The 121896-nt window shown below is 51.3% G+C and overlaps 9 protein-coding genes, 2 long non-coding RNA genes and 1 pseudogene across 18 annotated transcripts in view; 3 read left to right on the top strand and 9 right to left on the bottom strand.

The window, feature by feature from the left end:
- Positions 1 to 1147: 1147 nt before the first annotated feature.
- Jrk (Jrk helix-turn-helix protein) lies at positions 1148 to 10566 on the bottom strand. Of its 4 annotated transcripts, none has more exons than XM_004837872.4 (4): positions 8329 to 10566; positions 6303 to 6526; positions 5896 to 6007; positions 1148 to 4531 (listed from the first exon to the last, which is right to left on the bottom strand). In XM_004837872.4, exon 4 carries the CDS (start codon positions 4112 to 4114, stop codon positions 2435 to 2437), a length of 1680 nt encoding a protein of 559 aa, XP_004837929.1. In that variant the 5' UTR covers positions 4115 to 4531; positions 5896 to 6007; positions 6303 to 6526; positions 8329 to 10566; the 3' UTR covers positions 1148 to 2434. The 4 variants fall into 4 exon arrangements, with proteins under 4 accessions (XP_004837929.1, XP_087042898.1, XP_004837928.1 ...); XM_087186772.1 differs by lacking the exon at positions 5896 to 6007 and having other exon boundaries at positions 8329 to 10248; positions 10335 to 10566; XM_004837871.3 differs by lacking the exon at positions 5896 to 6007.
- Positions 10567 to 10821: 255 nt separating this feature from the next.
- Positions 10822 to 18110, top strand: Psca (prostate stem cell antigen). Its single transcript, XM_004837873.4, has 3 exons — positions 10822 to 12153; positions 13315 to 13422; positions 13792 to 18110. Exons 1-3 carry the CDS (start codon positions 12102 to 12104, stop codon positions 14001 to 14003), a joined length of 372 nt encoding a protein of 123 aa, XP_004837930.1. The 5' UTR covers positions 10822 to 12101; the 3' UTR covers positions 14004 to 18110.
- A 428-nt stretch (positions 18111 to 18538) lies between these two features.
- Positions 18539 to 22338, top strand: Them6 (thioesterase superfamily member 6). Of its 2 annotated transcripts, none has more exons than XM_087186799.1 (2): positions 18539 to 19085; positions 21052 to 22338. In XM_087186799.1, the coding sequence occupies exons 1-2, from the start codon at positions 18732 to 18734 to the stop codon at positions 21163 to 21165; spliced, it is 468 nt and encodes a 155-aa protein (XP_087042925.1). In that variant the 5' UTR covers positions 18539 to 18731; the 3' UTR covers positions 21166 to 22338. The 2 variants fall into 2 exon arrangements, with proteins under 2 accessions (XP_087042925.1, XP_004837926.3); XM_004837869.4 differs by having other exon boundaries at positions 18539 to 19244.
- Positions 22339 to 24824: 2486 nt separating this feature from the next.
- Positions 24825 to 26188, bottom strand: Slurp1 (secreted LY6/PLAUR domain containing 1). Of its 2 annotated transcripts, none has more exons than XM_087186843.1 (3): positions 26026 to 26188; positions 25595 to 25714; positions 24825 to 24942 (listed from the first exon to the last, which is right to left on the bottom strand). In XM_087186843.1, the coding sequence occupies exons 1-3, from the start codon at positions 26069 to 26071 to the stop codon at positions 24842 to 24844; spliced, it is 267 nt and encodes an 88-aa protein (XP_087042969.1). In that variant the 5' UTR covers positions 26072 to 26188; the 3' UTR covers positions 24825 to 24841. The 2 variants fall into 2 exon arrangements, with proteins under 2 accessions (XP_087042969.1, XP_021106981.1); XM_021251322.2 differs by having other exon boundaries at positions 24825 to 25136; positions 26026 to 26178.
- Positions 26189 to 31792: 5604 nt separating this feature from the next.
- On the bottom strand, positions 31793 to 34636 carry Lypd2 (LY6/PLAUR domain containing 2). 2 transcript variants are annotated; one of them, XM_004837867.3, is made up of 4 exons: positions 34580 to 34636; positions 34086 to 34205; positions 33310 to 33429; positions 31793 to 32068 (listed from the first exon to the last, which is right to left on the bottom strand). In XM_004837867.3, the coding sequence occupies exons 1-4, from the start codon at positions 34587 to 34589 to the stop codon at positions 31857 to 31859; spliced, it is 462 nt and encodes a 153-aa protein (XP_004837924.1). In that variant the 5' UTR covers positions 34590 to 34636; the 3' UTR covers positions 31793 to 31856. The 2 variants fall into 2 exon arrangements, with proteins under 2 accessions (XP_004837924.1, XP_021106966.1); XM_021251307.2 differs by having other exon boundaries at positions 31793 to 32019; positions 33310 to 33400.
- Positions 34637 to 39807: 5171 nt separating this feature from the next.
- On the top strand, positions 39808 to 46584 carry LOC147830235 (uncharacterized). The gene is made up of 3 exons (XR_015441067.1): positions 39808 to 39945; positions 41819 to 41984; positions 42455 to 46584. It is a non-coding gene; the product is annotated as an uncharacterized LOC147830235 (long non-coding RNA).
- On the bottom strand, positions 39928 to 45320 carry Slurp2 (secreted LY6/PLAUR domain containing 2). The gene is made up of 3 exons (XM_004837866.3): positions 45194 to 45320; positions 41874 to 41978; positions 39928 to 41504 (listed from the first exon to the last, which is right to left on the bottom strand). Exons 1-3 carry the CDS (start codon positions 45243 to 45245, stop codon positions 41368 to 41370), a joined length of 294 nt encoding a protein of 97 aa, XP_004837923.1. The 5' UTR covers positions 45246 to 45320; the 3' UTR covers positions 39928 to 41367.
- On the bottom strand, positions 46378 to 51913 carry LOC101702588 (ly-6/neurotoxin-like protein 1). Of its 2 annotated transcripts, none has more exons than XM_087186832.1 (4): positions 51810 to 51913; positions 50230 to 50408; positions 49956 to 50057; positions 46378 to 49761 (listed from the first exon to the last, which is right to left on the bottom strand). In XM_087186832.1, exons 2-4 carry the CDS (start codon positions 50279 to 50281, stop codon positions 49565 to 49567), a joined length of 351 nt encoding a protein of 116 aa, XP_087042958.1. In that variant the 5' UTR covers positions 50282 to 50408; positions 51810 to 51913; the 3' UTR covers positions 46378 to 49564. The 2 variants fall into 2 exon arrangements, with proteins under 2 accessions (XP_087042958.1, XP_004837922.1); XM_004837865.4 differs by lacking the exon at positions 51810 to 51913 and adding an exon at positions 51267 to 51440.
- A 7968-nt stretch (positions 51914 to 59881) lies between these two features.
- LOC101702244 (lymphocyte antigen 6D) lies at positions 59882 to 61413 on the bottom strand. Its single transcript, XM_004837863.4, has 3 exons — positions 61316 to 61413; positions 60568 to 60666; positions 59882 to 60388 (listed from the first exon to the last, which is right to left on the bottom strand). Exons 1-3 carry the CDS (start codon positions 61377 to 61379, stop codon positions 60147 to 60149), a joined length of 405 nt encoding a protein of 134 aa, XP_004837920.3. The 5' UTR covers positions 61380 to 61413; the 3' UTR covers positions 59882 to 60146.
- Positions 61414 to 67444: 6031 nt separating this feature from the next.
- Positions 67445 to 75994, bottom strand: LOC147830234 (ly-6/neurotoxin-like protein 1). The gene is made up of 3 exons (XM_087186749.1): positions 75943 to 75994; positions 72342 to 72440; positions 67445 to 69086 (listed from the first exon to the last, which is right to left on the bottom strand). The coding sequence occupies exons 1-3, from the start codon at positions 75992 to 75994 to the stop codon at positions 68878 to 68880; spliced, it is 360 nt and encodes a 119-aa protein (XP_087042875.1). The 3' UTR covers positions 67445 to 68877.
- Positions 75995 to 85931: 9937 nt separating this feature from the next.
- LOC101714571 (ras-related protein R-Ras2 pseudogene) lies at positions 85932 to 86419 on the bottom strand (annotated as a pseudogene).
- A 23625-nt stretch (positions 86420 to 110044) lies between these two features.
- Positions 110045 to 121896, bottom strand: part of LOC110347301 (uncharacterized) — a 14420-nt gene continuing 2568 nt past the window's right edge. The window contains exons 1-3 of the long non-coding RNA XR_015441048.1: positions 117846 to 121896; positions 110419 to 116482; positions 110045 to 110084 (exon numbers count right to left, since the gene is read on the bottom strand). The exon at positions 117846 to 121896 is cut by the window's right edge and continues 2568 nt beyond it. This is a non-coding gene — a long non-coding RNA (uncharacterized LOC110347301). The remainder of the gene's footprint in view (positions 110085 to 110418; positions 116483 to 117845) is intronic.

Here is a 121896-nt window from a genome sequence, read left to right as displayed (position 1 = left end):
GGATGGGGGCCACCCTCAAGGGCCTTCCACTAGGAGCAATACAGGAGTGTATGCACACCAGGTCCTGGTTGCTAGGAGGCACCCAAAGGTGAGTGCAGGGTTGGGCTCCACTAGGAGGAGGGGAACAGCCAGGGGTCCTAAGAGGACTGCATGCAGTACCCGCCAGTGGGGGCCGCTCGGGTTTGCCTTTAGGACCACTACAAGATCTGGGGCAACTCAACTGGGCTCCCAGGGAAGAAGGGGAAGCATTTAAATGGGACCAGGGATCTCACTCTGCTCTGGAGAAGTCAGGGGCTTCCCAAAAGCCTTTGCGGCCCTGGGGAGGGGAAGGGGAAACAGGGTCACACCAGCTATCTCAGGATCTGGCACAGTGAGTCCACCTAAAACTGGGAAAAGATTCTGAAGCTAACACACAGCACGGCTAGAGCATCTAAGAAGCTGGTCACAAATGAAGGACAAACATGTTTAGAGGGCACAGGAGGTTCTGCAAAGAATCCAGAAGGAAGCAGAGATGAAAGTGCTTGCTGGGCACCTGGGCCAGAAAAACAGAAGCCCTGGGCTCCATGGTACACATGGACCTGTTTCTGTACACTGTGCACTTTAGACATCCATTCAGTGGCAAGCCAGAGGAAGCTGCCAAGGGTTCTGTGGAGGAGGCAGAGTGCAGGCCCCAGGACCTACTCCTTTAAAGAACCCCAGTGGGGCACAAGGGATCCAGCTAGAGGGGCTGTTCCCTCAGCTGGTTCTCGGAGGATTGCTCTGAGGCCAAATGTCATTCTGGCCAGTCAGGACACTAAAGTCGAACAGAAGTAGGTCGTGAGGGAAAGGGCTGGTCCTCAGATGGAAAATCTCATGGGCATAAACCATCTACAAGGGACCTGACAGGGTTGGTCAGAGCTCCAGCAGCTCCACCGCACCCTTTCTGAGGTGACGCATCACATCCTGTACACACATTTGTCCTTCAGTGCTGCCAGCAACCAGTGAGCCCTGACCTCTGACTTCCTGCAGCACCTCAAGCAGCTGCAACTCAAGTCTGTTGAGAGCCAGAAATGGCACACAGTGCAGTTACCACCCTAGACGTGGGACGGAAGTGGTGTGACAGCGGCATGACCAGAGGCAGGAGGGCCCAAAGAATCAGCACAAAACCTCTGAAAACTATCTGATTTTTATAGTCTTCACACATGCCTTTAAAGCAAGAAACACACATGGCCACTAGTGCTATGGAGGCAATGACTATGGCCTCAGTGTTTGGACAGTTGTTAAAAATGCAAAGCACTCTCCCCGAAGTCCCCTTGGCTTCATGGGATCCCGGGAGCAAAAGTCTTGGTGGAATAACTAGCAAACACTGGAATGAAAACTAGGTGCCGATTCAGCTGCCATGACTTGAATCTGAGAGGGAGTGGAGTTCAGGGGAAAGCAGTGAAAGAACATAGAAAAATACACCTATTTCATGTACATTCAGAGGTGCTAATGACCATGGACAAAGGGCCTTCTGAAATCACAGGTACAGGAGGCCATGGTGCCTAAAATGAGAAGCTACAAATCAGCTACAAGGTCTGGGGAAATCAGACTGCATCTTCCTACAAATGCTTTTGTGAAACCAACCCATGTGGACATGCCTTCCCTGGGAGTATCACTAACCTGTTAGCTGAGGATAAAAGCTCTAACACCGCTGGAGCCCCCAGAAGTCTGTTTTACCATGCTCAGTGCAAGCCTAGGAGTAATTTCTGAATGCCTCATCAAGATCTCTCCATGTAAATGCTGTAACCGTGAAATTCAGGAGAGCATTGAATATGGACTCTGCGCTGGCCTTTGAACCAAAGGCTGAAAACAAGTGTCCATGGTCCCTGGGGACAAGGAGAGGACCTGGCCAGGTAGCTATAACTCTGTACAGGAAGTCACGCCACCCTGTCAGCAGCAGCATGGCTCAGACCTGAGCTGTGGGGCCTGTTGGCCACAGGGGATGCTATAGTCCATTTAGGACCATGGCTGAAGTAGCCACCTGCAAGAGGGCTGTGTTTGCTGCCTATGCAGCCACAAGTGCGCTATTCTGGCAGTGGAGGTGATCAACTTGTGTCATAGTCCTTGGCATCTTGCCCTCAGGTACCAGGCTCAGTGTCCACCCTACACAGGAACGCCCAGTCACCCAGCCCACCAACCCTTCTCGGGCCAGCATGGTGGTTTTCTCCTCTTGGGCAGACATGTCTTGCCCCTGACACACATGGCTCAGCCTGGCCCCAGCTACAGCTACAGAAGGTTTAAGGGTGCTTCACGTAGGGGGTCTCCTTGCAGGTCTCATCCCATTCAGGTCACAGAAAAACCCTGGTCAGCTGGAACACACAGGGCCAGGCCCTCCTGAGTAACACAGCAGCTGGCGAGAGCTCTGGGTGTCTGAGCGTGTGGGCACTCTAGGGAGCCCAGCTTCAGGCTATCATCAGTGATCACCTGCTGTAGATGAGCAGGGCAAAGGGGAGAGGGTTGGGCCTGTGCCCCCAGCAGGGCACTCCTGGAGGGCCTCAATTTTGACCACAGCTCTCAGAGCAAGCCGCCGCTGTCTTAGCTGCCACTGTCGGCTGAATGCAGAGTGCAGCGCATGCAGCTGCTCCGCCTCCTGCATGGTGAAGCATGGCTGCTGTTCGGCAAAGTGCACAATAGCTTCAAAGGATGCTGCCGCCTGCTCCCAGGCTGCCTCATCATCCTCCTCAGTGCCCCGCTCCCCTTCTGCATGCCCATCTACCTGGGCTGGTGGCGCGGCAGTGTGTGCCTCACCCTCCTCCCTCCCAACTGTGCCCTGCTCCTCTGCCCCGATGTTCTGAAGCCTGCTGCCCGGGCAGGAGGGGCCCTCTTTCACCAGCTCAAGGATGTGGGCAAAAGTCTTATGGTGAGGCTTAGAGGTGCAGTGCTCTGCCGCCACTTCCTCCTCCTCCAATGAGCTGTCAGTGAAGGCACCTGCAGGCCACAGCTTCCTCCAAGCCTGCCTGAAGACCTGGCTGGGCACGGCATTCCAGGCACAGGCCACATTGAAAATGGTATCGTTCATGCTGTAGCGGGAATGGAAGCCCTGCAGGGTGACGGGAGGGCTAATGAAGTGCCTCATGAAGTCTCTTCGAATGCCTTGCTCCATGGGCTGAATTAAGGAGGTCACACTGGCAGGCAGGAAGATGGTGAAAATGTTATCAGACATCAACTCAGACTCCTGTGGGTGGGCCCGGGAGTTATCCAGCAAGAGGATGGCCTTGCTGTCTTCGGGCAAACCTATTGCTCTGAAGTGCTCACGCACCGAGGGGACAAAGATGTGATGGAACCAATCTGCGAAAATTTCCTTGTCTACCCAGGCATTGCCCTGGGCCTTATAGGCAACAGGCAGGTGCTGGATGCCTCTGAATGCCCTGGGGCCACCACACTTCCCAATGGCCAAGGGTTTGATTCTGTGGGACCCCGTGGCATTGGCACACATCAGGACAGTCAGTCTGTCCTTGCCTTGTTTGAGGCTGGGCATGGTCCCACCATCCGGGTTGGGATTTGGTAAGCACCGCCAGAAAAGGCCAGTCTCATCAGCACTGTAAACCTGCTCAGGGGACAGCCCGTGCTCAGCAGTCAAGCTCCTAAAAAAGCCACAGAACTGCTCAGCTGCTTGGTGGTCAGCCACCTGCTTCTCACTGGATGCATCTAGCTTTTTAATGCCATGCCTGGCCTTAAAGCGCCAAAGCCACCCTCCAGAAAACACACAGGGCTCGGTCAGCTGCATCTGCTCGTAGAAGTCCTTGGCCTTCTCGATGAGCATGGGACCTGACACAGGGATGCCCTCGGCGCGCTTTACCAAGAACCACTCATATAGCACCCGATCCAGGTGCTCCAGCTTTGGCGTGTGCAAAGTGCGCCGCTGCTCCAGTGCCTGTCTGGAGTCTGAGTTGGCAAAGAACCTGAGCAGCTGCGTCTTGTGAGCCTTGATGTCATACAGGGTGGACATGCCCACATTGTACTCCTGCATCAGCGCCTTCCTGCTCTCGCCCCGCTCCAGGCGTGTGCAGATGTCAATCTTCTCCTTCAGGGTCAGGACCACCCGCTTGCGCTTTTCCCCCCTGCCCTTTGCAGCATTCTGCTTGGAGGCCATGGGGGGGGGGGGGATGGCGTGGCCTGGCCTGGAACTACTCCTTCTCTGCCTCAGTCTTTGCCTCTCCCCTCTGTCCTTCTGACCTGCTGATCCCAGGCTCAACTCCAGTCCCTCACTGGCTCTGCCTTCCACTTGCAGCAATCTCTTGCCTCAGCCTTCCTTCAGTTCAGTGTTCTGGGCTCCAGCAAGCTCAGGCCTTGGCTCCTAACAACATGGTCTGCTACCAAGTCTTTCTGCAGGACAGATGGCCAATGTCACACTGCCTGGGGCTGCTCCACTCAGCTGGACCCTTGGGCTTCTCTGTATACACAGCAAAAGAGCTCCCTCAAACACTGCCAGGTTTCATTAACGGATGTTTTGCAGCATGAGCTGGGAATACCTCTCTCCAGGGTCTACAGTGGTGTTTCATCCACAGCCCTACAGAAATTGGAAAGCAGAGAAAAAAAAATGTTATGGGAAGAGCCTGGGACATTCCTACCATGAAGCTTCACAAGAAACTAGAGAGCTGCTCCATGCTGTGTTTGCTGCTGACTGTCCTGCGATGTCCCTCACTTCCTTCATGAAAGCTTGCCTCCAGCCCTCTCCATTTCTCAGAGGGTGACTTGGGGACCACAGAGGCAGAGTCCCACAGAGGCAGCAGCACCAGCGATCTTACTATATGTGCATTCCACCATGTAAGTGCATGCAGAATTCACAGATGGAGTCTTAGCATCCTGACCCCTCTTAAGCCTTATCTGGCTGTTTTATCCAACTTTGTGCAGTCATGAGGTCAGAGGGTTACTTGTATGTGCAGCACAAAAATGAGTACACCTCAAGAGAAATGAGACATTTATCCAAAGGTAGTAAGAGCTCCAAAGACACATGTCGGGCTTTGTCACCAGCCAGGTTGGTTGGGGAGGGGTCCCTTTCTGAGTCAGGATCTACAAGATGCAATGTCCTTTAGGACATAGAATTCCATTTATTGACTGGGAAGGGTAGTGTGCATACTGCCTGGCACAGCACACAGTGCGGTATGTGCACATCACTGTGGGGAACAAAAGGGAAATCAAGCCAATTGAGGATTTTTAAAATGAAATGAGGGAAATAAGATGTGGAATTCCACAGGAACTTGTGAGGCTGATAAGCTTCCTGGAGAGATCTGGCACCAGAAATGGGCTCACTATGGACATCTCTTGATGCTTGGCATGCAGATGTGTGCCGGGTGACAGGAGGTAGCTGAAAACCCTGTCCAGCTTGCAAGGCTAAACATTTCCTTCAGGAGTGAAATTTGGTTACTACTTCTAAAAAATCTCTTCCTAGCCAAGGGGTAACATGGCATAGTAAGTAAGTAGTTTCCAGCCTTGCAGTTTCAAGGGAAGCACTGACACCCTGAGGCCATGTGAACTGATGTAAAGTCTTATTTGCCTGTGCCAAAGCGGTGGATAAAAAACTGGGAGGACTGAAGGGACAGAGCTGAGGCAAGACAGAAAGAGGGAGACACTCATCCCCATTCAGATTTCTCCTGTGTGAGGGGAAGTTAATTTCTTTAGAAAAGGCCCTTAAGAATTTAGGGAAAGGATACAAAAAAACGACCTTTCCGTCAGCAGGCTATGGTTGTCTACGGGGAAGGGAGGACGTCAAGCAGAAAGATTTTTGAAAGGAGAGTATGAATATTGGAGACTGGGCAAAACAACTGGAGAGTCCTGGGAAAAGAGTGGGGATCCTTTTCCCGACAGAAATGTCGGTGCGCGCATGCGCAGGGCCAGGCCTGGGCGCCAACTGCAGTGGGAGTTTACACACACCCGATTCCCGGCGGGGGAAATCCGAAGAGGAAGATCCTTGACCTCCTAGGGGCTTGTCCTGAAAGCGATTCCTTTCCTGGGACCAGGTTCAGAGTGGAAGATCGGTGCAGGGCTTGGGAAAATGAGAAAAGAAAACGACATCGGCGAAGCCTCGTTCGTCCTCGGGGAGGCCCCCAGGTGACGAGACCCTGGGAAGGTGGAGGCTCGCGCTGGGGCGTCGTGGGACCCGGCGGTGGGTGCCTCTGGGAGAGCGCTGGGGGCTGCTCGGACGCCGAGCGTCGGGGTTGAGGTCGGCAAGAAGCAGAGCCGAGCCTGCAAACCCGCGACTGGCGCAACCGAACCAGGGTGGCCAACCCGCGGGAGGCATCGCCGCCCCGCCCGCCTGCCTCGCACCGGGTTTTACTCACCTGTGGGCGCCGACCCGCAGCCGTCGGCCGGAAGTGCTGCCCACCTCTGGTCCGCTCCTCGAGGCCTTCCCCCGGTCACTTCCGGGGCGCTCTAGGCAGGGCGGAGGACTCGGCCTCAATGGTGTGTGGGAGGCGAGCCCAGGCTGTTCCAGCGCTGGTGGCGGGGCGGGAACGCTGCGTCTTGGTCTCCCCTTTCGTAGAGTTGGCGCCAGACTACGAGAGCCCTGGTGTTATAGGAAGTGGAAATCCTGTGCTGAGTGAGGCTCAGTAGTCCAAGAGTTGGCGCGGAAAGCCAAGTGTGTCTGGGGCCGCCTCTGCCTTGGGGAGTTTCCAGCCCCTTCCTACTTTCCCACCCCATGAGTGCCCTGGCCGGGTCCAGCAAGCCTGACCTGGAGCCTCACGCTAGCCTAGTTTTCTCTGGCGAGGAGATTTAAAACGGGTGAGCTGGAGAGACTTCGGTGACATTGGGACTTGAGTATTTGCTGTGATGGAGACTCTGGGGAGCCTTAAGATGGGGTGAAACTTTGAAACTGTAGGGGTGCACTATGGTGGGCTGAATGGTGAACCCCAGGGCACCCACATCCCAGCCTCCAGAACCTGTGAACACGTGGCCTTCAAAGGCAAGAAGGCCTTGGTAGATGCCAAGTTAAGTTTCCTGAGATAGAGAGTTCTGATTATCCAGTGGTCATCACAGTGAGAGGCAAGAAGGAAGGGCAAGAGGGAAGACAACATGATGGCCAGGGCAGAGGGGAGAGGGCCACCTAAAGAGGAGAGGAGGGAGGGGCCCCAGCCCAGGGGAGCAGGTGGCTTCTAGAAGGAGGAAAGCAAGGAACAGATTCTCTCTTAGAATGCAGCCCTGCTGACATCTTGATCTTAGCTCCACAGGACTCATTTCAGACTTCTGACCTTCAGGAGTGTAAAATAATAGATCTGTGTTGTTTTAGCCTACCATGTTTATGCTAATTTGTTACAATCACCATAGAAATGCGTACAGATTTTCTGACTTACTCCTCCTTACTTCACATTCTTCCTGTTGCTCCCAGGATCCTACACGGCTTTCTTCTGTCTCCTCACTGCCTCGCAGGTCTCCAGCTGACAGGACCCACTCCTAGCTGTGTTTGCTCTATCTGCTCCTACTGCCCATGTGAGCTCCAGTATCAGGACTTTAATACCAGGAAAGGGGGTGGCTCCCATGTCTCCTGCCAGGACCCCCCCCCCAAAATCCAATCTACCATCCACCCCACACCCTACACAGCTTCCCAGCAGCGCCTCAAAGGCAAGGTTTCTGAAACAATCCTCCACTTCCTGTCAGTCAGTGGCAACTCCACCTTCTCACTTAGTCGAAACAGAAAACCCAGGGCCATCTTTGACTCTCTCGCTCATGCCTGATATCCAGTCAGCCAGGAGCTCTTATTGTCTCTGTCCAAAAAACTCATCTTTTTCACCTCTCCAGCTGCTGACCCCTGGTCCATACCTCCAGGATCTGGCAGATTCTTCTTTCCTGTCCTCTTTTTTCTGTCTTTACCCCATGATCAGCTATCAGCTGCTGCATAGCAAACCACCCTAAAACTTACTGTCTTGAAACAGCAGCCACCCTGTCCAGCACATGGTTCTGTGGGTATGTTTGATAGAGGAAGAAATCGAGTTATGGAGCATAGCAAGCATGTGGTTGGATTAGAATCCGGGATCCCTGGAGGAGTTCCCTCAGCAGTACTCCTGGTACAACTAGGTACCCCATGGCTGGCCCTACTCCAGTGCTTGCTTGGCTCTCTGCTGCCACCCTGTGGACCTGGGATTCAGAGCACCTCCCCGACCTGGCTAGCAATGGCAGGGGTAGGGGCTTGGCATGGAACAAGGCCTAGGGCATTTACTCTGGGACCCTCAGGCTTCCTCTTATGGGTGAAGTTCACTCTGGCAGTGGGGAGAGGGTCAGAAAGAGAGAAAGATGGAAGAAATTCAGTGGTGTCCCCTGGAGCCTGGCACAGAGCTTCCCTCCCTAGCCATGTCCCAGTGCACAAGGTCATACCTCCAGACCAAACCTGGACCGCTGCAGCAGATTCCATGGCCATTCACAGGAAATTGGCCTGGGGAGTGTCAGTCTCCTTGCTCAGGTTCTGGAGGCTCCAAGTGAGGAATCATCAGCCACCGATCCTTCCGGGAGGATCTTAGGTAGATGTCCCAAGCAGAGGGTTATTTGTGAAGCCCACAACCCAGTGGTAGAGAAAGGAAACTGTCCTAGAGGCATCTGGGATCCCCTGGTTCACCAACTCCCTCTGGGAGGGAAGGGTGGGCATGAAGAATACGGAGAGGCAGAGGGCCCGCTGGTGGACTGAGAGCTGGGACGGGTGATGCCCGCCAGAAGTGGGTGGGGGCCAGGGCCACTGACAGTGCTTGGTGAGACCAGGAAAAGGTGTCTCTTCTGGGTAAACAGGGGTCTTGGGAAAATTAGAGACAGAATGGGGGTGGGCTCTGAGGTACTGTACTGCCCAGCCTGCTGTCCAGAAAGCCCTCCTGAGATTCAGTCCCCCAGTGTCCACTGATAAAACCTGCTCAGGACTCCTCGCCTAAGACCCTCCTGGGAGGACTGGTGGCTGGCAGTTCATCATTTGATACCTCCAGAACCTGAGCAAGGGGCATTGCCAGGGCCCGGGGCCCCTTCCAGACAAAGGGCTGCAGGCAGAGGGCACAGCTGCATGGCAGGGTCAGCCCATGGGCTTGGAGGAGGACTGCAGGAGGCCAACTACACATAGGTTCGTGGCTGACAAGACCTGGGCTTTATCTGGGGAGGGCCGTGATCTGCCCAGTCTGATGCACACTCACCCTAACCCAGCATTCCTACCGCACCCTCATACCCATATACACATACACACACCTTCTCATATGGCACAGTCATCACACTCACATGTCACACACACAGAGACCTCGTAAGACAGCCTGCATGGGGGCCGGCTCTGAGGGTGACCCTAACACCCATGATCTGGCTGCACAGAAGCCACACCTCTCACCTGTCCGCATTGTTCCAGAGGAAAATATCTGCACCTGTGTAAGCAGACGTCAGTTGTGGTTTTGCATTGAATGTGCCGTCTTAATTTTTAAAACGAGCTCTATGTGAAGTAAAAAATTCAGGCAAATGTTATGTGTGGTCAAGCATGGGGCTTCATGGACTGCTGGCAAGGACTTCCTGCTAGAGGCCTACACCCAGGGAGCAGCAGCTCCTGTACTGTGTGCGCAGGCAGAGCCCAGCGAGTCTGGGCTGCGTAGCTAGGTGGGTGGGTAGAGGGCTGGGAGAGAACAGGAAAATCTGGAGTCCCAGGAAGTGGATGGAGTGCAGCCGACCAAGGCTAAGGGTGAGTCATGTGGCTGCCACAACCAGACCCTGTCCACTGCCAAGGGGCCGCAGGGAGCCCTGCCCCTCTGTGACAGACCTTCCCGGGGAGCAGGACCACCAGAGGATCCAGGCTCAGTGTAGTCTCAGGGGCTGCATTCGGTGTGTGCCTAAAGCATGAGTGATGAGGAACTGTGGTCAGGGTGGCCAGAGTCAGCACCCAGTGTGTGACCATACCAGGGCTCAGTGTGTGACCAGGGTCAGGCCTTAGGGTGTGACCATGATCTTGGCTTATGAGGGGAGCAGGGCCAGAGAACAGACTGACCCAAGTGTGGGCTCAGTGTTGGGCTGTCGTCAGAGTTCAGTCTGTGGTCAGGGTGGGGCTACAGGAAAGTCACAGTCACAATCTTCAATACTTGAGCTGTGGCCATTAGGCCATCCCTAGGCCAGCTCCCACCTTGGCTCTGCTGACAATGGGGACTGGGGATTCTGTTCTGTGTGATGCAGGGTGCTGAGTAGATTCTGGGCCTCGGCCTGGAGGATCCTGGGCCCACTCCACGTAGTGCTAGGAGCACCTCAAGTTGGGACAGCCAAAAATGTCTCCGGGCCTTGCCAAATGAGCTGAGGAGAGGGCAGAATTGCCTGTTCAAGAACCAGCCTTGAAGTCCTGACTTGATATCAAATCTGATCGGCAAACACATACACACCTGTAAATATTTGGAAAATGAATGTTCAGGCTGGTGCCGGGTGCAGGGTGCCTCCAATGCAGAGACAGATAAGGAAGGGTCCTGTACTGGACGGTGAGTCCCAGGGGACCGGAGCTGGGTGGGATGAGGGGTCAGACAGGCAGCAGTCACACACGGAAACAGCCAGGCCTCCACACCTGACTCATGGCTCTCGGCCTGCCCTGGGCTGGAGGGGATGTGCAGAGAGAAGTTCTGGGAGGGGAGAGAGGGCAAGACAGTGTACTGGGGAGGCTACACTTGCCCTGTGTGACCTTCAGCCATGTCCCGCCCCCCCCCCGAGCCCCAGCCTCTTCACTGCCAAAGAAGAGAGCTTCCAGGGCAAAGAGCCCCCAATCTGAAGGGTGCTAGGGAGCTGGGCAAGGGAGATCCCCAGGCTTGGAGCTGCCTGACCATGGGTGGAAGGCCACAGGCTGGTTGGTAGGCACTGCAGAGTGCCAGGGTGGGGGGTGGGGGTCTTATGTCACCCCTGACCCCCACCAGCTGTGTCATCTCCATCCAGGACTGCGGTGACTCTTGGGAGCTGCTGGGTCTCAGGCCCCAGGATGCACATGCCTCTTGGCCTTCCTGGGCTGTCCAGAAGGCTGAGGGTGGTGGCCTCCTGAGGCTCCCTAACCCTGCAACACCCTGACTGTTAGAATGCTCCAAGGCCCTTCTCAGGGGACACATGGGGAAGGAAGAATGTTTAGGAAACCAGCAGGACCGGAGAGTAGCAGGGAACTGAGCAAGCGGATAGTACCCTGGCTAGCGCTTGTGTCCATTAGCATCCAGCCAGAACAGCGGCCTGCCACAGGGGTCATAGGCGGAGTCTGGCAGGGGGACGTAGAGGCGCTCAGAAACAGGGGCCACAAATCCCCCCACAGCCCACAGCAGCAGGGAGCCACTGGGGTACCCTGGGCCTGGCAGCAAAATGGAAGGAACAAGGACCAGAGACTAGCTGGGGAAGGCTGACCCGCAGGACCTGGGGCCCTTTCACAGCACAGCCACCGCAGCCCGGGCATCAGGGTGCTAGAGCACGAGAGGGCCTGGCCTCTGCCCCTTCCTGCTGTGCCCAGGTTCGGAGTAAGTCCTGACAATGAAGCACAGCTGCAGTGCCTGGGCTCCTGCCTTTTCCTTCTCCTCAGGGCCTTTAGAAAGCTGTACATTTCCCTGATTGCCTTGTAGCTAACGTTACAGCTTGTGGGGCTTAATAAGGCCCTGAGGGTAAAGCCTTAGCCCAGGATGGCACCTACTGCTCCAGAAAGGGGAGCCTGCCGCTGTCCCCATTGGGCCCCTAGGTCCTTCCTCAGGGAAGGAACCCCTTAGGACAATCCCACCCTGTGAACCCTGCTAGTTGCCAAGGCAGCAGCCCCTGCTGTTCTGTCTGGGATCCTCTCACTGAGGCCTCTCAGCTAGGAAAGCAGCTCAGCTTCCCCACAGAGCAATGAGGCTCCAAGGAAGCCCCTGGGCCTCTGCTAAAAGACTGGATGGGCCTCAAGAATGTGGTCTCCCTGGTCTGGCCCCACTCTGTAAGGCAGGAGGCATGATCCTCCTGCAGGGAAAGTGCTCCACCCTAGGCAGGACCTGCCCCACCCAGAGGCAGAGAAAGGACAAAGAGGGTAAAAAGGAGGGGGGGGTCAAGTTTGGGAGGGCCCAGCAGCCTGTCGCTGCTGACTGGCCAGTGTGGCTTCACCTGCCAGCTGGAGCTATATAAAGTCCTTCTGAGGCCTGCTCCCCTGCCGACTTGTGACCATGAAGGCTGTCCTCCTTGCCCTGCTGGGCATCAGCTTGGCCCTGCAGCCAGGTGAGGCTTGGGCCATTATGGGGGTAGGGCTGGGAAGGGAGAAGGGAGGGAGGCCAGAGGGGGACCCTGAGGGCCAGACAGAGGGGAGGAGGGCAGAGGAAGGAGGCTCTCGTCCCACCTGGTACCTTGGGGGAAGCGCTTGACACAACCGAGGGGCAGGCTTTGGAGGTGGCATGAGGCTGCTTTCCACTCCTTGGGCAGCACTGGCTCCTGGAGGGACAGACAGATGGACGGGGATGCTAACCAACAGCCTGGGAGGGCAGGGCCCAAACGTCTCAAGCTACAAGCACCCCAGAGGGAAGGAGGGAAGACTGGGATGTGGACCTGAGGATCACTCTGGAGCCCACCCCTGGGGTCTGCTCCTCCAGGTGGAGCACTGGCCACCCAGGCTGAGGGCCTGTGGGGACAGGGTGGTCTGCTCTGCTCTGGCTCGACCCTCCCACCAGGTGTCCTGGACACTTCACCAGCCCACTCAGAGCCTCGGCTTAATCTTCTGGACAATAGAGAGAATTATGAAAATTGCTGCTGAGACCACGGGACAGCTAAACGGGGAAGTGTTTGGGTGCACTGAGGGCAGGGCAGGGGACGCAAGGCATGTTTTCACAAGCTTTGTCCCTGTTTGAAGAGAGGACACTAAATCATGGCACCCTGGCAGGTGGCCCCCCACGCCAGAGACAGTGGTACATGGCTCAGGGGCTTACACACAGCACCCAGGAGACCTGGAAGGGGCCAAGAAGCCAGGTAGAGCTAGGGGACAAGGGCAGGTGAGCTCGGTGTCTGGTGGCAGGAGGAAGGGTCTCTTGACCTGCCCTGGGGGCCAGCTGGCCTTTCCAGGTGCTACTGGCAAGTCCCCCTGGAGCTTCTCAGCCTCCCCTGGAGGGAGCATAGGCATTTAATAAAGCCTTAGGTCTCTAAGGGTGGCAGGTGGTGCTTCAGTGGCGTGAGGGGAGGCAGCAGGGAAGCCTTTCCTGGGAGGAGGAGTTACATGGACCTCGGTAGAGGTGGCCCAGCCTCAGAGAGCTCCCATCCTCTCAGGTCAGGAGGGGCCTGGTGGAAGTCCTCCAAAGGAGGCTGGCAGCCTCTGGGGGACCCCCAACCCAGCAGGGGTCACCGCAGGGGTTAGGTTGGCAGCCGCTGAGTATCCCACCCTCCCACCTGCAGGTGCTGCCCTGCAGTGCTATTCCTGTACAGCCCAGATTAGCAACAAGGACTGCCAGAATGTGAAGAACTGCAGCCAAACCGAGACCTACTGCTGGACGTCGCGCGTCCGTGAGTGTCAACCTGCTCTGCTCCCTCCTCTCCACTGGCAGCCGCCAGAGAACCTGGGCCTTGTCTCTGGCACTCTCCACCCTCTGCTAGTCTGCTCGATTACTCTTCTATTCCCAAGTGCCTGCTCAGCTTCCTACCCGCCTGTCCACCCTGCACTCAGGGTACTTAGCTCCAGGCCCTGTTGCCCTGGGCAGTTAGATGTGGACAAGCCCAGGCCTCTGGCCTTGGGCAGCTCTTGGTCTCATGGCTAGCCTGGGGGAGGGGGAGCTGGAGCTCCAGTTAGAGGAGGCACAGGGTGGTGGGCTGGGGCAGGCCTAGACAGGTGAGTCCCAGGACCTGTCCTCAGCCAGCGGTCACCATGCCCTCCAGGTGCCATTGGGATCCTGAAGCTCATCAGCAAGGGCTGCACCTCGGACTGTGTGGATGATTCAGACAACTACTACTTGGGCAAGAAAAACATCACCTGCTGCTCCACTAACCTGTGCAACGTCAGCGGGGCCTATGCCCTGCAGCCAGCCAGCACCCTGGGGCTGCTCCCAGTGCTCACTGGCCTGCTACTGTGGGGCTCTGGGCAGCTTTAGGCTCCAGGGACAGTGGTGGCCTAGCCCTGGGCTTCCTCACACACCTGGCCCCAGTCCTGCATGCACCCCGACACAGGCCTGCCCTGACCAGTCCCTGCTGTGGCTCCCTCCAGGACTCTGGCCCAGCGCCCACCCACTCTAGTGACAGGGACAGTCTGAAGCTGCCCAGTAGCCCACTGGGCCCTTCCTTCACCTCTGATCAGGCACCTCCTTCTCCAGGATGCTTTTCCCTCAACCCCCTCCAGGAGCTGAGTCAGGTCAGTGAGGGGCAGCACCTGGAGGCCTAGAAACGGCTAAGAGGAGAGGGGTTGGGTGCCAGTGGGGACTAGATGTGAGGCCCTGGAAGTCCCCCATGTTCAAGGGACCTGGGACACAGCAGCTTCAACACACAGTGGGCCCTTAATAAACACCTCTTGGGTAAGTGGGAGAGCTTCTGTCCTTTCCCCAGTTCCTGGGAGGGGTTGGGTTGGGGCCAGGGCTGTGTCTGGTGTGGATGTGGCCTTGACATCAGAGCTGTAGTTCGGGCCTTGGCAGGAGCAAATGTGTGGCATGTGGAAAGGAAACATCCGTAGGAGGCCAGGAAGCTTTTCTTAGGGCTCCTAGCCCTTGTTATGCAGTCTTGAGCATGTGCAAAGTGTCTCTGGACCCTAGTGCTCATCTGTGGCCCTCCTTGCTATGACACCAGTCTCAGAACTCTCACTGGGGGAGGGCTCCTGCTGGAGGGGTGTATTAGTCAGCGTTCCCATCACTGGGACACAATACCTGACACCCTACAATTTAAAGGAGGAGAGGTCTAATTTGACTCAGAGTTTCCAGGGATTTAGTCCATGGTTGACTGGCTCCAAGGCAGAAATATCGTGGCAGAGGTTCATGGCCGATCAAAGCTGCTCAGTTCATGCTGGCCAAGAAGCAGAGCAAGGGGAACAGCACCAGAGAGGAAGGGGCCAGGGACCAGATAGGGTACCCAAGGTCATGACTCCGTGACCCACCCAGGCAGGCACACCCAGCAGTGTGCTTTACCAATTGCCTGCGCAGCTCCCAAGACAAGCACATTGACAGTCAAGCTTAGCTATCACCCCACTACTCCTTCAGACCTCAGTGAACTTGTTTTTTGAAACTTTTGTTCTAAGAGCTGCAGGTCCCTCCCCAGTAAATACTGAGATGCTACAAAAAGGTCCCAATGACAAGTCACCACCCCACACTGACCCCAAGGCCCAGGCTCTGCCCTGGGCTGCCTCGTTCCAATTCCTGGGTTCCGGTGGGTAAGTCTGCCCATGCCCTTGGGCTCTCGAGGCCTGTGGAGGGACATGCCCACCCCTTCCCTTCCTAGTCCTGGAACTTGGCCTGTGCTGTGAGCTGGGGACAGCTGGGACCCCGGTGGGGACCTGCAGTGGGACTTCCAGGAAAAAGGGGGACCACAGAGGCTCAGAGAAGAGAGGCATTTGCTGCTTGTATCATGAACTGAGCCAGGGTCAGAACTTTGTCCCGGGCCTCTGCAGTGGCACTGGGGAGCCCAGCAGGAGGGAGGAGGAGTCATACTGAGGATGAGCCAGGTCAGAGGCCCTGGGGTTTAAGCCAGTGCCCACCTGTGTGCGACGTCAGGTGGGAGGCCTCCCTCTTACACCGGGGTGAGGGAGAGTACAGCCCGCTCAGGCCAGTGTCTGAGTGACCCTCAGTGCCGACTGCTGCCTTCCCCTTCCCAACATCTCCCCCCAATCTGCCTGGCTCCTTCCTGTGGGGGACCCCTGGGCTTCAGCCTCCTGAGGCTTACCACCTCCAACTCTGGCCCAAGGCATGTTCAGCACACAGGCCTGGCTTCCCAGGGCTCACTCCAGGGTCTAGGGTGGGCCTGTGTTTTCAAAGTACACTGTGGAGTTGGCGATCCCCTAGAACTTCACATGCATTGGGACAGCTTAGGCTGGTGCTTCCCAAGGCATTGTGTTTCCAGAAACTGCTGGCTGAGGCTTGATGACCTGTCTGGAAAGCATCCAGGGCACAGCCTGGGACCCTGGTGCCCTGCTGTGCTCTCAGCTGCTCAGCACACAGTCTCAACACCTGCTAGGTTCCAGGTGCTGCCCTTGGTACTCCCCATAACAGCAGTCAACCAGGCTTGGCTGGGTTCTGTCCAGCTCTCCTGGATACCTTGCAGCAGTGATGGTGAACTTTTTTAGAGGTTTCAATGATGTAAACAGCTCACTGTCGCCCATGTGTCATAGGTTTGCCACCACTGCCCTACAATCACCTGGGTCCATGGAGCCTACAGAGCAGTGCAAGAGACTCAGATGAGCAGGATAAACACATAAAAAGAGCTGGGAGAACAACATAAAGCCAAGGAGGAGGATCCAAATGCTGGCATGGCCAGGAAGGCTTCTTTGGGACCTGAGAGTTCAGAAAGGATGGTCACCTTACTGAGCAGGGCACAACCCACAAGGGCCCACACATAGCCACATTCCAGAGAGGGAATCCTTCTCCCTGGAGCTGGCACTGTGCCCAGGGCTGAAGCCCATCTAGGTCCTACAAGATAGGAGTGCCCAGGATGGGTGAGTGTTACTAAGTTGGGTGTTACAGGGACAAGTGTGAGCCGTGTTTGGGGAGACCCTGATAGGCAGTGAGCTCTGTCCCAGGAGGTATCCAGGCAGACCCAGGGACCTAGGAAACCCAGATCCTGCCCTGCACAGCTGTAGGTCTCAGGAGCAGATGGACAAAGGGTGACAACACCTCATTTTCTTTGCATTGAATTGCAATTACCTTGACCAGGCTGAGGGGAGGCAAGAAAGGCACTGAGACCCTGAAAGGAGGGAGGCCAGGCCTGTGGCACAGGCAGGGCAGGAAGCATCCTTAGAGCTGCAGCCTCCAGGATCTTGAAACTCACCCAGCCCAGCCGCATCCGGTGGCCACCCCACCTCTGCTGCTCCATGGCCCAAGCTCTGCTGGGTGGCTCCCTGAGCTCATCCTCTCCAGGTCCAGGGGCCTGCAACCCATGCACCAGCTGCTAGAAGTTGGGCTGCAGGCCTGCCCCTGGTGGTGATGCCTGTCACTACCATACACACAGGAGTCCTGGAGCAGCAAGGGCCCAGGGATAACCCCTGCCTGAAGTTCCTTGTGCACACATTGTGCAGGCTCACACACCCCAGGCACAGACTGTAGAAGGGGCTTTCTGGGTCCAGAGCCCAAGTCTCCCATCTGACTTGGATTCCTTCCAGTCCCCCAGTAAACTGCTGGCAACCCACCCCAAGATGCCACATCCTTGTGAAAGAGCAACATGGCTGGTGTTGGAGGGCAGAAAGGCAAGGGTCCCTCAAGCATTTAAGAGCATGGAACACCTGCCAAGCAATAGCCTGGGACACAGCGGTCAGCAGGTGCCCCAGCCCTAGGGTCCAGCAGCATGGAGACAGGCTTGTGCAGGCAAATCTGTGTCAACCAGTCAGCCTGGCGGTGGTGAGAAGGATCCCCGGAGAGGAGGGCGTTGGACCTGGCCCAGAGCAGGGATCCAGGGATGGGGGAGTGCACTCGGGTGGAGCATACTCAGGCAGCCTGCAGGGCCCAGGGCAGAGTCCAGCCCTGATGGGGCTGGATGGGACATAGTAGGCAAAGTCCAGGAGGCTGGACTCTGAACACGATTAAAAGGCTCTAAGGACAAGTCCTCAGTCCCCAGTCACCTCTCCCCAGGTGGTTCTCAGGGCCCACCCAGGACTAGGTGTGTGTTACAGGGAGAAGTGAATGCAATGTTTGGGGAAGTCGCTGATAGGCAGTGTGCTCCCGGTCCCTGAGGCTACCCGACCAGATCCAGGGATCTAGGAAACCTAGATCTTGCCCTGCTGCAGCCACGGGGCCCAGAAGCAAAACTGGAAAGGCAAAGAATTCAGTGTCTGTTGTTGAGGGAGACAGAGGCCAGCGGCCCAGCCACCCAGCACAGCGTGGGACGGTGGCATGGGGCTGCACAGGCCATCTGGCAGTGCTGTCCCCGTTGCTCCTCCCGCGACAAGTGGCGCTATTTGCTTGGGTTTTCCAAGAGGGGTGAGGGGGCAGGAATGCTTGGGATAGGCATGGTTGAGGTGCGCTTAGGGTCCTCAGGATCTTGGGAGTGGGGGTGAGTGTGGGGGGCGGGGCGTGACGAGGGTGCAGGCTGGACCTGAGGTGTTCACGGGGGTATCGCTTTTCGGCCTTCTGGCTAAGGTCAAGTGAGGTGTTCAGGGGGAGGGGGGTGGAACTTATTCACCCAGGCCCGCCAGGAATTCGGTGGGCCTCTTGGTCCGACAGGGTCGGGAGGCGCAGAGCAGGCGCATTGGAGCGCCCTGGAGACACCCTGTGTCCCATTTTTCCTTGCAAAGTTCGCTGTCTAGCCGGAAAGTGTTAGATCCGTTGGACCGGCGGGTGCGCGCGCTTCAAAAGTTTGCGAGAGACTGCGGGTGTGCCAGTGGCCCGGGTCCCGCAGCGCCTGCAGTGCTGAGAGCAGCCACCAGGTGCCGCTATGACTCTCAGAGCGCTCCGACTCCCACTTCCCCCTCCCGGAAAAGCAAAAGCTGAGGCCCCGGGTAACGCGGGACGAAACACCGAGGGCGCAGGGGTGGATTCTGAGAGCGGAGGGCGGAGCTGAGGCCCGTGGCGCACGGCCTCCGTCGTGCCTCCCCCTCTACCGGAATATCTAGGTGGTGCGCTCCAGCCGGCTGCTGGCCGCGGCGCACGGCCCCGGATGGGACCGGCACAGCGAACTCCACCACCGCCGCGATGCTGGGGCTGCTGGTGGCTTCGCTGACCCTGGCGCTCGCCTTCTTCGCGCTGCTGGATGGCTGGTACCTGCTGCGCGTACCGTGCGCCTTGCTTCGTGCCCGCCTGCTGGAGCCGCGCGTCCGCGATCTGCTGGCGGAGCAGCGCCGGGCGGGCCGCGTGCTGCCCTCGGACTTGGACCTACTCTTGCACATGAACAACGCGCGCTACCTGCGCGAAGCGGACGTGGCACGCATCGCGCACCTGACCCGCTGCGGCGTACTCGGGGCGCTGCGCGAGCTGGGGGGACACTCGGTGCTGGCCGCCTCCTGCTCGCGCTACCGCCGCTCGCTGCACTTGTTCGAGCCTTTCGAGGTGCGCACCCGCCTGCTGGGGTGGGACGACCGCGCCTTCTTCCTGGAAGCTCGCTTCATCAGCCTGCGGGACGGCTTCGTGTGCGCGCTGCTTCGCTCCCGGCAGCATGTGCTGGGCACCTCGCCTGAGCGAATCGTACAGCACCTGTGCAAGCGCAGGGTGAGCGGCCCCCTCCCCCGGAAGCCCTGCTGCCACCTTTTCCTTTGTGCCTAGGGCCTTCCTCGCTAGTGCTCTCTTGGGGGCTCCGAGTCCCTAAATCAGCTCTGTGTCAGCTGACTTAGCTAACGCATGTCGGTTCCATCTTCCTCCTTTCTGTCTTCCCAGAGATCCCAGGCAGGGTTTGCCCCTAGGAGGCCAAGTTCTCCAGCTGTGTGGCCTGCAGTGCTGAGCCACCCTCTCTGGTCCTTGGTTCTAAACAGGATGGGTTCAGTTTCTGATGGGTTCAGTTTCTTAGAGAGGGTTGTTGGGCATTCTAGGGGATCCAAGAACCGCATCAGCACAGCTTGGAGCCGAGGGAGGGACTGAGTCCTGGTGCCTGGGTCTGGGGTTGGGCTGACCCCAAGAGCTGCAAGCCTGTCTGCCTTTCCAGAGATAGGAAGAGAAAGGCCTGTCTGCCTAGCCCGAGGCCCTCCACAGGGGCTGCTTGCTTTGGCTCCTGTGTCCTGGCAACCGAAGCCCTCAGGACAGTGGTTGCCACAGGCAGGCTCCTGAGACATGCCAGGACCCACCCCACCCCTGGCCTCAGTTAGTCATGAGGGGCCAACTCTGAGGCTCAGAGTTGATGGCCACTACCCTGTGGTCACAAGCACAGCTCCCTGGTTTTCTCTTTGTTGAGTCAGGAAGCCTCTGAAGGACCTGGATCTTTCTGTCCCCACAGGGCGGGTGCTGGGTTCTGGGTGTTCTTTCCTGTGTCAAGAGTCCAGGGTGGCCATCGAGGTTGTCAGTGCAGGGGCTAAGGGCACAGACCCGGGCATCTTTTCTTTGAAGGAGGGTGGCATGTCCCAGCAGGGATGGTGTGGATGAGGGACTGGCCAGGGCTGACAGAACCAGGGAGATAGCTGGATCTGGCCATGGAAATTGGGCTGGAAGGGGTGGTCCTGAGAGTCAGAGCTGGACTCAGGAGCAGTGCCTGGACTGGACCAGCCCTGGGAACATGCATTTCTTAGTTTTCTCTTGTTGCTGAGACAAAATACCCAACCCCCCATTGTTAAAGGGGGAAAAGATTATTTAGCTCACAGTTTGTGGAGATTTCAGTCCATAATCGGCTGGTTCCAAGGCAGAGTGGCACATGGCAGAGGGGCGTCACAGAGGAGAAACAGCTCATGGTGGGCAGAAGGTAACAAAGCAAGCAAGGGACCTTAGCAGCTTCTTTCTGCCCCTTTTATATTCTATCTAGGCAACCAGGCTTGTGGTGGTGCCAAACCAATCAGTGGACTGATTTTTTAGCAATCACAGCAGATTCAGCTACCTCTGAAAAAGCCCCACCTATGACCACATGAGGCTTTGGGGGATCATCTAGACACAAACCATGACACTGCAGTTCCTCCTTGTCCCAGGCTGTCATCTGTCTGGCCTCCTCTCATTCTGTGGCTTGCAAAGCTGTCTGTGAAACCCCTAACCCCTCAGGGTGCCTGGGATTTGTGTGCCAGGAGAATGGGGCTGGGTAGCTCCCACACAGCCCTTTCCCTGCCCTGAGTCCCTGCCCTTCCCAAGGTGGCTGGGGTTCCGTCCCCTCCTCAGCAGGATTTTGCCTGGTTCTGGGGATCCAGAGACCTCACACAGGATGCCCAGGGTGAGCTCACAGCACCTGGGAAGCATGGAGCAGGCATTGGAGAGGGGGTTCCTGAAAGGTCACTGGGGCTGGGGAATGGTGTGGGCAGAGGCCTGGCCAGGTGCCCCTTGCTGTGCCCCTCACTCATCCCATAGCAGGTACCTGACAGAGCCTTGCCTTCCTGTCCCCCTGTAGGTGGAGCCCCCCGAGCTGCCAGAAGACCTGAAGCACTGGATCACCTACAACGAGGTCAGCAGCCAGCTGCTCCGTGCCGAGAGTAGGCTCAGCGAGGACACGAAGGACCAGTGACTGCTGCCTCCACCCCACCGCACCCTGCCTCACCCTCAGCCTGGGGGCTGTTGGCCGCCCATCCAGCCTGTCAGTTGGCCTGTCCTGCAGAACAGATATACCAGGCCAGGCTCCTAGGTGCAGTGGGCTTGTGACCGTCCAGCCACCTTCACCTGCCTGACCCCCTCTGTGTTGAGCCCTATGCTGTGCTGGGGAGGGGCCAGCATGAGCACCTTGACCCAGCTCTGTCCCTTGGCTGAGGGTAGATGGGCAGAGAGGCACGAGACAGGGACCAGGGCAGGCCTGGGGCCTGCATCTGACTCAGGGACAGCAGGGCTTCTGATGGGTCAGAGCAGACTTGCCACATAGCTTCCTGTGGCCTCTGTGAGGGTGGAAAAGCCTGGAGTGGAGTCAGGGACGTCAGAGGCCAGGACTGGGGGTAGAGGGACAGAAGCACTTGGAAGGAGGACTGACTAGTGCCTGCACCTCACCATGGGTCCTCAAGGTTCCCTTGTACAGAGTTGGCCCCTGCTGCCTCTTCTGTCAGGCTGGGTAGGGGGACAGTGGGCCAGGAGGATATCACATGGCACAGGGGCTCCTGGAGGGGCAGTAGGCTTCCCTTGCTGGGGATGACCAAGTCAGGAAGCGGACAGAGCTAGAAGGGGACTCTTATCTGCCTGTGCCCATCAGGACTGCTGTGTGACCTTGGGCTGGACCTTGCCCTCTCTGGGCACCTCTGGCCTTTCACCCCTTGAAGGCTGCCTCCCTGCACAGGAAGGGTCTTTTCACCTTTGTTTTACAGGCCGCTTGCTGTTGTCTGGCCAGACTCTGCCTGCAGCTGATCTCAGGACTCCCTGATGAGGATGCTGGCCTTCTGGCTGGGGAACCCAGGCCTGGAGCAGACCTCAACTGCTGAGAAGCAAAGGCCAAGTGGGGCTGGCCGGAGGCTCTGCCAGTGGCCCCAGCTCTCAGAGGGTGCCCTGCTAGCTGGGGCATGGGCCAGGAGTCCTGCCTGGGGTGCGCTTGCCTGCTCAGGGCTGTTGCCTCTGCCTGTGCCCCTCCTTGTGCCCACTGTAGGGACTGCCCTGTAGCTCCAGTGGTGCCTGCTCCTCATCCCCCCTTGCCTTAGCATCAGCCACACGGAAAAGCTGCAATCTTTGTTTTAAAGCACAAGATTAAAGAATTTTAAAGGTGCACATGATAGGAGGTCTTCATTTCTGACCCCCCCCCCACACACACACAGCAGGAGCCCATTCCTAGGAATGTTTTCTGTCCAAGTTTGTTGGGTTTCGTTGAACCTGGGGATCAGGTTAGCAGGGCAGGACTTGTCTCCATCCCACAGAAGGAGGTATTGAGCCTGGAAAGGAGTGGCCCAAAGTCCCTGGCCAGCCTGCCCTGGCCCAGGATTTCCCTTTCCTCAGAGTCCCAGGACAGGTCTGGGACCCTAGGTTCCTGGAGTCATGGGGCGGGGTGGGGTTGCAGTTGGGACACAGGCTGATGACCTTGGTGACAGAAGGGGGCTGAAAGCGTAGGGGACATACTGCAGACCCTCCAGGTTGGGGTAGTGGGATCCCAGGACAAAGTGGCAAGTTTGGTCACATGGCATAGGGACGCCTGTAGGGGCAATAGGCTTCCCTGCCCTGCGGGGACTGGAAAGGGCCTTGGTGAGATGACTGGGCCTGGAGCGGGAGGTACCTCTCACAAGTGCTCACAGAGGTGCCTATGGCTTCGGTGGTTTGCACCCGGGAAGGGTGGCCACAAGGCCCTGCCTTCCAGCCTCCGGCCCTGGCACTACCCCGAGCCTGTGGCATGTGGGGATCTACTGGGAAGATTTTTCTCTTCCTCTAAGGGTGAGGCTGGTACATCTGTTTGGGGTAAGGAGGCCAAGGGCCGAGCGCAGACAGGGAGTAAGAGGAGGACAGTCGAGGGAGTGCAGCTGAGGGTGGCAGAGGTCAGCACTTAAGGACATGTTTCCTAGTGGGACTGCAGATAGTGGCCCCAAAGGGCTGGGGAGACCTGGGGGTCGGATTGGGGCTGCGAGGCTGCAAGATGAGGAGTTTGGGTCCCACTAGGCACCAAGCGAAGGTGCCTGGGGCTGGAAGGGCATGACCCCAGACCCGGAATTCTGGGTTTAGCGGCCGGACTGAGATACATTCGTCCGTGCGCATGCGCAGGGGGCAGGTGGGCGTCTCCGAGGCCAACCAAGGAGAAAAGCTTTCCCGGTTCCCTGCTGTCCCCGCGGGCCCGGCGGCTTAGCCTCGCTCGGTGTGGAGAATGCAGCCTGGGAGGGGCGACCGGGAGTCTCGCGGGCCTGCAGTGAGCTGCCTGGGAGGGCTCCTTGGATCCGCGGTTCGGGCGCGCCCTCTGCTGGCCACGCCGATGCAATGCTGAGGCCTCTAGCTCCGGGCCGCCGCTGCAGAGGCAGTGATCCCATCTGTCCTCCAGGTGGTGACATCTGCTCACTCCCTACTGTGAGGCCGCGCCCCGGGCCTCTTGACTCCAAACCCAGGGCCAGTGGTTTCTCTGGAAATCCAGCCATAACCCAGGGGGCCCTGGCTGAGGGAACTGCAGGCAGGGTGGGCCCAGGAGCATCCTTTAAGGGAGACCTGTCAGGCAGCGCCTGCTGCTAAGGATGCTGATTCTTAGGGAAGCAGCTCGCTTGGGGTGGCCGCTGGGCTTCCAGGAAGGAGGAGCTCTCCCAGGAGTACTGAGGGACCCTCGCCACCGTTCTGGTTACTCCCTGTGCCATTCAGGTGTCCCAAGCTGGTCACCCAAACTCGAGGCACATCGCTGGTGCCCCAGCAGCAGCAGGTAGTGGGGGAACCCCAAGGTCAAGGCCCAGTGGCCTCTGAAGCCTGAGGCCAAGATCTGCAGGGCAGAATCCAGACAGTGCTCAGCCCCCTTGCAGGAACGTGGGCCTGGGGAGGGGCATTAGGGTCGCTCAAGCGTTGCTGCATCCCCCATGGCAGGTAAAGCACGTGTGGAGGGGGAAGAAGGGGTCTGAAGTCCAGGTCTCCTAAGGAACCTGGCCCCCTTCATGGGGCCCAGCCCCTGCAGGCACCCTGCTCCCTCCAATCCTCTACCTTTGGGGACAGCCCTGGGAGTGCTGTGGGTCCAGCATGGCAGGGAGCCACCCCTGGCTTTCTGGCCTGGGAGAAAAGCTAGCACTGGCTACCGTCTCATCCAATCTCCCCAGCTGTCCGAAGAGGACAGGCAAGCTATTGCCAGAGGCGGTGACTAAGGCCAATGGAGAGGCCAGTTGCCAGGCAGGGGCAGGCAACCTGAGCTCCCTGTGCCTCCTGCTTTTCACCCTCCTCGCTGCAGCCTCATCCACCTTGCCAGGCTAGGCAGAACCAGAGAGTCCCACTACTGGAAGAAACCAGATCCTGACTCTGAGCTTCCTTTCCACTCTGGGGTGGAGTGACCCCCAGGGTTTGAGGGGAGGTTCTTGGGGGGAGGGTTAAGGTTCCTGGGGCTAATAACAGGTCCTGGGCTGAGACATGGGCTATGTTTCAGGAAACATGGCCCAGGCAGCATTTGTGCCACTGTCTCCTCATCTGAGAAATGGTTCCACTAGGCCCCAGATGAGAAGGAGGTTCAGGTGGCCGGAACTTTCCAGGATTCAGCCCAGCTGTCCTGAAGGCCAGCTCTGTGGGCTCTCAGTGCCCAGAAGGCAGAAGTTGTCTCCACCTATGGTTTATTTATTTTCTACAAGCTTAGGGGCAGAGTAAGTGGCCTGAGGCCCAGGGAGGTCAGCTTGCAGAGGTAGGGCGAGATAACCACAGGCAGTGCCAGGCCCTGTCAAAAGAGAAGGTGCTGTGCTGAGGAGCATGGCCCCCAGAGCGGCTAGAACCCAGCTACCTCCCCTGAGTTGCAGAGGTCACGGAAGCAGCAGAAGACAGGATGGGCCACTCCGATGCTGTCGGGGTCAGTGGCCAGGCAGGAGGTGGAGCAGGAGCGGGTCACCATGGGGCTCTGGTTGAAGGGGTACTCTGCAGGGCAGATGGGCATCAGTGCCTGGTTCGCATGTTCTCCTCCCAATGCTCCAGACCTCTACACCTTTGACTTTACCCCTTCTACCGCCTCCAGCACCACCTGTATTTCCCATCCCAGTACTTGTCCATGCCTGCACCCTGACTATGACTTGTTTATTAATAATAACACCAGTGCCTCCTGGAACAGTGTCAGTGCTGGGCCTGACGTGGGAGCCCCCTGTTCCCAGGCTGATAGCAGCCCTCCAACCCTACCCTGCCAGTCTAGGGCAGAGCTGAGGCTGGAGCCATCCACAATGGCCTGGTGTAGGGTCTTTGAGAGGCTGTGCCTTCTACATGCAGGCACCCCCTCTGAGCTGGGAAAGCCCCAACCTAGCTCTTCCTGTCTTTCCACCTCCCAGGCAAGGGGCACAACTATGGCCTCGCAGGGGCTCGGCCTCGCAGGGGCTCAGCCTCACCTGCCTCCACTTTCTCCAGGGTGGTCTTGCAGGCTGTGTCCTCCAGGTTGCAGTAAGTGATGTTCTTGCACAAATGAACGGGCGTGGGCCGGTCACAGGAGTAGCACCTGAAGGCCTCACCTAGACCAGGGGTGGGGGCAGAGCCTCATCACCTGGCCCCAGGGCCCCATCCTGGAGCAGGAGGAAGGAGCTGGAGGTAACCTACTGAGATCCTTTAAGGTGCAGTTGGCTGACATACTACTGCCCAAACCTTAGTCTTGCTTCCTGGAGAATAGAGCCATGATTACTGACCCAGGGTGCAGTTCAGCTCTAGAATCCAGGAGGCTCAGAAAGAGCCTGAAGGATGCCTTCCACCAAAGGCCCCAGCAGCCCTCCCTCAAGGAGCTGTCACACCTAGGCCCAGGGCAGTTTCCCCCCTTCTTGCCACTCACCATAGGCAGCCAAGAGCAGTAGCTGCATTGCCCAGTAGGAGGCCATTCCTGGTGTGCAGGAGTTAGGATCAGCTGGCCCCTTTTGAGGGTTTATACCAGCCTTTGTAGCTCCTGCTCTTGGGCGGTGGTGGCAGAACCTGTGTGACTCAGTAGGGCAGCCTGGAGCAGAGGGGTGAGGGCCATCGGGACTGTGGGTGGTGCCATGTCATGGTGGGAACTGTGTTACTCAAAGGCCCTCAGGAATAGGATCCCTCTGCAGCCACCTGGGCCCTCCCCTCTGCTGGTGTACCTCGATCACAGGGCCCTCACTGCTCCCGACGCCCTGTCTTCCTGGGATGGCTCTGATAGGGAGGCCCTTCACCTGAGCCCAGGCAGACGCTCTGGCAAGCCCCCTCACACCCCAGCTCTGCCTCTTTGGGCTTCCTGAAGGCCACACGGCTCCAGTCTCGGGGTCCTCAAGACCCAAGTGCAGGGAGTCACCTGGCGCCAGGGACCAAGGCTGGTCTCCTGCTTACTGAGACTGTCCACCTGCTCTTCACCCACACACACCAACAAAACTGAGGCCAGGCCAATGTGGAAAAAGGTTAGCCTGAGGAAGTGGGGTGGCTGGGGCTGCTGTGACCTCTCATCATGGCCAGCCCCTCCCTGCTAATGGCCTTTAGGGTGAGCTGGTTGGTTTCAGGCCCTTAATGACAGGGCACTGCCTACCCTCTGGCCCCATGGCCTGACAATTTTTCTGACCTTCTCTCTCGCGGCACACCATCCCACACACATGCCTTTTCCTGCTCTAGGCCTCTCACGGTGTAGACATACTGTCTTGTCTCCCATCCAGTGCCTCAGATCTTCCCCATCCAGGTGCTCCTCCTCCGCAGTCCTTCCCAGATCAGTCTCTTTGGTGTCTGTTTTCCAGTGTCCTAATGGGGAGTTTCATGGCTGGATAGATGGGTAGGTTGGACTGATGGTTGGATTGATGGGTGGAAGGATAAATAGACGGTAGATGGGTGGAGAATGATGTTTGGGTGGACAATATTTGAAAGAGTAGTGAGGAATGAATAGATGGGGGAACTAATGGCTGGATGGAGGATGGATGAATGGATGGATGGACAGAGGGAGGGATAGGTGGCTAGAAAAGTGGGGGTAGATGTGTGGATGAATAGATCGATGGACAGGCTGAGTGGGCTCTGCGGAGGGCTGGTGAGGGGGGCCGGCTCTGGCATAGAAGAGTCACACTCTGATCTTGAGGCTGGATGGGCTGCTGGAAGGAGCTCTGGCCTGGCACCTAGGAGGCCCAAGTTTTTCTCTTGGCCTTGCAGCTCTCCAAGTATGGTCTCGGGGTGGCCCCTTTGTCCCTCAAGACTTTTCCTGTTTGTAGGTTGCAAGGGTGGAAGTGACCTGGCTTTGTGGGCTGGGGCGAGTTATACAAATATTTGCAAGAAAGCAAAGGAAGGGCGTGGTTTGCAAAGGGAGAGCCTGGTTACTAAATCAAATCACAGGGCTGCACATGGGGCAGTATGTAAACAATATCGGGGTGGGTCACCCCTGGGGCTCTGTCTACAGACATGCCCAGACATTAGGAGAGGAGCCAGAGAGTGCCTGCTTTTGGAATGTGGTAGACTGAGCCCAGTCCTAGCTCCACCTGGTCTCCCATGTGACCTTGGTATAATCACGAGGGCCTTACTCTGGTCTCCCCTTCTCTAATCTAAAACCTGGGTAGAGGAACATGTGCCCCAGAGGACGACTGTGAAAACTAGTGAGTGGCACTGTAAGCTCCCTGCAGATCACAGAGCAAATGCACTTGGAGCATGGGGGTAGGTGGCTGTGCTCCTGAGTGTGCAGGACAAAGACACTGGTGTGTTGCTAGTTGAGGCTACCTGGAAGGGGCCACTTGCCCTGGATTTGAAAAACAGGGAAATCCTCAGAGTCCAGGTGGCAGGGTGGGGTAGCAACCTGGAGAGGGTACATGCAGCCAGCCCTCTTGCAGGCAGAGCGCCAGCACCTCAGCCCATCTCTGAGCCCAGCATCCAATCACCAGGTATAAAAGCAGCACTGTGTCTGGGTCAGAGAGCACCTGCCCTTGCAGGATTTATGCCCTAGGTGGACAGCTGCTCTCTTCTCCTCCCACCTCTCTGTGAGTCCATGCCCTCCCCACAGGACCCAGGTGTGGAACCAGGAGATGGGGTTTGAGCCCAGTGTGTGTGACACAGAGGGGCAGCTCACCTCACTGAGTCTGAGAGTCCTTGTCCAAATCCCCAAGCCCTGCAGCTGGGGACAGGGCTATTCCACAGACCCAGGTGAACCCTGGCCCTGCCAGTTGTGTGCGGTGTGGCCATTGGCAAGTCATTTCTCCTCTTTTCTGAGCCTGTGTCTAATCTGTAAACTGGGATGATGATTCTTTCTACTCCTCAGGGATGCTGGGCAGCAGAGATGGGGGGATATGTGTAAAAACTGCCTAAGCCATGCAAGACTGACAGTAGAAACGAACTGAAGCTCTGATGGGGCACACTTAAGTTCTATCTCCCACTGCCTGACCATTACAGGGACACAGAAACTTCAGAGCCCTCCAAGCGTGGCCAAGCACCGAAGCAATCCTCAAGATGGAGCCACACCTGTCCCCTCCTACCCAACTGGCCATTGCCCAATTCCCACAAGCCCCATTTTTCCATGAGGTCACCTTGTCCGTCTCTGGGAGTCTGCTTCCCCTTTCTTGGCCACTCCTTCCACTCAGAGGCAATGGCTAAAATGCAAATTGCACCAGGAACTGCTTCCCAGAAACCCTCCCTGGCTCTCAACTACCTTCAGGATACAATTAAAGCCCCAACCCTACCTTGGAACTGGATGCCTGCCCCACCCTTCCTGGACTAATGCTTGGGTCAGACAGCACCTGGAATTTCCATTCCTGTAGGACTCCTTCAACTAAGCCTGGCAGTGCTAACTATTGAGCAGCATTGGCTGCTAGATGGAGGGATGGATGGGGGGATAGATGCATGGTTGGTGAGTGAATAGAGGATGGATGGGGTAGGCGGGTCAATGAATGGATAACAATGGATGAGAGAGGTGAGTGGGTGTATGGTTGGATAAATATAAGGGTAAGTGGGGTGATGGGTGGACGGGTGACAGGCTGGAGGATATATAGGATGGGTGGGTGGCTGGATAGGTGGATAAGTATGGATGATAGGATGGGTGGATGAATGGCAGCATGAGTGAGCGTATAGATGGATGAAAAGATGTAGGATGAGTAGACAATGGTTGGATAAAAGAGCAGATGGATGGATGGGTGGGATTAGAAGTGTCTGGGTAGTTGAAGACATGGGACTGATGTTTCTTTCAAAGAGACCCAGGACAGTGCTGGCTGTGGCCCAGCCTAAACTCTGTCATGGAACTTAAATTGACCTTTCCCCAGGGTAAAAATGTCCTGTGGCCTGACAAAACTAATTAGCACAGGCTTGGATACCCCTGGAGTTAGAGAGCTCATTTCCTTCTTGGGGAATCCCCTGCCCTTCTAAACAGATCTATCTCAGCCCTTGTTCCTTTGAGGTCCAATTTGCCCTTATGATACCCGTGCCTCCTGGTCCTGGCCCTGTGTTCAGGCTGCAGAACCAGACACACCTTACCACTATAAACAGCAGCTAACTGAGTTAAGTTCCTGCTTGGCTTGACCTGTGGAGCCTGAGGTTTTGGGCCACAGACAGGTACTGAGTGACTCTCTTGGGTCTGGCTGCTGACCAGACAGAGGGCTGGAGTGGGGAGGGAAGAGGCAGGGAGAAAGGAGGTAACTGCCGGAGCTTGAGCAAGGGTTGCCAGTGGACACAGTGGAAGGAAGAGTCCTGCTGCTGGTGGGTAGTGCTGTTGCTGAGGAGTGCTGGCCATGGCTGAGCTCCAGAAGCCTACACTATCATCTTCCTCAGCAAGATGGCTGCCTTTCCCTGCCCACACTAGGGTAGAATACTGGGCCCCCAAGACAGGTAGGGAGCTGTGAAGACCCTGGGAACAGCAAGGTGGGCTCCTTGTTGCCCTTATAGGCTAGTGCTGGTTCCAGCCTCACCCTGGCCCATGGCCAGGCTTGCCATGCAGGTGTAGGGCTCCCTCCTGGGGGTGCTGAGGCAGGGTGCTCATCCCTGGCCTGGGCGGTCATGGCCATCAGCTCAAGAGAGGATCTCTTTGCTGCTTAGGACAAGAGTGAGGCCAGAGACCAGAGACATCAGTCCTGATTTCGGGAACAGAGGTGAAAGGTGCCGGAGCTGGCAGGTCCCGGGAAAGGAGGAGAGTCCACCTCATCAACCAGCCCAGGAGTTTGAGTGGCCTGGGCCACCAGACACTGGGCTCAGCTCTTTCTTTCCCCATCTGCTCCTGGCTCCTCTTCCAGCCCAAATTTGGGGCCACTGGCTTCTTTGTTCCCCATCAAACTAAGTCCTTCCCTGTTTCCTACAGGCCATGGAACTATTTGGGCCTCCACATAGGTGGGGCCCTGGTTCAGGCTGGGACCTGGCTGAAGCACCCCTTTCCACCTTACTTCCCCACCAGTGAGGCTCAAGGACTCAGGCTGAAACAAGTCCAGGACAGGACCAGGTTCCCAAAAGGGAGGCTCATAGCCCGTGAGACTGAGATCAAGGATAGAGCTCTAAAGCTTGGTCCTACAGCCTCACACATAGCCGGTGCCAGGACAGATACCATGAACTGAACCCTTCCCCTGTCACACACTGAGCCTTTACCCTGGTTACAGACTAAACCTGATCCTTGCTTCTGGTCTGAGTCCTGCTCCTTGGTCATAGACAGAGCCCTGATCTTGATCACAGGTTGAGGCCTGATTGATAGCCACAGCTGGGCCTGGTCTCCAATGCTGGTGGACTACATGTGTTTTGTAGGGTGTGCTATGATGAGAGGATCGAGTCTCCCTCTTGACAAAGTCAAAGCTCAGAGTCACACCTCCACATGGGGGCACTCAAACCACCACTAAAGCTCCCAGCCTCCCAGGTACCCCCATTCCGGGAGGATGCAGCTACTCTGTCCCCAGGGACCTCCAGGCAGATGGTGGCCACACTTGCAGTCACTTGTGCCCTAGGGCCGGTGGTGGCACTCACTGGGCTGTGGGAACCCTATCCCTCCACCCCAGGAGCTGGTCCAGGATTGCAGAGCAATAGGGGTAGCAGGTCTTGCCCATGGGAGGCAGAAGTGGGGAGCTCCTGGGTCCCAGGGACTGGAGACCCCCTGGTTTCTCCCTCCAAGCAAAGGAGCATCCTCTGTGGTGCTTGGCCATAGGACCTTCACCCCAGGATGGCCTCCCTCTATCCAGGAGCAGGAGATCCTTGGCGGGGGTGATGGCTGAGGGGCAGGCCCCCTGGACTCAGGGTTGTGGGCTGGGGCCATGCAAGGAGGAAGGTGGCCTAGCCCATCTCACCTTGGCTGGAGGCCAGCTCACCCAGGGCCCTGGAGCAGGGAGGGGAGGTGGGGGCAGGTTCAGCTAGGGCCTGCAGGGTTGGAGAAGAGAGGCGGATGACAGGGGGCCCTGGCAAGCGATCTCCTTGGGTCCAACCTCTGCCCACCCTGGCCAGACTCCCTGCAACCCCTGAGGGCCTAAGGGGAGAGGTCTGCCTGCTCTGTGTGTCTGTCTAGTCCTGGTGACTCTCTTTGCTAATAGGGTGGAGCTTAAACCCATCGAAGGAGATAGGAGAGACAGACAAAGGGGACAAGCCTGAAATCAGCCAGCCGGGAGGCCCCTCCCTGGCCCAGTGCAGATCTGTGCCCAGAAAGGAGACTCAGGAGACGGGGGCAAGAGGCCCTGCACTTCTTTAAGACATCTGGGGGTGGGGTGGGAGGCGGTGGGGCAAACTGGCTTAGAGCCCAAGGCCCATGAGGTGCGCTAGAGGAAGGGCAAAGGCAAGGGCCAGGCTGTGGGCACCACCCAGCGCAGGTGCCCTGTCCACGTTGCACAGGTCAGTATTGCAGCAGGAAACAGGCCGGGTCTGTCCGATGCCATCCACGTCCGAGGGCTCACACCTGCTGGAGCAGGACTTGGTCACTGTGGAGTCCCCCAGGAAGGGGAACACTGTGGGCACAAGAGTGCAAGTTGTAAGGGCCAGTCCTTTTCTGCCTCTAAGCCCCAGCCCTAGGGGCCACCTGCTTTGGGTAACCCATCCCAGAGGCCTCAGTTCCCCCATGCTGAGCCTGTAATGTGCCAGGGACACGTGAGGCTTCTTGCCCTGGGGTTCCTTGCTGGATAGGTGATTTCCACCCAATTCAGGTAAAACCAAGCTGTAAGTAGTATGAAAACAACACTGAGATTCCACCTCACCCCAGAAAGAATGACTGCTATCAAGAAATCAACCAATAACAAATGCTGGTGGGGGGTGTGGGGAGAAAGGAACCCTTCTCCATTGTTGGGGGGAGTGCAGACTGGGGCAACCACTGTGGAAATCAGTACGGAGATACCTCAAAGAAGTGGAGCTAGAGGTCCCATTTGACCCAGCCATTCCCCTGCTGGGGATCTTCCCCAAAGAATTAAAAGAATCATACCACAGTGATATATGTGCACCCATGTTCATAGCGGCACAATTTATAAGAGCTAAAACTTGGAAGCAGCCCAAGTGCCCATCAACTGGAGACTGGATAAAGAAGATGTGGGGTTTTTAATAAAATAGAGTACTACTCAGCCACAAAGAATGAGAAACTAGAGACATTTATAGCTAAGTGGATGCACATTGAGGCAATACTCTTAAGAGAAATAAATAGGACACGTGTAAATACTGAATAGTTTCTCGGGTGTGAAAAACTAAAAGTGTAAATTAAGGATCAAAATGTATAATTGATATTGTGCAATAGGAAAAAAAGGTCTAAAGGAGTAGGGGAAGTGGAAGGGGTAGGGGAAAGGAAAGAAGGGAAAAGAAAAAATATGAGAAAAGGAAAAAAAAAATGGAAACAAAGCCTGCGTAAAGAGGAAGAGGTGGAGAGGGTGAAGGGAGGGCAGGGGAATGGGGAAAAAATAAAAACCAAGATCCATCATGTACAGGTACAAGTTCCCAATGTTGAATGTAACTGTATTGTATACCTAAAATGTACCAATAAACTTAATGGAAAAAAACAAAACAAAAAAACCAAGCTGTAAGTAAGCCACCCTTCCTGGTGACTCCCAACCAGGCTGGAGGGCCCTTTCACTAAGACAAGGGAAGGAGGCAGGAGGAAGGGACAGGGATAGACAGCCTTTTCTTACAAGTGAGTGGGACAGTGGCTGTCCCCTGTAGGGGTCCCAGCAGGCCAGGCCCTGACCCGGGTCACCCAGTACCTACTGACCCATCTCCAAGGAGTAGAGCGTGGTCTTGCACATGGTTTCGTTGGCATTGCACTCGGTGATGGTGATGCAGCTGGATACAGTCGTGAGTTCCTGACAGGTGTAGCACCGCAAGGCCATCACTGAGAGGGTGATGAGGGGTGGCTGGGTCAGGCACCTCCCCCATCCAGAAACAGTCTAGGAGTGATCATTACTCTGTCCCAGAGACCCCCGTCTGAAGGCACAATGACACTAGGCAGTTTAACAAAGGCATCTTCTCCTCGGGGTGGGATGCTGGTGGGCAGGGCCCTAACCAATGGGCCCCAGGGAGCTGCCTGACTCCCACTAGCCCATGCAGTTCAGGTGCACAAGTTCAAGCGCAGCCTGGGAAATTTAGTGACTTAGTGAGACCCTGCCTCAAAATTAGAGTAAACCGGAGTGGGGGGTGCTGGGAATGTAGCTTAGTGCAAAAGCCCTGGGTTCAACCCCCAGTACCTCCAAAACAGACACTAGAAACGCTTCCAGGCCAGCCTGGCCCTGAACCTGGGAGGTGGCTGCTTTCCTGCCTTCACAGGGCCCAGGCCCCTGTCCGGCGCTGGCTGTACCGCCCTCCTTCTTCCCTCCTTAGACCTGGCTAGTGGGAAGCTGTTCCCCCAGCTCTGCCCCCTGCCCCTCCAATGCCTCCCTGTGAACAGGTGGATGTTAGATGGGGCTTGCTGGGGAGGTACACCCTGAACACAATGCAAGTCTCTGTCCCCAGCACTCCCACTGCCCCTCGCCCCTTGCTCCTTAACCTCACCGAGCTCCCTGTGGGCGGCCAGGGCCAGAACCAGCAACACCGGCCACATCCTCTGCCTGGTTGGCTCCTCGTCCTCTGCCTTCCAGGCTGAAGGCCAAGTGCGGTGGTCCAACAGGTCAGCTGAGCGGATTAGCAGGATCTGGTTTCCCTAGGGTGGGGGTGCGGAGACCCCGCCCAGCCCTAGAGCCCCTCCCCTCCTTTTAAACACTGGTCTTCCAGGCACTGCAGCCTCTTTCTGAACACTCAAGTCCACCCCTCCTCCCTGCCCTTCCTCATTCCTCCCCCAGCTGGGGCCTGACCCTTCTTCCCTGGCCTGGGCCCACACCCTCTCCCCTTGGAACCCTCCCCTCTGCATCTCCTGGCTGGGGACCCTCCCTGACTCCTCACTCCCTCAGCTTCCTCTTCCCTCTGCTCGGGTCCAGGCTCGGCCTGCCTGGAAGGAGCAAGGGGTGGTGGGGGCTCTCCTGCTAGCCTCCTGCGCAAGGTTCCTTCACCTCCATTCATGGTCCACAGCCATGGGGTGGAATCTCCCCAGAAGATCTTGCCAATCCAGCTCCTTTGAAATGATTAGTGCAGAGCGGGAGGCTGTGGGCTGAACTGTCCCTCCCCTTCAGCCCAGAGTTTGTTCAGAGGCTTAAGGAACAAAGACAGAAAACTGCTAGGCCAATAGGAAGGACAAGGATGGAGGTTGAGCTGTGGAGGGCCCAGGGTCCCCCTGGGAACCCTAATCCCATTGTTCACTGGAGGCCAGCCCTGCTCTGCCCATCAGCACACTTGGGTCTTTCCTGGGTCTGGGGCAGCCTCAGGCAGAACTTTTCTGGCCTGATTGCTGGTAAGAAAATTGAGGGAAGTTCCTTGGCCTTGGGAAAGAGTTGAATTTGGGTGCTAATGTCTCCTGGCAGGACTGTCCGTGGTTTCCCACTGCCCATGTGTACCCCACAGTACCTGATCACCCCTGCTCAATCCTCCCTAATGGTCAAGCCACAGTCTCATTGGGCTGGCTCAATTCCTATGGGGTCTAGGTGTCCAAATCTCACTCCTGGGCTTTGCTCCTGCTCCCCAGGCTGCTGGGAATGCCCCTCCCTCATGCCCCTCCAGTTATGTGGGGACTCTGTGCCCCTTTTATGGCCCCTAGGCTTCCTTGTGGGGTCTTTACCACTGGCATGGGCTGAACCCTTGCTTTCCTGAGTGCTGGGGAAGACCGAGAGTGCTTCAGGGGTGGTGTGTGGGGCCCAGGCTTCCCCCATACCCAGCGCGAGTCAGAGACAGCCTACTGGATCTTATTTTTCCTCACAACTCTGGAGGGTCATAAACTGATGAGTTTTAGTTTGGATGAAGAAACTGGCTCTGAGAAGCTAATTGGCTTAGGCAGGTCACCTAGCAAGCCGGCAGCAGCCCAAGCCTGTCTGATTTTGCACATCCATCACCAGGCAGCCAGGCTGCGATACTGCAGTCAGCAGGTTGCACTGCAGCTACCTGGATCGAACACCCCCCACACCCAGGTGTCTCACAGGGCTAGCCCAGTGTCCTGCACAGTTGCTGGGTTCCTTCCTGTCCTCAGGCCCAGCGTTCCACCTGTGCCTCTCGCCCAAACACATGCCCAGCCTCCAGGTGTGGGCTCCTCCTGGAGTTTCCATCTGATTCTCCCTAGGCAGACCCAGGCTGCACTTTTTGGCAGAGTGGCAGCTGCCTGCTTGGGGTGGGGAGGAATGTGGCCCAGCCAAGGTTTGGGCTGGCTCTATCTAGGAGGCCTACACCCTGCCCGGCTCAGTTCCTCAGGGATCTCTGGGGCAGGGCTCAGAGTGTGATCAGGATCAAGGTTTAGCCTGTGACCAGGGAGAACCTGCACTGGGGTTGTGAATCTGCCTGGGACATGCTGACCTCAGAATTGACCCTTGAACTGTGATGCTGTGATGCAGGGAGCAGATACCACTCTCATGGTGCATGGTGGGATTCCTTGTATGGAGTCCCTGTCCAGACCTTGCTTGGACCCTCCTTACAGGTCAGGATGAAGGTTCAATTCTTTCAGGGAGGAGGATGGCAGGCCCTCAGGGAGGCCACCCCTTGCTCTGGGGCTGTTTCTGCTGATAGTTCAGTGAGTCAGAGAAAGCCCAGTGTGGAGTGGGCACAAGTGCATGGTCTCCAGTGTCCTCTGCCACTCAGCATCCCATGGTCTGTGGTACTCCAGTGTCCCATGGTCTCTCCTTGCCCCACTGTCATTCAATGTCCTGTGGTTGCTCAGTACCCCCTGTCACCCATACCTGTCACATTCTGTGGGCCAGTGTCTGAGCTCAGCTTTGTTCTGCTCCAGGACGGGGGCCCAGCTAGTCTAGTGTTGGCAGGCCTATATCATCTGGGGGGCTCCATGAGGGGTATTATGGTCAAGGCAGGGGAAGTTTCTGGCTACATCTGGGAAATCTTGCCCTATTCTGACTTGAGTACACAGACTTCTGTTGTGGGAGCTAGTGCTCTCCACCCAGGCCTCAAGATTTACTTTGGCCACAATCACCCTCAACCCAAGCAATGCCTGCTGGGAGTGCTGCTGCCCTGTCTGTCCACACTCTCCTCCCCAGCTGCCCCTGGGATGCTTCCTCCTGTGGCCAGTCTCCACTCCAGGAAGATCAGGGTGTCCTCACAGGGGTCCTGGCTGTTCTGCCCCCTCTGAGGAGCACCCTGCAGAGCAGAACACTGGCTCTCAAGCTGAGGTTTCTATATCTGAAGGAAGTAGCCTGGGCCTCAGGATGTTTGTCCTGTCTTCTGGCACATGGGTACCCCACAGTCTAGCCTCTGTACATGTGTGTCAGGTACAAACAGCACTGCACACAGCATCATACATCTTCTGAGAACCTGTCCTTTGCATCCTCCAGCCATGTAGCCGGGGATGGTTCTGGAAGGGTGGTTCTGTGTAAACTGAAGCTTACTGTCCCTGGGACTGTGCCCTCCCCCCATGGCCATTGCTTTGCTTCCAAGGAGATACAGTGGCAAATACATAACCATAATTTATTGACGATATTCCCTGGATACCCAGCACTCTTCAATAGTAACCAGTACATTGGTATTCTTCAATACTAACCAGCTCCAGCCTCGGAATCCTAAACCCTTTTCTCAGGGTCTCCAGCCAGGTTCCTAGATCCCACCAGCTGCGGGTGTCTGGGGCAACACTCTGGGAGCCAGTGTTGGACGTAACACGAGGGACACTTCCGAGCTCTTCAGTGCTCTGATCCAGCATGGAGGTGTTGCCTGGTCCTTTCTCAGTGCTCTGTATCTCCTTGGTGTGTAAATTTAGAGAGCACTTACTGCCTCTGATCCTGAGTGCTGTGGCTTTCTTCCTTTTGTTTGACCACCCAGGGGTCTTTATCTTCGACCTTGCTGGGTGAGCCTTTGCCCATTTCCTGCAGGTGCCACCTTCCTGGGGACCTGTAAGTGTCTGCCACACAAGGAAGACTGCATCCTTCTCAACACATATGGCAAATGTTTCCTACTGTCAACTGCCTTTTCATTTTGTTATGGTCTTTTCCTTCCTCCTTCCTTCCTTCCTTCCTTCCTTCCTTCCTTCCTTCCTTCCTTCCTTTCTTTCTTTCTTTCTTTCTTTCCTCTTTCCTTTTCTTTTCATTTTTTGTAAGACAGAGTCTTGCTATGTAGTCCAGGCTGGCCTTGAACTCACTATGTAGCCCCAGGCTGGTCTCAAATTCACAGAAATCCTCTTGCCTCAGCCTTCTCAGCGCTGGGATTACTTTTCATATGTGTTTTTAAAAAGATGTTTATGTAGTCATTTATGAATCTTTCTTAAACTGGATTTTGTATCTTGTCTTTTTCTTTTTCATTTTTTACATCTCTATTGAATGTACTTCAGATGCTGTGCAGCTTATCCATTTAAAGAGTGCAATTTGGCAACTTTTAGTATATTCACTGACACATGGAAACATTTCCAGTCAGGCTAGCATTTTTCATCATGTCAGAGAGAAACTCAGTGCCCTTTAACCATTACCCCAGTTCCACTAATCCTGTGGCACTGTGAAATGTATATTTGGTCTTCATCCCAGTTTCTCAGCATACAGCTCTTAAAATTCTTGGAATTGAGCTGGGCATGGTGGCACATATTTGTAATCCCAGTACTCTAGGAGGCAGAGGCAGGAGGGTTAGAAATCCAAGCCTAGCACGGGCAACATAGCAATTTATCGAGAAAATATCTCAAAATAAAAAAATAAAAAAGGGCTGGGGATGTAGCTCAGGCCCTGGATTCAGTCTTCAGTACTGGAAAACCAACAATCAATACAAAACAAAACTCCTCTCAGAATCTTTAGAGTAATACAAGTGTCTTTTGTGAGCTAGAGGCTTGTGGAAGATCACTGCATAATTAGAGGGTGGGGCTTTCAGCTTACCCCCAGCCTCCTCCTCCAGGGACCAATGATAAAAAAAAAAAAAGAACAGGATTCAAGGGCCGGGATGTAGCTCACTGGTGCCACACTGCCTGTCTCGCAATCACAAGGCCCTGAGTTTAATCCCCGGTTCCAAAAAAAAAAAAGAACAGGATTTAAGGAACTGCCTTCCCTGCCTTCCCATGCTGGGTGGAAGGGTTTCCTGGATGGTCGCATGCTCACAGAGGGCATGGGAGCTCTGTGTCCCCTCCCATACATCTCATCCGTGCATCTTGCCCACTAATGGTCATCGGTATCCTTTGTCACTTCCCAGAAAATAAGTGGGAAACACAAGCAGAGCACATCCTGAGTTCTGCAAGCCACTCCACCTAGGTAAACACCAGGATGGGTCAGTGAGAAGCAGGACGGACTGGGGGCTGGGCTTGGCATCTGAGTGGGGCCATTTGTGGGTCTCACACCTTCTCCAGGTGAGCAGTGGAAGAATTAGGTTGAATTAGAGGAGGCCCAGCTGGTGTCTGCTGCAGAATTGCTGGGTTTCTGGCGTGAAAGTTGATCCCAAGAGGAAATGGTTCTTGGGCAAAGATAGAGTCTGGAAGTAATGGGGAGAGGCCCACCTGCATGCCTGAGATAAACACTGTCTTGAGGGCCTCCCAAGAGCCCCAGAAGAGAGTCCTTGTTCTACACACACCCTACGATTTGCACCTACAAGCACAGATTTCTGTAACAAAGTTTATCTTCCACCAGAACTCAGCCAGATACCTACATCACTGACCTGACACCAGGTCCTGCCTCACTGGTGTCTGGAAGACCAAGAGCTGGTATCTAAGCCCCTGGCACGAATGTTTCCATGTTCCCTTTTAAAACTCCTCCGGCCTCAGCATCTATGACTATGCCTGTGGTTTTCTATGGCACACACATTCCCGTTACAGAACTCTGTTCTCTGTTACTCCCAAATAAATGTCATTACTTTTTGGACTCTCTCTCTCTCCTTTCTCTCTCTCTCTCTCTCTCTCTCTCTCTCTCTCTCTCTCTCTCTCTCTCTCTCTCTCAGATGAAAGAGAGAAAGCCACCTCTGTTTTGGTGTTTTGCTTCAGAGGTGAAACATAGTATTGACTGGTGTGAGCAGGAACTGCATTCCATTTTCCCCACCTCTTAGGAACTCCCCATGAATCCTGGGTAGCCACTAATCTATTTCCAGGTTATCTGGATTTCCTCACTCCGCCATTTCACGTCAGCAGGGTCATAGGATATGTGCTGTTTTGTGTCTGGATTCTTTCAGTTGGCAAGATGTTTTCAGATGTCACCCATGTTGTGCCACATGTTAGTACCTCATTTCTTCATACAGTTGAATAACATCCTGTGGTTTAGTTAGGTCATCTTTTGTCTATCCCTTCATCAGTTGATGGACATCTGGTTTTTTCCACCTTTTGGCTGCTGTGAATATCGCTGCCGTGAACATTTGTGAACCAGTTTCCATGTGGGTAAGTTTCCACTTTTCTTGGGCGCATATGCCTAGGGGCACCATTGCTGGGTCACTTGGTAACTCTGGGTTTAATGGGCTGAATAAGTAATTAATTGTTTAAGAGACTAGAAAAGCGAGTTTGAGAAATGAGTCTTATTTTTCTCTTGAGTTGTCTACCATTTAAATAATTTCTTTCTTTTTACATTTAAATCTCTGATTGCACTGAAATGCCTTGTGACTTAGTGAGAGAGGTCAGAGTGGGTTGGCCGGCTAAGCTGCCAAGGTGGCTACTGTCCTGAGAGCCACCAATAGCACGTCCACAGTCTTCTGCATTGCCTGTGTGTCCAGCTGTCTCTGTCTCTCTCTGTCTAGGATGACATTGTTTGTTGGATCACTCTTTGCTTGGGGCACCCCCTTCTCACAGGCATTAGGTTTTCCTTATTTATTTTCATATGAACTTGGCCCAGGAGGAACCAAAACGCCCCTGGAGGGCCAGGGCATAGATCTTGACAGGTGCCGACATGTCAAGGAGGAGCCTGTGTACTATAGTTGCTGACATGCATCAGTGTCTCTGAAACCAGGAGCCCAAAACAGCCCAGGGCCTGGCAAGGAGCCACTGAGTAAATATTTGTGGAGTGAGGGAGTAACTTCTACAAACATCAGCTCACAAAACTCCCATGTCCACCCTGAGATGAGTGTTCACAGCTGTCATGGCAGCTCTGTCATCTGCCTCACAGCACACTGCCTAGCACCGGGCCTGCGGGCTGGTGCAGTGACTGCAAGAGCCAGAGGGAGCGTTGGTGCCCACAGCGGGCACACAGAGTATGGGCCAGGCTCCCTGGGAAGCAGGTGAGGGGAGCAGGGCAAACACACAGGAGAGCTGGCGCTGAAGGAGGGGCCAGGAGGTGGCAGCTTTCCCATCAGTCCACCAAGGTGGGTGACAGAGAGGGGCACCCCAGGCTCCAACCCTCCTTCTTCATCTCCTGGCCCTTCCCCCCTTGGGCAGTTTGGGCTGAGGGTCCTGAGCCCATTTGTGGCCCCTACACCTTTCAGGCCTGGCACCTGGCTGGGGGCTAGAAGGGCTGCTAGTGGGTGAAGGTGGGTTGGGAGGAGCTGTTTGGGACCGATCGGGGTGAGGAGGCCATAGCTGGAAAGGGGTGGTAAGGGCCAAGGTGTTGCCTGAACTTGCTGTCCCATGGTCCAAGCCTAGTGTACCCTCTGCTCTCACTGGACAGCTCGTGCCATGTGATTTGGTCACATTTTATTGGGGGTGTTTGTCAGGAGCGGGGAGGTGTCATGCAGGGAGGGCTTCCAGATTATAGTGAGGTGGATTTGGGCAAGACTTCTTGCAGGACTTCTCAAGGAAGAATGGGTTCAGAGCAATGTGAGCCAGACCTGCTGTGAGGGCCTTCAGAGCCAGGCCTGGCTGGGGAAGAGGTGCTCAGTCATGGTTGCAGAGACTGGACTGGCAGCAGGCGACAGACACATGGGGACCCAACCCCAGGCTGGAGACATCGGGGCAGCCTCTGTAGCACATCTTGGTGACCAGAGGCAGGTCTGTAAAGCTGATGGGGGACCCTTGGGGGTAGGAGAGAAACCGCAAATGTCCTTGAGGCTCTGAGCCACCCAAACTCCCTTGTCCCACCTTTCACTGAGCCGAGGGCCACCCCTGGGCAATCAGGCATGTGGGCCACCAGGGAGTACTTGCTGGCCCTCACAGGGACACTGCCTAGGGTGGAGGTGATCCCCAGGAATGTCAGGCTGAGAAACAGAAGGACAAAGTTGCATGGGTCACTGGAGGTCAACTGCCTGGGCCTTGCTCTGGCCAGATGTCCCGGGTTTGCTCCTTACCTGCTGGGCACTGGATGAGGCTCAGTCCCCTCTAAACCCAGATCTCCCAACTGGAGCAAGAAGGATATGGCCAATCCACCTGCCCACCCCACTTACGTGTGGCAATGATGACGCAGTGTGTGGAGCTCCCTGAACAGCTGAACACGTGGGAACATCCTCCGAAACCCTTGCACCGGTGGCACTGGAGGCCCTGGGCTGTAGCTGCAGGTGGGGACAGACAATGGCACAGAGCACGCAGGTGGCAACTCTTGCAAGCCCAGCTCCCACCCACTACCCAGCGCCCACTCCTATTTGTAGCCTGGCCCCTCCACTCTGTGAGTCAGCTTCTCAGTCCATCTAGACCTTGGTGTGTGTGTGGTGAGAGGGAAGGAATCCACCATGTACCAAGCCCCAGGTGAGGGACAGGCCAGACCCTGGCATTCAGCCCTGTTGTCACTGGGCACAAGTGACCATGTTGGGGCCAGCTGGGCTGTGTCCCTTTGCCCAGGATGTCATGTGCTGGAAGGAGTAGGGTGAAGTCCCCCCAGAGGAGTGGAGGGGTGCAGCCTGGGCTTTGGGTGGAGCTGGGGTGGCAGGGGTCAGGGAGGTGGCCATGCCCACTTCCACCTTTAGGCCCTATAGACCCATTGGGCCTCCATTCTGGGGCTGAGATCATGGGGCGTTTTCCCCTTTTGCAGAAACCAGGGCCAGGTTGACCAAAAAGAGTGCAGGATGCAGGGTAAGTTCTATTTGCCTTTTTTTCTGCCAAATAACTGTCTTTGTCCCCAGCCCTGTCTTTGGCCTTGGTGCTCCATCGAGCTCTGCCCTGCTCTCCCCCACCCACTTTGTCCTCCACCCAGTGTCTCTGCTGCTCCCTGGCTCTCTCCTCTTGGTGCCCAGCCTCAACTCCTGCCTCAAGTTCACGGGTAGAGGAGAGCCTGGTGCTCCCAGGGTGCTCTGGAGCCTGCAGAGGACACTGGCCCTGCCTGACCTCCTCAAGCTGTACTAAGGAAACTGAATCAGGTGCCCCATCAGTGGGCCTGCACATAGCATTCTGTTTGGGGGCTGAGCTCCTCCTAGTTCCAGAGGGCCGCAGCAGCGCAGGCTCACCACAGTCTCCAGGTGCAGAGGCCCTTGTCAGCCCTGAGGCTATGCACTTCGCAGCAGGTGACAGGAAACCTTGACCATGGCAGGGCCCCTGCCATAAGCCTTGATTGTCTGCCACCCCTGCAAGAGGGAACTAGGGCCTCATCTCAGTGGCCACCAAGCCCATGCGCCTTGCCCCACTACAATTGCCAGGCCACTGAGGCTGTCACATCAGGCCCAGTGGTGGCTTGACAGGCCGGGCATGTCATTCTGGACACTGATGAATGAGCACAGCATACTTGGGGCAGTGGCAGTGCAGGAGACAACTGGGACACCACAGGGCACAGGTAAGGTGCCAAGGAGAAGCTGCTCCTGCCTCCCTCTGCCCTCCCCTGGGCATCCTCCCAGTGCCTCCTGGCTTTGCACTGGCTGTTTCTTCTGACTTCCTGGCAATACAAGCTCCAGCTCAAAGGCTCTCTCCTCAGGCAGGCCTCTGGAGTATCCTGGCAGAGATCATAGCCTCCTTTGACATACCCATCTCCAGCTGCAGAGTTCCAGTGCCTTGTGGCCATGTCATCCTGCCCAGGGCTCCCTCCCAACAGGGAGGCCTCTAAGTCGGTAGGGCTCTGTTCCCCCTCCTCTGGGTCCTCCCAAAATATACATCAAACCAGAACCCTCCCCTGCCCCAAATGAGGCTCAGGAGAGATTTGTGGAAAGAATAAATGAGAGAATTCTAGGGCTGGGGGTGAGGGCAAGGCTAGGTTATCAAGAAAAGAAAGACTTTTGTTCCTTATCCCATGCATTTGCATTTTTATGGATGAGGTGGAGGAAATTTTAGCTCCCAGAAATCAGCCACTGGGGTGAGGGAGAGTTGGGACCCCAGGACAGAGCACTGAGTGGCCCCTGCCATTCTGAATGGGGTTCTCCAGTAGGGAGGACCATGAGGTGGGCTCCAAGGGCAGTAGATAAGGTACAGTCCTGCTGGCTGCAGGGCTGTGGGCAGCATGTGCCCTCTGGTTTCACTTGGGTGTAGGGTAGCCAGCCCCAACAGGCTGCTGTGAGCCCTGGGAGATGGCATTGCCCATGGGTGGCAGGGCAGGCACCCAGCTACAGCATGTGGCATGCGGCACTCTTGGGAGAGGCTACAGGCCCTGACCCCCGCAGTCCTCCAACTGGAAAAGCCATGGCCAGGTGTGTCCCTGTGGCAGGTGAGATTTCCCAGAAGGAGAGGTTAGGGGTTGCTCTTGTGGGGGGCGATCTCGGGTCAGAGATGCTCCTGGGATACACTGGCCTTGGTGCAGACGAGGAGGGAGGCCTGGTGATGGCAGAGTCCCTGCCCTGACAGAGACAAAGCCTTTTCCACTTTGAGTTCAGGGTCCCATGGGGCCCAGAGGGTCTCTGGCCCTCAAGACAGAGCTGTTCTTCCCTGAAGACCTTCGCTTCTCAGTGGACAGGGTCACATGGGGTCTTCGGGGGTGGTTCCTGCGCACAGAAACTTCTGAGTCTGCACCAAAGATGCATACATGGGCCTTGTGCCCTATCTCAGGTGGGCTTATGGACCCTGGGCATCCCCATCCACAGATGGGGAAACTGAGGTTGTGCCAGATGAGGCCTAGGAGGGCTGGGGCTGCCTGGGTATGCAGAAAGCTGGTGGATCACAAGGTTAGCTGGTCTTGCTTTGGGCATCAGGGCTGGGGTGAGGTGAGCTTAGGCTTTGCTAAGAGTTGTGTAAGCTAGGCATGAGCAGCAGTATTTGAGGGGTACCTTCAGGCAGGCACCAGGGCCAAAGCACTGAAGCCAAGGTAGATGGGGCTAGCATATGGATTAGGACATAGTGCCAAGATACTGAGGACAGGAGTGGGGACCCCCTGCCCCCCCACAAGGTGTATGGGGCAGAAAGAGACCTGAGCAGGGAAGCAGGAGGGTGTCAGGAGAGGGTGACTCCAGGAGGCAGCCAGCTGGGACTTTGGGCTAGAGGGCTGGAAGAGGGCAGTCAGAGCAGCTGTATGTGTGAACAGGTGTGTGTGTGGGGGGGGGGTCCTGTGTGGAACTTTAGTGGCCCAGGGATGGGAAGGGGTTGTTTCATGATTAGGAAGTGCCCAAGAAGTGAAGGATCAGCATTAAGGCTGTGCTGGGGTCGGGGGTTGTGGGGTCCAGGGGTCAATGTTAGGAGAAAGACTGTGAGGACCAGGAGCAGAGGACAGAGGCTGATGGACAGAGAGGGGCTGGCACCCAGGATGAGGTGCGGACAGGAAAGGGGGTGTCCCAGGGGTACAGTCACAGCCCTGGGCTGGTTGTGGCCTGACTGGAGGGGTGGGTGAGAGCTGTAGGGGTGGAGGAGCTGGACTCACCTAGCACCAGGGTCAAAACCATGGCCATCAGCAGTCCACCGAGAAGCCGCATGTTGTCAGGGTGAGGACAATGATGACGCCTTGGCTTCTCCTTATACCCATGGCTGTTCCCACCCCCACCCTTCTGAGTCACTGGCAGCCTGGTAGAGCTGAGTTGGGCCAGGCTCAGGTCATGCTAGGGACCATCCTGGCCCAGGGTTTGTGACACTGTGCCCTCAAGGCCTTCTTCACCATCCGTACGGAGAAGACGTCCCAGTTGGCAGAACTAGGGACCTCATGAGGGGTCAGGCCTAGGGTGGTCCCCCAGTGGCTGGGAGGAGGGGCTAGCACAGGCAGCCAGCCCAGCCCTTGCCCTGCAAGATGCAAATGGAGCTTCCAGTGGGTGGAAACCCAAAGCCACCTTCAGCACACCTCCCTAGAGGGAGTCAGGAGATCAGAACTCCTCAGAAGGAGCTGGGACGTCCCATCTACCAAATGGGCTTTCAGTCCCAGGCAAGCCAAGGAAGCTGGGTGCATGCTACATCTTGAGGAAGGATGGGGAGTGCTGTCCAAGCGAGGGACTGTGCTGGTATGGTACTCAGGGGCCCAGAACCCATGAGCATTTGCCCAGTGGGGCAGGAGGTCCAGCCAGGCCTTGGGCTAAAGGGGTGGTGGTGCCCCAAGAGGGTGTAAGAGCCAAAAGGAGGACACTGCAAAAACACAGCAGGGCTGGGGCTGAGTAAGAGGCTCAGAGAATCAGCTTGCCACCCAGGAGACCCTCATGCCCTCCCCAATACCATGATGTCTGTCTAGCGGGCTCCTCAGGGAGAGGGAGGTGGTGGACCAAGGGGAGGGATCCTGAGAGGACTGCTGGGTAAATGGGCTCAGGAACCAGAAAGCAAGAGGAGAGTCTGGAAGCAGGGTTCTGAGGTCCTACTTTGTCGCCCAGACTCCCCTACTCCCAGCCTCCCCCAGGCCTGTCTGCCCCTCACAGGGAGCTAGGAGGCCTGCCTCTCTTGCATAAACTGAGTGACTCTCAGAAGTCCCAGGAATCCTGGGCTGGCTCTGATATCAGGCAGGACCAAGGGAGATGAAAGAGCCCGAGACCTAGAAGGACTGGATGTGGAGCCAGGAGAATCCACCAAATGAGACTGAGGGGCTGGGGGCCTGGCTGCACACCGGGAGATACCAAAGAAGGGCAGACATGTGCATCCATCCATTTATTCACCCATTCCATGAGGGATGCTGTTGGGAACTCTCCGAGGTACTGGTATACAGTGTCGAGCATGGAGTGAAAAGGGGCTCTGCCTAAGGGTGAAATTTCAGGTCCAGATCAGGGTGAGAGACAGCAAGGAAATTGGCAAAGGAAGCACCTGGACCTCAGAAATAAGACAGAAGATCACTGCAATAAATCAGAGGCTGTAAAGGGAGGTGAAGAAGCCATTGATCTGTTTTCCCTTCCTGGGGCCCAGGGAAATTGGCCAGCAGGAGAGGGGCCTGCCACAGTGTTACCCTGACAATTCTGACAAGGCCTCTGCAGCTGGCTGCATCTCTAGGTCAATGCCTCAGTGCCAGCTTCTTCTTCCGGCTCTGTCGCATCTCATGGTGCACTCCATGGTGCCACAGAGCAGCAGGAAGCCCCTTTTGAGAGTTCCAGGCTGCTTCTCCACAGGGAGTGGCCCTGGATGACCAATCATGTTGAAGGGTCCTTGTTGCCCCAGAGTTGGAATGCCCACTGGCTTGGCCAAGGTCCTGGGCCCCCATGGAAAGGCCAGCCTCACGGTGCCTGATATTCCTTTGCCTTTTTCTCTGTCCCTCCATCCCATGTCTCTTCCTCCTGCATCTAGACACAGGGCTGGATGCTCCACACTTGATTCCAGTCCTGGACTCCTCAGACCTCTGGTGTGGATTTCCTCCCTAAGCTTTCCAGCTCTAGAAGGATCTAACATGCTAAAATTCTCTGAGGGTTAGAAACCCACTGTCCCCCTCCCAGGGATAGGGATGTAGAGCCCCGGTGAATGCCAGCTGGTGGGGAAAAAGCCTGCTTGGTGGGTGGGGTGGAGTTGAGCAGGGAGCCAGTTGACCTGGGGACAACTAAGCCCTTCATCTGTCTGTGCCTTTGTTTCCCCAGTATCAAAGGAGCGTGACTGTGGTTCCCAGCTGGCAGACTGCCCTGGAGCACTTTGAGCCACGAGTAGTGGGAGTAGATGGGTATTTGTCACACCGCCCTGGACAGGGCCAGGACAAACGAGCCAATACCACTACCTGGAGTGCCATCACCTCCCACTAGGTGAGCACCTCCTGTGCTGGGCACTGACAGAACCAAGGACAGATCAGCCAAGTAGGACACTATCTGTGGGAATCCCAGGCTGGGGACAGCATGGTCACTGTGGCCCCTAGATGGGTGCCCCCAACACCCTGAGCCCACAGGTGACCCAGCACTCCACTGAGATGAAAGGGAGGCCCTTCTTGGGGCCCTCCCAGCTCTGGGACAGGACACCACTTGTGCAATGGACTTGCGCAAAGGAGGTGATGACAGCTCCTCAGGCACCTCCCACTGACTCACAGTCTCATCTGGATCCTCCCGGCAGGACCTGGGCCTGCACTGGTTATGGCTCCAAGGCTGCTGCTTGTTGATGGAGTCCGCAGGGAAAGAGACCGCAGTCTAGGGCAGGGTTGCTCTTCTCTGGGCTCAGCCCTTGACCTCCTCCCCACTGTGTGTGTGTGTGTGTGTGTGTGTGTCTGTCTGTCTGTCTGTCTGTCTACCAAGCCTGCCCTGTTCTGTTTGTCCCTTTCCCCCTCCTGCCCTTGTGTGAAAACCATCACTCTTCTGGAAAGTGAAATGTCCCCTCACTGGGGGCCTTCAGTTCCACCTTCTACCCCCAAACCCCATCCTTTCAAGGAAGAAACTGAGGCAAGAAAGCACCCCCTAGCCACAGGAACAGAGCTCCAGGAGGAGACCCTAGTCCTGTACAAGGCTATGGAGAAGAACCCCCTCCAGGGACACATCCAAGCAGCTCTCAGGGTGCAACATCCAGCAGGGCTCCCAGGAGGGCTGTGTTTGGGGCCAGGGACAATTCCACCACAAGGAAACTGGTGCTATCCTGCCCTCCTGGGCTGGGCCAGCTTGAGGAGTCCCTCAGCCAGAGGACTCTCACCTGAGCAGAGGCACTGTGAGTGAAGAGGACAGCCCTACCCAGCCTCGCAGGAGGAGGCAGGCACTCCCTGGGCCACCCACATTCAGATGGTGATGTTAGGCAGAACTGTGCCTCCCAAATTTGCTCTGAAGTTGTATTCTTGGGGAGCAACTAATGGCGCTTACCGAAGTCTGATGCTTCAGCCCAGGGCAGACCTCATGCCCTCCCTGTCGACTTTACCAGGGCAGAAGGGTCCCACAGGACTCCTGGGCCACTGGTGCAGACCTGGGCTGGATACCTGCACACTTGTCCTGGTGGGACTGGCCCAGGGACCTATGGACAGAGCTAGGGGCAGCCTGGTCTTGGATTGGCATGCCATTCCCCTGCTCTGCCCGTGCAGGCCAGCTGACCTTACCCTGTGCCCCTCCAGGCCATCTGACACATGGACACATCCCTCCCCCTCCCCCACAGGACCTGCTGTGCTGTCCTGCCCAGAATAGTCTGGCTTTCATCCTGTACAGGCTGGAACAAATATAGCAGGGCCCCTGGCTTGAACTCAGGGTGGGGTGGGGGTGGAGAGGTCAAGGGATTGGAATGAACTGGATGGCACCACCTCTGCACCCTGGATGGCTTCTGGGGCTAGAGGGGCCTCAGGGGCCTGTTGAAGCAGAGCCATCCCCTCCTAAACCAAGAGCTGCTGTGATACCAGGTCTAGTCCTCTTCCTGGGACAGCTGTGGTGATAAAGGCCTCCACACATGCCCTCATTTCGTACCTGCTCTGGATGACTGCTGGCCTCAGTGGGAAGCAGAGATAACCCTGCTGGATCCTGCTGATGACCCAGTAGGTTCATAATCTCCCTCCCCCTCCAGCACACTTACCACCTACTTTGTAGATTGCAGCAGGGGCCTGCTGCACAGAAGGGTTCCATCAAGTAAGAATTCCCAGGCCAAATGACTGCCCCTGCCCTCAGCAGCTGTTCTTTTGCCAGATACCCTGGCCTGTGACCAGAGGAGGACCCCAGTCTGTCCATCAAGGCCAGGCCCACACACCAGCCCTGTGACAGCGAGCAGTCATGGCCTGGGAGTGAGGCCTTGTGGGTGGCTGGAGGACAGGAGTCCACCTACAGACAGCCCTGGGCCCTGGTACAGTTGAGGGGTCTCAGAGCTGAAAGTTGGCGGGGGAGTATGCAGTGTGGGAGGGTGCAACTGTCTCTCCGAGGCTTGTTCTTGAGTGGTCTCCCGGGGGAAGCAGGACTTAGATCAGACCCCAGATGGTGGCCAGAAGAATGGAGGCCAAGGCCAGGGTCCCTGGGGCAGTGAGGCCAGCACCATTGCAGAGGTCATACTGGCAGCAGGAGGTGGTGGATGCATGCTTGGAGTAGCCATCATACACGGTCTCGAAGCAGCTGGGCACGCATGACTTGCTCACCTTCATCCTGTATGGGGTATAGTCTGCAGGGGACAGATGGGGGGCAAGAAGGCTGCCCTGAGAAAGACGGGACCCCATTTGGCCTAATGCCAGCATGCAGGGCCATCAGGGCTGGTGCCCTTTTCAAGGGCTCCTAGGAAGGACCCTGGAGCAGGTGGGAGTCTCCCCCCTGTACCCTCCACGTTCTGGGGCAGAGCTCAGGGGCCGCCAGACTCACAGGTACGGGTGGTCATGCAGTATCTAACCATGGTGGGGCAACGCATGGGGTTGAAGCAGTTGTCTCCATTGTAGGCACACACGTGGCAGTCCAGGGCCTGGGCTGGGGGCAGAGTGCAAGGTCACAGGAAGAAAGCCCTTCCTTCAGTCCATCACCTCTCCCCAGGGCAGGGAAGTCAAAAGGAGAAGTGGTCACTGGGAATTCTGGCCAGCTTCCCCACTTTGAGACCTCCCCAAATTGGGCCTGTGCACCCCTCTGGCCTCAGTCTACTCACCCAGAGGCAGGCCCACCACGGCCACCAGGAGCAGGGCAAGCAGGTGCGCCATGAGTGGAGGTGAGAGAGCGCCTGGGTAGGTGGATCCAACTTAGTCGGGGCAGGGGCAGGGCACCGAGGGCATGGGACAGGCCCCTGCCCTTGCCAGTGCTCCTGGTCTGCGGGGAGGTTCAGCAGCCCTGCAGAGGGTGGCAAAATAGGTGGTCAGTGCTGGGCTTGGGCAGGCAGTGGGTCCAGAGAGGCCACCAATTCGGTGGGTGTTAGGGAGGGTGTCCTGGGCACTTAAGATGGGAGGAGGAGGAAGCAGGAGCCAGAGATTCCAACAGAGGCCCAGAGGCTAGTGCAGACTGAAGGGCAGGGGCAGTGCTAGGGTGGGGAGGTCCCAAAGGCAGGAGCGGCCCGAATGCCAGGACCAAACCAGGCCTTGGCGTGTGTGTGTGCGCGCGTGCACTCGCACGGGGGACTGCAGGAGCATGGCACACAGGCCCCTCCCCTCAGGGCTGTGGGTGAGGGGGTTCTACACAGGGCCCAACTGGGCCCCAGGCTGAGGTCTCTTCTGGCTGCTCTGGTGTGTTCCTGCCCGGGGTCTCTCTCCCAGAAAGACTTCCGGAGCCCCACTTGGCCCCTCAGGCCTGCGACCTGCCCACTCCCAGGGGCTATGAGACGCATCCCTGAGGCGCCTGGGCAAGAGGGGAGGAGCAACTCTCTAGGCTGGTTTGGTGCTTGCAATTGAGATGTCCGCTCTTTGGAAAGGAGTTTGGGGGATCTCCCTCGCCCTGCTGCCATACTCAGGCCAGTCCCTGCTCCAGGCACTAAATTAGACTCTCCAGAAAACAACCTGTCTTTCATGACCCATTTCCCGGGCGCCAACACCGGATGCTCAGAGTCGGACTCTGGTCTTGGCTGCGGGTCCAGCGCTTCCCGCCCCCTCCGACAGCCCCGCCCCAGAAACTGCGGTCTCGGCCCAGAAAGGACTCTGAGCGCCTGCGGGGTGACCCTCAGGACCACGGGCCCCCGCGGGCCTCCCAGGAACTCACCAAAGCCGCTCTCCAGGCTCTCTCTCGGTCTAACTGTGAGTCGGCGATTGCCGCAGGACCCAACACGTAACCAGTACTGCGGAGGCTCACCGCAGGCCCCGCCCCGCGCCCGCCCCGCGCCCGCCCCCGATGCTGCCCAGGCTCCTCTAGCTCACCGCAGATCACCCCAGACTCGTCCCGGATGCCGCCCCCTGTGCGAAAGCAGGCAGGCCCCGCCCCCGCCCGCCTCCAACCTTATGCGCCCCGGTCCAATGAGGTCCCCGAAGGTCCGGTCCCTGCCCTGTCCGCGCCCTGCCGGGGTCACAGCCCTCGCCCTCTCTCAGGCCGTTCCCTGTTCCCCTCTCCTTCTCGGTCCCCCGTGGTGATTTCGCCCAGCAGGTCCCTGCTAAGACTTCGAGGGTGGGTGAGGGATCGCGACAGTGGCCCAGGCGTCGTAACCCCACACACGGAGCCCAGCATAACATCCTCGAGACCCTCAGGCTTGCATGCACCGCCTGGGCACTTGCCACCCGGGCCCACTGCAGTCTGCCCACTCTGACTTGCCCGCAGCCGCGCTGTCTTCTGAGCTCTGCAGCGTTCCGGGGACGCTCCGTGCCTCGGTCCCAAGCAGAATCCGCTGGCAGTGCTCCAAGGCCAGCCTGGAAGGCGTCCCGTGGTTCTCAGGCCCCTCTCGCTTTCGTGGTTCCAATTTTAAATAAATATTTTTATATAACTTTAAATATTTAGTTTTATTTTTTATTCTATTTTAGGCAAAATTTAATGACTTTTTATGGGCCCTAAAATTTTCTTCTTTTCTATCGTGACAAAGAAAACAAAACATTTCTTCGACCCTGAAATCTTATTTTATCTTTAAAAAAGATCAGTCAGGGCCAGGGATTTTAGCTCAGTGGCGCTGAGCCCGTCTCACAAGCTCAAGGGCCTGAGTTCGATCCCCAGGACCAAAAAAAAAGAAAGAAAGAAAAGAAAAAAAGATTAATCATTTTTATGGGCTCTGAGCAGTGAATTCTTCAGTTTGGACAAATCAGGCGGCTTGGTCGAACTCTTTGCCAAATGGTTCCATCCCAGATGTTCCAGGAGTCAGGAACAGGGCAGGGGATAGAACCTACTGACTGAGAGTGTGGAGTGTCCCAGCCCTCGGGGAGCCACACTCATTGGAAGTGTATGCTCAAGGAGAAATCTGACCGTGTCCCGGCTTCAGCATCCTTTGAGAGGAACTGATGGAACTGGATTTACTGTCCTGCCTTTAAAAACTGAAAAATGCCAGGCATAGTACACACACCTGTAATCCCAGCACTTGGAAAGCTGAGGCAGGAGAATTGATGTGAGTTCGGGGCCAGCCTAGGCTACATAGTGGGTTCAAGGTCAATCTGAACTACATAGTGAGACCCTTTCTCCGAAACAAAACAAAACACAACCAAAAAACTAAAAAATGAGGCAAAGTATACAAAATAATATATTATTGTATTTATTTATTGCACTTATTATTATACAATTTATGTTTAATATTGGATTTGTTATTATGAGCCAGACATAGCTCCACAGAGAACAGAACACAGGGCAGTGACCCTTGGGTGGCCAGGGATAGAGGAAGGGAGCTACAAGACGTAGCACAGACAGGACCCCCAGAAGTGCTCTGTAAGAGCCCACTTCTATCTACCCACAGCCACCTTGAGTTGTAACTTTCCGGCATAGTTTCCTAGCTAACCATAAATACACAAAACCACCAGAGTGGTGTGTGGAGCTTTACGGCTGAACCCTGGCTCCCTTGGTGCCAGGAATGTGCTTGGTGTGCTTGAGATTAGCTTGGGATAAACCAGGTACATCAGGCTGCTCACTTTTCTCCTGACCAATTCATATGCTCCTCCTTCTATTGCAAATCATGGATCCGCTCACTTGCTGCTGCCCAGGACCGTGCTTCCATAACTAAGGCACCAGCAAGTTGCTCTCTGTGATCCTGGATCTGTCGGCCTTTCTTCAGGCTCAGCTGCCTCAGCCTCCTCATCCATGTGGCTGGGCTCTTTCTGGAACAGCTCAAGTCTCTTACGTAAGGAGACTGTGGAAGCTCAGGGAGGCCATGATGCTGGAATCCACCAGGGAAGAGCATGGGAGTGAAGAGAGCTAGAGAGCTGGGCAAAGACTTCCCTGAATCTTCAGCTTTGTTCCTATTTGTGCCTGAGTTTGGAGAACCTATTGGAGGGCAGGGCAAGCGCCAGAAGGAGCTGGGACACAATCTACAGTGCGGGAATGGGGCAGGGGAACCACTTGTGTCCCTGGGAGACAAATCTCATAATCCTGGGCCATCACTGGTGTGATCAGCATGAGACTCTTGCGTTGTGGTCAAATCAGTCCTGCAGTAAAAGTCACACAAGCTCCAAATAACAAAGTTAAAAGCAAGCCTCCAAAAGGTCTGATTGCTTCAAGTAACTTAATTGTATCCTGCAACAAAACTCAAAGTTATTTTTATTTATTTATTTATTTTTTGGTACCAGGGATCGAACTTGGGTCCTTGCACTTGTAAGGCAGGTGGCGGAACCACTGAGCTAAATCCCCAACCCCTCAAAGTTATTTTTAAAAGGCCATTGCACAACAACACAAAATCCATGTAATGGTATGCCTGACATCAATTAAATGCCACTAGCCAAGCAAAGAAACACTTGACCTATACTGGGGAGAAAACATACTATTGAGATCCAGATACGACCCTAGTCAAGTGTTAGTAGGCCAGGACACTGAGAAAGATACTGTATTTTGTATTTTGTATGTTCAAGAAGGGAGAGAACAGCATGAACATAGAAGTTTTGTTTTAAAGATGAAAATTGAGCTTCTAAAGATAAAAAATAAAAGAGATGCAAATATACACTGAGGGAAAGGGAACTCTACTACATCGTTGGTGAGAATGTAAACTAATATAACCACTATGGAAATCATTTTGGCAATTCCTCAAAAAACTAACAATAGGAATTCCGTTTTATTCAGCTATCCGCCTTTCAGGTGTCTTCCCCAAAGAGTGAAAACCATCATATTGCAGAGATACATGCATACCCATATTTATAGCAGCACAATTTATAACACCTTCATATTGGAAATAGCACATATGTCCATCAACAGTTGTGGTATTTATACAAGTGGAGTACTATTCTGTCATAGACAAAGATAAACTTGAGGCATTTATAGGTAAATGGATGTAACTTGAGAATATAATGTGAAGCGAAATAAGTTAGGCACACAAGCTCTCTTATATGAGAAACTATCAATCGATCTAAGTATATATATTCAAATAAGTAGCAGAATAGAAGAGAAATAAATAGGAAGTAAGGAGTTCAAATACTTCCCCAAATTACATATTCTATTGCTTAAAAAATGTTTCAATGTATATGCTAATTTGTTTCATTTATACGAAGTTTATCTTAGTTGGTTGAAAAGAAAATTTGTGTTATCTGCTTCTTTTTTGTAAGAATCTTTTTGGCTTATGTCTTGTGCTGAGTAACTACTTTTAAGATGATACACAGTGTGGTAACTATTGTTATTATCTTATTATTGGTTATGAAAATTTGTTTTATTTTTTTATGAAATAGAAAAAGAAAATATACACTGAGTGGGGTTAACAACTGATTAGACTTCATAAGAACGTTATGTGAAGACACAGTTTAGGGTCTACTAAAAAAAAATCAAAGAAGGAAAACTTGAGAAAAGTGAACAGAAGACCAGGGAGCTGTGAAACAACTTTGAATTGTGTCACTGAAGTCCCAGAGGGAAGGAGAAGGTGGAAGTAAAGAGAAAGATATCCAGGGAAGTAATGACCCAGATGTGTTCAACTTTGACGCAGACCTTAAACCCACTGGCCCTAGAAACTCAGTGAACCTTGAAGCATTAGAAAGATGGAGGGCCAGGTGTTATACCAAAGCTCATAGTAATCAAATCTCTTAAAATCAGTGATAAGGAGGAAAAAAAATCTAAAAAAAGGCATTATGTACAGAGGATCAAAGATAAGGATCACCAAGATTTCTTTCAGAAATAATAGGAACTGACACTATGAAGCAGGGTCCAAAATATTAGCTAAATAACTAATGCTGCCCAAACACAAAATCAAACAGAAACCATACCCGTCAATTTAGAATGACATACTCCATAAAAATATCTTTGAAAAATGAGATGAAATAAAGAAATCTTTGATATACCAAGTCAGGAAAACCTTTTTTCAGCAAACTGGTGCTGAAAGAAGCTTAAAGTAAGTGACAACCCAGGAAAACTTGGGTCTACACAGAGCAACCTGCAGCACCAGAAATGCAAAGCATAAGTCTGTGTTTCCAAGTTTTAAATCATTTTAGGAGATAATTGGTTACTGGAAGCAGAGGCAATCACAATGTATTATGCAACTTTTAGCAAGCTGGAAGTATAGATGGCAATAATAGCATAGGACAGAGACCAGGACAGAAAAATGGAAGCACACTGCTGTGAGTTTATCATATTGGGTAGAAAGTGGTCCAGCTCTCCTTTTCTTTTCTCTTTTCTTTTTTCTTTCTCTTCTCTTCTCTTTTCTCCTCCCTTCCTGCTTCCTGCCCATTTTACTTCCTCTCTTCCTTGTTTCCTTTCTATCTGCTTGTTTGAAGGGGTCTCTTGCCCAGGCTGGGCTCTGACTCCTGGTCTTAAGTAATGCTCCTGACTCACCCACCAGAGTTGGTGGGTTTACAGGTGCACACTACCATATCAGGCTTGATAGGATTGATAGAATATTTCATGAGGATAGAATGTAATAAGTTAAGGATATGTAGTAAAACACTAATGTAATGACCAAAGAAATAAAAAGAAAAAGAGGGGGAAAAATCAAAGAATTCTAACTAATAAATCAACAAAGGAGACAAAACAGAATCATAAGAACTTTTTACCAAGGATAAGACAAAGAAAGAGGAAAAAGGAAAAAGTAAACAGATGGGACAAATGGAACACAATAACAAGATGGTAGATTTAAGCTCAACCACACTAATTATGACATCAAGTGGTTGAAAACATATCAGTTAAAACACAAAGGTTATCAATGGGCATACAAAACTACAAAGAGGTTAAAAACAAAAGGAAGGGAAAAGACCATGTTAACACCAGGCAAAAGAATGCAGGAAGGGCCATATTCATGTCTGACAATGTCAGTTTGACAAAGACGATGAGAACAAAAAGTCAGCCAAGAAGAGTTAGCTCATGAGGAGACAGAGTAGTCTAAATGTTTTCAATTGAACAGCTGAGCCTCAAAATACACAAAACAACAAACACCTGATAGGCCTGAACAAGAAAATCCACAGCAACAGTTGGCATGTGCAACGTTTCTGTCTCACATCTGATGGGAGCAGACGGGAGGTGGGTGGGCTGAAGACATGGATAACATTCAGAACCACTGTGCCCAGTTTACCTTGAGAACAGTCCACCCACAGAAGGGGAATGCACTTTTATTTACCAAGAACATTCACCAGGGTAGTTTGTATTCTGAGCCATAAAACAAATCTCAACGAACCTACAAAAGTCAAAAACATACAAACTATTTTTGTTGATCACAATGGAATTAACTGCGAATTAACACAAAGATATCTCTGAGCTCCCCATGTACTGAGAAACTGTGTGGCAGCACATTTCTGAATAACCTATGGATCAAAGAGGATATTGTGAGGATAGAACGTAGCACTCCCTTCCTGACATATAGGCCTCACCATTTCTAAGAAGTAGAAACCTAGTAGGAAAGTACTGGGTGACACTGCTTAGGGGAAATGGAATCCTAACTTAGAAAAACAGAACTCTGCTCAACCATCAGGCAACCTAGCTTTGTTACCTTCTGCCCAATCATCCTTCCCAACATCTCCTAAACCCACACCCTCATGTATGTAACCCCAAACATCCCTGGCTGGGGACCGACTCCTGGGCTCCTGACCCAGGTGTACTATTGCTGGAGGCAATAAATTTCCACTTTTAATTTTTTTGCAGCTGGTTATATTTTTTGATTCACCACAAGTCTTCTTTGACCTAACAGATATCAAACAAGGAAACCAGAACATATTTCCTACTTCATAAAAATGAATCCACCGCTCACACAGGAAGTGGATGCAGCTTAGAGGAGGATTTCATATGGTTTCTGCAGTAGAAAAGAAGAAAGTCCCCCAGATGAGAAAGGAGCTAAATTTCCACCTTTAGAAACTAGACCCAGAGAAAATAAAACCCAGAGTAAGCAAAGTAAAGGAAATAATAAAAATAAGAAAAAAAACTGAAATAAAAAAAAGCAAAACACTAGAGTCACCATCAGCCTCAAAGCTGGTTCTTCAAGACTGTACCGGCAGCCCATACAGGCCTGCATGTCTATGATAGGACCAGAAGGAGGACAAGTCTGCCCTAATTGTGCCTGGTAGCTGGTCCTGCACTCTTTGCAGGAAGGAGGCCCATGCTGGGTGCAGGGGAACATGGGGGTCACACTCCTTCCTGTAGGTGGGCAGTCAGGCCTGACAAGGATGTGAGGACCACAAACATTTCTAGCAGGTCAAGGGAGGGTCTGGCCTCCCTTCTCAGGAGATAACCATCAGCTGCTTTTGCAAAATTCCCCTGAAAATCCACCCTTTGGAAATTGTGCTTGGCTGCTTCTAGCAATTCTACTAATGCAGAGATAAAATTACCTACTCATAGCCCAGCACTTCATCCCTGAGTGCTGGGAGCCACCTCTCACCACCACCTTTCCCTTATCACTCCCTGGGCAGACTGTGAACGTGGGTGGGGCAGTGGGACCCTGTTCTTCAGGGGTGGCAGGGACCAGAGTTGGGGCTCTAGCTTCTGTTGGGCAAGGCTCTGTCCACGTCCACAGGGTCGAATGGACTCCCAAAGGACCCCCATCTTTGTAAACCCCACTGGGGGCTGTGACAGGAGGAGGGTCCTAGATGGGGTTGAGGTCAGATTGAGTGTAGGACCCAAGGGGCTACCAGTGAGCCATACTGAGGACTGGGGTCAGACCTTGGGGGTGACAGGTCAGAGGATGGACTCCCGATGGGAGCTGCTTCACCCTTGGATTAGCACTGGAGTCTGGCAGGGTCACACGGGGATCCTGGGCCCCTGAAACATGGAGGCCACCTCTACCCCCTGCTTGTGCTCCATTCATGTTGCCTGGGTGGTCCTCTTACTGGTTACTACCCTTCGAAAGCCCTCCGGACTCCGCAGGTGGTGCTCTCTCCTTTGTCTGGTGCTTGGTGGCCAAGCCTTGCGGGACTGCAGGGGTTACTTCCCCATGGCCACATGGAAATAGAGCTGGTATATGGCCCTCTGCTTGGCCCACTCCTATACCAGGTGGTTTTCCTGAAGGCCTTGTGTCCCAAAGGAGCAGGTGGAACCAGGCAGAGGGAGCTTCCCTCTGGGAAGGTACCTTTGGGAGGCAGCAGGGCCACTGTGGGGACAGCTGTGTTGCAGCAGAGGGCTGCGGCATGGGGCTTCTGCCATGGCAATGTGGGCAGGGTGCTGGCCATCCTAGGTGAGTGCCAAGCACACAGGTAGGAAACTGAGGCCCCAGGAGGTGGGGTGCCTGGCTCAAGATCACCTGGTGAGGACCAGAATTGCAGGTAGAGTCTGCTCATGGAGAAAGGCGCTTACTTGGCAGAGGCAATGGGGCCAACCCCTAGCCTAGATGGACCCAGAAGTTCCAAACTAGCCCAGGGCATCAGGGGAGGCAGGGCGGACTGGTGGTCAACAGCCAGGGCCTCCTTGAGTCACATTCTACTTCCCACTCCTCCCCTCTCCAGCCCCCAGGGTCCTCTGCAGAGCTGGGGGAGGATGATCCTTTCAGGGCACAGGACCCCTCTGGATCCCCCACCAGCTGCCCTTCCACTATGTTGGGTCAGGACTGACCACAGCAGGGTAGCTAGGCCAGACCTGCCAGGGTGCCAGCCTGCTGCGGGTCAGAATCTATGACGACCCCCATGCAGCCTGGGAGGGTCACTGCTATTGGGGTGTGGGACTGGCCTACTCCCCAGGAGTAGGAGGGGGAGGGCTTCCTACTTGGGCATCTGCTGGGCACCTTTTCTCCTTCTTGACCTCACAGCCTTATACACAGAAAACTGCCCAAACCCAGGCAGAAGGAAAGAGCTCAGGTAGGAGGCTCAGAACCCAAGCAGTAAGCAGGCTCAGGCAGCAGGCTGGAGGCCCAGTTTCCCCAAACCTCAGTGCTCTTCTTAGGACCCTTCCTGCCCAGTCATGCCCACCTAGCTCCTTCTGGGTGAGTTCTGGCTGAGGAACTGCAGGGATCTCCAGGATGAGGTCAGCCAGGGCAGGGGAACTTGCCATGGGCCAGGGCTGGGGCAGTCAGTCCCTGCAACTCCAAGGCTGGGGGCTCTCTGGAGCCTCTTGGACCTACATCCCGGCCTGGGCCCGGTGTGCTGTGTGTGGGCCGGGCCCAAGCCCCTGCTCCAGCTCTGCTTAGGCTTCCCCAGGAGCATCCTGCACCTCTGCCACCTGAGGATGTGGCCTGAGGTAGGGGGCTGCCCTCTCCGAGGGTGGGGATGCTGCATTCTGTCAAGACTTGCCCAGTGCTGCCCTGTCAAGACTGACAAGTGGTGGAGACTGGGATCCCCTGGCCTAATTCCTGTGTTCCACAACCACACTGGTTTTAAATCATTTATTTATATGCAGAGATCTGAGTAGAAAAATAAGTAACATAAGTAGAAAATTCAGGAGTGGGAATCTGAACGACATCTGTCCTTTGTCCTCCATGCTGCCTGGCTGGCCCCCTCCTCTTGTCCTGAGAGACATCCTGTGCCCACCAGGACTGGGCTCCAGCCTGCAGGGAGTCTCTGGCCTCAGGGATCTTGCACCCCCATATGGCCAGAGAGGGGACTGTGGTAACTCAGGAAGTGAAAGGGAAAGGGGTTACAGGCTGGGAGCCATGAGCAGGCCGAGGAGCCCCAGGGCCAGCACTAGGCCCAAGATGGCGCTGCTGAGCAGGGCATGGGCCGGTGGTGCAGCACTGTGCACCCTCTCATTGCACAGGTCTTCCTGGCAACAGTGTGTTGACCCGGCACCGCTGCTGACCTGGTGGCCCTGCTGGCTGTAGGCAGGTGTGCATGAGTCCTCACAGGTCTTCTTCACCAGGTTCCCTGTCAGACTCTCCACTGCACATGGTGGAGGGGAGGGGGCGGGTCAGGCCTGGCCCACCATGCACCCCAGCTTACACCCATGTTCTACTCCCACTGCCCCCCTCCCAGTCTCCATTATGACCAGACCTACACCTGGATCACACCACCCGTCTGCCCAGGGACAGGCCCCCCAGCCCTAGGGTACCACCACTTACCTAAAGTCACAGTCTTGCAGTAGCGGGAGCTGCTAGGACAGTGCTGGGGCTTCTTGCAGTTGCCAGTGTCGGCACACACATGACAGTGGAGTGTGTAGGCTGGTGGGAGAGAGGCAGGGGTCTCAGTTAGGCCCGGGTCCTCTACCTACAGGGACCCATCCAACACAGTCTCTGTCATCCCTGTTCAGACAGCCCCCACCCTGCTCCTGGACCCCACAGGCCCATTTTCTGTGCACAGCTCAGGAGAGGTGTGCTGGGCACCTTGAGCCTTTGGAGGACCATGTCTGGGCAGGGCAGGGTACGGGTGGAGTTCTGTGGAGAGCTTCCCTCTAGGGCCTCAGACAGCCCTGGCAGTATGCTAAGACCAGTTGTGGGAGGAGGCCATGCCCATGACTGCCAGGGAGGGACTCAGAGAGTTTGCAGGGAGGGAAAGGGCCCAGGGAGGAGCGGGCTGCAGGCACTGGATGGCTCCGGGAGGCATCTCAAGACAACTCCCAGCTCTACCCCTTCACAGTGTCTGTGATTCTGCAGTCGATTCTTAAATTCTCTGATTCGGAAACATTTTAAATCTGTGATTCACAGAGTCACAGATGTAGGTTTGTTTTGTTTTAAAAATCCTGAAAGTTACGCATCTCATATCAGGAGTCTCTGAGCCTGAATTCCAGGCTCCTAGCATTTGGTGACCACCTATCAGGCATGGAGGCCAAAAGTTGCCCACCCCTCCAGGCCCCCAGGCCTAGCCTTTTACCTGGGCCCAGGGTCACAGCCAGGGTGACAAGGAGCAGCAGGACTGTCTTCATCCTCTGTGTCATCGGGAAGCAATGGGGCCCCTCCTCTCCACAGGCCTTATAGCTGGGACTGGCTCCAGCTGGTAAGGCTGGAAGCCATCCAGCCAGTGACACAACAGGGCCTGCCTCATCTTGCCTGACACACACCTACCAGCCCAGCCCTAGAAGGTGACTACTTCCCTTTGTCACCTCCCGGGGAGGGTGTGCCCTCTGCCCTCTGGGGTTCAGCCAAGGTGGGCTATGGACAGAGGCTCCTGGCCAAGCAGCTCTTGGCTCTGTGACTCCCTTTCTTCCCTCTTGTCTGCTGCTCTGGGTCTTGGTCAGTTCTCCTGTTGTCTGTCTGCCTCTGTCTCTGACTTCCCATGCCTTTGTGCCTTTGTCCTGTGGCCCCTCTTTTGAGTAGTTCCCTTCAGTCTCAGCCTATGCTGGGTGCCCTAGGGTGCCCCTGGTGGGGAAGGCAGGAACAGGAGGCACTGGCCCTGCCTTCCTGGGCTCTGGGCTCCTGGGTGCTGGGCTGGTCTAGCGGAGCCTGGATTAAGGAATCCCTGGAGTGGCTACAGGTGAGGGTCTGTGGCAGGCAGAGAAGATGCAGGGGGAGGGCAGCAGGAGCCAGAGCTCATGAAGGGTGGAGGCCAGCTGAAGGCGTGAGCTCCAGCCTGTGGGGCACTGGCCATGCCAGGGGCTACTGGGAGAGGGACAAGGCTGCAGAGGCAAAGACTGGGTCAGTCGTTGTCAGGGAGACAGAAGCACTCCTCATTATCTCATCTACCCTCAGCCTCCGTCCTGCCCCTGGGGCCCAGGACCCCTTCCCCTGGAGAGCTCCCTCTCCAGTGCTCTCAGTCCTGCCCTCCCCCTGAAGGTATCCTAGACCTTAGTCATCCTGCTTTATAACATCCCTCTACCTCTGTTGCGGTTCCCCAAAGCTGAGGGCTCCTCAGAGCTGTGCCCCAGCACCCAAGGTCTTGGGGTACATGTTGGGTCTGGTCTCGGTGGGGGAGGCAGAACCCTATCTTCATGTTGTTTGGGCTCCTACGAGGTACTCGTTTCTCTGTGACTTAGGTCTCTGAGCATCCACCTAACTTACCTAGGAGACAGGGCATGGCAAAGCTGGCTAGAAAAATAGGTGAGATCAGTCAGTTATAAGACCCCAGAACAGTGCCAAATAATTCCCACAACCCCACATGTAGAACGTCTTCTGTGTTCCCATGAGATGCATAGAAGGACACAGGCGCCATGAGGAGCTCACTACTGTGACTCTTCACTGCAGCCCATCCTGTGTCTTCTAGACCAGAGTGTGCTTCCATTTTTGCTCTTTTCTTCTTTTATTTAGCCCAAGTTCACTCTGCAGAGCCAGTTTCACCCTTACCCCTTCACCTCTCACTTTTTCAGGAACTTTTTTTGGTACCAAGGATTGAACTCGGGTCCTTGCGCTTGTGCAGCAGGTGGCGAAACCACTGAGCTAAATCCCCAGCCCTCTCACTTTTGAAATAAATTCTTGGCATTACTCTTGGCTTGTCTCGTCCAGTTCTTTGTTTAAGAAAAGAAGGACCTGCAATAAGTTTAACTGGTGAGATATTTCTAAAGAAACTACCCTATAACATAGCTGAAGCAGAGGCCACCCTCCACACTGCCCAGGTTGGGTCAAGGGGCTCTGAAGAGCCTTGTTCTGCCCCTGCTCCTAGAGGCGAGCTGGGGGTTGGGCACAGATAGAGCTCAGCCCTGGGTTTGTCCCACTCTTGTCCACATGGCAGCTGATGGACATGAGCCAACATGGGCAGATGGGTCAGGACTCGCTTAGGGAAGGTGGCCAGGCTGAAGCCCTTGGAAGCCCATAGGTTTCGGAGCGGGGAATCACAACCACGGTAGGCCAAGTGGGATTAAGCTGTGGCTACAGCAGGGGTTAGAGTCCTGCCAGGGCACCACCATGTGGCTCTCCTTGAAGCAGTTCCCGGATGTGGCAGCACCTGCCAAAGCCCGAGGGGTCATTGGTGGTGGCCCAGAGACCCTGGAGGGTGCAGGTAGGGCCCAAGGGGCAGCCTCACCTCTGTGCTCTGTGCCCCCCAAGAGCATCAGGTATAGAGGAGTGCATGGGTGGTTGAGGGTGGATAATTCAGAGGCCTTGGAGAGCAGAACTCAGAGCTTGGTGACAGGGTGGTGACAGTGGAAGATAGCAAGTAGGGAAGCTGACTCAGGCGGGAATGTGCTGGAAAAACAGGTTTGGAATTCTTGCTGTGTGCAGTGAAGCTGGGGGCCCCCCGGGGGATACTGGGCTACTAGGAGTGGAGGTCTGGGTGTGGCCACTGGGCTCCCTCACATGGGGCTGGATGAGGCCCCTGCACGCTTGTCCTCCAGGCCCTTAGGTGAAATGACAGCCATGTGTCCTGGAGGCTGGGATGGCAGGTGTCCCAGGTCCATGGAGGGAGCGCCTACAGGCCTTTGTCCCTGCCAAGGATGCTGGGAGAATATAAGCTGCTGACCCAGACATTTCCAGGCAGAAGCATGGAACAGTCCCAGAGGAAGTTTGCTACCAGGAGAAAGTGAGTGATTCTGCTGGTGGGAGCTCCTGGAAGGTTGGGAGCTGAGAAGGGGGGAAGTCAAGGAAGTCTTCCTGTAGTTGATGACAGGGCTGAGGCCTTGGAGTTAGTTCATCTACCCTGGGCTGGGGGCTTTCTCGGCCTCATGTGGCCAAGAGCATTAGTCCTGACCGTACCCCAGGGGCCCAGATGCTTCCCTGTACCTCAAGATGCTTCATTCATTCACTCCACAACATTTTAGGATCTGCTGCCATATGCCAGCACTGTGGATATAACAGAGATCAAGAGAGGAAAGAGACAGGGCCCAGTGCTCAGGGTCCCTATGTTGCCATTTAGCTGAGGAGTCTTCAACTCAATTGAGATGGAAATCACGAATCAACAAAGTGCAGCTCTGCTAGCAGTCCTGATGTCACCAGATGACAACAGTTGATAGCCAGCTGCTGGTCACTGGTGCTGTCAGCTGTCGCCATCTGATGCTAGCTTGTGCTGGATACCATATGTTGACTCTGCTGGCCACTGTCCGTCCAGTGCCAGCTTGTGCTAGGGTGATACGCAGGAGAGACTCCTTCTAGACTGAAACCCAAGAAGTGCCTGGAAAGTGCTACTTAGGTAGCAACTTGCAGACCTATTTCATTGAGGGTGGGGGCTGAAACCACGGAATCTTTAGGAAGGCTTGCTGTGAATTCTGGGTATGAAAATAAAGGGCCCAGATTTCTGCTTTCTTGATGTTAGCTACTCCTGGGTGCCCTCTCTATTCTCAAAAATGCAATAGTATCAACTAAAGTAGTGGGAGTGGGGAAGGGGCCCCACACAGCCTGGCTTTTCTCCACACATTGGTGTGGAGAATGGCAGTTTGATAGCCAGAGAGGACACGAGTGAACTGTCCAGTGCACTGGGGTGCACGGGGAAGCAAAGGAGAGCAAGGGGCAGGGCTAGGCAGCTACCAGAAAAGTCACACTCCCTCATAGCCAGCACAGGGACAAATGAATGAGACAGATATTTCTCATCTACCTCACCCAGACCAGCCAGAGGGAGACCCCTGGCTGCTTTATGGGTACACTGAGAGTGTGACAATCAGGGAGGCCTGGGGTCACCAGGAGGATCCACCTGGGTGGAGTCATCTCAGCTGGGGCCTGAGGGTAGGTGGCCACCAGGAGGTGGAGCAGGGAGGAGCATCAATCAGGGCACCAGGGCCTGGCTGCCAGGTCCCCTCACTCTGTCTGTCTTCCAACAAGGTCACGTGAGTGCTCTGTGAGTCAGCCAGGAGTGAGGCAAGGGGATGGAGTGCTAGACTGAGTGGCCCAGGAGAACCAACATGTCAGACCCTGTTGATAGCCTGGGAGAGATATGGGTGAAATTTGTACTGCTGTACAAGATGATGTTTCCCTTAGTCACATGGAAAAAGCTCAGGGTGTGGATCACAGGGACATCTGTTTCCCACTGCTCCCACCCTCATGATGCTCTTACTCTGTCCCTGCCCTTGGGAGCTCCCTCAGCACTCACAGTACTTCCCCAGAGAGTTGGGACAGACCAGCTTCCTGGAGGAGTCTCAGCAGGACTGTAGATGTGGGGGCCTTCAGCGTGTCCCAGGAAAGGACTACGTGGTGATCTGTAGTGGCTTTGTCCCTCCAGGCCCCAGTCCCAGCTAGATGTCATCACTGGAAGGCTCTGCCCTTCTAGAGATGCACAGCTATTAAGATTCTGTCTCTCTGCCTGGGATTTAGCTCAGTGGTTCTGCCTCCTGCCTTGCAAGCGCAAGGTCCTGAGTTCAATCCCCAGTACCAAAAAAAAAAAAAAAAAAGATTCTGTCTCTGTTCTGCTTCCTCCTCCCCATTTCCTTTCCCGTTCACAAATCTGCCCCTGGTCAGAGAAAGGCCCAAGTGGGAGTTGGGCCTTGGGGGCTCTGAAACCCACTGGGTCTGCAGGTGTGGGCCATTCTGGGATTTGCACCTACCACACTTCAGACAGGCTTTCACTCAAGCTTATCTGAGAACTTGGGAGCTGGGAGGAGACTTTGGGAGCACATCATCGATCCCAGCCCTAAAGAGAGGGGAACTTCGGAGACTCACTGGCTGCCCCATTGGCCCGTCTGCCATGAGCACCATGCCTCTCAGAGCAGGTGAACTGTTCACATGGGGTATGGTGAGGCTGAGGGCTGAGCTCATTCCTCCAGCCCCAGGCAGCTGCTGCATTTGAGGCTGGAGTAGGCTAGCTTGGCCTGGTGCCCTATAGGACCCTGCATTGGTGCTCAGTCCAGGGTAGAGATGAGGGTGTTTACCCAGTTTTTGTGTGATGAGAATCATCTCTGGGTGTAGGTACAACCCCAGGGAAGGGAGGAAATTCCCAGGGCCCTGCCAGGGAATTCATTACCACAGGCCTGGGCTTAAGGGATGGAGACATGTGCTTCTGCACCTAGAGTTATGAAAGAGGCATACAGGCAGGTCCTTACCCTGGTGTTCAGGACAGAGAAGCAGCCCAGACCGAGAACCCAGGTCCAATAAGCACAAAGGGCCCTGACAGAGCCCCACCTTTGTTTGGAACTCCCCACTGGCTCTCACTGTGGGTCTAACCACAAGGCTGGCCCTAGGGCTCTGGCTTGAATCTTAGCCCAAGTGCCTTTGAATTCTGGTTGCCTCCTTCCCCACCAGGCATCCCTGGGGCATTCAGGAGTTACTGCTCCAACCTGTTCATGCCCTGCCCATGTGTGCCCAAACTGCTTCTCCAGCAGGACAGTGTGTGTGTGTGTGCGTGTGTGTGTGTGTGTGTGTGTGTGTGTGTGTGTGGTACCTGCAAACCCTTCCCTGGCCCCTCTTTCTCTGCTTCCCATCTAACCCCTTCTTGTACTGCCTGGGGGCTGTGACTGCTTCCCCCAGCCCCACCAGCTCTGCCCTGTCCCTCACTCCTTTTCCAGAGGGGAGGCCTTGGCTCTAGACTTAGCTGGTTTGAGTCCCTTCCTTGCTGAGCAAGCACTCTTAGGGCTAAGCCCTGTCTCCTCATCCTGCCAGGTTGCCTGGGGCAACCATGCCCTCCTCCTCACATGGCCATGCTCACTGCCCCATCACAGGTGGTCAGTCCTCTCCCCGCTCCCACGAGTGGCCATGGTCTCTCTGCTTCCAAGGTGTAGTCTCCTCACAGTCCCTGGAGTGTTTCTTTCCCCTGGGTCTTTGCCTGTGCCATGCCTGCTCTTGGAGACCCTGAATCTCAGCCATACATTCCCTCAGCCGTATCCTTCCAACCATCGTGCTGTGCATTAGCATGGATCTGCTGCTTTGCTTGCTCTGGCCCTCACTCCTGCCCCAAAGGCAGGGAATGTGCCTGCAGTCACTATGGTAGCCAAAAGCCCTATGAGGCCTGGTATGTGACGCTCTGACTCAATACCAGTGGTGCTGACTTCATGCCCGTGGGAAGCTGTGGGGAGTGCAGAGAGCTCAGCCTCCATATACCACTTTGCCAGCCCTCTCTAAGGTGACCCCTACCTGCCTCTGAGGTGCAAGGGCTTCTGCCCCTTGAGGGTGAGGGTGACCAAGGACCAGAAAATCACCCAGATTCCTCTGACTGAGCAGACTTGCAGCTTTATTCTTCTTTCAGGATAACCTGGTGGGAGAGCTAGCTTATGGCACTTTCAAGGAGGTAGAACCATCCTCCATGTTCAGTGAGAATGGATACTCTCCAATGCCTGATACTATGACCCAAAGTGAGCTGCCCCACCCCACAGCGGGTGGCCAAAGGACCATTAAAAAGCTTAGGTTCATGGGGACAGGGTCTGTTGGGGGTCCCTAGCTGGAGGGCTTGACCAGCATATAGAGTTAATGGGAAGCCCTGAGAGGCAGGTCTGTGATGGATTGGTGCAGTGACCAGCTGGTGGGTGGAAAAAATGACAGAAAGATGAAATAAGTGGTTAAATATAAGAAATAAGAGGGTGAGTGAATAGACAGATGGATGGATGGATGGATGAATAATGGATAGATGGGTGAGTGGATAGGTAGGTGGACGGATTATGAATGGATGAGTGGATTGATAAGTAGATAGGTGATGGATAGATGAGTGGGTGGGTGGTTGGGTGGATGCAGTGAGGACAGGGGTGTAGCTATGGGAGTACAAAGAGCTTGAGGAATCCAATGCCCATAACTCCCAGTCATATACTTTATAATAGGGTATAAGAGGCTAACAGGCCAGACTGAAACAGGATGTGTGTGGAATTGCTTCAATGATAATGGAAATTAAAACAGGCAACAGCAGGAATTTATAGCCAAAAGCTTTAACTGAGAAAGAAGAGAGAATGGGGAAGGGACTTCTAGCTTTTAAAGGCATTGCCGGGATGAGCTAGATCTAGTTGTTTTCCACTGGGTCATGAATATGGCATCTCTTGCAACTTTTTCCTTGTGTGTTAGGGGATTTCCTCCTGGTATATGATGTGGATTAATAGCCAGTAAGGAACGGCATGTTCCATTCATTGTTAGCAAGGGAGCATGTGAAAGACATATCTTCCCCTTTAGTGGGTAACAGGTTATGGATTAAGGCCTGAGAATCCCTGCATCTCTTGTCCCTGTTCTACTTCATTATGGCTATGTGCACAAGATCTTGCCAAGCAAGGCTGGAGGGAGTAGGAACCCCAGGCCTGAGCCTCTCAGTTCTCAGCCTGGGAAATGAGAGGAGAGGATGCTATGGGGAAGTGGGGGACTCTTCTCATTCCAGGATGACCAGGGGCCCCCAAGGACCCTTCTGGGAGGGGTGGGTCTTGGAGAGGTACACCCTTCTCGGGTGTCCTTTGTTGGGAGTCCTCTGAGGCAGGGAGAGCTACCCTTATGGGGTAGGAACCCCAGAGGCTTCAGCCCTTCATCTCTCCCTGGGATGGCCTGAGAGAAACCATGCAGGCGAATGACAGCCAGAACTTGGACCCTCCTCTGGAACTGGGTAGGGGTGAAGGGAGTTGCTCAGCCTGTGCACAGACCCCTGCTGAGAGGGATGGGAGACTCAGATCCTGGCCTTCACCAGGCCACTTGGAGTAGTGCCCAGAGCAGGCTGGCTGAGGCACTGGCCCAGAGGGCCCTGAGGTTGCCTGTTAGGCCTAAAGCTGCGCTGTTGCACCGGGTGTTCTGGCAGCACGAAACGGAGAGGGCACGGCCATCTGAGGACACCGTGCTGTTGGGGCAGGTTGGGGCACAAGACTTCATGACCAGCATGCCTCCAGGGTTGGCTGTAGAGAGAGAAAACAGGATCCATGGTGTCATGAGTCACAGGCCCCATGGTCCCCACCACCCACTGGGCCCTTAGGAAGCCTCACAGCTGGAGCCATGGGTGCCATAAGCACAGCCTGCTTTGGGGAGTCCTGGGACCTCGAATGCCTGTGAGAGTTCAAAGTGGGGGTTTTCTATGGGTGACCACAGGGCACCTGTGGGGTCCTGTCTTCCCCTGTGTAAAGGCTCTTTGGGAATGACATGGTGGCTTCTTCCTTCCTGTGTCCCGGAGCCCTGTTCTCCTCTGAGGATCGGCCTGGGTCCTCTCTCATCCCTTGTCCCTCCTGTGACCTAGAGGCCTGAGATGATAGTGCCTTTAGACCTCGAGTCCCATAAGGAAAATGGAGGCAGGCCTTGCCAGAGGCCCTGGGGAGCCAGAGAGGATGGCTGTGCTGCAGGACAGTGCCCCATCTCTAGGAGGGGGACATTTGAATGATCAGGTATGCAGCAGGGGCAAGGAGGCTGCTGGAATGGTGGCAGCTGCTTTTTGTTAACCTGCTCTATGCAGAACATTCAGGGACCTGTCCTGGGGCTCTTGTCTGCATCTGGCCCAGGAAGCGGGATGGGGTGTGTGTGTGCAGAATTCTACCGTGAGATGTCTGATCTCTCTATGCCTCAGTTTCTCTGTCTGGAAATGCAGATAACAGTGAAGCCACTTTCTGCCCTTGTTTGGGAGTTAAATGAGTAAATTCCAGGGTAGTGTTGAAAGCAGCAGTGCCAAGTGGTGGCTATGGGGTATGCGTTAGTCATTAGCAGAGCGTAGTTAGTAGTAAAGCTGAGTAGTTCAGCCATGTCTGAACAGCCTTTTCCTGCCCTTGGCAAAGCTGAGGAATGGAGCTTCCAGGTCCAGGCTGATTGAAGCTGGACCTGGGCAGCGAGAATCTACCTGTGGCCATGAGGCTGAGTCACTGGCTGGGAAGTGGCTCTGATGGGGCACCTGACAATGGCACTTCTTCACATCTTGCTCCGTTGAAGTTTTTAATTGAACAGCATGGTTAGTAGGTGCATTTGCTTAGTTTTAAGTAAGGAGAGTTGTTTTTCTGGATAAGATGGAAGAGGAGGTAGCATTCATAGCCCTTTTCTAAGAAATCACTCCTGGAGACATGGACAGGATGGCCATGTCATGGACAGGAGCTGAGGGTTTGCAGAGAAGAGACTCTCCAGGCCCTCCAGTCAAAGCTGGCCTGGAGCTCACACGGTGGGGGCCCTCTGAGAAGTGGGGCTCCTGAGCCAGCTGTGGGAGGCTGGAGTCAGGAGGTGACCTGTCCCTACCTATTGCTCACCTCCTGGGCCTGGCCTGGTGATAAGTAGTAGACACTGATGCCGTCCCTTGACTTTTCCTTCTTCCCAACCTCAGGAGCCAGGGGGGATTTGCTCTGGCCACACACATTATGGAGACCCATGATCTCCTGGAGCAACCTCTGTCACAGAGACACTAGTAGATTGCTTCTCTCTACCCGTGCCAGACTGTCCTGCTAGAAGCTCTTGTCCCTAACGCCAGGCTGCTCCAGGGTGCCTCCTACTGCCCCTCTGTGGGGCACCCCCACCTGCCAGCCTCCAGCACCTCTACAGCCACATGGTTTGAGTAGGCTGTGACCTCGGAGGCCCTAAAGGACAGGGATGGCCCCACATATCTCCATGTCCCCAGGTCCAGCAGACACTCAGGGAGCGAACAAGCAATAGTCAGACAGACACATGCTCAGTGAGGGGTCAAGGGGAAGAGGGACAAGAATGGAGGCTGGACTCCTGGGGAGCCCGAGAGAACCCTCCACCCCTGGGATGGCACCACGGGCCATTAAGAATTCTGGCTTTGTCTGGGAATGAGAGCTGAGGCTTCAGGAGAGGGGTCCTTCAGATGGGGGTTCTGGATATTCTGGGGACCACTGTGCAAGACTGTCTCTTACCCGCCTCCTTCTCAGAGCCCCCTGCTTGGTGGTTTGTTGCTCTTTGCACCCCACTGAAACCCTGCAGGGAAAAGATCCCATCTTCTCAGATTCTGCCTTGCACTGGCCAGAGAGGCTGGTCACAGGACCAAGAGCAGCTCCTAGCAGTGCCAACCCTGCATCTAGGTGCCACCATAGAAGGTTGATTATGCCCTAGTCTCCAGGCGTGGTAAAGCAGGAGTCCCTGGGCAAGACCCAGCTCTACTTGGTGGGAGGATCCTAGGGGCAGTGGATGGGTACATGATGCTCTCCCAGATCCAGTGAACTGAGAGGCACATGAAGGGCAGGTGGGGCCTGTGCAGGAGCTGTATGGGGTCTGGACCCTGCTGTGTGTTTGGGGTGCCCCTGCAGAACACTGTCTCCATAAAATGGAAATGGCTTCCAATCTAGGCTTGTGGCCTCTGTGGGAAACTGGCCCAAGGCTACACAGTGAGGCTGCCTGACTCCCCTGCCTAGGGAGTCACAACAGTCACAACAGCTGCATTTCTTGGGAGCTAGGCAACAAGCTGCAAGAGGAAAGGATCTCTGTCCCCTTCCCAAACTCAGAGGCAACATTGCCTGCCCTGGGTCCCCATCCACCATGCCAGCTCCCTTCCTAGGGAGCTGCCTGTCTTCCTGGTCACCCTTCAGCCTGCCCAGTCTTATTTTCTGCAGCTGCCTCAGGCCTTGCCATATTCAGGGTCCTTCTGCAGGGTAGCTTCTCATCTCCTGCCCCAGTCAGGGCCCTCCACGTGGGTCCCCAGGCCTAGTTAAGTGCTCTGCTGGCTCTCCTGTTACTGTCACCGTCTTGGCCTGACCTGTAAGCTCTGGGCCCTGGCCCAGCCCTCTGGCTTAGGGAGGAACCAGACTTCGAAGAAGAATAGGGTCTGGCCTAGAGGGTGCAGGGGAGGGTATTGGTCAGAGGGCCTTTCTTATTGAGGCTGGACCACTATGACATGGCAGAATTCCAGGCTCAGGAAGAGGGCACTCAGGAGTGGAGGTTATGGCTGGCTGCTGCTGGTTTGAGAAGGGAGCTGAGGAGATCCAGGCTCTGGCACTAGCTGGGGGATAGCATCTCCCAAACTGCAATATACATACAACTGCCCAATCTTTACTCTAATTTAAACTGTGAACTGGAGGGCAGTGGTGCCCCTGGGGTCTGTCCTAGGGTGGGCGGGATCACTGTGGGCTTCTGGCTGATGGGGAGGGTGGTGAGGGGCTGAGACGGGGCTGGGAGCGTCTCTGGGAGCAGTGCTGGTGGGCAGGACAAGTGGGAGTGGCCCAGATACTCACTCGCCCGTGTGATCACACAGTACTTGTCCGTCGGGGCACACTCCACTAGGGACTCGCAGTTCACATGGCCGCAGCACACATGGCAGTGTAGGGCCCGGGCTGAGGGAAAGCACAGGCCATCAATCTGGGCTGGGGTTGTGGCCGAACACCCAGCCACCTGCCTAGCGGTCTGCTCAAGATTACCCTCTCTAAGCCTCTTCCTCTCTCCTCGAGGGGAGCTTAGGGGAGCAGAGGGGTTAGGGACTTTGTGGCAGTTATTCTGACATGTTCTCCCTTCTGTCCTCCTGACTAGGTGCCAGGATGTCTGAGAGACAAGCAGGCATGGGGTATATTGTGGCAGGGTACTCTCAGGCTGGGCTCATGTCCTTTCCTGCCCATGGCTTCCCTAGCCCCTATGAACTCATGCACACATCTGCCTCCTGCCCTGTGGCTACTTCCGGAGAGGGGACTGGGAACCCTAGAGAATGTAGTAGAGCCATGTCAGCTAAACCAGTGAAAGACTAGATGGATAGACAGATAAATGGATGGATGGATGGATGGATGGATGGATGGATGGATGGATGAATAGATGGGAGGATGGAAGAATGGGCGGGCAGGCAGACAGACAGATGGGTGGATGGATAAATAAATGGATGAATGTGTGGATGAATGGATAGGTGGATGGGTGGATGAGTGCATGGGCAGAAGGATGCATGGATGGCTACATGGATGGGTGGGTGTCTGTATGAATGGGTGGGTGGATGGATAGATAGATGGACTATAGATGATAGATGGGTGGAAGTATGGATGAGTGGGTGGACAGATGGGTGGAGGTTGAGTAAGTGATAGGTGGACAGGTGGGTAGATACATAGGTGGATTGGTGGATGGATAAGTGGATGGATGGGTGGGCAGGTGGATGTAAGGGTAGACTGATGGGTGAATGGATGGCTGCGTGGAGGGAATAATCAGGAGGTTGGTGGGTGGATGGATGAGTAGATGGATAGAGAGTGGATAGATAAATGGATGGTGCATGAATGGATGGGTGGGTAGGTGGATGGTGGGTGTATGTATGACTGGGTGTGTATGTGTGAATGAATGGATAGATAAATTACTATACTAGTTTGATGGAGAGGTGGATGGTGGAAGGCAGAAAGATAGAGGGGCAGGCTTTAATATAAAGAAGGTTGACTTCAAAGATGATAAAGGTTCCCATTTTGTTATTCCTTGACTCCTCCTTTTCTGAGCCAAGGCGTTCCCACGTATAAGGTGGGAATAGTAACATTCTTGGTCTTCTCAGAAGATGAATGATATAATGTATAAAGCACATTGCTCCTGTCCCCTTCTTCCTTAGAGGAGGACTTGAGGAATTTTCAGCTCTGAAATGGTTGCCTGGAAGCCAGAGACAGGTGGGTTGCCTGACTTAGAGTAGGTTGGCTCTGAAGACTTTGAGCACAGTAGGTGCTTACAGATGATGAGACAGAGGACAATAATAGCTCAGGGCTTGTACCCCATCCACCAGAGGCATGCTGGTGACCCCAGCCTTCGGCTGAATACAGAGGTCACAGCAAAAGGCACTGGTCCAGGCTGCTAGTGGGAGAGAGCTAGGCAGTTTCTGGATATGGCTGACCCAAGGTGCTGTGTGCTCAGCCCTAGTTTCCAACTACATACATACTCCAGGGAGTATGACAAGACTCCCCTTGAGAGAACATAGGCTGCCTGGGCATGGCTGACCCACGGAAGTGATGTTTCCATGAGTGGGATGGAGCAGATGGTATAATGACTATTCTGTGGAAATACCCGGTGAGGGCCAACTTGCTTTTGATAGAAGGCAGGGGGACCTTGGAAATCTTCTATGAGGAAGAGATGAAGTGTGAGGCACTGCAGAGACAAAGTGAGCTTTTATCGGTTGCAAGGATCCAGAGCTGGGATTGGGCATGTTATGGGTCAGGAAGCCAAGCATCATGTCCTGATGTGGCGGCTGCTGCTAGACTTAGGATGCGTGTTCCATGAGCTGTGTCCTATAGAAGGTCCTGTAGGAGGTTTCCTATAGGGGGTTTCCCACACAGTGTCCTATGTGTGGTATCCTGTCAGAGTGCCATGTATAAGTACCCTGTAGTGGTGTCCTGCAGGTGTGTCCTGTGCAAGTATCCTAGGCAATGTACACCTGCTCTGATCTCAGAGGTTCATCTGTGGAAAGAGATGATCTCACTTTCTACACATGGATCTGCTGGGGCCCCAGCCTCCGATGCCCCTGACTGAATAGTGTGGAAGATTGTTGTTGACCCAAGGGCTGCAGGTGGTCGGGCTCAGACAAGCACAGTGCCCCTTTCTAGGCTGAGGACCAGGTCATGGCTCTGCAATCCCAAGAAAAGGGATTCCATGTTGGGGGTGATCCCTGGCCATTTTGGGTGCCCATCTGCATCTAAGTTGTCAGTCTTGCGGAGGTCAAGAAGATGGTCCTAGGTTACTCTACAAGGACTCATGGGACCACAGTTTTCCTGCTGGGTCTCTATGGTTCCCTGACTTGGCACTGGTGAGGATTCCTGGGGTAACACTAGTTCCATCCTCAAGCAGTGGCCAGTCCCCATGAATGCTATGTAGTACAAGCACTGTATGGTTACCCTCCCAGGAAAGCTGAGCCCTGGAGGACAAAGGTGTCCCAGCAAGTGTCCCCATCTTCTGACACAGCCTTCCTGGCCCCTTCTCTTCTGAAACTGTACCCAGACCCCAGGGCAGGTGAGACCAGAGCAGTGCCCTGGCCTAGGATCCCTCAGTACCTTCCTCTTTGTGCTCTCTGATAAGTAGTGTCCCCAGCCCAAACTTGACACTCCCTGTCCTCTGTGGCCAGCCTTGGACCCTTGGCTAACGTTGCTCCATCTGTCTCTCCGGCTGCCCCCTGTGGGCCTCCCTCCAGCTGGAGTACCTTCCAAAGCTCCCCACCCCCAGCCCACCCTCCCCTTCCCATCCCTCCCACCCCACGCTCAAGAGAAGCTGATGGGGCTAATTATCTTCAAATGATAATTATTCAGCTGATAATCACAAGCTATAGCACATCACCTCCCACCCCTGGCCTCATTTCTGTCCCCAAACCAGGTCATTGGGATCTGTACAGAGTGGGCTGGAAAGAGGGAGACCCACTTGTTCTGTCTTGCCCAGGACTTTCCATTTTAGCACTGAGGCCTGCACCCTAGGAATTTTTTATCCTGAGAAGAGGAGGCAGCTGGCCCCCTAACTGAATCCCAGGTCTCAGTAGTTCCATGTCTAATGACTCTCATGTGGAGTTTTTTTTTTTTTTTTTTTGTACCAGGGACTGAACTCAGGACCTTGCACTTGCAAGGCAGGAGCAGTGCCACACTGAGCTACATCCCGGCCCTCTCGAATGGAATTTTACCTCCACAAGAGCCAGAAAGATACCAGACACCTTGTTCAAATGAAAGGAGCCTCCAAGTCTGGGTGGGCAAGGACCCATGTAAAAGGCCTCCCTCTCCCTCCCTACAGCCCCGACCTTAGGCTCATACCCTAGATGGCATCAGCTTCCTTGGCCCAAGGCAGACATGCTAGTGCCCAGGCCTGGGAAGGCCTTCCCACCCCAGCCCCGCCTGGTGCGGCCAGCGACCTTACCCAGAGCAGTACACACAGCAGCTAGAAGCAGCAGCACCAGGAGAGGCCTCATCATGAATGTCCACTGGCAACTGGGGAGCTGCCAGAGCAAGGGCACCTTTATACAGCTGCCAGGCAGCTGGGGTCAGACCAGGTAATTTGGCTGAAGATGACCTTGGGATAATAGGCCTGTGACTCATCCCCAGGGGCCTCAGGGCTCTCAGAAGGTCCCCCAGAGGGGGCCCCTGACTGTCCCTTGGTCCTGAGCTAGTGGCCTCCCCTCCATGTAGTTAACAAGAGGCCCTCAGTGGGCTGGGGAGCAGGAAGGCATCTTCCCCGCCCCGAGGGTCGGAGAGAACCAACCCTGCTAGAGCTCTTCTGAGATGCAGTCTGTCCCCTCTGCCTTCTCCCAGGCAGGCAGGGAGGCGCCAAACCCATTTTAATGGGGAAAAGGAAGCACTGTGGGCTGAAATCCGGCCTTGGATCAATGCTCCTTCATCTTCAGCATGCAGTCACCTAGAGACCTGGTTATACTTCTCATTCTGACTTGGAGGCCCAGGCACGGTTGAGCTCTACATTCTAGGGAGCCCTTGGGGCTCACTGTGCTGCTTGTGGTGGTGGTCTAGAGCCTACAGTACTGGACCTGAGGTAGAACCCTGCTGTTCACACAGGACACAGGAAGTGGCTTGTGCTTCCATTGGTCTGTCAAGTCTTGCTGGGGTCTCAGAGGCTGAGGGGTAAGGGCAAATGCTTCCTGGTTTATCCTTCCTCCTCTCCAATGGCTCCCTGTCCCCAGACCTCCCTGGTCTCCTTTGGCCTCAATCCTGGCCCCTCATTTCCCTCTGGAGGCTCCTCTCTCAGTCCCTTCTGCATGCACCTCGCATCCACCCCAGCGCACTGATGTTTCTCTAGGACTCTTAGCCCCCTGCCATGGCCTGTGCCCAAGAAGAACTTGAACCCCTTTGCAGACTCCCTGGAGGACCCTAGGATGGAGCTGGGACAGGGACTATGGGGTTAGCTCTGGGGCTGTGGGGTCTCTGCCTCCCAGCTCCAAGGCTGAGGAGTCCAGATCTAAACTCACACCAGGTGCTCCTAGGGGGTGGATAGTATACTTGTCAGCAACATTTTATTTTTACTGTTTCTTAGATTCTTTTGGGACTTGCATAGTTGTGGACATACGGTGTGTGATCGATCCCCTATTTGCCTCAGAACTCAGATGACAAGGAGGGGCCCACCCTCACCAAGACCCCAACAGAGGGCACTGTGAAGAGCTGCCAGGAACTGGGCTCTGGTCACTTCCCCAAGAATAGGGCACTTGTAAGTGGATGGGCAAGAGCTGGCTGGGCAAGCCTAGGTCCTGTGCCACACGCACTGCACTCACCCTGTTTGTCCACTCTGCCCACTCTGGCTGCCTCTGAGTTTGGAGCCTCCTGCCTGCTGATGTGATGGCAAGTGACCCCAGCCAGCCCTTGCTAGTTTTCCGAGAGCCTGCTCTGCACAGCCTAGAGCTGGCTTGGGACAATGACTGCACCTGGGGCCAGGGCACTTTCCCAGGCACCAACCTAGCCCTTTGGCCAGGCCTGAGAGTTTCCTCAGGGAAGGTGTGACGGTCAGGATGGAGCCTGGATATAGTCTCAGAAGGAAGAGAAAGAGGCCCCAACCAGGCCCCCAGGTTCGGCATCTCCTGCTGGAGGGCAGGTGTGATTATCCAGGGAATGGGAGGCATCTGCAAGCTGCCACTGCCACTTTGGATGGTGGGACTGTGTCATACCTCCCTTCTCTGTCCCTCCCCAGACCCAGACCTGCTTCTTGTCCTTCCCTTTCCAGCACCCATGTAACTGCCACAGGGCTCTGTGAGTGTGAGAATGCTGGGAGATAGTGGGAGGGGACAAGAGACTCTGGAGCTGGGGTCCCTCTGCCCTAGGCAGTGAACTTCTAAGTGCTGGGCTGGAGATTCTTGGCATGGGGTGCAGGTACAAGGAGTGTGCAGTGTGTGTGTGTGCGCGCATACATGCGTGCAGGTGGGACCCATGTTAAAGGAAATAATCACAGTCAGATGACAGCAAGGGTCATGTGGCAGTCTAGCTGTGACAGAGGCCGATGGCCATTTCTGGAAGAAGGCACTAGGAAGGCGGTGTTGGGAAGTGTGAAAAGAATCTTGGGAATAAGGATGACCCAACATAACAGGCTGAGCCAGGGCCTGATGAGTTCCAAAACCCAATACTGGCGGAGTCACTGGATTTTACCCCATGCATACAACTGTTCTATGTTCTCAGGGGTGTGCAAGACCCCTTTAAGAGGGAATTGAGAAATGCGGACTCACTGATTTTCAAAGAACCTTTTAGGGTCAAAGGGTCTGCAGCCTGTATGGGGTAGGGGTGCTGCACTGGCCCACAAGGGAAGGGAAAGCTGAAGGCAGGAACTGCCAGAGTCGGGCTGGGGTGTGCAGAGGCCATGGCCTGGCTATGACCATTCCTCATTCACATAATCAGCTATCAGAAATGTACTTTCATAAGCTGGGTGTGTGCCAGTTAAAGCTTAGACTCTCTTGGAGCCATAATTAACTCAGCCTCTTCAGCTTGGCATCAGATCCACTTCCAGAGCACCAGCAGAAAACAGGGCTTGGTGAACCAGAGATGTGCAGGGCTGGTGAGGGAGTTGGGCATGGGTGAGGCACGCACTGTCAGGCATCTAATTGGATGCCAGTCGGAGTCCACCACTGGGAAGGACCCTAGAGGCATTTAGGAGTCCTAGAGACAGGGCCTGCACCTGTTCTGCCCCTGCAGGGGCTCTGTCTCCCTCCCACCCTCCTCCGAGCCCTCTCCCTTCTGTGCTGGGGGTTGGGGCTGGAAGCATCGGCAGGAGATGCACCTGTACCACCCTGCTGGAGAGGGCAGAGTGACATCCCTGTCACCCCCTACATCTGCTGAGCTTGGTACAGGACCCGTCCTTGGGTGCTCAAGCCCCTTATAAAGATGATACAATATTTTCATGTGACCTGTGCACATCTTCCTGTACACTTGATGTTATCTCTCCATGACTATAATACCTAATAGAGTGACTAGTTATCAGTGTGTATTTTTTAGGGAATAATGACAAGAACAAAAGCCAGTGCATGTTTAGTTCAGATGAATTTTCCCCAAATATTTTTGATCCAAAGTTTGTGGGATCCATGGATACAGAACTCATAGAGAGAGGGCTGATCGTATTTTTCTATTATTTCTAATTAATTTTTTTTGGTACCAGGGTTCGAACTCAGGACCTTGCCCTTGCGAGGCAGGGGCAGAGCCACTGAGCTAAATCCCTGGCCTTATTTTTAAATTTCTGTGTTTTGAAGTACTTGAGATTGAGCCCAGGGAGCATTCTACACTGAATTATATGCCTAGCCTTTAAAAATTTTTTATTTTGAGACAGTCTCTCATTGTGTCATCCAGACTGGCTTTGAACTTTTGATCCTCCTGCCTCAGTCTCCTGTTTAGCTGGCATTAGAGGTACGCATATAAATCACAGCTCAAGGCCCTGTGGTCCCCCTACTTCTCCACCTGCTGAGCTCTCATGATACCCCAAGACTGCCTGGCACCCCCCAGGCCCACTGGGCCCCCTCCCAGCTGTAGGTGGGAAGTGAGAGAGGTGAGAGCCACCCTGATCAGTGTGAGTTTGTCCAACTAGAGAGGAGCCTGAGTGTTCAGGCAATGCAAACTCCTTGCTCATTTCACATGCGGGAAACTGAGTGTGGGTGAGAGTGCAGGAGGACTTGAACCAGGACCTGAACTCAGGCCCTTCAACTAGCAGGCAGATGTTGGAAAGGGGGTGTGTCAGGGGACTGGGACAGCTGGGCCTGAGGGTTCCTGTGCTCAGTGGAGGACCCCTGTGCTGGAGAGAGCAGCATAGCCTAGGAGTCCAGAGGGGTCAGTCAGGAGAGACAAGGACACAACCACAAACCTGGACTGGTGCCTACACTGTGGAATGCTAGGCCTGCCTCCACCTTACCAGTCTACACTTATCATCTGAGGGATTGTGATAATAATACTGACTACCACCAGAGGACGCTGTGGGTTCGGATTTACAGACTGGATAGGTGGCCCCAAAGTCTGGCCAAGTATCTGCATGCCTGCCGGGCACCCTGGCCTTGGCTCTGACACTGTGTAAGAAAAGGATGAGGGTTTCTTGGGAAAATGCTGATTCTAGGGACGGGACAAGGCCACTATGCCATGGGCTAGAAGTGCCTTTTACTAAAAGTCCTTTACTCAGATCTAACTCACATGCACACAACTCAGCCATTTACAGTGTGCAATTCAGTCATTTTTAATATATTCTTGGAGATGTGCAGCCATGGAGTTTTTCATTACTCCCCAAAGAAACCTTGCCCTGTTAACAGTCACTCCCCACTCCCCTCCCTCCAGCCCCTGGAAACTGCTAATCGTCTTGGTCCCTATGAATGTGCCTGCTCTGGACCTTGCACTTTGGTGGAATCTAACATCACGAGGTCCCCAGCTTCCCCACGTTGCGGTATGTGTCAGAACCATCTTCCTTCTTGTAATGGGGTAGTATTCCACCATATGGGTGGGCCACGCTGTGTTTAGCCCCCTGGGGGTGGGGTGAGCATTTGAGTGGGGCAGAAAATAAGAAAATGATAAAAAATAAAACCAAAAAAATGGGATTGGGTAAAGGGATACATGGCCAGGACTGAGCCAAATTGAGGAGCAGAATAAATCATAGTACTATATTGGATTCTAACACATGTGTCAAATAGGTATGAGTCCATATTGATGTAAATAAATGATTGCAGGAGGGGGAGGCACAAATCTTCTGTACATGAGAATTCCAATAATTTATGTAGATTGTGCAGGTGTCTGCCCTCAAGGAGATGGAGCTTAATCCCTTCTCCTTAACTGTGGCTGCCCTTAGGAGCCCAGCCTGGAAAAACACAGGTGGAGAGAACATTACAGGAGAGGCCTTGGCATGTTCTGTGTCCTCCAGGTGAAGAAGACCAGCATCCAAGTGCCAAGTCATAGTGTGTACCTTTTCTAGGAGGGATGAGAATGGCCTAGGTCCTAGAGATTGAAAGATATCTTAGAACCTTAGAACAGAGCTTGGGGGAAGAAAGGAATTGCAAGTTCCTCAGGGACACAGAGCACCCCCCAAAGGGCTGAGCAGCAGCTGGGGATTCAGGCTGTAGGGCTCCTCAAGCATTGGAGCGACCAGACAAAGTTGGGCTTCCTCCTCCTTTCCCACCCGTCAGAGCTTGGCTGTGGAGCCCTGTGCCCTAGGGCCGTCCGTCCTCCCGTAAAGGAAGGCATCAGCTTTCCTAAACCTACCCTGAAGGATCCGGCCAAGGTTTGGGTTCCCTGAAGGCCACAAAGCTGCCCCCCCAGCTATTTTCTCAGGCACGTCCCCCTTCCTGAGCCCTGATTGCTCCTTCATGGAGCGGGGGATTGCTCTGTGGTGCGTGCGTGTGTGTGTGTGTGTGTGTGTGTGTGCGCGCGCGCGCGCGCGCGCGCGCGCATGTGCATTCTTGGGTCCCAGGTAGGCTGGCTTCACCAGTCCTGGCCAGTCTGGGCAGCCAGAAGACAGGGTAAAGGGATAGCTGTTCTCCTGAGCATGGGGAGCTGCTAGCATTTCCATAAGTGAGGTGACAGAAAGCTGGATAAATAAGGGTGTCTTGGCTTCCTTCTCAGCTCCAGTACCCTTTGAGTGCACCCAGGATGCCTCTGCTCACCCATTCTGCGCCTACAGCCAGGATGCTGATAGTGAGCCAGGAAGGGTGAATAAGAGCTCACCAGCCAGCATGGGATGGGGAGGGGGATGGGCAATGCCACAGCAGCATCTTAGGAAACATGGCAAGGGTCACTCTCTCTGAGCTTGTGCCCTTTGCGTCTGTTCTAGCATTGTATGATAAAGACTCCAGGATCTTCTGGGCGGAATCTGCCAGTGGAAGTGAGTGCTCTGTTATCCTTCTTAGTTGTGTGTGTGTGTGGGGGGCCCTCGACCACCTCTCCCTCTAGCATTGCCTGCTGGCATAGCAAAGCACAGAGGTGGGGTGCAAGCTGAGATGGGAGCACAACTGCTGGTAACCCTACCAGGTGCTCAGGACTCCCTCAACCCTGAGTGGAGTGGGCCACACCCCATACTGCCCTTCGGACCCTTCATCCTTCACAGACATTTTCCTAAAATGCTCCTTTGCATCAAGTTCTGTCCTGGCATATAGTATGAACCAACGCCAAGCATGCCCTAGGTCCTTCTGCTGGGAGCCGCCAGTCTGTCTTCTCCATCCCTTTACACACATATTCATACACAGACACACAGTCCACACTCTGCTACACACATGCAGAACACACAACACATGGGTGCATTCACACACCGACACACATGCACATTCGCACAAGCACCACACACCCAGGCACACACACTCACACATTTGCACATGAGTACACTTACACACACAAACATCCACATACATAATTATACACTGATACATATATTTGTACATGAATACATGTCGACACAAAATACATTTGCCACATGCACACATATACTCCCATACTGACACAGGCAGATTCCCTCTTGTGCTTGCACATGCCTGATGTACATGTGCCGTATGTTTGCCCACTGCTCCTGAGGGTGGTAGGGGCTTGTCCCTCAGAGCCTTGGACAGAGCTCCATGGTCCCCCAGGAGAATGTTCCACAGCTTGAGGCTCTCGCGTGACTGCAAGCTGTGAAGGGGGCTTGAGTGCTCAGGAAGCCATGAATGCCAGTGAGGGCTCCTCTTGAGGACCCTCATTAGTTCAAGACCCCCAACATCTCTGTGGGCTGGGGTCCTCAGGCCTCAATCCTATGTCTGCTTCTCTCACCTCCCCCCGTTACACACATGGACACACTGACGACACACATTCTCATAGACACTATCATATGCTCCACACACTGACACACATTTTAGCACCTCTTTTCCGGGGGCTCAGTTTGTTTGCCTGAGAAATGGTACAATGCTGCCTACTTCACTGGCTACTAGGGGCAGTCTCTTGCAATGAGAACCTGCAGACGGGAGAAGGCTAAACGTGGGGAGGTCAGGTCCAGAGGGGGGGTTGAGGTTGGTGCAGGCCCCACAGGGGGCTCGTTCCTGGGCAGGGGCTGTCTCAAGCACCCTAGGGTGATTCAGTGTGAGACCGCATCACCTACACGGGCCTGAGAGAGTTTCTCAGTCTTTTTGAGGCCATCCTATGGCTCCATTTTCCAGCTGGCAAGGTGTGCCTTCCCTGGAGCCCTGCAGAGGCCCCTGAAGCTAACGACTGTGGGGAGGGCAGTCCTCCAAGCCAGGGCTCCCAGAAGATGCCATGAGTCATGTGGACCTATTCCCCAGGGACCCCTTTCAGCAAAGACATCTTCTAATTTTTTCAAGTGCTGGGGGGGGAAGGGGTGCTCTGAACTGCACAGTGGGGTGCGCTTTTCGAAGGAAGGGAGGAGGGCAAGGAGTGGGGCGGGGGAACACCGGCCACAGGGCAGGGTGAGCAGGAGGCCGCAGCTTCCCTGTGACCAGCCTCCTCTCCTCCTCTGTGGGCTCTGTGGGAAATGGAAAAGCCAGCTGCCCAATGCCCTGTTCCCTCAGGGAAGGACATGGCTGCGACCAAGGGTGGGGGCCAGCTCCTTGGGAATATTTTCAGAGGGAATTTTTTTCACACTGAACAGGTTCTGTGACACAACACATGTTCTCTGACCCCTGAAGACCCCAGAGCTTTGCTCCTACCTCTCATACCTCCATGGGACCCTCAGACAAACCATCCCTTGCTGAGCCAATACCCTTGCCCCTGGAGAAGTTGGAAGGTGGACTGATGCACAGGGAAAGAGACAAAGGCAAGGTACAGAGGTGGATTTTATCCAGGCATGCCAAGTCCAGGCTTCTCTGGAGGGACTGTGGCCTCTGTGGGCAAGGCCACAGCATGTAGGGGACATACATGTGCCCCTAGACCTGTCCACCCTAGCAGGACCTGCCAACCTGAAAGCTGATCTGTTTGCTGGCTCCTGCACCTGGAGAGGGACCATCTCAGGAGACTTTTCCTCTGAGCACCTTGGGGAAATGAAGGCAGGTGATATAGCAGAGCAGTAACTGGCCTAATAGGATTTCTCCTCCACCAGCTCACAGTGAGACCTAATGTTTCTCAAGGGCCTGATGCCCAAGAGGTACTTTTTATCTTTCTTCTGTGGCTGCAGAGAGTTCTCAGGAGCTGCCATCTCTTGTGGCTGGAAGTGTTCCTGAGGCCTGCCAGTAGCTGTTTTGCTCTGAGTGGCAAAGAGGGGTGCTACTCTACGAGCTAGTAGCTCCTGGCATTCAAAACTCAGGCTGTTAACATTAAAAGAGCTACATTTTGCCCATTTGTGATTTCTACAGGAGTTAAGCAAAAGAACCCTTGGCAGTTGGCAACATGGCAGCTTGATGGCACATGCTGCAGTCCCAGCTACTTGAGAAGCTGAAACAGAAAGATTGCAAGTTCAAGGCTGGCCTGGGCAATTCAATGACAGTCTGTCGTAAAATAAAATAAAATAAGGTTGGAGATGTGATTCAGTGGTACATTACTTGCCTAGCATCCACCAGCCCTGGGTATGATACCTAGTACTGGAAAAGAAACAAATAACTATTGGCTGGTTGGTAACATGACTGGTAGGGGTCTCTCCCTTTAAGAGAACCCTGAAAAAGAGGGCAGACAATGGCGACAGTCGTGAACAGGTTTAAGCATCACCAGGTTCATGCAGCTAATTCATGTTAGCTGCTGGCCTCTCAGTTTGTACTTCTGATGGGCCTTGGGGTCCCTCCAGGTGCTCCCAATCCCTCCTTTGGGAGCACTAGCCTCATAGGCAGCAAGAGCCTCTTCCTATTGTGGGCTGATCCCACAGTGCTCTTGCCTGGACCCTTGCCAGCCTTCCCGTGCCACAGTGCCTTCCTACTGGCTGGTTTCCTGAGCCTCAGGTGTCCCTCCCTCCCCTCAACTCCTCCTCTCTGTCTCCTCCAGGGATCCTCTCTGGACCATACACAGACCTGTCTGCTCCCTGAAGCCCTGCCTTTTTTTTTTTTTTTTTTTGCTTTGGTGGAGGAAAGGCATGAGGAGCTCCTGCATCCTCAGGTGCACAGTGGCCCGTGCCCAGCCCCCTGATGTCCTGCTTGGGTCTATCGTGCAAAGATCTGCTGACCCTGATAGATTCAAGTACCCCATAGTGGGTAGTTCACACCTTCTTCTTGAGATTAGAAACTGGGGCACCCTTCAGGACTGCAGCCTCCATTGCTGGGTACCCTGGAGAGGTCACTGAACTCTGGAGCCTCAGATTACACAAAGCAGAACTGTAGCTTAGTACTGCCCATGGTGGGTGCTTAGTCCATTCCTTTCCTCTCTCTTTTTGTTTTCTTTCAAGAGTGTGAAAAGCATTAAATTAAGAAACTACAGTAAAATGCTGAAGTCCAGAATGGGTCCAAGTATTTGGCCACATAGAATATTATCATCTTCAAGAGGAGGAGTCATAACAAAGGCTTCATAAGCAGTTTTTAATCCATAAATGCAACAGACATTTTGGTATGTTTGGCCACTGGAAAACAAAAGCTGTAGCATCAAGAAAGGTCTGAGATGTCTCACTTTTGTAGATTCCATTAGTGTATTTAAGGTCAGATAAAGCTGACATCAAAAATTTTAAGGATAGGCAAAAATTCACATTTAAAAAAAATCCTTATGTTTCTATTTAGAATAACAATAGGCAATATGATTCAATATAACTGAAGTTAAAAATATTTCACAACCTAGGATTTCAGCTTGGCAAATAACTTCGGTTCCAAAACAGATTCATCCCTAATAACATGTGAGCCCTTAAAAAAAGAATGTGTCTATGTATGTGGACAGCATTTTAAAGCAATCAGATAATCTCTGAAGCAGCGTTAGTGTTTCCTTTAAACTGACCCGGAAAGGACCATTGTATTAGCTTCATGGAAAGAATTAGCCAGCTTCTCCATCTAAGGCTAACACGGTGATCATTTGTCTAAGGCTAGAAAGGCGTCAACATGACGTAAACCACAAGGAGAGGAGGAGAGGAGGGCTTTCCCTGGCAGTTGGCAGCTAAAACTGAAGGGAGTCTTAGAAAATGGCACAATGGCAGCCTTTCTTGTCTTCTCTTTGCGTGTTGGTTCTGGTGAAGGAGGACATTCTTGCTCTTGAAATTTCCTTATAACCCGAACAAGTTCATGGAAAGCTTGATCTACACTCATCCTAATCTTTGCTGACGTCTCCATGTATGTTACCTTAAGTTGCCATGCGAACTGTTGTCCTTCCTCCTGTGTCACCTACCTGCCTTTGATGATCCAGGTCCATTTTATTACCAATTAAAATCATTGGAAACTCAACGCGATGCTCTTCACTCTGAGAATCTGTCTTTGAAACTTACAGATTTCTTCAAAACTGCCTCTATCTGTGACTGAAAAGACCAACAAGAAGCCTTCACCGGTCCTCATACACTATTCTCTCATGGCTCCAAACTCTTCTTGTCCAGCTGTATCCAAAATATCTAGGTGGGCTGCTCTGTCATGTATCACACATTGCTTTGTACAGGAGTCTTCAACGGTTGGATCGTAATCTGTTACAAAATAGGACTGGATGAACCACCAGGAGCAGGTATTTCTGGCCGGAGCCTTCCCGCCAGCCGGCCACAGCCACCGGGACGCCGCGAGCCCAGCCCGGCCGCGCCGCCGCCGCTGCCCACCCTAGGCCCGGCTCCGGGACGTGTGCGACCGGCGCCCATGGGCGAGCGGCTGCCTGGGCGGGGGGTGGGTGGGCACTCGGGCCGGGCGCGCTCCTCTCCGCTTCTCCGCAGCGCCTCTCCTTTCCTCTCTAGTCACAGGCACAGGCTGCTGGGCTCTGTGTGGGGCTGCGCAGAATAGACGCAATGAAACTGCGGTTCCCAAGAGTTCGTAGTAGGAGGGACAGAGGTGACGCAGGAGGTGGGGATTATAACCTGGTCCTTTGGGGTTAGGAGGGGCACAGATGCAGCAGGTGAAGGATCCATCAAGCCAGGTCACCTCACAGAGTGAGGCGGAACATGGAGTCAGGCAGCCTCTCCTGGGGCCATGATCCTCTGAGGTGTCAGTAGGGGGACTTCTCTGCTGACCCAGACCTTTGCTGGGCGGGAAGAAGGCCTGGCCAGGGACAAAATGGACAAATGGGGGTAAAACTGCCTCTCATCCCCACTCCCTGTGGCAGCTTGAAGGAGGCCAGAGGGATGGCTTTGAAGAGGAGTATTGCAACCTCAGTGCTGTTCTGAGCTTTGGCAGGTTGGATTTGTCTGCCCCCTCTGCTCTCCTATGCTGTCTTGCCTGACTGATCACTGCAAATGGGCACCTCCAAAGTGCCAAGTCCACTCAGCAGGGAAGGTGAGCTTTCTCCAACACTGCAGGCCCACCCTGAGCTTGGCGCTTGGAGAGTTCTGGGACACTGGGTGAGACGGCCCAGGAAAGCTGGGGAAACCTGGTGGACCTTCCAGAGGCTGGAAGTTCCTGCAGGCAGCACTGCCTCACCGATTCTTCTGCAGATGCCTGGCAAGCCAGCATGTGGGCTGAGGTTTGGACCTCCCAATGCCTGGAGGCCTTGGAGGTTGCAAATAGAAAATAGGTGCAACTTTCATGCGCAGAAGCCATTCATTGATTTCACAAATATTTATTAAATTTTTTACCTAGTGTGGGTGCCGCTATTGTCCATGGTGGCCTTGATGGGGATCTGGAGGGCCAGTGTCTTATATGGGAAGGACTGCAGGGAACAACCTCCCACAGAATACTCCACAGTCCTGGGGAGCCGAGGATACTTATCAGTGGGCATCCTTTGGGTCCAAGGGACAGAACATCTGGCTTCTCAACCTGGCTGCTTAGTTCTCATGAGTGTGGGTGGCTGTAAAAGAGCAAACCTCATTCCTGGGTCTCTCTGGCCTGCAATGGTTTCATGGCTTCCTGCCTTACCATGTGATCTCTCCCTCTGACACACTTCTACCACAATGCCACTTGCCACAAGGTCCTAACAGAGCTGAGCAGAAACATGTCCGATACCCTTGAACCTCCAGCACCCTGAGCTGAAATAAACCTCTTTTCTTTATAAAATAGGCTGCCTTAAAATTTCATCACACATATATTAGTGAGCTTTCCCATCACTGAGACACAACAGCAGATACCTACCATTTAATGGCAAGGTTATTTTGCCTCATGATTTCAGAGGGCTCAGTCCATGGTAAGTGAGGTTCAAGGCAGGAACATCATGGTGGAAGAGATGGGTAGAGCAAAGCTGCTTAGTTTATGGTGTCCAGGAAGCAGAGCACGAGAACAGTGCCAGAAAGAAACGGGCCAGAGACTAGACAGAGTACTCAAGGTCATGACCCACCCCAACACACCCATAGTGTGCTTTAAAAATCCCTTTGGCAACTCCTACACCAGTCAAGTGGACACAATTAAGCTTAACCCCCCCAACATGTGTAAGTTTATTATGAGTTTCCCTTGCACGAAGAATATGACTTACAATTTACAAATAATAACAAGATACACAATATTCTTTATTGTAAATACCACATGGCTGATTCTCACAGAATGCCTTCACTGATTTCTCATGTACCCACAGGGAAGCATATGGTTCACATGATACTTTAGTTAACATTAAAGAGTAAGAGGAAAAGTGTGACAACAAAGCTGACACATGTTGGACTCTGTCACAGTGATACAAGGAGATTCTTTTCTAAATGGGACAGTGGTTTTCAAATTCTCAAAGAATGTTTTGTGCTATTCACAATTTAACAGTTACAGATAACACGTTTCTACCTTATTAACGTTTTTCTATCATCTTCCTAAGTCTAGACAATCAATAAAGCACTAAATGGTGACCTGATTTCAGTGCTTGCCAATTTCCTTGTGTGAATATTTGCAGCATGATGGACATCATGGCACCACTGCACTGCTGCTGAACACAGAGAGGTAGAGAATTGCTCAGTAGTGCAGAAGTACTCACCATGCCCTGGCATCTGGATGCCTGGATGTAAACAGCCTCCAGAGTGCAGGTAATGGAAAGGGCCAAGTTCTGACTATTATGTTTGTTTTAATATAATTTAATAGTAGGCTAGCATAGTTTAGCTTTTGACAATTACTGTCTTTTAAAAAGACTCACAAAGGCCGGGGATTTAGCTCAGTGGTGCTGCACCTACCTCAAAAGCACAAGGTCCTGAGTTCAATCCCCAGGACTGCAAAATAAATGAAAAAAAAATAAATAAGACTCACAAAATTCTTGGAAATGTAACTGGCTCTCATGAGCCAGTGACAGCAGACTCCAATGCCAGTGAAGGAGATGGGAAGCAGATAGAGTTGAGGAAGAGGGGCAAAGGGAAGAGAAAGCATGGAGAGCAATTTAAGTGGGAAAATGAGGAAAGAGGAAGGGAAAGGAGAGGCAGAGACAAAGGTGGGGGACTTGGGGAACTCATCTGCCTACCCTCTTCTGCACTTTAAGGTGCTAGTATCTCATAGCTCATTGGTTGGCCCTGTACTTGGCACAGCTGCAGTGGGATGGACGAGATCAGGAAGCCTTATGCCCCAAATGGTGGCACTTCCACTCTGCTGGCAGGGGCAGGCAGGTGTCTGCACTCTTGGCTGACTAGTCTTCAACGTGGCAGCTGTAGCACCATTGGTCTGGCTACTCACCTGTTGAAGGAGGTCCAGTTGTTTCCAGTCCAGTCTGGAGCTGTTATGGATGAAGCTGCTGTGAACATTTATGCACAGGTTTTTGTGTGAACACAAGTCTTTCTCCTATGGGACAAGCACCGAAGAGTACAATTACTGGGTCATATGGCACCATGTTTGGTTTTAGAGAAAAGTGGCAAACTGTTTCACATCATGACCGAATCATTTTACATTTTTTTTCACAATTTAAAGATTCTTTTATTTTTTCTTTTCACTAAGTTTATTGGTACATTTTAGGTATAAAATACAGTTACATTCATCACTGGGGTCTTGTACCTGTACATGATGTATCTTAGTTCTTATTTTTCCCCCATTCCCCTGCCCTCCCTTCACCCCCTCCACCCTTTCCTATTTACATAGACTTTGTTTCCATTTTTTTTCCTTTTCTCATAATTTTTCCTTTCCCTTCTTCCCTTTCCCCTTCCCCTCCCACCACCCCTACACGTTGGACCTTTTCCTATTTCAAACTATCAATGATTCGTTATTCTTTTAATCCTTATTTACACTTTCAGTTACTCACACTAGAGAAACTATTTGGTATTTACACGTGTGTCCTATTTATTTCACTTAAGAATATGGCTTCAATAAGCATCCATTTAGCTATAAATGTCTCTAGTTTCTCACTCTTTATGGCTGAGTAGTACTCACATATTCTTTATCCAGTTTCCAGTTGAGATCCAATTTCCAGTTGATGGGCACTTGGGCTGTTTCCAAGCTTTAGATATTACAAACTGTGCCGCTATAAACATAGGTGCACATATATCATTGTGGTATGATTCTTTTAATTCTTTGGGGAAGACACCCAGCAGGGGAATAGCTGGGTCAAATGGGACCTCTAGCCCTAGTTCTTTGAGGTATCTCCATAATGATTTCCACAGTGGTTGTACCAGTGTGCACTCCCACCAACAATGGAGAAGGGTTCCTTTCTCTCCACACCCCCTCCAGCATTTCTTATTGATTTATTGTAGCAGCCATTCTTTGTGGGGTGAGGTGGAATCTCAGTGTTGTTTTCATCTGCATCTCTCAAATGACCAGTGATGGTGAACATTTTTTCATATATTTATTTGCTGTTTTTACTTCTTTGTCTGAGAAATGTCTGTTCATTTCAGATGCCCATTTTCGAATTGAGTCTTTGAATTTGGGGGGTCTGATTTTTTTGAGTTCTTTATATAGTCTAGATAGTAGACCTTTGTCTGAGGAACAGCTGGTAAATTTTTTTTCCCACATTGTAGGTTGTCTCTTAGCTCTGTTGGTGGTTTTTCTGGCAGTGTAGAAGCTTTTTAATAAGATGAGATCCCAGTTCTTGATTCTTTGTGCTAGCTCCTTGCTACTGAGGATTTGTTCATAAAGTCTTTTCCTATGCCAATGTTATCAAGAGTTCTACCTAACTTATCTTCCAGCAAGTTTGGTGTTTCTGTCTTAATATTTAGATCTTTAATCCACTTCGATCTTAGTTTAGTGCATGGTGATAGGTATGGGTCTAGTTTTAATCTTTGGCAGGTTGAAATCCAGTTTTTCCAACACCATTTATTAAATAGGCTATCTTTCCTCCAATGAGGGTGCTTGGTTCCTTTGTCAAAGAAGAGGTGGCTGAGCATGTCTGGAGTTGTTTCTGCATCTTCTAATCTATTTCACTGATCCTCAGGCCTGTTTCTTTGCCAGTACCATGCTGTTTTTATCACAGTAGCTTTGTGGTATAGTTTCAAGTTGGGAATCGTGATACCCCCAGGAATGTCTCTGTTGCCTAGAATTGCTTTTGCTATTCTAGGTTTCTTCTGCTTCCAAATGAATTTTTGGATTGTTTTCTCTAGTTCTGTGAAGTAAATTGTTGGAATTTCAATAGGCATTCCTTTAAATCTTTATAGTAGTTTTGGAAGTATGGCTATTTTCACTATATTTATTTTTCCAACCCAGGAACAAGGAATATCTTTCCATTTTCTTATATCCTCTTCGATCTCCTTTTTCAGAGTGCTGTAGTTTTCAGTGTAGAGGTCTTTTGCTTAGGTTGATTCCTAGATATTTCATTCTTTTAGATGGTATTGTAAAGGGAATTATTTCCTGAATTTCTCTCTCAATGAGCCTGCTATTTGTGTATAAGAAGGCTATTGTTTTTGAGTGTTGACCTTGTATCCAGCTACTCTACTGAATCCGTCAATTAGGTCTAGAGGACTTTTGACCATGGTTTTTGGGTCTTCTATGTAAAGTATCATATCATCAGCAAATAATGACAGTTTCACTTCTTCCTTTCCTATCTTTATTCCTTTTATTTTTTTCTCTTGTCTAATTGCTATGGCTAATGTTTCCAGAACAATATTGAACAGGAGGGGTGATAGTGGGCATCCTTGTCTTGTTCCTGATTTTAGCGTGAAAGTTTTCAGTTTTTGACCATTTAGTATGATGTTGGCTGTTGGTTTTTCATAGATAGCCTTAGTTAGGTTGAGATAAAGACCTTCTATTCCAATTTTCTGTAGCATTTTTATCATGAATGGGTGTTGGATTTTGTCAAATGCTTTTTTTGTATCTATTGAGATGATTATGTGGTTCTTGTCCTTGACTCTGTTAATATAGTGTATTACATCTATTGATTTACAGATATTGAACCATTCTTGCATCCCTGGGATAAGTCAGACTTGGTCAGGGTGTATGCTCTTCTTAATGACACTCTGTATTCTGTTTGCCAGTGTCTTCTTGAAGAGTTCTGCATCTATGTTCATTAGGGAGATTGGTCTGTTGTTCTCTTTTTTGGGTTGGGTCTTTCCCTGGTTTCGGAATCAAAGTAACCCTTGCTTCCAGGAATGAATTTGGAAGCCTTGCTTCTCTTTCAATTTCCTGATGAGTTTAAAGAGTAATGGCAACAGTTCTTCTTTAAATTTCTTGTAGAATTCAGCAGTGAAGCCATGAGGACCTGGGCTTTTTTTTGTTGGCACGTTTTTTATTACATTTTCAATTTCACTCATTGTTTTTGGGGTGTTTAGAATTTCTATATCTTCTTCATTTAACTTTGGCAATTCATATGTGTCTAGGAATCTGCCCATTTCTTCTGTGTTTTCCATTTTATTAGAGTACAGGTCCTCAAAATAGGTACTGATGATCTTCTGGATTGCTGCTGGATTTGTTGTGGCTTCACCTTTTTCGTTCTTAATTGCATGGATTTGAGCCTTTTCTTTCCTTTCTTTTGATAAGGTTGGTAAAGGTTTATCAATTTTATTTATTCTTTCAAAAAACCAACTCTTTGATTCATTGATTTTTTTGTATCATTCTCTTAGTCTCCATTGCATTGATCTGTGCTTGGATCTTTGTAATTTCCTTTCTTGTGTGAGCTTTGGGTTTGTTATGCTCTTCTTTTTCTAGGAGCTTGAGCTTCTGCATTAGGTTATTTAACTGAATTCTCTCTATTGTCCTAATATGGGCATTCACTGCTATGAATTTCCCATGTAGAACTGCTTTCATTGTGTCCCATAGATTTCTGTATGTTGTACTGGCATTATCGTTTGCTTGTAGAAACGATCTAATTTCTTCTTTAATTTCCTTGGTGCCCCATTGGTTGTTCAGGAGGGTGTTATTCAATTTCCATGTGTTTGTGGGAGTTTTGCAGTTTCTTATGTTATTGATCTCCAATTGTATTGCACTATGGTCTGATAATATACAGGGGGTAACTTCAATTCTTTTACATTTACTTAGACAGGTCCTATGAGCTAGCATGTGATCTATTTTGGAGAATGACCCATGCACAACCAAAAAGAATGTGTATTCTTATTTTGTGGGGTGGAACACTCTGTAAACATCTATTAAGTCCATTGGTTCAATAGCTTGGTTCAGTTCTAGAATTTCATTGTTAACTTTTTTTCTAGATGATCTGTCTATTTGTGATAGAGGGGTGTTGAGGTCCCCCACTACATTTGTATTAGTGCTTATTTGATTTTTCATGTTCATTAATATTTGTTTTGTATAGTCGGGGGCATTCCTATTTGGTGCATATATATTTAGGACTGTCATCTCTTCCTCTTGGATTGTTCCCTCCCCCAAGTATGTAGTGACCATCTTTGTCTCTCTTAATTAGTTTTGGTTTGAAATCTACTTTGTCTGCAAATAAAATTGCTACGCCCGCTTTTTTCTGGGTTCCTGTCGCATGGAGAACTGTTTTCCATCATTTTACTTTCAGTCTATGGATTTCCTTTTGAGTTAGGTGTGTTTCTTGTATACAGCATATTGCTAGGTTTTGCTTCTTGGTCCATTCTGTCAGTCTATTTCTTTTGATTGGTGAATTGAGGGCATTAACATTGATAGTTATAATTGAGAGATATTGACTCATCCTTGTAATGATGTTTTACTATTGTTTTATTTCTTATTTTTCCCCCTTTCGCTTTAGTGTCTTACCTTGCATGGTGCCTTCTCTTTGCTGGGCCTCATGGAGCTGTGACCTTCATTGTCTTTTTCTAGGATATTGCTTAAAATTGTTTGGAGTGCTGGTTTGATGTTCACGAAATTTCTCAGGTGTTCTTTGTCATGAAAGTATCTAATTTCCCCTTTGATTTTGAAAAATAATTTTGCAGGATACAACAGTCTAGGTTGGAATTTATTTTCTTTTAGAGCTTGAAATACTTCACTCCAGGCTCTCCTTGATTTGAGGGTTTGTGTTGAGAAATCTGCCATGATTCTGATGGGCTTTCCTTTGTAGGTGATTTGTTTCTTTTCTGTAACCGCCTGTAGAATTTTGTTCTTCTATTGGGTTTCTGGGATCTTGACTATTATATGTCTAGGTGTAGATTTTTTTTGGTCATGGCTGGTTGGAGTTCTATATGCCTCACTTATCTGTATGTCCAATTCTCTACCTCTGTCTGGGAACTTTTCTACTATTACTTCTGTGAACAGTTTTTTATGTCAATTGTACTTTCTCCTGTTTTTTCGTGGACTCCTATGAGTCTTATGTTATTATTCTTTGCATCATCTAGCAGCTGTTGGATTGATTTCTCATGGTCCCTTATTATAAGAAATCTCTGTTTTCATGGTCCTTAACCGCAATCCTGTCTTCTATATCTGATATTCTGTCTTCAGATTCTCTTAGTCTGCTCTGCATGCTTTCAATGGAGTTTTTAATCTCCTGAATATCTGTTTGAATCTGTTTCATGGATTCTATTTCTTTCTTATTTTGGGCAATCATTGTTTCCATTTCTTTTTCATACTGGGCATTCATGGCTTCCAGCATGTTTCTGATCTCATCTATTTTCTTATCTGTTTCTGTTCTAGAGCCTCTAAGCATGTCTTTCACTCTGCTCACCATGTCTGTATTTATCTGGGAGATTATTTCTGCTTTGAATTTTTCTAGAGCCTCATGCATCTGCTTTGTTACTTCCTGTGCTATCAGTTCAGGGTGCCCAAGTGGTGCTTATCAGACTTTTCCACCTCATTTCCCCCAGAATTTCCTTTTTGTGGCATGGAAGCCTGCATTTGCTCCTTGCTTAAGTGTCTTCTCATTTTTGATTTTGGTACTGTCCTTGGTTTAATTCCTGGGTTGATATTTCAAAATTGCTTAATGCAGGTATCTTTGTTTCTTGTGTTTAAAACTCTTGTGGAATGATTGCTTTTCAGAGCTGTCTTCCAGATATAGTTCGTGTTTAGGTTTTGAGACTCTAATGACTCTGAGGCTATTTTATTTTCATTGTACCAGGAAGGAAAACTGATTAGATCAATCACAACATGTTAGCCCAAATGATACAATCAGCAATACCATAGCATCAAGCGCAGCTTAGAAAATGACAATTTGTGGTAGTTATTAATCTATCACATTTAACTGTGTGAATTAAATCAAAACCAAGGACCAACCCAACATATGTTTATAGTGAATAAACTCTTCAATATAGCATCTTTCTCCTTCGGGGTGGGGAGTTAGAAGGAGTTGGGGAGGGAGGGACAGGTAGAAAGATCAGGAAAGAGTAGTGGTGAGGCCAGAAGACACAGGAAGATCACAGAAACTCTAAGAAATTGTTAAAGGCAAGAGGAAATAGCAGAATGAAAGAACAAAGATGTGAACAGAATAACCTAACAACAACAGGGAGGCTAGATACTGCATTTACTTTCCTTTAAAACTAATCATAACCAAGAGAAGGAAAAAGAGAAGAAAAGAAAAATAAAGGAGAAATCTGAATTCAGTGCAGAAAGGTACAAATAGGGAGATGAAGAGCAATGTGGGACAGCGAGAGAACAAGTGAGAGAGAGAGAGAGAGAGAGAGAGAGAAAGAAAAGAGAAAAGAAAGAAAAGTAAAACTTTGAAAAGAGTAGAAAAAAAGTAAAAATTAATTAATAATAAGAGAAAAAAATTTTTTTTTCTTTTTTGCAAATTGCAAAAAATAAAAATTATGGGCCTCCTTCAGGGTATGTCTCTGCTGTCACAGTAGGCAACGCAGGCAGCCATGTGCATATACAAGTCAATGAGTCTCAGCAAGCCAGTAGCAGACCTGTGAGATTCAGGAAGATTTCTGGCTGCTAGTCCCAAGTTGAGCTCCCTGTCCTCCTGCAGGGTTGAACTCTGCAAAGTTCTATTGCAGGTTCCAGGTGCCCTTCCCCTGAAGATAGTGCAGGTTTTGATGGGAGGCGATGATCCCAGGTGATGATCCCTCCCAACTTACCAAGTACAGTGGTCTGGTATGCCTTTATTGTAGAGATTTTCTTTAGTTTTCTGCTGAGCTTCAGTTTTTATCGAGGAGCCTGAGAAGCCTCCTTTCTGTTACTAACTTCTGCTCTATCTTGTGGTGCTCAGGACAAGGGCCTTTATAATCCCCTGTGCCTCTGTAGTGTGGAACCAGGTAGCAGAAGAGCCAGGAGGCCAGAGGTGGGGGTGGGGGTGTGGGACTGGGCCGGCTAAGCGGAGCGCCGGAATGGCCGGGGCTCCAAGCCTTGCCTGGGACCTGTGTAGTGGGCGGGCCCCGGAACGGAGCCAGGGGGCTTCACGCTGCTTGGCTCCCCATCTCGCGCTGGTTGGTCGCGCTGAGCAGAGCGCCGGATGGGGCAGGGTCTCCAAGCCACGCCTGGGACCTCACCGTCTTATTGTACTTTCTCAAAGCAGATATTCAGATCTCTGACTTTGGGCTTTTTCACATTAACATATGGTTTGAGATCGCAATTTTTTTTAAAGTGTGGCTTTACTAGAATATCAAAAAAATGTCATATACACACTATAATTTAATATAAATATTTCTTAATTTTCAATGTGAATATTTTTAGTCCTAGGATATTTATAAATTCATCATTTAGCTTCCAGACAGTTGGGAATACTTTTAATTTCGTCATTAGTTTAGTATTTAACTACACTATGGTCAAAACCACACATCGGATGATTTTAATACATTGAAATTATTGAGATTTGCTTTATTCCCAGCATATGGACAAAATTAGATGAATGTTCAATGCACTTTGAAAACCCTGATATTGAAGCTGCTGGGTATAGTGCTATATATATGCTATTCAGCCAGTGTTTAATCATAATGTGTAAATAGTGTAGATCCTTGACATTTTGTTGATATTCTATTGTACATAAAAAGAGGTGTGTTAAAATCTATCATTCCATTTTTTATTCCTGTGTTTGCTTTATGTATTTTGAGGCCATGGTAATACATGCATACAAATTTAGAATTGTAAATACTTGCTGGATTTACACTTTTGCAACTGTGAAAAGCCTTTCATTATAGTAATGTTTCTTGTACTTTTTTTGGTCTGACAGTAGAAATGCCAGATTTCTTTTGTTTAGTATCTGCCTGGGTGCCAGAGAGTAAGCTGATTCAGCTCTACCACCTGCCTCCTCCCAGATGGGTCAGGCTCGGCAAACCCTATTTCTACCTGGTCAGTGGTTGCCATGTGGGGACCATGGCCAGCCAGAGACTCTAGCATGAGTGGGTAAGACCAAGCAGAGCTGCTTCCAGTCTCCTTCTGTCCTCTGTACGTGACTTCCGGTGCACTCCTGGCCTCTTCCCAAAAGTTGGTACTTCTTCACAAGCTCAGCTTCATTGTGCCTCTGAGACCACAGATCCCACCCAGCATCATTCTTTCCCAGGGTCTGCAGTCACCCTGGCCCCTCCCCAGTGTTGCCCTCTGCACCTCTCTTCAGATGTAGCATCCCAGCTCTTTGGGCTGCTTCAAGGAGTGTTTAAGTTTCATTAGTTCATCTTTTTCCTATGTAACTCAGGGAGTGGTGACAGTTGTTCAAACTGTTCCCACTGTCCTGGTTCATGAGTTAACAAACTGAAGCCTGCACACTGATTCCAGTGTGCAGCATTGTTTTTGTAGGGTGTGTGAGCTAAGAATTATTTTTATTTATTTGAGTGATTAGGGGTGGGAGAAAGAATCTTTCATGAATGTATTCAAATCTCAGTGTCCATGAATAAGCACTATTGGAACAAACCACGCTTATCCTTTTTCATATCTATCACTTTTGAGGACAATGCTTACACCTTAGAATATTTTAATTCCATTCCTCTCCCAGCTTCTGTGCTGTTACGGTTATATAAAACTGTACAGTGTTTATATTCATTATATTATGAAGTATAACTCACTTCTGTACAGTATAAGAAATCCCCAGAGACTTCCTTATTGTTAATATGATTGGCATTTATATTCTCTTTAGTCTTTCCACTGCTTTTAATTTTTCTTGCATTTCTTCTGTTATGTTTGAGATAACTTCTTCATTGGTACTTCCTTTAGTGTGGTCTGATGGTAAATTTTGTGAGATTTTCCATGACCTTTTCTTTCTTTTGAATTTTCAAGGGTATTTTTGTTTTGTGTAGAGTTCTAGGTTATTAGTTATAGTTATCTTCTTACAGAAGTTTAACAGTGTCATTCCATTTTCTCTTTTCAGAACTCAGAGATCAACTTTCCAGTTGCTCCTTTAAGAATTGTGGCTTTCTCTGCTACTTTAAGGTTTTCTCTTTATTCTTGGTCATCAGCAGGATATTATGATGCCCAGCTGTGATTTTCCTTTGTGTACATTGTGCTTTGATTTTTTTCTTAGCATTTCCTACATCAGTGGGTTGATTTCTTTCATTGGTTTTGGAAAAATATTATCTTCAGTCTCTTACTGACTGTCCTATCCCTTCTTCTTCCTGTCCCTGTGTTGCGTCATTTAGCAACTGCTGCATGCCCAGTCACCTTGAAGCCCTCTGTTTCACTTTTTACCCTAAGTGCCAGACTCTGCTGGGGAGCTCTGCAGATGCAGAGTCAGCTGAGAGAGTTCAGCCTCGTGTGTTTCTTGGTCTCCTAGGACACAAGGACTAGCCCAGTTACTCTCTTCTCCTGGAGATGGGTGAGGCATGAGAAAGGAACTCTAGCCCCTCAAGCTCCTTCCATGTCTCTGTGTGTTTTACACTTGCTAACACCTCATTACCCAAAGGAAGTCCCACAGCTATGCTTGAAGTTAAGGTCAGGGAAATAAACCCTGGAGGGACTTTGGTTAGAGGGACTAGAAAGTTATATGGCAGCCAAGCATAGTGGTACACACCTGTAATCCCAGGACTTGGGAGGCTGAGGCAGGAGGATTGCCACAAGTTTGAGGCCAGTGTAGGGTACATGGTGAGTTCAAGGCCACCCTGAATTGTAGAGTGAAAACCTGTCTCAAAAACAAAAGTTATATAGCAAAGGGTATTGCATAGGATGAGGTAAAGAAATGGTGTCAGCAATTACATATGTACTTAGAAATATCTTAGACCTCTTTAGCATGTCTCAAATAGCAAGCCCTTTTCTACTCACTCTTTTTCATTTTATGACCTTCAGTCTGATGTGTTCTACCTACTCCTCTTCTTGTTCATTGTTCTCCTCCCTGGTTGTCTAATATGCTATGAAATCCTGCTCTTGATGGTTTCTATTACACCTTTGATATCCATTTTATTAATTTCTGCCACTTTGTTTTCTTAATACTAATTTCTGTCTTTTGAAATTGAATGTTTAATTCATTTTCTAGTTTTCTTCTCTGCTAGTATAAGCATTTAAATTTTGAAATGTTTATAAAATTCTCCCTGGGTACTGCTTTAGCTTTAGCCCAAAGGTTCCATTTTGTTTCCCTCTTTAGAAAAAAATGCTTGTTCTGTAAACTGTTGGGTGCAGTGTCCTACATATGTGTTTTGTTAGCTGTATTGTTCATTACTTTGACTAGCTTTTGTATTCTATCAATTATTGGGTGAGATGTTAAAATATTCTGCTTTATCGCTGATTTTGTCAAAATTTCCTTGTAATTTTAGCACTTTTCACTTCTTATTATACTGAAGTACATCTGTAAGGTAAATATAATTTTAAAGTCATTAAAATATCTTTATAGTGACATGAACATTTTGTCATTTATATCTAGTAAGGCTTTTTTGTTAAAGTCTATTTGTCTCATTAATAGTATACGTCTATTATATCTTCTGCCATCTTATAACTAACACCGCTGTAGCCTTACAAGTTTATGGATTAAAACAAAAAATCAATCTGAAAATCTACCTTTGAACAGCTACCTTTGATTTTATTTACTGTAGTTGTAAGAGCATATGGATGTACATACAGTATTTCTGTCATCTTGTTTAGTACTTTTTATTTCTTTTATCCTTTCACCACTCAATATAAATTTTTATTCCTTATTTTTTCTATGCATATATAGAAGGCAAAAACTTTGCTTGTATTGTTTTGATATTTGCTCATGTCCACATTTTTCAATATATCGGGCTTCCTTGTGAATATAAAGACCAGAGAACAATTCTGATTACTACCCTCCTACTTTTTATGCCATTTGTATTTAGTATTTTCTATCTTTTCCTTAATGTCCACAAAGTAGAAATTATTTTGATTCCATCTAGTTAGTATGTGTTCTGACCTATCCACATATCCCGCTTCGTCTTTTTGGCTGCCGTAATGAATTAACAGCTTAAACAAGAGCCATTTGTGTTTCATGTTCTGGAGATAGGAAGTCCTGCATCAGGTGCCAGCACCAGTGAGGCCCTTCTTCTTGCACCATCCCATGGCGGATGGCAAGAAGATGAGGTGGTCGCACTGTTTTTATAACAGTCTTACTCCTACAATGACAGCCCAAATCCATTTCTAGGCACAGAGCCTCAGGCCATAAACACCTTTCAAGAGTCCTACCTCACAACCCTGCTGTAATGTGGAATAAATTTCCAACTCTGAACTTTGGAGATATGTCTACAATATGGCTGTGTCTGTGAGTAGTCTTTGATTTCTGGGCTGAAGGACAATTCCTTCAGAGAGGATTTTCCTCTGATTTTTCATGCATCTACAGCATGCAGCCAACTCATTGTCACCTTGTTTTTATTTCTTGGTCTTGACCGTTTACTGGCCTGAACCATTAGTGGAAATGCAAACTCCAGTCACAAAAGTGTCTAGATTCTCAGCAGAAACTTCATCTATTTTTCTCCAGGCAGAGTCAGTACAGAGACAAACAACTTTCCTTGTACACAGCATGTCATGTGTCTTTTTTCCTAGTTTGGTTATTTAATTTAGAGTTAAGCACCTCATTTATGTTTTTAATTTTTCACTTCCTGTCTTTTGGAAGTTCACTGCCATGTCTCCTGTTCGCCACCTGAGTTTCTAAGAGTTAGAGAAAGCAGACCTCCTCAAGGCAGCTGCTGGCCTCAGGGCTTAGCTACCATGTTATGTCATTACCAGTTCCTGTTTTATTTATTTTATGCCTCTTAAATGTTCATGATATTTTGGCAGATAGTTGAAAAGAATTTAAAATATTTTGTTCCATCAGCATTACAAAGTGTCTTATAGTGGAGGATCCTTAGCTATTGCTATGCTCTGAATATCTGTCTCTAAGATTCACATTGAGATGTAGCCCCCATTGTGGTGGTATTTAGAGGTAGGGCCCTTTGGGATGTGATTAGGTCATGAAGGCTCCTCCCTCATGAATGGAATTAATGGATTTATAAAAGAAGTTTTAGTGGTGTGTCTAGCCCCGTTGGCCCCAGATACATGGAAGACGTCATCCATGAGCAACATGCCCTCATTAGATCCCAAATATGTTGGTGCCTGATTTTGAACATTCCAGGACCAACAACTGTGAGCAGTAAATTTCTATTATTTATAAATTATCCAATCTGAAGCACTTTGTTATGGGAGCCTAAATGGACTAAGGCAGCTATCTAGTGAGACATATTGCTGGAAAGAAATTGTTTCCATACTTCTTACTTTATTTTTATTTTCTTGTAAGGGCTAAGCTTTCCACTTTAGTGATTTGTGGTAACAGTGACAATATCTGTACTGATTATGTTTTGGGGTTTAGATGGATCACTTCTAATGCTTCACCATTAAGTATGGTATTTTAGGTTTTAGTAGGTAATTTTTATAAAATTATTAAAATTTCCTTCAATTCGTAGTTATCTCAGGTTTTAAAAAACTCATAAGCAACTATTGACTGTGGTTATATGATTATCCTTTATTCTTTTGCTGCAGTGATTGATATCTTTTTCTATGATTGAACCATTCTTAGATTTCCAGAGAAGGCTGTACTTAGATATAATCTTATTATTTTCATACACTCGGACTTGATTAGCTAATAGTTTTGTTCAAAATAATAATGGTCTCTAATTTCCTTTCTTGTGCTATTTTTGTCTTGTGTCAGTTTCATGCCTGCCTATAAAATGATTTAATCAGTGATAGTTTTCTTAGTGCTTATGGCAAGCAATGACATTTCAGAGAGATAATTTGTTTAAAAATGAAGATGTTTCAGACAGCCAGTGCATTCAGGAGTTTCTGAACCACTCGATGTACCTGAGAGGAGAGGTCACTTTGCATGCGCCCAAGTCTCCTATGTGCTGTTATATGGTGCACTGGGTCTGGCCAAAGCAGCTAGCAGCTCTTGGAGCTCCTGACAGTTGTCTTTAGAAGACAGCATTTTGTACCTAGCTCTTCATCCTTTTTTGCTTCAAAGCATACCAGAAGATAGTGATGCTTCTGTCCATGTACACCTTGGAAAATTTATGATGTTGAAAGCAATGGTACTTTCATGAGACCTATACCTTCTTGCTCACTGACAGCGTACCCATCAGCCTGCAGTGGTGCCAAGGAATGGGGGCCTTTGAGAGGGGCCACTGAGCCCTGGTGTTACTGGGTTTTGTGGTGCTGGAGCCTTCCTTCTACTAGCAGTTTCTAGATTCTTTTTGTTTTGCACAAAGAATTGGTCGAGACAAGCACAAACAATAGCAAGGTTTTATATTTACTAAAGGTAGGGAAAAAAACAGGCTCTGCAGAGTGAGTTTGGGCCAAGTAAAAGTAGGAAAATAAAGTGCACTCTACAGGATGAGAATGGGCTACCATGAAAGAAGACAGTAGCAAAAAAACTCAATGGTGACTGTCCATTATAAAACTTAAAAAATTTTTCTATTAGTACATGTTTGTAGTATGTGCAGTTTGCAATCATCTTGGGGAGTGGGTACATGTAAATAATGCATCTTGTTTCTTTTTTAAAATCCCTTTCCCTTCCCTCCCCCTTCCTTTAATTCCCTTCTCTATTTTCATTCTTGTTGATATGATTAACTTATGTTTATGGCATGTGATGTTACTGAGGTTATTAGGTTCCTGAACGTGGCTTACCTTTATTCTACTTATTTCTCCTTCCTCTTTCCCTCACCCTTTGCCCTTGGTCTCTTAGACCCCTTCCCATTTGCAAGACGTCCATTCCTCTGTCTCCTTCTATCCCTCCTTTATTATTCTCTGTTTGTACTTTGCCTCGCTCAAATGAGAGATACCATTTGGCATTTAAGCTTATGTGTGTCTGGTTTATTTCACTCAACATTATTTTTCCAGGTGCATCCATTTTCCTACAAACGTCTCAAATTTTTCTCCCTTTGTAGCTGGGTATTCAATTATATAGAGAGAACACATTTTCTTTATTCAATCATCTGTTGATGAGTATACAGGCTGCTTCCAGGATTTAGCTATTATGAATTGTGCTGCATTGGTATGCATGTATTGCTGTACTATGATGTCTTAAACTCTTTAGAGAAAATATCTAGAAAGGGGATAGCTGGGTCATATGGAATTTCTAATTTTAGTTCTTTGAGAAATCTCCATAATGATTTCCATAATGGTTGTACTAGTTTATATTCCCACCAACAATGTAGGAAGGTTTCTTTTTCACCACAGCCATGGCAGCATTTGTTATTGTTCAATTTTTTGATGACTGCCATTCTTTCTGGAGTAAGATGAGTTATTTTAACTTGCATTCTTCTAATTGGCAGAGATGTTGAACATTTTTGTTGGTTGTTTGTACTCCTTCCTCTGTGAAGTGTAGGGTTATTTTACTTGCCCATTTCTTGACTGGATCTTTTATTTTAAGTGGTTCATTTTTTGAATTCTTTATATATTCTGGATATTCTAAACAGAACCACAATTGCACAAGCAATAACAGCAAGAATCAACAAATGGCATTACATTAAATTAAAAAGCTTCTGTACAGCAAAAGAATCAATTAGCAGAGTAAAGAGACAACCTACAGAACAGGAAAACTTTTTGCCAGCTATTCCTCAAGTAGAGGACTAATATCCAGAATTTATCAACTGTCCTTTTGTATTTCCTCCTTCTCAGGCTGTCATCAGGTGTAGGTCTTACTATCAAAAACCTGCTCAAGTTATCGCGAGAAGTCCCCATGTAGGGCTTCAGGAACTGTTCTGCTCATCTGTCCTGGGATTTCATAATAAACAGATCATGCCTTACTTCTGCAGCCAGTCTGCCATGCCCTAGTTTCCTGCCTCACTGAGGTGCCCACCTCCTCACTTCACTTACACAAGTGAGAAACACACCATTTAGTTTTAAAACACTACTATTTGGGGTTTTCTATCACTTACAGCACATGTTCTAACAGTAGCCTAGCTTAGTGTCTTAGTTACTTTTTTATGTTACTGAGACAAAATACCCAACACCTAAAGTTAAAAGAGGAAAGGTTTATTTTGGTTCACAGTTTGTAGAGGCTTCAGTCCATACCTGGCTGGCTCCAAAGCAGGGTGGCATGGGAGAGGGGCATCACAGAGCAGGTAGGTGGCAGCAGAAGACAAGCAGAAGCAACAAAAGCAGTAGCAGCAAGCGACAGCAGCAGCCCTCTTTCTGTCTCTTATATTCCACCTAGGTTATGGCGGGTAGCACTCACACTCAGGGTGGAACCCTCTTAATCCCAGCATCACATCCTTAATCCCAGCATCACACACTCTAGATCCAGCCACCTCTGAAAAACCCCACCTCTGACTGCATGAGGCTTTGGGGGACATCTAGTTACAAGCTGTAACACTCAGCAATGTCATATGTTAAACAAGCATGTCTTAACTAATTCATCTTGAACCTTTGTTTATTCTATACTATGTTCCCATGGCTTTTACTGCCTGCATTCCCTTCTTTTCTGCATCATTACTCATATACTTTCCCAAAGTTCTGTGGTCTTTGTCTTTGGCATTGACGTTATTGTTGGAGGATGGCATTTCTCACCTTGCTTTGTTTTCTTTCTCTGCACAGTTAAGTTTCCACAGCCTAGGACTCTTTTGAAACCAAACCTACTTCTCTTTTGCTATGTGACCTTGTGGAGTAGTACACACCCAGATGTATTTCATCACCTGCCTTTACTACTAGTAGGGAAGTCCTGCCCTAGCTCCCCCAGGTCTTCACAATGACTTCTGCGTGGCTGGGTCATGATCCCCCCCTTCCCCCCATGACCTCCTTCTATTCTTGCCCTAAAAGACTGTCCCAGGTTGCTGTTACATTACTCAAAGTCCAACTTTATTTGGGCACCTGTTTTGAAACGTAGGGCAGAGAAAATGTGACTGCTGGGAATAAATTATTTCAACTCCTGGCTCCTTCCCAAACATGATCTTTCTATGCACTCATAACTACTGTTCTGCCAGGCTGATGGGAGGAACTGTCTACTCTTCCTGCCTGGCCTTGGACCTGCTTCCATTCCCTTCCCTCTGTGTGGGGCTCTCTGGGCTCAGCAGGGTTGATCTGCTGTTTCTTCAAGCCCTTGTTCTGGACTGAACCTTCATATTCATATTGTATCTCTGTGTTGACCCACGGCCTTCCTTGGGCACTACCTTCTGTTCCCTTCCTTCCACAGTGACCCTTCTAGAGAGGGTATCTAACCTTGACAACAGCATATGCTTTGATTCATTATAAATCCTGACCCTACAATGATCTGGATAATTATAACTGTAATCAAGTCACTGAAAATACTCCTACTAATAGTATCAAAGGCCTATCAGTTCCAAATTTAGGACTTTTCCATATTTGCGTATCTTAACTTTACTATTCTTTGCCACTGTACATTATCTTCCACTTGAAAAGAGCCTAAGGTTGGGTTGTCATGGCGACTCTCACCTGTATTCCCTTTCCTTGCTTGCTCTCTTTTGCCTACTGCGGCAGTTAAGTGGTACTGTCAATTTGATAGGCTTTGGGAACTGCCCCATGAATTGGTGGAGCACAGTTCTGGGTGTGTCTGGGTGGGTCACTGATTCACGACTTTGGGAGTCTATGGCTGGCCCCTCACCTCTTCCACTCTGGCACTGTTCCACTGTTCTGCTTCTTGCCAGCTGCCATGAATGAGAAACTTTGCTCCACCATGCCTTTCTGCCACGTTGCTTCTGCCTTAGAGCCAAATCTCCTTAAAAAGGGAGCCAAATTAAACCTCTCCTCCTTTAGGTTGTGGGTGTTAGGTATTGTGTCCAATTCTGGGAAGGCTGAATAATATACCTGCCCTAACAAAAGTCATGTCCCTTGAACTCCAACCCAAAGATTTGAATTGGGAGTAGCTGGGGTATTGTTACTGGATGCGGGCGCCAAGGACTGGGTGTGAACTTAGAGCCTGCAATGAGGAAATGGGTAGGCATGTTGGAAGTCCCATCCAGTCCTGGAGATGCTGGCCTGCCCTCAGAGACCCTCCCAGCCCACTGCCTCCAGGAGGGACTTTGGTCTCAGGTTTGGAAGGGTAGATGTGACAAAGATGGCCTTGTCCCCCATGCCCCAGAAGCAGTATAGAAACGCTTTCTAGAAGATTTCTCAGGCCTACCAAATAGTCTTCCTGTATCAGATCAGAAGAGAGAGTAGGGGAAACAGCATGTGTGTACATCCCTTCTAGACCCAAACCTGACACTGAGTAAACACCATGGGAGCAAGTACTTTGGAAGTGTAGAATGCTGACTTGGAATTCTCACTTTCAGTGGACAACTATCTTGCCTCTGGAGAGAGGATACAGCTGCTGTCTCCATGGCCCATCTTTCAGAAGTTGGGCAAACACACGTGTGAGAAATCACGAGTCCAAGCACCTGCTCTAGTTAGTGGGCAGAGTCATGTTGAGGAGTTCATCACTCCAGACATGTGTACTCCAATTCATGTCCCCCATTGATCCCAGGTTCCCTGAAAGGTCAGAAGCACCAAGCACACAGGCTTCGTGGGTGGTAAAGGGCTGCCTCCGCATCAATACCACCAAAGAAGCAGAGAAAAGAAGGTGTAATGAAGAATCACAAAGTTTGATTTCAGAGATACTGATCAGTAAAACCATGGCCCAGAGTTGGGACTTGCTCTGATGGAAGTGAGGATCTCCGGGGACATAAAGCCACTGGTCTTGGTCCCCACCCACCCACTCTGAGGGCCCTGATGAGTCAGACCAAGAGGGAGTCAATGGAAAGTAAGTTTAATGCAACAGGTGCTGACAGTCAGCAGTGAATTCATGCCACAGAAGACAGCCCACGTCCCTGCATCTCAGAGCACGCCCAGGCCTGAAAAGGCAGTGGACATGACTGTGAGGAGGGTTGACACTGTGAGGAGGCTGCACCTCCTCTTATAGGCTCTCCCAATCTGCTCTCGGAATGTTTCTTCTGGGACATCTGGTCCCTCCATTTTGCATAAAGATTCTGTACAGCACCTTATGTGTACAAAGGGCATGGGCTTTTCCAGTAAAAATTGCTTGGGGGTTTCATGGCCAAGGTTCACAACTGCCGGACAAAAAACGACGCACTGCTTTGAAATGAGGAAGAAACGTGCAAATATTTCTAATAGGAAAGAAAAGGAGAAAAGGAAACTGTATGAGTATAAAGCCTTGGCACTAGTGCCCTCCTGTCTGCCCATCAAACCCACACCCCTTGGGGGCCCAATGAGGGCATGGAGTTGGAGGCAGATGCCATCACTCAGGAGGAAGAGGGTGCTTCGGGAAGGGGGCTGCCTTGTGTGCAGAGATGCTCCAGCCTGTTTTAGCCACATGCACTAGGGATACAGCTCTCTGCTTGGGAACATATTCCTGCTTGTCCCTCAGTTTTTAAACATAGGGGTGGATCAAGCCCTTGTGACCACATATAGACCCTTTGGGCAAAGGCCTGCTGACCATTCTAGCATTCCCCAGGGCTGGATGGTAAGAAGGCTGCTTGACTGTGGACAAGAGGCTGATCTTAGTACTTTACCATCTTACTTTTCATTGTCCAAATCATTTTTCCATGCTAAGGAATAAAATCTATGTTGGCTGAACTGAGCCCTAACCACTGTCCCAGCATCACACAAACATTCTGGTACTCAAGAGATCCTGGGGGAGTGACTGGCAAACTGAATTTGAATTCTCAAGCCCTAATAAATACTAATAAATGCTGTGGATTTTTCTGATTTCCCTTTCAGCACTCTTTGTGCACCCAACATCTGTCTGGTGAATTGCAGATAATAGAGCAGCTGGTCTGCAGACTTTTAAAGGCATGCACATTCTTTCAAGAACACACTCGAAGACCAGTATGGTGGTGTGCATGTAATTCCAGCACTCTGGGAGGTTAAGGCAGGAGGATCACGAGTTCAGTGACAGCCCACAGCTCAGGCAATTGAGCAACTTAGTGAAACCTGGTCCAAAAAAAAAAAAAAAAGAAAGAAAGAAGAAAGGAAGGAAGAGAGAAAGAAAGAAAGAAAGAAAGAAAGAAAGAAAGAAAGAAAGAAAGAGGGTTGTAGCTCAGTGGGAAGGCCCTAGGTTCAATCCTCAGTACTGGGAAAAGAAAGAGAATACATACAAACATACTTGAAGCCTATACCCTACAAAGCAGTCTAGATGCTATTCTCAGTGAGGTACCTGAGGTCATTAGAGCTTAAATTTTTTAAATTTAAAAATGTATAAAACTATCTCCAAAAACCACAACCAAACCAAACCAAACTAAGACAAAAAACAAAACAAAAGCCTGCATGTCAGTAAGTTCGCAGCTGGGAGGCAGAGGCATGAGCGTCACAAGTTCGAGGCCAGCCTGGGGTACATAGTAAGTTCAAGGATAGCCTGAACTACAAAGCGACACCTTGTCTCAAATAAATCTCTTCTTCTTCTTCTTCTTCTTTTTTTTGGTAGTATATCCTCAGCCCTTTTATTATTTTGTATTTTGAGAGAGACTTGCTGAGTCACTAAGTTGCCCAAGGTGCGTTTGAGTTTGCAATCCTCTTGCTTCAGCCTCCCAGAGTGTTGGGATCACAGGCATGTGCCTCTGCTAATCCTTATTGCCATCTGACCCCACCCCCAGTATTCCATCTGGACTATCTGCTGGTGGGCACCGTTCTGTGCTGCCTGCATGCTGTCCAATGCTGGGCCTCCCTCTCCTGCCATACTCATGGCCTCTCAGAGCTTTGCTTTTCAAAAAATTTTAAAGGTCACTTTTTATTAGTTATGCTCCAGTGAGGCAAACTAGACAGCTCTTGATTCCTGAAGGTATTTATTTCCCTGCTGGGGGACCACCCCCCATGAACTGAGGTACTTACTTATGACAGTGAGAGCACAATACTTTGGAGCTTCCCCACAAGTCTGCTGTGTTGCACAGTCAAAGCTATTCTCACCTTCACAAATGTAACATTTTAAATCCCCTGAAATGATGAAATAAAAATGAATAAAAAATTTGTCATAGATCTCTGTTGGATGAGTCTCCCAGGGACCTCCAAGTTGCCACAAAACCAGCCAGCTCCCTGCCTTCCTAAACCCCAGCCCACCTGTGCTACTGAGTTCTATGTCCTCTCTCTGGGGTTCTCTCACTCATGACCAAGTGTACTGCTCAGTCACCTCGTGTCCAGCACTAGTGTGAGCCACCCACATCCTCACAAACCTCCTGTGGCTCTAGCTGCCCTGTAGGGAGCCCTCAAGGTGTCCCGCCCTCTCCTTCCTGTGCCAGTCCTGGATCAGAGCTCCTGCACAGCTAGCTCAAAGAAGAGGCTGGTAGCCCTTGACCACTCTGTCCTTGCAAGGCCAAAGACCTAAGGTGCCAGGACAGCGAGGGCTGCCTATGTGGCTCAATTCCTGGTTCCCAGCTCCCTAGCCCCAGCTGGGTCCGGGGGCCTGCATACCTTGCCTTTTGGTCTGGTTATCTGTCTCCACCTGCTGCAGGCCCAGGCCCAGGAACAGGAACAAAGCCAGCAGGAGCTGCATCTCAGATGTGTTCATCTGCCCAGCCTGTGGAGGACAGCGCTCAGCCTGCCAGAGTGGAACCCTGCTTAGAGGGCAACCTCCACACCCCTTCATCCCCACCATGTTCATTCCTTCAGGCAACAGCCTCCTCTCCTCCCCTACCCTTCTTGCCTCCCGCCGATCTTCCCAGATCTCTGCCCCTCCCCACAATGGACATCTCAGCCCATCAGTTTGGTTTTCTGGCCCAGAGACCACTGCCCCGTGCCCTCCTCTCACTTGCTCTCCCACAGGGTCTCTTCAAGGTCCTTCTGGAACCTTCCTCCAGCTTGCAGTAGTCCTACTGACAGCCCGGTAGGGGGCATCGGAGCTATCCTAGGAGCTGCGGGACCCTGGGTCTCACCTGTCACATGTACTGCTCGCTGTAGCCTGCACCTCTCCAAGCTTGGAGTCCCTGAGCCCGCAGGAACTCCTGTAGTTCTGGGAGCACCACAGCCAGACATATTCGCTCTCATCTGCCTTCCTCTACCTGATGTTGGAGGGGTGTGTCATGGTCTGGCGGTTTCCAGAGCAAGGCCTTCAGGTGCATGGCAAGTGGGTGTTAGAGGAGATGACACCTGTAATATTCCTGAGGACATCCCACTTGATATAGGAACACAACACAACCCTTATCCACTAACCTCTCCTAGAGGGCACAGAAGCCCATTCTGAACCATATTCTGAATTTCACCCTATCCTGTCCACTTTTCTCCCTTCCCTCCAAGTTGGGAGAGCATGCACATTCCCTTTCATTTCTTATGCTATACTTGCATAGTACAGCATTGCATGGCCTGGTACCATATTTTATTTAAACAGCCTCCTTTAGCCAACATTTGTGATACTTAGTGTTTTTTCTATTATGCCCAGCACTGCAATCATACATAATGTCATTCCTGACCAATGTAGATTTATAGGAAGGACAGCTTCTCAACAGTTGGACAGTGAGTTAAAGGCCAACAGTATTTGCAACTCTGATATTTTGTTTGTTTGTTTCTTTGTTTTGTTCTGATTCTGGTACTGGGGATCAAACTCGGGAACTTGCCCTTTCGAAGCAGCCACTGGAACCACTGAGCTAAATCTCCGGCCCTGGTATATAAGTGCTGCCTAGTGGCTGCACCTAGTTAGCAGACAATCATGTCCTCCAGTCACTGAGAATGCCTGTTCCCATGCACTTGTCAGAGAAGTGGATACTTATTCAACTACTGGATTTTTACCCTCTGATAGGTTCCAATAGGAAGCTGCTATAATTTTTAATTGCCATTCTTTAATTACAGGCAAGTCATTGTAGTTTCATTTACTTTTTTCGTGATCTCTCTATGTCTGTTGTCTGTTTTCCTGTAGATCTCTTTATATGCAGTGAGGTTAGTCTTTGCAATTGATAAGAGTGCACATTCTTTTGGTATAAGTTTCAGTATTTTTAACAGGGAGAAGGGTTTGTCTTCAAGTATGTGTCTCAGTCCATTTGCTATAACTAAATACCAGAGACTGGATAAGTTATAAACAATAGAAATCAGTTTCTCCATTAGCCACAGAAATTAGAAAGGAGAAAGAAATAAAAGGAATAAAGACAGGAAAAGAAGAAGTTAAACTATCATTATTTGCTGACTATATGATACTTTACATAGAAGACCCAAAAAACTCCACCAGAAGACCTCTAGACTTAATTGAGATTCAGTAGAGTAGTTGGATACAAGGTCAACACTCAAAAAATAGTAGCCTTCTTGTACACAAATAACAGGCTTACTGAGAGAGAAATTAGGGAAACAATTCCTTTTACAATAGCATCCAAAAAAATGAAATATGTAGGAATCAATCTAACAAAGGAAGCAAAAGACCTCTACACTGAAAACTACAGCACTCTGAAAAAAGAGATCAAGAGGATACAAGAAAACGGAAAGATATCCCTTGATCTTGGGTAGGAAGAACCAATATAGTGAAAATATCCCTACTTCCAAAGCTACTATATAGATTCAATGCAATGCCAATAGAAATTCCAACAATATACTTCACAGAACTAGAGAAAACAATCCAAAAATTCATTTGGAACCATAAGAGATCTAGAATAGCTAAAGCAATTCTAAGCAACAGAGACTTGGCTGGGGGTATCACAATCCCCAACTTGAAACTATACTACAAAGCTACTGTGATAAAATCAGCATGATACTGGCAAAGGAACAAACCTAAGGATCAGTGGAATAGATTAGAAGATGCAGAAACAACTCCAGACATGCTCAGCCACCTCATCTTTGACAAAGGAGCCAACCACCCTCACTGGAGGAAAGATAGCCTATTTAATAAATGGTGTTGGAAAAACTGGATCTCAACCTGCCAAAGATTAAAACTAGACCCATACCTATCACCATGCACTAAACTAAGATCGAAGTGGATTAAAGATCTAAATATTAAAACAGAAAAACTAAACTTGCTAGAAAATAAGTTAAGTAGAACTCTTGAAGACATTGGCATAGGAAAAGACTTCATGAACAAAACCTCAGCAGCAAGGGAACTAGCAGAAAGAATCAGCAACTGCGATCTCATCTTATTAAAAAGCTTCTTCACTGCAAAAGAAACCACCAACAGAGCTAACAGACAACCTACAACATGGGAAAAAAATTTTAGCAGCTGTACCTCAGACAAAGGACTACTATGTAGAATATATAAAGAATTGAAAAAAATCAGACCCCCCAAATTCAAAGACCCAATCCAAAAATGGGCATCTGAAATGAACAGACATTTCTCAAAGAAGTAAAAGTAGCAAACAAATATATGAAAAAATGTTCAACATCACTTGTCATTCGAGAGATGCAGATGAAAACAACACTGAGATTCCACCTCACCCCACAAAGAACGGCTGCTGTCAAGAAATCAACCAATAACAAATGCTGGTGGGGTTGTGGGGAGAAAGGAACCCTTCTCCATTGTTGGTGGGAGTGTAGACTGGTGCAACCACTGTGGAAGTCAGTATGGAGATACCTCAAAGAACTAGGACTAGAGGTTCCATATGACCCAGCTATGCCCCAGCTGGGTATCTTCCCAAAAGAATCAAAAGAATCATACCACAGTGATATATGTGCACCCATGTTCATAGCAGCACAGTTTGTAATAGCTAAAGCTTGGAAGCAGCCAAGTGCCCATCAACTGGAAACTGGATAAAGAAAATGTGTTTTTTTTAATAAAATGGAGTACTACTCAGCCATAAAGAATGAAAAACTAGAGTCATTTATAGCTAATTGGATGCACATTGAGGCCATACTCTTAAGTGAAATAAATAGGACACATGTGTAAATACCGAATAGTTTCACTAGTGTGAGAAACTGATAATGTGAACAAGGGTTAAAATGATTAAAATGAATAATTGATAATTTGAAATAGGAAAAAAGGTCCCAAGATGAAGGAGTGAAGGGAGGGGAAGGGGAAAGGAAAAGAGGGAAATGAAAAACTATGAGAAAAGAAAAAAAATGGAAATGAAATCTATGTAAACAGGTTAGGGCAGAGGGGGTGAAGGGCGCACAGGTAATGGGGAAAAAAATAAGAACCAAGATATATCATGTACAGGTACAAACAGCCAATGATAAATGTAAATGAATTGTATACCTAAAATGTACCAATAAAATGTACCAATTAAATTAATTTTAAAAATCGGTTTTTCACAGTGGTGGAGACCAGGAAGTCCAAGACAAAGCACTGGCAGACTTTGTGGCTGGTGAGGACTGCTCACCATAGATGGCACCACTGAGGTGTCTTCAACTGGCAGGAGGGCTGGAAGGGCTGAACTCACCCCGTCAAGCCCTTTGACAAGCTACTCATCCCACACCTGAGAGAGGAGCCCTCCTGGCTTGACCACCTCTCAAGGGCTCACTTCTTAATGCTGTCACCTTAGGAGTCAAGTTTCAACACAGGAATATTGGAGGGGTGCATGCATTCAAGCTATAGCACCAGCAGGACGTGGATGACACTATGCTGACAGCCTATAAGAAGAAAGAGGCTTAGCTGTGCTTATCTTTATAACTGATCCTAAGGCAGACCCAGCTCCAATTCAGGACCCAGGTCAGACTGTGGAATTCTCTGGAATTCCCTGTGTCAACCAGAATCATCCCTCAAACAGTGAGAAGTAAATAACTCTGTTTCATTGATCTTGCTCAACAAAAAGCAGAACTCTGTGAGCTGAAGAGAGATTTAAGGACCCAACTTTTCCAACTGGGACATATATTGCTGCTGATGCTCTGAATTTGCACAGGGCCCTGTGCCCAGAAAACGTATACAAATGCAAAAGCTGTTGCACAGGGTTTTCTCTCAGGCCTCTGACTCAGCAGTAGGGATGCAGTCAGCATATGCGCTATGAGGACACGTAGAGCTGATAGCCTTTGTCAGAAGGGTCGTTGAGGTTTTCAGGCTTTTCTGTCACTTCTGAGGGAAGCCATGACAGCAGCAGCAGAAGCAGTAGCAAACTCTCCCCACAGTTCAACATGGGCATGGGTTGAGCACTGGCGTAGGTGTCCCAGCAGTAAGGTGGCGTGTCTTTTCCCACTCCACCTTAAAATTCCCCCTTCCCAGAGCTGGCAGTTTCTTGGGTCAGAGAGCCTGTGAATCAGGTTGTACCTATACCAGCTTTGCTACACTTTTGCCTTCATTTGACACAAATTGCTGTCACTTCTCCCGAGCAGATAGAATGCAGCCTAGTCAGTCCTGGGGCTAATTCATAAGGCAACTTAATCCAAGGTCCCTCCCACACCTTGAAGTTTTTGTCTGTATCAACCACGTACTCTGGATCTCAAATACAACTTGTGAAACACTCTTGTGATTGTCCACTTAAGTAGCACCTGTTTTCACCAGCAACATGACACTACAAGGGCCAAGATGACCAGTAGGAGAACCAGTGCAGAGCAGGCTAGAAGCCAAACATGAAGGCAGGGCTCAAGGTCATTAGGAGTGAATTCCTACTCTGGAATCAAGTCTTTCTTGGCCCTGGCATCACAAAGACATCAACTGATGACAGGCAACAGGAGGCCCCAGAAGAACCTCATCTGAGACTTCATATGCCCACTATGGCTCCAGGAATGTTCCCCAGGCCCAGGTGGTAGCCTGCATCTGAAGCACTGTCCTGAGAGATCCCACATGCACTGTTTTTGCTGTAAATGCATCGGGTCCTGATGAGACAGAAGGATAATGGCAGGGCTTTGAACTAGCAGTCTGAGAAAGAACAGGTAGGCAGCCCCAACTCTGGGTATAAGAGGGGGAAGGTGAATCAAGCTATTACTTAAGCGAGCAAGCCACTGTAGTCCTTGGCACAAGAAGGTAGTGTGCTCATACAAACTAGATGAGGCTGGTACAAGCAAAGACAGCAATGGATTTGACAGAGCAATCTAAACTTCATTTATACCTTCATTACAATGCATTTCCATAAAATCTCCACTCAGAGGGGTGACATAACACATTTGCAAGCACATTGTGGGCACTGTGCAAACTCACACTGCACAAAATTTCATCCTGTACAGAGACCCCAGCCTCTTTTGAGAAAATGTCCAAGAATAATTATGACATTACTTTGAGACATCATAAAAATGATGTGTATCTGTTGTGAGGGGCTGTCTATGAAGACTTCTCTATCTCTTCCTGGAGCTGCCTACAAGACAGTCAGCTTTATTTCTTTTTCTATAATAAACTTATCAATTAAAGCTTCTGCCTGTTAACTCATGTAATTTCCACTATCACTAAAGCAATGACCCATGCTAGCTGGTGACAATCACACTGCTTCTTCACCCCAAGCAGCCCCACTCCCTGAGGAGGCTCCATCTCCCCTGTCAGCAGTGGGATTCTGCCTCCTACTCAGTGGGGAGCCTCCTCTGCACAAACTGCTAGAGGCTGAAGCTCCAGTCAGTTGGAGGCAACACCTCACCTGCAGTGCTCAGAAGCAGCACAGGGCACAGCATCTGAAGCTGACTGTGCAGCAGGAAGCCACGCCCCAGGGATGGGGTAAAATCAGGCCCCTGTCCATCCACCTGACCACAGGCGACAGGAGTGCAGCTCCCTGGAGGCCAGCTAGGAGTCACAGAGCTTTCAGCAGAGGCCTTCCAGTCTGGGGAGGAAGATGGGCAAGCAGCATGGTCACAGGATGCCAGGCAGAGGCAGGGCAGGCTCACACCTGTAGGGCCCTTTCCCACATAAACTCCAGAGCCCTGCTGCCCAGCGGCCCCCTCACAATCACCTGCTTCCTGAGGCTGGACTCTTTTCTTACCCTCATAACACTAGCTCCCTGGCCAGCTAGGCTGCAGAACACAGGCACCACACTCACCTTTTAGCACAAATGAGAACTCCAGGCATTCTGAACACTCCTCCCTTGCAGACTCCCCCACTCCCTCCAGACAGAGGGCAGATTCCTATCAAGTGATTTCCAGCTGTGCTTTTGGGCTGATGGGAAACCCTGCGGGCTGGATGAGGCACAGCAGAAGTCAAGTTGGAAAGTGGACAGCAGGCTACCACTTCCTGTGCTAATGCCCAGAGCTGAGAGGGATAGGACTCCATAGCAGAACAGTCCTAGGAGACCAAGCTGGTGGGATTTTCTCTCAGAGCATAGACCCTCAAAAACCTGGTGTCAGAGAGCAGAAGGAGCTGGGAATGAGGCCGTCGGCATCCACAGACACAGACCAAGCTGTCTTGTGTGGATCTCATCTCCAAGTGGATGAGCCCAGAGAGTGAGTCTCCTGAGAGCTGCTGCCCCAGAGCGGTCTCTGCAGCCAGTCTGTGGCTGTGATCCTAGAGCCAAGTGGGAGAAGCACTTGCAAGGGACCATGAGTCCTCTCCTAATGGGAGGGATGGCACAAGCCCAAGGAGCAGGGGGACACTCGCTCTGAACAGACCTGAAGCCCTGTGGCCGAGTAAGGATGACAAATAGAGACGTGAGCCCTCACAGGAGCAAAGAGTGAGGGCACCAGGAGCAAAAGTGCCGCGGAAGGGCCAGAGGTAGAGCAGTAAGCTATGTGGGTACAGAAAGACTCAGCTATAAATTCAACCACTCAGGCTTGACAAGATAGAGGAAACCAAGGTCCCTGCCCTTCTCCATCAGAATCAGCAGGTTGTGGCAGGACAGGACTGAGGCCGGACTGGTAAGGAGATAAGGGCCGGCTGGGGACGGGGGGCTCTGCACTGAGGAGGGGAGCCCTGCCAGGGGGTGCCTACTCATTCCTATCTGTCAGTCACCAGGCTGGCATGACAGGGGACCCCAGGTGAGCACGCTCAGGCAGGAACTATGTGGCCAGATCCTCCTGAGAGCTGGCTGGGGCTGTGCGGGAGCAACCCGGTGGGGGGAGGCAAAGTGGCCCCAGTACAGGGCAGCCCCCAGGAGCCAACGCTCCAGAGGAAGGAGGCTGATCTGCCCATCAGCCAGTGGCCCTAGAGGGACAGGAGGGCGGGTGCGGCTCATAGAGCTTCTCCCAAAGCAGGGAAAGGACAGGGCACCCAGAGCGGAGATCACACACAGGCCACTCCTTTCAGGGAAAGCAGCTCATCCTGCTGCACATGGCTCAGACACAGAATCCCAGGAATTGAGAGAAACTGAGGGAGGTGAATGGTGGGGAACAAACCTCACAGTTTGAACAAGACTGGCCAGGGGCTTGGTGACTCCCTAGGGCGGGGCGGGGGGGGGCTCTCCCACGCCCTTCTCAAGGAGGGGCTAAGGGCCTGGGCGGGACTTCAAGGCGCAGGGTCTGGGTCGCGGAGCTTAGGGGAGGGGCCCCGGTGGGGGAGGGGGCTTCTCCAAGGCAAGCTGGTGAAAGGTATCACTTTCTATGTTACCTGCAGTGGATCTGTCCTCTAGAACTTCCTCACTTCTGAGCGTGTGGCCACCAGGGTTCGGAGAGAGCGCGGGTGAGCAGCAGCCCCAGGGTCTGAAAAGAAGGGCAGCCCCTGTGGAAGGTTCTAGAAGTGGTGATGGATGATTCCCGCGGGAATGTTCGAGAACTGGTAAGTCTCGTTAGAGGAATGAGGACTCCTGGGGAAAGTTCCACAACGTCCCTCAGAAGATTCCAGAAGGGCTAATGGCCGCTCCAGCGGGAAAGTTCCCTACGGTGGGAAGAGGAGATCCCTGTGGAAAGTCTGGAAAAATGGGGGGAGGAGGGCTATTCCCCAAGAAGGTCTGAGAAGGGAGTACAGATGATGTAGCCTTCGTAGCTCCACGCCAGAACAGGGTTACCAGCTCCCAGAGCAGTGCGCTCTGGGCTGTACAGCACTTCCAAGCTGCAGCCGCTTCCAAGCTGTTCGTCGTGGAGCCTCTTGTTTCTGAGGCTTCTACTTTGGTCCTGGGGATGCCTCATCATGTAGACTTTCTTCAGTCTGTGAACCCTGAGTCCTATAGACCCCCTCATTACCAGACACCCCGAGGGCTATAGACTCTCCTCCCAGAGGCCCTCCTGTTAAATCCTGGAGACTCTTCATCCCAAATACTCCCTCCTCCCTGAGACCCTCCCAAGGTTTCCATCTTGTCCCTGGTCTTTGACCCTCCCACCCTAACCCTCTGCCCAAGTTTCAGCCCTCTGTCCTGGAATTCCATCCCCCTAAGGCCCTGTGACACCCCCTGCTCCCCATCCCTGAGATTGCCACAAGCGCACATTTTAGTCTTTTCACCACTAGAGTTCAAACTCTCCCATCCCCTCACTCCCAAGTCGTCCTTGTCCCCCAAGTCAGGGTCTTAGCATCTGCCTCAACACCTTCTTCCTATTGCTTTCTGGTACTTTGTCTGGGTCATTTTCTGACAGTTTGAGGTGGGAACTGGAAACATCACATTTCCTGTCTCTCTTCCCTACTTGAGTTGTGTCTTCTGGGCCCCCCTTTTCATTCAGATCCCTTCAGACTCCTTATACCAGGTTTCAATCTGTCATATTTTTATCACCACTCTCTCTAAAATAGCTATGATTTTTGTTAAAAATCATCTGGGTGGCCACCAGGAATTGTCTCTTAAATTCCAGACCTGAGAATTTCCTAGTTTCCCTTCGCTGAGCACCAACTGGGTTAAGGCCACTATAGTCAGAGAATGTACTCTTCAGTATCAGAATTTATTTTCTGTTCTGAAACAGCTATCCTCTTACCCTTTTGCAAAAACTTTGGCTATAAGTCTACATCAGTGATACTGATATCACATTTTCCATCTTTCTATTCTATAGCCTCTTGTGCTTTGGGTTATGGTTGTCTTAGGTTTTCTTTTTGAGATTTTGTAAACTCACCCCTCCAATGTTCTTGTGCTCTGGTAGCAGGTCTACTAGGAACACTATTTGCCAATAGTTTTGGTCTCCTTTTGTCTTCACTTGGCCTTTGAAGTATATTTTTGTTTTTAAAGAATGAAATGTTTCTTTGCAAATTCCTTTTTTCTTCCTTAGTTTGTAGCCATTGATCTTTTTTGTTTGTTTTTCATTGTTTGTGTAAAAGGTTGACCATCACTTCAACTGTTGCTATATGAAAGGTTCTCTTTTGTTTTCCTCTTGTTACCTCTCAGATTTTCACTTTTTACTTTTCTTTCTTTTTTTCCCACTGAGGGCACCTGCACTGAGCTACATCCTTTGACTTCTTTACTTTTTGAGACAAGTTCTTGCTAATTTGCCAAGTCTGGTCTCAAACTTGGAATCTTCTGTGTCAACAAGTCACAGTGCTGGGACTATAGACGTGTGCCACTCTGTCTGGTTAGATTTCCATTTTTTGCAAGTTGTTTTTGTGGTTTATAACTGTGACATGTCTCAGACTGTTTTGCCTTGCACTGGTTATGAATGTCTTGTTTGTAGGGTGATACCTTTTTTTAGTATTGGAACATGACTCTACCAATGACTTTTCATATAGTCGCCCTCTCCCTTTCTCTATCTTTTCGTTGTAGAGCTACCATTACACGTATGCCACATTTTGTCTCACCCTTGCGTCTCCTTTTCCAGGTTGTAATCATTCTACTTTTTTTTTTTTTTGGTAGCAGTTTGGTTATTTTCCATAGTCGTGTCTGCGTATTTGCTAAATTTTCTCCTTTGCAGAGTCAAGTTGGCTGTTAATACATTCAAGGGAATTTTAAATTTGCACGTATTTTGTTCCTCTATTGTAGAACATTTGTTTGATTTCTGTGATAGTTTGCACTTCTTAGCGGAGGAGGGCCCCAGAGGTGGGCAGGTTAGGGAAGACTCCTTGATTGTTGACGTTGGGGGAATAAAGTTGGAGTAAGGAGCTATGCCCTTACTGATGAGCTGTGGGTCTCTTACCTCTAGGTGTCTGCTCCTGTAGGAATGATGCTCCCCGTTACTCCTTATCACAGGGCTCCAGTTGGTGGAAACCAATGTCACCAATGCTTCTTCTGCAAGTATCATTCCAAGTCTCTTACTGTCTTGGGCTGGATTTGAATTCACCTGGAGTTAATCAGGGTTTTTGAATGTCTTCAGTAGAAATTGAATCATCTGAGCCAGCTAGAGTTTGCATTGACACTGTAATCAGGGAGCTTGAAGTCAGTTTGGAGTGCGTTCATGAGCAGGGAGAGGGACAAAAGGGAGAAAAGTTTTCTTGAAAGAGCTGCTGACCAAGAGACCTGAGGGGGAGTCTGGAGGTGGCACTTCCTGCTCGGGAATAGGCAGGAGTGACCATGTCCAGGGAAATCCAGGAGGATGCCAAGCTCTCAGAAGTGGCCAGCCTTCCTTGGAGCAGTGGACCTCCTGTGCAGAGATCAGCAGTCCCAGATGTGGCATTGCCAAGCCTGGAGGGAAAGGTCTTACCTATGTGGACCTACCTTTGGTCATAGGGACTAGTTGAGGAGACCTGAAATGTGCTGAGGGCTGAGCTGTGCATGCTTGAGGAAGTGGTTGGGAAAAGAAGAAAGGGGCACTTGTTGGAGGCGGGTGAAGTAGGCTGATAATGGGTGAAAAAGTATATGGAAAATATATCCAGTACCTGGTTTTCCTTTCTCAGAGGCCTCTGCTTTGAGATTGCATGACTGTGAACTCATAAACACTTTCAGCTGTACAAAAACCAGGACATGTCCAAGTGGTATTATGCACTGTACGACAGTTGCTATTCATAAGTATCTCTGTCTTTTTGACACCTTGTGGGTAAATCACTCTACCCAGGCAGTTTTAGGGACCAGGATGAGTCTTTTTTCCCTCTGCACTCAGAATTACTATACCTTCTGGTATATCCCTAAACTGAGAGGATATTCACAGGTACTGGGCTTGGCCTTATGAAAATCACTTTGTAGAGCCTTATTTTTGTAAGGTCTGGATATTTTTCTACACATCTGTGTTGTCTCCCGTGAATAAAAACATTGCAGCACCCCAGGTTTTGTATCTCCATGGTCATATGTGTAGAAATCCCAGTGTACCCTTGGTGATTCTTCATTGCTCAGTTGATTTCCAGTCATATGCTAGGATTTTCCAGGTAGGAAAGTCCTAGGAGTATATCTCATGGCAGTGCTTGCCACACACAGATGATAAGGCCGGGTGTGGGAGCAGGACAGATCCTGAACTTCAAGGTGCCCTGTGTCTTACTGTGAGGCCTAGTGCTCTGAGAAGATTATGTTTATCTTCAGGGTCCTATTGTGAGGATGCATGGCCGGAGGCCCAGTGATCAGACCAACAATCAGGGAAAGGCAGAAACACAGGTCTTGGAAGGCAGGTTGAAACATTTTCTGAGGACAGATAATTTCCTTTTCTTCAGCCCATGCCATCCCCTGATTGTGTTTCACCACCTTGCATATCATTCTTTGTTCCAAGCTCTCTGAAAAGAAATCCTGATTGTTAATTTATTAGTTAACTTTGTGCTACTACAACAAAATACTTGAGGCTACGAATTTAGAATAGGTTTACATATCTCAATTTTGCAAGTTCTAAGA

This window comes from Heterocephalus glaber, unplaced genomic scaffold (assembly GCF_053883595.1).
Source record: "Heterocephalus glaber isolate CG9 unplaced genomic scaffold, H.glaber_assembly_v1.0 deba00000281, whole genome shotgun sequence".
NCBI lineage: Eukaryota > Metazoa > Chordata > Mammalia > Rodentia > Bathyergidae > Heterocephalus > Heterocephalus glaber.
This window is presented reverse-complemented; position numbering and strand designations above follow the sequence as displayed.

Bases quoted from the DNA above. Each gene is read 5' to 3' on its own strand.
- LOC101702588 (XM_087186832.1), bottom strand. From the start codon at position 50,281: ATGGCGCACCTGCTTGCCCTGCTCCTGGTGGCCGTGGTGGGCCTGCCT. The intron at 50,058-50,229 runs GTGAGTAGACTG...CTCTGCCCCCAG, and splicing joins CGTGGTGGGCCTGCCTCTGG to CCCAGGCCCTGGACTGCCAC. The intron at 49,762-49,955 runs GTGAGTCTGGCG...TGTCCCCTGCAG, and splicing joins CTGCATGACCACCCGTACCT to ACTATACCCCATACAGGATG.
- Slurp1 (XM_021251322.2), bottom strand. From the start codon at position 26,071: ATGGCCTCCTACTGGGCAATGCAGCTACTGCTCTTGGCTGCCTATG. The intron at 25,715-26,025 runs GTGAGTGGCAAG...CCCCTGGTCTAG, and splicing joins ACTGCTCTTGGCTGCCTATG to GTGAGGCCTTCAGGTGCTAC. The intron at 25,137-25,594 runs GTGAGGCTGAGC...TCTGCCCTGCAG, and splicing joins CCTGGAGAAAGTGGAGGCAG to AGTACCCCTTCAACCAGAGC.
- Slurp2 (XM_004837866.3), bottom strand. From the start codon at position 45,245: ATGCGGCTTCTCGGTGGACTGCTGATGGCCATGGTTTTGACCCTGGTG. The intron at 41,979-45,193 runs GTGAGTCCAGCT...CCCCACCTGCAG, and splicing joins GGTTTTGACCCTGGTGCTAG to CTACAGCCCAGGGCCTCCAG. The intron at 41,505-41,873 runs GTAAGTGGGGTG...CCTACCCCCAAG, and splicing joins CTGCGTCATCATTGCCACAC to GGTCCCCCATCAGCTTTACA.
- Lypd2 (XM_004837867.3), bottom strand. The intron at 33,430-34,085 runs GTGAGGTTAAGG...TCACCCTCTCAG, and splicing joins GGCCGCCCACAGGGAGCTCG to TGATGGCCTTGCGGTGCTAC. The intron at 32,069-33,309 runs GTCAGTAGGTAC...TTGTGCCCACAG, and splicing joins GCTCTACTCCTTGGAGATGG to TGTTCCCCTTCCTGGGGGAC.
- Jrk (XM_004837872.4), bottom strand. From the start codon at position 4,114: ATGGCCTCCAAGCAGAATGCTGCAAAGGGCAGGGGGGAAAAGCGCAAG.
- Them6 (XM_004837869.4), top strand. From the start codon at position 18,732: ATGCTGGGGCTGCTGGTGGCTTCGCTGACCCTGGCGCTCGCCTTCTTC. The intron at 19,245-21,051 runs GTGAGCGGCCCC...GTCCCCCTGTAG, and splicing joins AGCACCTGTGCAAGCGCAGG to GTGGAGCCCCCCGAGCTGCC.
- Psca (XM_004837873.4), top strand. From the start codon at position 12,102: ATGAAGGCTGTCCTCCTTGCCCTGCTGGGCATCAGCTTGGCCCTGCAG. The intron at 12,154-13,314 runs GTGAGGCTTGGG...TCCCACCTGCAG, and splicing joins CAGCTTGGCCCTGCAGCCAG to GTGCTGCCCTGCAGTGCTAT. The intron at 13,423-13,791 runs GTGAGTGTCAAC...CATGCCCTCCAG, and splicing joins CTGCTGGACGTCGCGCGTCC to GTGCCATTGGGATCCTGAAG.
- LOC147830234 (XM_087186749.1), bottom strand. From the start codon at position 75,994: ATGAGGCCTCTCCTGGTGCTGCTGCTTCTAGCTGCTGTGTGTACTGCT. The intron at 72,441-75,942 runs GTAAGGTCGCTG...GCTTTCCCTCAG, and splicing joins TGCTGTGTGTACTGCTCTGG to CCCGGGCCCTACACTGCCAT. The intron at 69,087-72,341 runs GTGAGTATCTGG...CTCTCTCTACAG, and splicing joins CTGTGTGATCACACGGGCGA to CCAACCCTGGAGGCATGCTG.
- LOC101702244 (XM_004837863.4), bottom strand. From the start codon at position 61,379: ATGACACAGAGGATGAAGACAGTCCTGCTGCTCCTTGTCACCCTGGCT. The intron at 60,667-61,315 runs GTAAAAGGCTAG...CTCTCCCACCAG, and splicing joins GGCTGTGACCCTGGGCCCAG to CCTACACACTCCACTGTCAT. The intron at 60,389-60,567 runs GTAAGTGGTGGT...CACCATGTGCAG, and splicing joins CTGCAAGACTGTGACTTTAG to TGGAGAGTCTGACAGGGAAC.